The sequence below is a fragment of the Solanum lycopersicum genome, chromosome 2 (assembly GCF_036512215.1).
Source record: "Solanum lycopersicum chromosome 2, SLM_r2.1".
Classification (NCBI taxonomy): Eukaryota; Viridiplantae; Streptophyta; class Magnoliopsida; order Solanales; family Solanaceae; genus Solanum; species Solanum lycopersicum.
The window spans coordinates 67,639,151-67,774,814 of record NC_090801.1 but is presented as its reverse complement, the minus strand read 5'-3'; the positions used below and the strand labels follow the sequence as shown (position 1 = coordinate 67,774,814).

Sequence of the window (135,664 nt, the reverse complement as noted above, 5' to 3'; positions counted from 1 at the left end):
CCAAAAATATGATCCTATCTTATACTCTTTTCTTTCTCTATTTTATTATTTTTATCCTCAATATTGGACTCTCTCCAACAATTTTTTTTTTTGATTTATTGTTGCTTACTTACAAAAGAACAAAAATTGTCTGTGGTTGTCTTCTTCACGATCTCAAGGAAGTGTAACAAGCAATCATTATATTGAAGGAACACAATGCTTTGAATATCCTTAGTTCATAAATATATATATTCTTGTTTCAACATAAATATGTTAACAAGAATTTATGATTTTGGATTTACAAAAAGAGAAAAAAAGAGAAAACTTCAAGAATTAAATAAATTTCAAAATGGAGCCCTGGATAGATTTTTAAAAAATAATTAAAATTCTGAATAAAAAAAATATTGCTTATAGAGCCCGTTTGGCCATAAATTTTTTCAAATAATATTTGGAAAAAATTTGGCAAATAATGTTTGTCCACACAATTTTTCATTATTTGGCAAATATTTTTGGCAAATATCACAAATTTCCAAATACTAGTTTTTTCTAGTGTTTGGGCCAAATATCAATATTTGGGATATTTTAAAAATTAAAACTTTACCCCAATCTTTTATCTTTTACAAAAACACACTTTCTAGTAGTTGCTTGCGTTGTATTACATCATTTTTTACGTGAACACCAAAATAGTGATGAAATATTTAGTGAATATTAAATAATGATATGATTGTTGATGAAAATTATTAAAAATTGGCTTTAGGTAACAAAGTCATGTACTTTATCTACTTCACGATGTATGGAATAATTCTTGTTGCACTCACTCCAAATTACCACATTGCTTCAGTGTCATGGACATTATTTGTTATTGTTGTAACTAACATTCAATTGACTTGTAATACAAACTTTTAGTTAGTTTTGATAGTTTTTAAAACTTGTGTGTATAAATCATATTTTTCTAAAAAGGTAAAATATATTTTCCAAATTTTATGGCCAAACACATGGTGAAATTTCATCCAAATTTTCACTCAAATAATATTTGTCAAGAATATTTGAAAATCTATGGCCAAATGCTAGCATAGAATAAAATTAACAATTCTTGTACTTGTTTCCTCAGTTAAAAGAAATTTTTCAAAGCTAAAATTGATAAATCTTATTTAAGATCAACAATATCGCGAGAGAGATTGAATGGATTAACTATATTATCAATTGAAAATGAATTACTAAAATAAATTAATTATAAAACAGCAATTAATGATTTCACATTTTAAAAGACTAGAAAATTAGATTTTAAATAAAAATATTAGGATCCCTTTTTAAGATTTTGTTTTAGCCCCCTATCTTGAGTTGACTCCTTATAGACTAATGGTAATTAATTAGCAGCATATTATATGTAAATGGTGAGTTGCACATGATTTGTCATTTGCATGAAGGGTGAATTTCATAATTGCTCACATTTACTGAGTTTTTTCTCTTTTTTTTCAAGCAAAGTTAGTTTCCTATATATTCTAACATAAAAATTATATAACTTTGCTTTTACTAACACAAAGATCACATATGTCCAAACTTTTAATTCCCAATGGGTGATTCTTTTTAGCTAATATTTTTTACTTTTGGTCTAATTATATATAAATTCAATTAAGAAATCGACCCTACTGACCAACCTAACCCAAAACCCAAATTTGTAGTCTTATTTTCTATTTCTGGTTGATTAACTACAATTTTTTTTAATGGGTTAACTCATATGTGATTTTTGCGTTAGTGAGCACAACTTTTGTAATTTTTATGTTATAAAAAGCATAGTTAAGTACTCTCTCCGTCCGAAATTATTTGTCATATTCCGATTTTCAAAAGTCAATTTAACTAATTTTTAAAGTTAAATTCGATCATATTAATTCAATATTTTAAATAAAAAAATTAGATATTTTAAAGCTATATGAAAAATATAAATTGTAATTTTTTGCGTGTTAATATGATGAAAAAATGCATCGTAAAATGTTAGTCAACGTTTTTATAATTTGACTTTAAAAATAGAAATCATGACAAATAATATCAGACAGAAGGAATAACTTAAAAGGAGAAAAAAAAACTCATAATTACGTTACCGTCTATGAAATTTATTAAAGTATTAGAATGAAACAATACTTAATGTTGACTTTAAAAAACGTGATGGATATATAGAGAATCTGAAAGGACGTTTATTTCTAGTTGACTTAATTAGAAGTTTTATATATGAGTAATCCAGAACGTGATATCTTAATTCGTGTGTCATACTCTACATTTCTTGTCTCTTTGAAATGGTCAGCAACTACTGGCAAATTTTAGCCACCAAAAATAATGAATCGTGGCGTAGTAATGAAATTATTTCATCCTTAATCATATATCTTGTATTTGAGCCTTGAATGAAGGAAAAAAAACCTATTGGGCAGTAGCGCAACCCTTGATTGGGACTGTGCAATCAAATTTAGTCGAGCCTGAGACAGAAGAGAGAAGAAACCGGTTAATTGCTTAATTCGTAGCGTAATTAAAGTTTGAATCATGAATAGTATAATGGAAACGTTATACAAGTGGTAAGGAAGGACATGAAATATTACTACTTGACATTCATTAACTAACTAACAATCAGTCAACTGGATCCATTATTATTAAACTGAATAAGACAAAATATAAATAACGTAATATTAACAGAGATTTGGTAGACCTTGGGGAATGGGTTGCTGAAGTCAATTTCTATGCAGAAAATGTAATAATATTTCATCCAAATTGATACTTCAGTGGTTTAAAACACAATGTTTGAAGCTCCGCCTAGCGCAGAGTTCATGTGTGGATTCTTGAGGATACACAGAGTGGTGCATTTGTTTGTGGATTTGGAACGGTTATCGGTCAAAATTAAATTAATTTAATTTGTTATTAAATTATTTAATCCAAAATCAAACTATTTTAATGGTTTGGTTGTTATTAGTTTTGGTTTGATTGTTCGATTATCAATCATATATCAAGGTAAAAGAAACAATCCATTCAAAAGGGAAAAGAAGACAACAAATTCGTTTAAATGAAATGAATTGTCTTCGGGTCCAAAAAATACTTTAATTTTGGTCAAAATTATTGTTATGATACCAAGCTTTATAGTATAATTTAAAGGTAAATATGTGTCCACATTACTAATTATAATAATGCAATACTCTCTTCGTCCAGATTGTTTGTCATGGTTTCTACTTTTAGAGTCAAACTATAAAAACTTTGACTAACATTATAAGATGTATTTTTTCATCATATTAATGTGCAAAAAATTGCAATTTATAGTACTTTCTTTTCATATAGTTTTAGAATGTCTAATTTTTTTATTTAAAATATTAAATTAATGTGATTTAATTTAACTTGAAAAATTAGTCAAATAGACTTTCAAAAAGCATAACATGACAAACAATTCCGAACGGAGCAAATATTTATTATGTCCTTGTGGACACATGCAGTATTAAATAGTTCAGGATATAAGCTCCTTTCCAAAATTCAATATTATTGTATCAATTTTAATTAAAATTCGAATATATTTCAAATTTTTTTCATAAGTTATAAACCAAGCAAATTAATGTTGATTTTTTTTTATTTAATTATTTATCAATGAATGCATCATTCTTTAAGTTCACACTCTGATCCCAAAAAAGATGCGCATTTATTTACGATTAAGATTGAACTCATGGGGCAAGGGAGGAATTAAAAATTGTTTCCATTGCTCTTGCATTTAATCAAATGTGTTAATATATGAAATAGCTACAGGTGCTAATCTATTGGTGACCCTCTTAAGTAAGTTGGTATAAATTTTCATTTAGACATTTAAATTAGGTTTTGTTTATCATGTGAGGCACTTGTGTATTATTTTAACACTTTTGCTGATATTTCATAAATTTCACAAAACACGAATAAATTAACTATTTCTTTTGTCCACTTTTAATTATCATATTGCGTTTTTTCAAAGTTAATTTGACTATTCTTCAAAGTTAATTTAAATTACATTAATTCGACAATTTAATAAAAAATTTAGATATTCAAAAACTATATGAAAAATACTATAAATTACATTCTTTTACATATTAATATGATAAAAAAATACATAGTAAAATATTAGTCAATATTTTTATCATTTAATTCTAAAAAATAAAATTATAACAATTAAAAATGGACTGAAGAAATAATTTGAAAATAATAAATGAGACCTTGCTATATGGTGGAGCTAGAAGGAAGGAGAGTTTGAGTCAGAGGCGGATCTAGGATTTCAAGTCTCTGGGTGCCAAGTAGGTTCATCGGTTAAATTGATTTTAGGCTTCAATCGAATTATTCATTTTTTCGGTCTATGAAAATATGAACAATAATAAGATGACAATTTTTGTATTATATATACTACAAAATCTTTGTGCATGGATCATGCTAATCTTTTTCGCATTCAATTTTATCAGATGTCTGTAATGAAGCAAAAGTTTATCGTTTTAATTTAGATGCTCTTGTTGAAAGTCGAATTCAAGACCGACAACAGAAGATTTTTTTTCTCACATAATATTTGGGAAAAATCACTTTATCTCAATTGATTGACTATTTGAACTCTCACCTTACAATTTTTCCTTCCCTTCCCTGCCTCCGTATATAAATACAAATTTTCACCCCGCATTTGATTGAGATTAAAAGTAACAAAGTTAAAACTTTCAATTATACTATAAATATCATGAATATTCATCATTCATTTATAATTGTACTTGACAAGTTTTTACATTTTTAAAACAATCAATGACGATATCAATGCTTATATTTGAAATGGATCATGTTTTATGAAACCCGCTAGTCAAATATACTTATAAATTATACTCCAAGACAATTATTAGAATCAAACAAAAAAAATAATGCGTGACTATCATATTAAGGAAACAAGTTAAAATTGCAAAGGGGGCTCAACAGTAAATTAAAAATTACAAATTAAAAAACTCCAAGGAATCAACAAGATTCAAACCCACGACCTTCGTATCAAATTATGACCCTTAGCCAACCACACCAGAAGGCCTTTTGGTTCTTTAGGTGGCACATTTTATATTTGTAATTATATTTTAGATATATATCTCTATATGTTAGAGTTTTCGTCGAAATCCGTGGATGACGTGGCAATCCCACTACCCTTAGTAGATCCTCCCCTGGTTTGTATGCAATAAAGTTAAAGTATAGTCAATATATATCCCTAGCCTTTAGGCGTAAGCTAACCATTTGGGACGTGGGAGCTCTTGCTACTTTGTCATTGTCCCGTTGGCATAAATTTTATAGGAATTAAGCGACGTAACTTGCTATTTTTTTTAAAATATAATTAGATTCATATTATATGAAAATATAGATTGATATTTAGAAAAAAAATATTTGTTAGTTTTCCAAAAAAATAAAGGCCGCCTTGGACATCCTTTGATGAAGGGAAAATTTCATATATGGCAAACCGATTTTATGAAATTATATTTCATGGATATAGTTTACATAATTACATTCCATGGGTAAAGTTTAGTTTGTTAGGTGATTTTAAATTTGTATAAAATATTTTTCTAATAAAATTTATACAAAAAAATTATTTTTTTCAACATAAGATAACAATAGCACAAAAGATGGTAAAAATAAATTCACATAATCCCATGATTTAAGTAAAACATTCAAAATCAGATTATTTTTTTTTCAAAAAAAGAATTCTAAAGCTATAGAAAGACAATACTAGTTCGAAATCAAATATTTTTCCAATTTTTTATAGATATTTGTGTGTAATTGATTGTATATCATCATAATATGTATTTTTTTTAATTTTTTGGGTAATCTGTTTGTATACAATATTTTATTTTGTTCCTATTTTTTATTTTGTATATATTGAGGAATTTGTAAATGTACAATAATTTTGGTATATATATTATAGTTATATATGTGCATCTGTGGTTTCATTCTTTTTTTACAAAAAAATATTAATAATTAAACTGATTGTATAATATTAATTTGTTAATTGTATATATAGGTTTGTATATTTGAGTGTGTAACGTTTATATATACAATATTTTATTATGTTCATAATTTTTGTATATATCGACGAATTTGTATGATGTATTATAATTTTGTATATGTACAATAGTGTGATTTTAACAAATTTATTTTATACAAAATTACGTAATTGTATATAAAGAACTATTGCCTATTAAGACTTTGTATATGTTACCTTAATATACAACCCATTATATACCTAACTTTAGTAATTGGTATACAATTAACAGAATATACAATTAAGAAATATCTCATAATATTTTATAAATATTAACTTAATATACAACCCACTATATACCTAACTTTAGTAATTGGTATACAACTAATAGAATATACAATTAAGAAATATCTCATAATACTTAATAAATATTAACTTAATATACAACCCACTATATACATAAATTTGTAATTTGTATATAAATTGCACTACCTGATGTTCCCGATATTCTTCAGATTTGTCCAATTTTGATGAGACTGATTCAATATCCTCTGAATCAATGTTTATGACTTTTCTCTTACTTCCACCTTCAACAATCTTAATGTCGCTAGATTTCGCGTTGTTAATGACTTTATGAATTGCCATTGGGTCATTTTTTCTTTATGGATCTCAATACATCAATAGATTGTTCAACTTGAACTTGTTTATATTTTGTCATAATACATTGATCCCAAAATCCAGTTAACTCAATTGAAACGAAGGTTGATTATCAACAATAAAGATTTGATAAGTAATAAAGATTTTTTTAAAGAAAAAATATGAAAAAACTAATAATCATACTACATATACAATTGTTGAAGAAGGAATCAAGAAAAAAAATATTGAAAGCCATGAATTTGGCGGTAACCTGCGAAAAGTGGAAGAGCATCGAAGGCAGAAGGTAAAAAATTTTCCAATCGAAATTCAAATTAGAAGGGAAAAGTAACTTTTGGAGTAAGATATGGAATGAGAATAGGCTAGATAAATTTGATTTTGAATAAAATTATATAAAAATCTTTGGATGACTATTTTCCTGTACACAAATAGCTAGTGGATCTCATTAATTATGAAAAAAAATTGAAACTATATTTACCAACCGTAAATAAATTAAATTATACCTTTATTAACTAAAGACTTGGTTGGACTGAAAATCTAGTCCATAACAAATGGACCAAATTGTCTGTCTTTTGGCAATTACACAAATACTCTCCTTTTTAAAAATGTACATGTATTTTTATAGTTTTGTGTAAATTATATATATCCCATAGTTTTAATATGAAATTATCATCTATTCCTAATAAGTTTTTTAATTATCTTAGTTCCTTAAAAATTAAAAAAATGGATACAATAATTGAAGTTCTGATACATTAATATGTAGTTCTGATACATTAAATACTGACTCGAATATATTAATATGTAACTCAAATATATTAAAGAAATAAGAAATTTTGGAGATTTTTAAAAGTAATAGAGCATAATAAAAATAAGTTAAATAAAAGATGTGTACTCCTGTAACTTCTCTTTGTATTCTAATTTTAAAACTTACATTGTGTACAAATTTTCATATTCCTAAATATCTCTATAAAATGCATTAAATTGAAAAGAATTATAATCAAAGTATAGATTCCATAAAACTTGGCTTCCTTTTTACCATTCACATATTTATTCTTCAATATTTCTCACTCTTCCATGAAATTAAAAAACAACTCTATAAATTTTAAGTTGATATATAGTATACGATACATAAATAAGTTATGAACAACTTATTATGCTTCTTCAATATACATAATACATCATACACGAATACGATAATATATTTTTCAAATATGAATAAATATAAATAACACATAGAACACTTATATATATATATATATAAGTACAATAATAATATATAAACTTCTTCAAAGAAATTGTATAATATATACTACCATATACTTGTTTATGGATAGAGTGATAGATGAATATGTCGGAGTTTTCTAGAAAAGTAAAAATGTGTTTAAACATGCATTTAATTTTGTTAACACTAATATAGGAAATTCCAATTATAGCTCCATATACAAAGAAAGATTTCTTGATTTGTGGTATAAAACTCTATATACCATGTATATATAAAGTATACATTTTAGATTAGTAATTTAATTAATAATGGTAGATTATGAAATATTTTATTTAACCACCTTTATGGAGCAACTATTTGGTCGGTGCCATTTAATTTATATCCACCTTTTCAAATTATTTAACTAATATTCAAGATCGAGGGATTTGGCCTGAGAATATATTATCTGAATTATAGCAAAACCGGAGTTTATATCTTAACTACTAGCATAAGGCAGAATTTCAAATTGTGAAGCTTTGATTACTTAAAAATATATATTGATATAAAACTTCTTTACAAAAAACTTATACCCTTTTTCCTAAAACAAATTACACAAACATTTGAAAAAGTTATTATATGTTTGTTACCAAATTCTAGACATAATTCTGTTTCTATAATTCATCTCCTTCCATCTTTAAAGTTGCTAATAAAAGCTCATTCCAAGTATCAACAGGGCCTGGCATACACCAATGTACACAATCAGGCAATTTCTTTTCATTTGGCCAATGTCCATAATGATTTGGATGTCCATCTGGTCTCATTACCATTGCTTCAGTTGTATCTAGCAATTTGAATTTGACACTACCCCTTTTTCTACCTTCTTTTTCTGCTGCCTTAAATTCTTCCAATTGAGTCATATACATCTTCAATTCGTATCCATCCAACTTCATTTCTTCATTCTTGAATGGTCTTGTTCTATTACAATTCCCTCCGTTATTCCAATCCCCATTCTCAAAATGTGCAGGGGAGAATGGCCTTAACATTACCAATCGACCCTTTAATTTCTGCAGGTTTAAAAGGGTCTTGAAAGCTGTACGAAACGCCATCCTGTATCCATAGTAATGAGTATGTTCTGTTACATTCTTTTGATTGCATTTGTGACATCCAATGAGCTGATCGTTTTCGTAGTACAAAAATGGCCTAAAGAACCATTGGCCTCCAGAGATTATGATAATATCAGCTTTCTCAACCTGACTTGCCCAGACATCATCAGCCTTGTCAAGATACAAATTCATGAGACTGTAATAGGGATCCCCAGTAGGATCTGAGTCATAGGATTTGATTAACTGCGGAGACCAGAGGGCCATGATTGTAAAGTTGTAATCTTTATACAACCATCGCCTGAATTTTGTGTCTGTAGTCTCCGATACGTCTACAGGAATGGACGCCTGAGATATAAACATATTAGCTGATGATTTTGCCAATTCTGTTATCTGAATTATGACAACATTTAGCATGTTTCAAACAGCTGTAATAACAATATATATCATAGAATGTTGAAATTTAGGCATAGCAGAAAACATAGAAGCACAAAAACTCAATGCTTACATTAGATAGAATGCACACCAGTGACTGCATTTGATTTCTTGCTAGAGAGTCTCCAACAAAAGCCAAAGTTTTTCCACGAACAATTTGCAGAAATTGAGTAGCATCAAACAGTGGAAGCTCACAATCATTTGGCTTCCATCTCCAGTGTATGAAATCACTATCCGGTCTTCCATATTTCATACAATTCTGTCGATCATCTATCACACAGTTACTTTCATTTGTATAGTATGGTCCCTTTGGATATGGTATCCATTTTCCCACAAAGATATTACATGTTTGCTGCCTTATCCCTGTTTTCGCCGAATAGTTAGTGCTAGGACTAGCGCTAGTAATTCCTGGAGAAACTTGCTCTGGCTGATCAAGAGGGAGTGATCCATTTTGACTTGATTCAAGATTTTGCAGCAAAGAATCAGTGGTAGAATCAAATGAAGAGTAGCTAATTTTGAGTAAAAGCAGTAACGTCGCGATTGGTAGAATAACTTTTCTAAAGCTATCAAACAACTCTGCTACACCACCCTTCATCTGCAAGTGATGTTACAAAGATCAAGTTTTTGTGAGCAAGTTATATAATAGGACTATCAATGATAGAAATAAGCTACTTTTACTGTTTAAATGTTTGGTATTATGGACTAAATGATTATTATTATGTTGATAAGACTCTTTCAAAATTGATGAACTAATACTCTGATTCTACAATATTAATAATTGTAACTAGAAGCATATTATATGTACATGGTGAGTTGTACATGCTTTGTCATTAAAGCGAAACATTACCTGTTATACTTCAACAGATAGTGAAAACCACTAGATTCTTGAGAGTTGGAGACCAAATGAACGTAAAATATAATATATTGAGAACCACATTTCTGCTACAAAGGTTTATCTGAATGTTTTAACATAACTTACTTGTATGTTTAATATATATACATTAGTAAAATTCAATTATCTTTCCTTTTCTTAAACCATCTTTTTCTAGGTTCACACGAAATGTCTTACTATCATTAATAGAACTTATTCACAACTTACTGATACCGACCTTAAAGCCTTACTTAATTAGTACTTGTTTTTTTTTTTTGTCCCAAAATAAATGCTACTTTAAGCATTCAGGACAAAAATAGTAGTAATTGTTTCCGAGTATATTAACATAACACATCTTCTTAATAGTGGATGATTCTCAAAAGAAATTCTATCTAATAAATAGGAGTAACTTCGTAAAATTGTAGGTATATTTATTATTTTTCTTAATGCACATGAAATGAGATAGAACAACACTTATTTTGAGACGGACGAAGTAGTTGAATAATGATTATGTTATCCAATTTCAATAACTTGCAGAGGAAAAAGGTAAAAAATAGGTTGTTGGAGACTTAAACATGGCGTAACTTGGTGGCAATTAGCTGAATGATGATATATCCTGAGTACTTTGCATTGCTTTTAATTAGCTTCTTCTTATCTTTGCACTATTTTTGCCTTTTCATAAAGTACATAGTTTTCACGTGTGATCCGCCATTAATTAAAAAAAAATATAGTTCCCTTAGGGCTTAGGATTCCAAATTTGAAAGTTAGATTTTTCACCAACTAATTCAAAATATAAAAAAATTAATATAGATAATAATTTAATATCTATAAGTATAATTTATCGGTGTATAAGTGACCATCCACTTGAAAAGAACACAAGTAATAAAAATCAATTAAATTGGATCGAAAAAAGTGTGTAATAGTCTCTAACATGTCCTACTTTTATGTGATAAGATAATACAACAAGAAAAAAACAACAAGAACACTAATAATTCAGAAGAGTACGTATCATAAGAGTTGAAAATTGGAATATTTATTTCAATTGAAATAAAATTTTGATTGTGATTCATGAACAACCTTTATTTTTCTCTTGCAAGACAAACATACCCAATAAAAGTGGATTTAGCAGCTGGCATTCTATTTAATTTATTTATATATTATTCAAAAGAGGACAAATCCTATTGAGTTATTAGTGTTAGTATAATCGTCAGTTTTAGCTGTCAAACTCTTGTTCTTTCTGCAAATTTTCATCAAAGTATAGTATACTTCATTAATCATTAGATAAAACATGTTTTATTTATTTTTACTTTAATTATAGTTTTTTACGAATGATTCGAAAAAATCGAGAAATTAGTAATATAATCAGAAACTTCTAAATTTGAACTACTGTAACAGTGCAAATTGATCAAATAGATTTAGCTTCTATATTAAGATATGACATTCAATTAACTAACTTGACCCTATATTGTTGCCTTGTGAATTGTGGGCTACAGTTGGTCCCATATGCAGGGAATCTTTTAATTAAATTCTTCTCATATAATCATATAATCACAAATTCGAGTTTGAAAAATAATTTCTTATAAAAATACAGAACAAAATTAGGATTTCTAATGGTTTGATCCTTCACCTAAATGTACCCTAGTATTGTTTTACGGTTGTTGCTTATGCGATCTAACTTGTCATTTATCATGTTTTAGATTTATTTCTCAAATGATCATATTTTAATTGCATCTTGAACGAATTGAAAGACATGTCTCAAACGAATGAATAACACCATCATTAGAAAGGGAAAAATTATAGAAATTAGTCTGCCCAAAAATTAATGAGTGCTTGTACATAACTTTTGCCTTGTAATTTGTTTTGTAACTGTTATAACATTAGCATGATTGTTTAAGCACATAAAAGGAATCATTTTATTAAGATTTACAAATCAAAATTTAATACACAGTCTAATGATATGTCGTGAAGAATTTTTTAGGAAGGAATTCAAATTTTTCATGAAAAACATACTATTATTGCTTTAGTATTAAAATATTGTTCACAATTATTGATGTTTGATTGAGTATTAAAGTAGGCCAAAGGAATAACAATTATGTGATGATAATAACATGGGGTACGAGTATAAATGTATAGTGTTTGAGTATTGAAGTAGGCTCCAGGAATAAGAAACATGTGATGATTAGTGCGTAGTGTTATGTTTGCAATGGACCAAATAAGAGGGGACCGCAGGCTTCACCGAATTTTCCTAAACTAGTTCGAATACTACATGGAAAATAGCTTCAAATATATTCTAGAATAAGGAGTTTTCATAGTTTCTATAAACATTGTTTTTTTGGTAAATATGTATTATCTTTCGTTGAGAAATAATAAGAGTTGGTGATTGATTGTGGATTTTCTATGTATAATTGTTTTTTTTTAAAAAATTATTATTATTTTATTAGTGGCTGTCTCGTTAAAAATAGTGACATTGTGTAGGAGTATAATACATGTTTTCTTTGAATATTTTTAGAATAAAAAGATGGCAATAATGGTCGTGTTGATTGAAACAAGTATTATGGATTAACGTTACTTTGAAATATTTGTAATGAAACTTCCGCTTGTAAGTGATAAAAGTTATTTTTCTTATTTGGTGGGAAAAAATTCAAACCTTTTATTTGGAGCAAACATATTCCACAATTGAGGTTTAACCAAATATTTTAACTTTGAATTCATCAAACAAAAACCATACCAAAAGCACTCTTACTATATTTACTCATATTTTATACTGCTTTTCCTCTCCTGAATTGCTTTCATTAGTTTGCTTTCTCAAAGTAATCTCTTTATCTGTCAAGATAAGGATAAAATCTGTGTATATTCTATTCTTCCTAGACCTCAGTCAAATGTCAATCCTCGTAACCTCTCTTTACATTAATTCTTTTCCTGTAAACTTTGCATGTGCTAAATGCGTTTAGTAAAACATCGACAGTTCTATAAAAATTCAAGAAGGGACGTCTTTTTCCAACATTTTTTAAAACAGGGCTATGGTTGCATCTTCACGGCAACATAACTATATATCTTAGAAACCGAGTTCCTCTTTAGATGACTGAGACGTGAATCCTAAATATAAATGAAATCAGAGTACATTGTATAATTTTGCTCTCTCATTGAAGATTTTCCTCAAGGGATCTGATGGCCTCCATCTTGAACATATGAAACAAGAAATCAGACCAAGAATCAATAGGACCAGGCAAGCACCAATGCACACAGTCATTTGCCACATTTTCATTTGGCCAATGCCCATATTTACTTGGGTGACCATCTGGTCTCATCAACATGGCTCGCGTTGTATCCATCAACCTGAATCTCTTCCCTTTCATCTTCCCTTCTTTCTCCGCGACCTCAAACTCTTCCACTTGGATCCTGTATTGCTCCACGCTTTGATCCTCCAACGAAGTCTCATTACTTCCATACGGCCTTGTCCTTGCACAATCACCTCCCTCATTCCATTTCCCGCCTTCATAATGAGAAGGCGCAAATGTCCTAAGAATAGCTACACCCTTAAAATTGTCTAAATTGTTGATGGCTTTAAGAGTAGTTTCGAATGCCCGTTGGTAGGCATAGGTAGATGGAAGTTCAGTTACATTTGGTATTCCACAGTATCTGCACCCTACTCGTTGGTTGTTTACATAGTAGACGCTGCACCGCGCAAACCAGTGCCCAGCGTTTAAGATAATGTAGTCATATCCCTCAATTTTGGTGGTCCATTTCTCATCTGCTTCATCTAGGTATAGATTGTAGAGTCCAGTATGGCATGGACCATCTGCATCTACTTCTTTTGTTGAAACCAAAAATGGTGACCAATACATTGCTAGAGTGAAGTTGTAAGTTGTGTATTTGTACTTTTTGAAAGATTGATCTGGATTGTCAGAAATATCAACAGGATATTCAACCTATAAACACAAAAAGAAGATCAATTGTTTGCATCACTTCTTTGATTTTTATTTAGAAATTAGATCCATTAATAATAATCCTGAAATAAAATATAGAGTTATTTATCCTATGTTTAATTAGAGAGTTTAGTTTATTCAAAAATTATTTATGCACTGTTAACTTTGTCTATCCCCATATTGGTACCAAACAATCCCAAAGCGTCGGCAGCAATTCCCGGAAATAAATTGTTTAATACAAGGACCACTGTCAATAATTGTTGATTAATGGTTTAATTAGTCAAACAAATCAGGCATAATCATCTTGATTTTGTATCGACATTTTTCACATTCTTTTTTTTAAGCATTATATATTTTAAGGAGAAAATCTCTTTATAATTTTGGGGACCCTAAGAGATTTTCTGAGAATTAAAAAGCAATACGACAAATTTGACGCTGGCCCCCAATGTTCCTCCTATTGTCACAAGTCTCTATTGTTCTTTTCTTGCAGTAATGCTTTTCTTTATTTTAATTTCTTTTTAGGTATGAGTAATGAAATTAAAAAAAAAAAAATTGGACTAGAAGAAAACCAATTCTAGCATGACAATGACTAATTTATTAAATATTTCGCCGACAATTAAGGAGGGAAGTAAAATCCAAAAGATTATTATTTTCAATAATTTGTAGTTAAAGGGTTACTATAATATAATTTGATAGTGGTTTGTGACTAGACTTTGATTCCTCCAAGGGCTCCCTTCCATCACCTTACTGTTGATGACCATATTCCTCATTAATCCTATATTTCTTTTTATCTTAATTTATTGATAAATATAGATTAGATGTTTGAGTCATAAAAATAATTATTGATATAAGTGTTTGAATAAATTATTTACATCATATTTATTATTTAGCATTTCAAACTTTATTAAAGCACAATACTTTATGGATCAAATTATTTTTTTAAAAAAAATTATGACTATCACACTTTTTGTTTAAAAAATAAATTAATTTTGTAAATAAACAACTAATATTTGAAATAAATATTTTTAGTCAGCTTAAATCAGCAGTACTATCAACAGAAAATTCAGAGGAAGAGAATGATACCCGGGACAAGAGGCATAACAGAGACTGCATTTGGTTTCTTCCAACTGAATCACCCACAATTGCCACCGACTTGTTTCTGACCAAATCCAAAAACTGAAACGGGTTGAATATTGGCAGCTCACACTCATTAGGCTTCCATCTCCACTTCAAATAATCACTATCGGGTCTTCCATGCTTCATACAGTTTTGGTGGTCATGGATTTCAGTACAAGTCACATTCGTATAATATGGAGCCTCCGGATTCCAAATCCATTTTCCACTGAAAATATCACACTTGTCTGCTTCTTTAAACTCTATCTTCTGCTCCTCCAAAGGAAAGTATGTGGGTGAAATTTCAGACGGATTTCGGATTCTTAAGCCTCCTGAGTACCAATTAAATGGGTGGTAAAGAGGGATAAGACCCAGAACAACAACTGCTAAAATTAAAAGTATAAATATACTTGGGGTTTTTTGAGCTGAAGTGGAGTATTTCCCAAAGGGAAGCTCCATTTCTGAGAATTAATTTTCTTCTATTGAAATTTCAAAAAGAGAAGTAGTAGTAGCAGTAAGAGATGACAGAAATCACGGAGAAAAGTAAGTTGTTAAAGATGCAGAGTGCATGAAATTAAGGGGACAGCACTTTGTACATGTATGTTGACACTTGTGACTTGATAATCCTATTTTTTTCTTGTCATTTGACCCTGTACAAAATAATTAATCCAAAAAAAATGAATAATAAAACGTTCTCACCGCCTAGAAGTATTCATTTGTTATAAATGAGTTTGAGCTTTGTGTCACACGAAGCTTCTGTGGATTTGTTAATACCTAGGCAAGGAGAAGGGCTGAGGGAGAAAAGGTGGTGGTACAATATGCTATGGTGATGGTACTATAACATTCATTAACAAGGTATGAGGCTTGTCAGTGAGTTGGGTGGCTCATTTAAACCATGCTAGTGATTTGAAAAATTTATTACGCATAACGTGCGATTGCAGATTAATTATCTCCGCCTCACCATTTCAACCTCATTTTTTTAAAATCCCTTTCTTTATTTTTTTTTTCTTTCACATAAAGTAGGCATAAGTATCGAAATTAAATCTAATCGAACTAATCTGATATGTCGATGCCCAATTTTAAATTAGTCCAAATCCCTAATTACCTCATACTATAGTGCTGCCTCTCAAATTTTCAGTTCATACTTTCGTTGTTGCTGTTGCTGTTTAGTTGTCCACAGCTGCTGCTTACTGATTAGAGCTGGCTGTTTTGTGTATTATGTCATTTCATTTAATTAAATATTGAAAAAGCTAACTTTAAAAGAACAAACAGTATAAAACGGAGTTGAATTGGTACAAGTATTCGGTAGTTGGTACACTCTTGAAAAATCCAAAATTGAAATTCGAATGAATAAAATCGAAGTACAAAACGTCCATATGTACCTGCACCATTAAAATAGAAAAAAATGGAAGCTTGTTTGTCCATTCTGTCATTCACCATAAATAAATAAGTCTTCCTGATCTCAAAAAAATTGAAGTTCATAAAAAAATACGAAACTTTCTGTTTCTTCAACCTATAAATCCAAAAGAGTCGACAGTAGCAATATACAAGAAGCCCCCAATTGGCGAGGTTTGGGTTTGGAGCCATAATTATGAAATCGAAGTTTTCAATACCATACCTTACCACGGTAAAGCCACTGCTTCCAAGTTCCACCATGCAAAAAATATCTTCAGTAACGTAACCATGTCTTGTAATTCCGTCAATATGAGTCCCTGTCTTACCAGAAATATTCCATTCCTGCAAGTAATGGGCTGACTTTGGTAAACTTGAACCATATGTTGTACCCTTTGGTGTATGGGGGAGAAATATCATCAGCATTCAGCTCTATAAAAATTCAACAAGGCTTTTTTTGCCCCAACTTTTCTAACAGTACTATAGTTACATTTGCAACTCAACCAAAACGATCCATGTAACAGAGTTCCTCTGTAATTCACAACCATTCTAAAAATAAATGAAGCAACTAAAAAAATCAGAGTACATTGTATGATTTGGCTCTCTCATTCAAGCTTTTCCTCCAGGGATTTCGTGCTCTCCATCTTGAACATATGAAACAAAATATCAGCCCAAGAATCAATAGGACCAGGCAAGCACCAATGAACACAGTCATTATATAATACAACATTGGCATTTGGCCAATGCCCATATTTACTTGGGTGACCATCTGGTCTCAACAACATGGCTTGTGTTGTGTCCATCAATCTGAATTTCTTCCCCTTCACCTTCCCTTCTTCCTCTGCAGCCTTAAACTCTTCAACTTGGATCCTGTATTGTTCCAAGCTTTGACCCTCCAACGCAGTCTCGTTACTTCTATATGGCCTTGTCCTTGCACAATTACCTCCCTTGTTCCATTCCCCACCTTCAAAATGAGAAGGTGCAAAAGTCCTAAGAATTGCCACCCCCTTAAAATTTTCTAAATTGTTGATCGCTTTAAGAGCAGTTCTGAATGCCTTTTGGTAGGCATAGGTAATAGGGAGTTCAGAAACATCTGGTATACCACAGTACCGGCAGCCAACTCGTTGGTTGTTCTCAAAGTATACACTGATCCGGGCAAACCAGTGGCCTGCATTTAAGATGACGTAGTCATATCTTTCAATTTCAGTGGTCCATTTCTCATCTGCTTTGTCAAGGTGAAGATTGTAAACTCCAGTATGGCTTGGACCATCTGCATCAGCTTCTTTTGTTGACACCAAAAATGGTGACCAATATGTTGCTAATGTAAAGTTGTAAGTTGTGTATTTGTATTTTTTGAAAGCTTCATCTGGATTATCAGATATATCGACAGGATATTCCACCTGAAGAGAAACAGAAAAGAAGATCAAAATTTTTATCACTTCTTTGATCATTCACACTTCAATTTATTTTAGGATTAGTTTAAAGCTAATATAGGCACATGCAGAGGCAAGTGCAGTGTTTAGCAAGAATCCAGATTCCAGGTTGTTTCCCCAAGTGATTCTCGGGCTTAACATAAAATGCTGTACGAATTGACTGATAAGAACCATTGGTCATGTTTGATAATGATCAAGTCAAATAGATCTCCAAAAGGGCACAATTAACTTATTACAGATAACGAACCCAGTTACCAGGCTTGGGTTCTCTAATCTGGCAAAATACTTATTCTAAGCAATAGTTAAGTATGAAAATCTCTTTGGATCTAACTAAATAGTCTTGTTATAATATTGGTAACAAAAGAAATTTCCTGAGGATTAAAATGCAATATAACAAATTTCACGCCAGCCCCCAATGTTCCCATATTTTGGTATGTCTCTGCTTTTCTTTTCTTGTAGTACTACTTAATCTTTTGAGGGATGATCAACGCTCCTGTAGTCCCATTTCAGTTTGTTTGTTTTACTTTTCATTTTAATCCATTTAAAAAGAATATTTTTTTTTCTTTTGACAACTTTTTAATTTCAACTTTCCATATACATATTTAAGATCACAAGATTAAGAGACATATTAGTGCATCTTATATATCTTTAGTTTAGAAACCACAACATTCAAAAAGTTTTTTTTACTTTTTAAAGTTTGTTTCAACTTAAGTTAGACAAACAAATTAAAACGGAGAAAATAGTAATGAAATGACAACTTTCTAGGAACTAGAGTAAATCACTTCCAAAAATGAGAATGACTATATTATAACAAATTTAATTATTACCCTAAAATAGAAGGAAGGAAAGACAATATAAAGTCTCAATAATGTGTGTTTATGATTAGATTTGGCATCTAGTACTTTAAACAGTTTAGATTAGATAAAACGACGTCGTTCCCCACTCTATCACATTTTATACTCACGAGGTTATCCAGGGCCCTTGAGCTAAAAGATTTACATTTCAAGTCCTCCATTTTACTGTTCATGATCAAACCTTTCCCATTATTCCTCCACATTTTACTACCTTTCACATCCTCATGCCGGAAAACAGTACTCGTTGACCTATCAATGGCGTCCATGAAATTTCAACTAAATCATGAAAAAATCTAGCCATTGGTAGCTCAAATTTTCAATTAACCCTAATTTATGTAGTTAATCCAAGCTAGAACTAAACAAAACTAAGATGAACTAAATCATTATATTGTAGAAGTAGTGAGAACCATAGATCAGCAAGTACTTTGTTCAAATTGAAGTTATATTAATACTATTTGCAGAGAAAAGAAAGGGTACCCGAGCCAATAGGCATATCAACGACTGCATTTGATTTCTTCCAACTGAATCACCGACGAGTGCCAACGATTTGTTCCTAACCAAATCTAAAAACAGAAACGGGTCGAAAATAGGTAGCTCACACCCATTAGGCTTCCATCTCCACTTCAAATAATCCGTATCGGGTCTCCCATACTTGATACAATTTTGGTGTTCATGGATCGCATAACAGGTCATATTCGTGTAATATGGAGCATCCGGATTCCAGACCCATTCGCCGGTGAAGATATCGCATGTCTCCGGCTCTTTAATCTTTATCTTTTGCTCCTCAGCAGCATGGTAATTGGGTGAAATTTCAGAGGGATGTTGGGTTGCTAAATCTGCTGGGTACCAATTAAATGGGTGATAAAGAGGGATAATACCCAAAACGACAACTGCTAAAACTAAAAGTAAGAATATTCTTGGGGTTCTTTGGGTTGAAGTGGAGTATTTCCCAAAGGGAAGCTCCATTTTTTTTTGTGGAAATTTCTTCAATGGAGAGTTGAAAAAGGAAAGTAGAGATGAGAGAAAGAAGAAAGGAGTAAAAAAAAAATGTAACAAATACGTTGTGGATGTAATGAATGGAGGGCCAGTTAGCACATGTATGTTGACTCTATGAACGTGCTAATCACATATTTTAAGCTTCTTTCTACTAAGTACTAATTCCTCATCAATTAGCAAATGTAATTAATATGCCCTCGTGATGTAATTATTTGTATTAGTAAATTATGAGTCATGTTATGGAACCACTAAAAATGTAATTAGAGGTTGTGAAATATGAATTAATGAGATCTTTTAATACTTTCTGAGTAGTTTGACATTCTTAAAAATGACTTTAGCTGTGTCCCGAAGCTTCTTGCGGTCCCGTAGGGAAGAATGCAAGTAAAAAATGAAATTTTTTGGTGGTACAATGTGCAATGATGTTGGTACTAGTGTCGGTGACGCATATGTATCAATCACTAGTGTTGTAAATAATTTATTTGGCAAAACGTGTGGCTCATTAGTTGTCTCCAGTATATAGAGGTAACTAAGGAACACGTATTTTCAATTTTTTATTTATGGATTGATCTAGTAGTTGGTAAAATTTTCACCAACAAGATTATTTACGAGTGTTTGGTTACTAATTAGAGTTATGTAGGCATTAGTTATACACGTATTAGTTGTGCAGAATTTAATTATGTATGTATTAGTTATGTAAGGTTTCGTTATGCATGTATTAGTTATGCAAAATTTAGTTATATTAGATTTAATTATGCGGCATACAGTTATATAAATATTAGTTATGTAGATATTATTTAGTTATATAGTGATCACAACACATGAATTATTAGCTATTAAATATATAATCAAATTTCTAATATTAAAAAAATATTTATATTTGCATAAATAAATAAAAACAATGAATATATAAAAAGAAATGAAAATGATCTATATATAAAATAAAATAAAAATAACAAATGTTGATAGGAAAATAGTAAAATTGCTAACTAAAAAAATAAAATCTAAATTAAAAGAAATGAAAGTGGAATATTCATATAAAAAAAGAAAGAAATAAAAACTATAGGAAAGAACAAAGTTTTCAATTAAACAAAATTAAAAGAGTAAATATGTAATTATCATTTTAATAAATGTATAACTAATATCCACATAATTTATTCGATTTTTTACTTCGCATAAATTTTTTCATAAATTATATTAGTATTAATTATGAAGGACTATAAAAAATACAACCAAACACCGTATAAATTAATACATAAATAACTTTATACAACAATATTTAAATTTTTATTAACCAAACATGGTATAAACTATTTGACTTTTATATCTAATACAATTTTTTTTTATCAAATATAGTAAATTTAATGCAATTTTTTATATTACCAAACGATCCTAGGGAATAACAAATACTATGTTGATTTATTTGTCTGATTTTGTCTTGATATTAAAATTAAAAGAGTAAAGACTTTTTTAAATTTTATAATATTAAATTAAAGATATATAAAATATAACAAAATAACTGTTAAACTTATGATCTTGAACATATATCATACAAACAATTGTAATTAGAAAGTTGAGCGGAAAAAAAAAAGAAACTTTACGCAAATTATATAGTGTTAAGAGCTAATTACATTATATTGTTATTCTTTTTCAAATTATAAAAAATTCTTAAATTTAGTTGAATCCAAATACATCAAAAAACGTCCCCATTTTGGATATATGTCTTAATGTTTTGATACATTGCTTTCGGTCTTCATATATCAATCATCATCTCGGTACATCGCAAAGTGATGTATTAAAAAGATAGAAATTTTTGTAACTTTTTTAAATGATTGAAAATTTTACAGAATATTATAAAATAAATTTTATGTTTAAATAATATTTTTTAAAATATATATATATATATATATATATATATATATATATTCACTCAAAATTTATTAAATATAAATCTATAACGTTGTTCAGATTATATTAAATTAATGAATATATTAGTCCAAATAAATATAATATGAATTAATATAATTGATTTAATTATTTAAATTTAGATAAATATGAATTTAATTAAAGCTAGCTCCATAGAGCCCATATGACATGTCACTTAAATCTAATTTGCCGAAAGAAGTCCTGTTCCAATCACAATTCCTCTATTCTAAAACTATAAATAGGGGTCTCATAGTTCAGAAAAGAGAACCAAGAATTCTAAACAAGAAGCTAGAGAAAACTCGTGGATCAAAAGCCATGAATTTCTCTACAAGTTTAAGAATTCAAGTGTTCAAGTTCAAGATTTGAAGAAGTCAAGATCAAGTTCAAGAACAATTAAGATCAAGACCATCATCCCAAGCCTTTGAATTCAACTAGAAATAAAGTCAAGATCAAAATAAAATTCAAGTCAAGATCAAGTCCAAGTTCAAATTCAAGATCATGAATCTCAAATTCAAGATCAAACTTGAATTATATTCGAAAAGGCTTCAGAGAAATCATAGAAATTGTAACACTCACATTTATTCTTGATTATTATTTTCTTGACGCAAATTTTATTGTCTACACAAAATATATATATATTCTATTTTATTTTCTTAAAGAAGTAAAGAAAAAAGACCAGCAGATTCAAATTGAAGATATACTAATTTCCAAATGAGAGAAATACCATACACGAGATAACATTTCATCTAATGCATTTATTATAGTATGAAAAAAACTAATACACTAAGCATCATATCCAAAAGATAAAATTTACAATGGTATTTGCAATTCCCCCGTTCTAACCCAAAAAGAAGAATGAAACAAGATTTACACTACTAAATTACATATCACAAAAAAAAAGAAACTCATTTTCCAGAAAATCCTAAAAGACATAGATTTTGTTTTTCAAACAAATGATTAATCTGCCACTTCTCTTTTCAACAATTCTACTAAGAAATCATTCCAAGCATCAATTGGTCCAGGCAAACACCAATGAACACAATCATTAGGTACTGTAACGTTTGGATCAGTATATCGACCGTATTTACTAGGATGACCATCTGGTCTCAACAACATAGGTTGTGTTGCATCAAACAACCTAAATTTCAACCCTCTTCTTCTCCCTGTTCTTTGTGCAATCTTTAATTCATCCAATTGAATCTTATAGAACTCCAAATTATAACCTTCAAGTTTCTTCTCATTCCTCTTAAACGGTTTAGTCCTTGCACAATCTCCTCCTTTATCCCAAGGCCCGTTCTCAAAATGCGACGGGGCAAAAGTCCTCAAAAACGTTACACCTTTAAAGCTTTCCAGGCTATTAATAGCCCGAAATGCGGTCCGAAAAGCCCGTCGGTAGCTGAAATACGATGTTACATGATTAACGTTCGATTGGGGACAGTAGAGGCAGCCAACAAGGCGACGATTTATGTAAAACATTGTTGGACGGAAAAACCAATGGCCAGCAGATATAACAACGTAATCAAAACCTTGGATTTGTTTCGTCCAGAATTCGTCGAATTCATCAAGATACAAATTGAAGGGTTGTGTGACATCATTTGGGTCGGTTTTTTCAGTTTTTACCAAATAGGGTGCCCAAAACATGGAAATGTTGAAGTCGTAATCTTTGTAGATCCAACGTCTGTTTTCGTCTTGTGTTTCTGAAACATCCTCTGGATATACAACCTGAAAGAAAATAGAAAATAATTTGAAAAACCAAAGTCTGTTTTCATTGATTTACTAAACATAATCTTTTTCTTTCAGTTTTCAAAGAACTTGTCTTTCACAATGAGTTTTTAATATGCAAAACTTCAAGTTTATGTCTCAGTACCTCAAAGACCTAACCTTAAACTGTGTTGGTATATTTATGAGGATTCAATTTACTTATTGTAGCCTTATCACACGGTTATTAGGATAGTCGTCTATAGGTGGTTGGGTAGTACGGCTCAGATTGCGATCAATCTTACTTCCTAATTGTGTGTGGGCTAAGCTTAGAGTAAATGAAACTCACCACTGCCTCGTGAGGACATTGAGACGACAAAATAAATGATCATTTAGAATTAAGGACTATTCAATGAAAACGAATAGCTACGTGCTGAGAACTTACCTTGGACAAGAGACATATCAATGATTGCATATGATTTCTTGCAACAGAATCTCCAACAAATGCAAGAGATTTGCCTCTAACAAATTCCAGGAATTGAGTAGGATTAAAAATTGGCAACTCACAAGCATCAGGTTTCCACCTCCACTTCAAGAAGTCAGTATCAGGCCTTTCAAATTTCAAGCAATTTTGATGTTGTTGAATAGCATAACATGTATCATTTGTATAATAAGGTCCTTCTGGATTTTTCACCCACTCTCCTGAAAATAAGTCGCAAGATGCACTACTATGTGATACTTCAGATGACGAAATTCTAACATCGTCATTGCTAAGTTGTTTCTTTTGATCTGTTTTTTCTGGGACGGCTTTAGAGACGGTGAAGTCACGTTGATGATGTCCGGTTTTTCTAGCATGTTGATTATGTCTATCGAGTTTTTTTCTAGGTAAGGGTTGCACTTCCTTATCTGTTATGTCACTTTTGGTCACAAATTTCTCATCTTTTTCAGGTAATTTTTCAGGTTTTTCTTGTTCTGGTTCATGTTGTTGTTCTTCCTTTATGGGCACGTTACAAGGTTTCGTGGGCACGTCCTCCACGGGACATGGACGATTGACTTGCAAATCATTATCCAAATGATCAACAACCTGAACTGTATCTTCTGAATTAGAAGAAATAACTTCTGAAATTTTCTTTTGAGAAGAATAACGTATAGAAGGATAGTAAATAGGAATAATTGTGAATAAGATGGTAATGACAATAAGAGGAGCAAGTTTTGGTGCGGTTTTTCTTCGTGCTTGTGGTTTCCCTATTGGAAGTTCAGAGGATTGGAACTTCATGGAGAAAGCTTTATATGGACATTAAGAAAAAATAATACTACTACAAAATTATAAAGTAAATGGAAGAAGAAGAAGAAAAAAAAGAGAGGTAGTGAGTGAAGAAAATATTAAAGAAAAAAAGTTTACGCATGTTGCGCTAAATTCATTAACAAAGTGGTGGTCATCTCTTAACCAAAACTTAGTAACACCATAAGCGCCAAAAACAAAGAAATTAGTAATGATATTATTATGATATATAGCTAGCATTAAATCTAGAACACATTTTTTTATGGGATAGTTTCTTTTTTTTTAATAACCGTTGTGTCTATACTTCATACTAGCTAAATTTTGTATGCCTTAGATACTATTAGGTATCTCCCGTCAGTATAGGCATGAATAATGCTTATCAAAGCTTAGATAAATTAAAAAGAAATTATTATCCCTAGCTTTATTTTGTGTCTCATATTTTGTGAAGTACTTATCGGATCATTTTGGGATATAGTTGAATACAACTTTGTAAACTTTTATTGGATGGGTCAGCTACATACAAGGAAAACATTGGGCCTTTTACTCGAAATATTCAGAATGAGTTGGACCTATTGTTAAGAGACCTCCAATTGTTAAATGAATCTTCTGAGGTTCCTAAACAGTAAACAGTACCCTTATAATGCAGATCAGGAAAAAAATATATCAAGGATCAAAACTTACAATTGATTAATTTCATAAGGTTATCATGGTAAATATGACCTATTTTGAGTCTGAACTGGTAAAACATTACTGATGGAGTACAATTTTTTTAACAGTCATTTTTACTACTATTTTGTCTACAGATTGCTTTTATACTTTTATTTTTTAGTGTATAAAAGCAAGTTGATTACCTAGAAAAGAAGTTAAATAAGTTCTAACTTGTTTCGATCATTAACGTTACAGGATAATACACAAATTACATACTTTATTAAAATTGCAGTATATATGAGTTATACTTGTACCTTTTTCTATCCTATGCACAAAATCAACTCCATAGCTCCATATGCAATATACATTATAGTTGAGACAGTAATGAACACACTCCATCTCATGACAGCTCTACAAATAATTGGTGAATAAATGAAGGAACAATAATGAAAAGAAACAAACAACACAAGTTTGATTCAGAATTTAAAATTTATAAATTCCCGCAAAAATCTCAAATTGATATATAATAATAACTATCCTCCAAAGTAAAAAATTTAATAAATTTGTGAACATATAACATCTGAATAAGAATTACTCGATTCACGTGAACCAACATCTTGTATATGGGTTTGCTTTATCAAAGAGAGTTGTGGCCTCTGGTCCACTTTTGTTGCAGAGCAGAATATATGTCTCAGTATTAATTAAGCTGCTCAATCAATCAATTGTCAAAAAGAGTAGTCGACATATACCCAAAGTTATGGTGAGGACTGATGTAATGATTCAAAATTTTTTTTTTATATAAATAAGAATAAATAAGTATTTAAAGGGCGTAATTGTCCTTTCACGTTTTAAATGAATAAATAAATAAATAAATCAAAAACAGATTTGTATTTATTTATTATTTGACTGATTTTTGAATTAGTCTCCTAATCCAAATAGTCCTCTCTCTCTCACGCTCCTTAACTCTCTTTCTCACGTTCTCCATCTTCATCACATTATTTCTGCCAAAAATATCAACAGTTTTCATGCTTGAAAAACTCACAAAAAATTTTCAAGTAAAAGAAAATAAGTAATCAAAACGTCAAGGCTAAGAGAGGTTCGTCGAGAGAGGTGTGCGTTGAAGTGAATTGGGAGTGGTTTGGAGGAGTTTTCCGGGCAGCAACATTAAAGTTTGAACATCGATTAAGGTATGGGTTTCTTCTCTCTTGGCTCCTTTCCCAAGAGGCCCCTTACGATTCAAGTTATTCATCTCGAAACTAAGGTTGTTTCCCGTTGCATGCCCCTGTCACTAGCTCCCAATGAATTTTAGGTTGGGTATGATTGCTGGTAGATTTAGGTGTATATTATGTTTTCGCGATGAATATGATTATGTTTGTGTACTTGGAATCGTATGAAAGGCAACCATGTTTTTCTTGAAATTATGTGTAAGTATGTTACAGTGAATGAGGTTCTTTATGTAATGCTCCAAAAGTTTAATGTAATATGATTGTATATTTTTCGTGAATAAAATGGGGTAAGACGTGAAGTTCATATGAAATGTTAGGTGGCTTGATTGAGGGAGTAATTCTTGGTTAGACGAATCTATAAAAAAAAAATATAATGTGTAATTAAAACATTATGAATGAACCATGAAATTTCCCTAAGAATTAATGTTAAACTTGATGAAAAAGTGAAGAAAAATCGTAGAATAAATTTCCAGAACTTGAAAACAGACTTTAAAAGAATCTGGAAATTTTTTGAACATCAAAAGAATTTAAAAAAAAAGTTTTGAGGCCTGCAGGGATCGAACCCAGGACCTCCCTGCAGCATGCCTTAATTAAAAAAAAAAAATGGGGCTGGCAGGGATCGAACTCGCGACCCCAGCCACGCGCAAAAAAAAAAAAAAAAGATTTAAAAGGGAATGCTGGGGGCGGGGATCGAACCCACGACCCCCAGTTCGCGAAAAAAAAAAGGAATAAAAAGGGATGTGAGGCGTGGGGATCGAACCCACGACCTCAGAGTTGAAGGGAGGGGTACAAATATTAAGGAAATAAAGGTGAGGCTGTGGGGGTTCGAACCCACCACCTCACAGCCTCCATTTCCAGCGAAAATAAGAGAAAAATAAAGGGGGCTGTGGGGGTTCGAACCCACAACCTCCCTATTCAAGCGAATGTAATTAAAAATAATAATAATAATAAATTAAAATTCTAATTAAAGTTAAAAAAATTAATTCTCTTATGTAAACATTGAGATTTAATTTAGAATTTTAATTAAAAATAGAATATTAATTCTTTTATGTAAATATTGAGATTTAAATTGGAATTCTAATTAAATTAGAAAATTATTCTTTCATCTAAATGATTGAAATTTAATTTAGAATTCTAATTAAAATAAAAAAAATTTATTATTTCACGAAAATGTTGAGACTTAACTTAGAGTTCTAAATTTATGAATATTAGAACAAAAATCAATGAAAAATATAAATGATATCCAAATAATTCAAAATTTGGGTTCTCGTGCCCAAACCTCCGTATTGATACATAAGTCATACGTGAGTAAAATATTCAAGAATAATGTAATCTACTTTGATCAAAAATCAAGATCTTGGTATATATACAAGATACATAAGTCTTGTAATACATAATCTTAGGAAAATAAGAATCACTTAACGAACTATAAACGAAGCCCCATGGCTTGTATGTATAGACACATAAGTTTAACATACGTTCAAAAAAATAAGTGAACCTAAGATGTACGTAATGAAATGAAGAATGTGGTGACAATCATGATGTGAGGCTAATGTATATGGAGAGAGCAATCTCAAACGAGCCTAAGTAAATGTTACCAATACGTATTCATCAATGAGGGTGTAAGATAATGAAGAGACCAGTCTCTATAAATACTTTAATGAAAAATATTGAGTTTAAAACACTTAATACTAATAATGAGATGAGAAATCATCTATTGAGCTATGATGCCCTCATACTAGAAGACAACTTCCATGATGTATGAGTTGGATGTAATGGAACTTTATACTGAGCACCGATAGGCTAGCTATGAGCGGTGATGCCTTCTTTCGGGAAGGGCGGAGGTTCACGTAACTCTCATGAGATGAGACTGTCCGGCTTGCCGGGTATGGGTCTCCATACATCTCCTAGTCTTTGAACCTATATTGCCACTATAGGGATCTGGCGGGGTTAAATTCCCATATACGCTAGCATGTTATTGAATCGCTTTGGCCGGTGATTCCACCTCTTTTCGGTGTGGGGAAGACACTGGATTTCATGATGCTCACATGATCTATGTCGGTTAAAGTTAAAGTTCCCAATGAATGAATGAGGCCAGCCTCAAATGAATCATATAAAGAAATGAATGATACCGAAGGTGTTAGGATAGGATAATCAAGAGGTGAGCTAGATTTAGGTAATGACATTAGGTCATTCCTGATCATTGCACAGCAAACCCAATGGAAGTCTTAAACTACATCCTAGGTATAGCTGGTGTTCGCACTGGCCTATGAATGAATTGAAATGAAATACGAACGAATGAATGAAGCAGGCTCTGTGTTTGCTGAAGAAGGCTCCCTAGTTGAGGTCCCATATGTTGAGCCCTCATTTTGGGAAGTCTTAAGGTTAAGTCTATGATAGTAAGGTCTCATGGTATATGAATGAACAATATGAAAGAAACTATGTGCTATATGTTATGTGTTATATGAAGATATTATGTGTTGTGTGCCATACAATAACTATAATGATGCATGTCACTCTCGTGGCATAACCTTCCTAATCTCATTTTAGCAAGTCCACCGACTTGACTTCCAAAAATCATGTTGTTAGGAAAGAGCTATTCTTTCTCATGCATGTCCCTGGTGTGTGCTTGCATATACCCATACTTAGTACAAGTGTGTACTAATTCCATACAAACATCTACTTTTAGGTGCAGGCACAGGTGTACGGTAGAGCTACAAGTTCTTTGTTGCAGCTATCTGGACGTCAGCATTCATCCGGAGTTTGGTAGGTCCTTATGCCTTCGAGGATGCTACTGTTTTACATTCTAGCGTAGTTTTAGAGTTGAGCTAGTGGGGCATGTTCCACTAGCGTTTCTTTCCTGTTTTGGTTCAGACTTTGTATTGGTGCTATTTTGGCCGATATACAATTAATATTTAATGAATTATTTCTTTCAGTTGCTTATCTCTTAAAGGTTAGATGGTTGATGATGAACGATTACGAAATGTTAAGAATGTTCAGCAAGTATGATTAAAGAATCAAAAATTCCAAATTTTCCGCTAAAATTAATCTATGTAAAGTAAGAATGACGTAAGTAGGCTTGTCTGCGACCTCTGAGAGGTCAACGACGCCGGTCTCGTCTGGGGTCTAGATTCCGGTCGTGACAAAGTTGGTATCAGAGCGCTAGGTTAAATTCCTAGAATAATGAGTTCACATCAACCACATTGAGTAGTTTCTAAGTCATGGTAGTGAAGTGCACCACTATCCTGGATTAGAGACTGCATGATGCGTAGGAAAAACTTCCCTTTTTCTGATCTTATCGTGCTTATCCTAATGTTTGAATTCTTGGTGTTATGAACGTGTCTAACATCAATCTTGTTGTTTTTCAGAGAATGAATACTTGGAGGACTAAGGGTCGGAGGACGGGAGGAGCTGCAGCTAGGGGTAATCAGAATCCACCCCAGGCTCCAGCTGAAGGAGTGGCTATGCCTGTTAACCCAGCTGGGTTGACTGATGCGGAGGTGAGGGCATCTCTAGCCCAGATGGCACAGGCCATCACAATGCAAGCCCAAGCTATGACTGCCCAAGTCAACCGGCAGGATGTTCTAAGGGAAAACCCACCGGTTCGCAGCATAGCTGACAGACTGCGAGACTTCACGAGGATGAATCCTCCAATTTTCACAGGGGCTAAGACTTCAGAAGATCCTCAGGAATTTATAGACGAGTTGCATAAGATACTGGTGGCCATGGGGGCCACTGATATTGAGAAGGCTGAGTTGGCTTCCTACCAGCTCAAAGATGTTGCACAGACTTGGTGCAAAATGTGGCGAGATAACCGTGTCCTAGGAGAGGTGCCAGTCACCTGGGAGCTGTTCAAGACAGCATTTTTGGAAAGGTTCTTCCCTAGAGAGATGAAAGAGGCCAAGGTTGAGGAGTTCATCAACCTCAAGCAAGGATCCATGACTGTCAGGGAGTATTCCCTGAAGTTTGTGAAGTTATCAAGGTATGTACTTCCCTTAGTATTTGATAACAAGAATGATGAGAGTACTTAACTTTGTTGAAATTATCCAGGTATGCTACTCCCTTGGTTTCTACCAGCAGGGAGGAGATGAGCAGATTCCTCACAGGAATCAATGGAGACCTGGAGGAGAATTGTCGGGCTGCGATGCTCCATGATAATATGGACCTTTCTAGATTAATGATGCATGTCCAGCAGGTAGAGGACAGCCGAAAGAGGAGAGGTGTACGTGATGTTAGGAGGCCTAGGCCTCAAGATCAGGCAGGTCCCAGCCATGGAGGCCATAGAAATAATTTTGGCGTCCGCGAGCAGCCCAAATTTAAGAAGGGGCAACAGAGTGCTGGTAATTCTGACCCTCAGAGAAATACAACACCTAGAGGAGGCAGACCCGAACCCAAGAGGGGCAATGGAGGTGAGATGCAGCGCCCAAGGAAGGCTTGTACTAAGTGCGGCCGAACTCACCTTGGGGAATGCAGGCAGGGCACTAATGCCTGCTTTGGTTGTGGTAAGAGTGGACACATGGTCAGAGATTGTCCCCAGAACAGAGGTCAGGCTGGGGGTAATGCTCAGCCTAGGCCTACCCCACAGGGTGCAGCAGCAGCCGAGCCTCCCAAGAGGAACAGATTTTATGCCTTGAAAGGTAGGGAGGAGCAGGAGAAGTCCGCTGATGTGGTCACAGGTATGCTGCAAATATTCTCAACTTCTGTTTATGCCTTACTTGATCCAGGGTCTACGCTTTCCTTTGTGACTCCTCTACTTGCCCTTACTTTTAAAGTACTACCTGAAGTCCTGCATGATCCTATAGTGGTTAGTACGCCTTTAGGAGAAAATGTGAAAGCTGATAGGGTATACCAGAATTGCCCAATAGTTGTGAGTGGCAGGGCTATGTGTGCAAACTTGATTGAGTTACCCATGCATGATTTTGATATTATTCTTGGCATGGATTGGCTTCACAGCCATTATGCTTGCTTGGACTGTCGTAGTAGAGTGGTGAGGTTTCGTTTCCCTAATGAAGAAGAGTTAGTCTGGGAGGGGTACAATCCGACTCGCCCTAACCCCTTGATTTCAAATCTTAAGGCCAATAAAATGATGGCCAAAGGGTTACTATGTCATCTTGTGAGTGTTAATGACTTAGATCATGACGTTCCTTCCATAGACTCAGTGCCTGTGGTAAATGAATTCCTAGATGTGTTTCCTGAAGATTTGCCTGGAGTCCCTCCCCTTCGAGAGATTGACTTTGGTATCGATTTAGAACCCGATACTAAACCAATCTCGATTCCTCCTTATAGAATGGCTCCAGCAGAACTCAAGGAGTTGAAGCTGCAGTTAAAAGATCTCACTGATAAGGGTTTCATTCAACCGAGCATATCCCCTTGGGGCGCTCCAGTGTTGTTTGTAAAGAAGAAGGATGGGACCCTTAGAATGTGTATCGATTATCGGCAGCTCAACAAAGTCACTATAAAGAATAAGTATCCACTCCCCAGAATTGATGATTTGTTCGATCAGCTCCAAGGGTCTAGTTTCTTCTCTAAAATTGATCTTCGTTCAGGGTATCACCAGCTTAGGGTTAGGGATGGGGATGTCTCAAAGACAGCTTTTCGTACCCGATATGGTCATTATGAATTCTTGGTTATGTCATTCGGTCTCACGAATGCACCTGCTGCATTTATGGACCTCATGAACAGAGTCTTCCGTGAATACCTTGACTCTTTCGTCATAGTATTCATTGATGACATTCTCATCTACTCTAAGACCAAGGAAGAGCATGCACAGCATTTGAGACTAACCTTGCAGGTACTTAGACATCATCAGTTGTATGTCAAATTCAGCAAGTGTGAATTCTGGCTGAGGTCAGTGACCTTCCTGGGCCATGTTGTGTCCGATCAAGGTGTAGAAGTGGACCCCAGAGAGACTGAAGCCGTTAAGAAGTGGCCAAAGCCTCTTACACCCACCGATATCCGTAGCTTTCTGGGATTGGCTGGTTACTACCGCAGGTTCGTGGAGGGATTTTCTTCCATTGCTGCCCCACTTACAGCCTTGACAAAGAAGAAATCCAAGTATGAATGGACGGAGACTTGTGAGAAGAGTTTCCAGGAGCTCAAGGACAGACTCACTTCAGCCCCAGTGCTTACTCTGCCTAAGAGTGGCGAGAATTACACTGTCTATTGTGATGCATCTAGGGTTGGTTTGGGATGTGTTCTTATGCAGGCTGGTAAGGTGATAGCCTATGCTTCCAGACAGCTCAAGGTTCATGAAAAGAATTATCCCACTCATGACTTGGAGTTGGCAGCTGTGGTGTTTGCATTGAAGCTGTGGAGGCATTATCTTTATGGAGTACATGTGGATGTGTTCACAGATCATAAGAGTCTCCAGTACGTGTTCACGCAGAGGGAGCTAAATCTACGACAACGCAGATGGTTGGAACTGCTGAAGGATTATGACATGAATGTGCACTATCATCCAGGTAAGGCTAATGTTGTGGCTGATGCTTTGAGCAGGATGAGCATGGGGAGTACAGCCCACGTTGAGGATGAGAAGAAGGAGCTAGTGAAAGAGGTACACAGACTGGCCAGACTGGGTGTGCGGTTGGTTGACTCTACTAGTGGAGGTGTTTCAGTTCACCCTAGTTCTGAATCATCCCTGATAGTGGAAGTCAAGAAGGGTCAGCATCTTGATCCGGTGTTGATGGAGATGAAGGACTCAGTGTTGTTAAAAATGAATGAGTCTTTTGCTTTGGGAGATGATGGCATACTTAGATACCAGAACCGGTTGTGCGTACCAGATGTAGATGATTTACGGACCAAGATTGTTACAGAGGCCCATGGGTCCAGATATTCCATACATCCAGGTTCCACAAAAATGTATCATGATCTTAAGCAGATTTATTGGTGGGATGGCATGAAGAGGGATATTGCAGACTGTGTGGCTAAGTGTCCTAATTGTCAGCAGGTTAAGGCAGAGCATCTTAAGCCTGGTGGTCTGACTCAGATCATTGAGGTTCCGACTTGGAAATGGGAGGCCATTAATATGGACTTCGTAGTTGGTCTTCCGAGGACTAGGAGGCAGCATGACTCTATATGGGTTGTTGTGGACAGATTGACTAAGTCTGCCCACTTTATCCCAGTGAAGTCTACTTACAGGGCCGAGGATTACGCGAGACTTTACATTGATGAGATTGTGAGATGGCATGGGATCCCTTTGTCTATTATTTCAGATAGAGGAGCTCAGTTTACTTCACATTTTTGGAGATCTTTCCAGAAAAGCTTAGGCACGCAGGTGAAACTTAGCACTGCCTTTCATCCTCAGACAGATGGGCAGGCAGAGCGCACTATTCAGACATTGGAGGACATGTTAAGGGCGTGTGTGATCGACTTTAGAGGTAATTGGGATGACCATCTACCTTTGATAGAGTTCTCGTATAATAATAGCTATCACTCCAGCATTGGGATGGCACCGTTTGAGGCATTGTATGGTAGGAGGTGTAGATCTCCAGTTGGGTGGTTCGAGGTTGGAGAGTCATCTATTTTGGGTCCAGAGATCATTCATGAGGCCTTGGAGAAAGTTAGACTGATTAGGGACAGGTTGTCTACTGCTTACAGCCGACAAAAATCATATGCAGACAACAGAAAACGACCCTTAGAATTTAACGTTGGTGACCAGGTCTACTTGAAGATATCTCCTATGAAAGGGGTGATGAGATTTGGTAGAAAAGGGAAGCTTAGTCCGAGATATGTGGGGCCATATGAGATCCTACAACGCGTGGGTGAGGTGGCCTATGAGTTAGCATTGCCTGCGGAGCTAGCTTCTGTTCATCCAGTCTTTCATGTCTCTATGTTGAAGAAGTGCCTAGGTGATCCAGCATCAATCCTACCTGTAGAAGGTTTGGGGGTTGGTGAAGACTTGTCCTATGAGGAAATACCTGTTGAAATCTTAGACAGACAGGTCAAGCGGCTAAGGAACAAGGAGATTGCCACAGTGAAGGTATTATGGAGAAACCATCTTGTTGAGGGTGCTACGTGGGAGGCCGAGGCCGACATGAGATCCCGATATCCACATCTTTTCAACTCTTGAGGTTAGGCTTCCTACTCATAAGACTATAGTTCCTTATCTCTTCGTATTTGTTGCTATTGACTGATTGTACATAGCAATTAAGTTATGATCTGATTGGCATTATGAGGTGTAATGGTAGTGTCATTCGGGGACGAATGTTCCTAAGGGGGGGATAATGTAACGATTCAAAAAAATTTTTTTATATAAATAAGAATAAATAAGTATTTAAAGGGCGTAATTGTCCTTTCACGTTTTAAATGAATAAATAAATAAATAAATCAAAAACAGATTTGTATTTATTTATTATTTGACTGATTTTTGAATTAGTCTCCTAATCCAAATAGTCCTCTCTCTCTCACGCTCCTTAACTCTCTTTCTCACGTTCTCCATCTTCATCACATTATTTCTGCCAAAAATATCAACAGTTTTCATGCTTGAAAAACTCACAAAAAATTTTCAAGTAAAAGAAAATAAGTAATCAAAACGTCAAGGCTAAGAGAGGTTCGTCGAGAGAGGTGTGCGTTGAAGTGAATTGGGAGTGGTTTGGAGGAGTTTTCCGGGCAGCAACATTAAAGTTTGAACATCGATTAAGGTATGGGTTTCTTCTCTCTTGGCTCCTTTCCCAAGAGGCCCCTTACGATTCAAGTTATTCATCTCGAAACTAAGGTTGTTTCCCGTTGCATGCCCCTGTCACTAGCTCCCAATGAATTTTAGGTTGGGTATGATTGCTGGTAGATTTAGGTGTATATTATGTTTTCGCGATGAATATGATTATGTTTGTGTACTTGGAATCGTATGAAAGGCAACCATGTTTTTCTTGAAATTATGTGTAAGTATGTTACAGTGAATGAGGTTCTTTATGTAATGCTCCAAAAGTTTAATGTAATATGATTGTATATTTTTCGTGAATAAAATGGGGTAAGACGTGAAGTTCATATGAAATGTTAGGTGGCTTGATTGAGGGAGTAATTCTTGGTTAGACGAATCTATAAAAAAAAAATATAATGTGTAATTAAAACATTATGAATGAACCATGAAATTTCCCTAAGAATTAATGTTAAACTTGATGAAAAAGTGAAGAAAAATCGTAGAATAAATTTCCAGAACTTGAAAACAGACTTTAAAAGAATCTGGAAATTTTTTGAACATCAAAAGAATTAAAAAAAAAAGTTTTGAGGCCTGCAGGGATCGAACCCAGGACCTCCCTGCAGCATGCCTTAATTAAAAAAAAAAATGGGGCTGGCAGGGATCGAACTCGCGACCCCAGCCACGCGCAAAAAAAAAAAAAAAGATTTAAAAGGGAATGCTGGGGGCGGGGATCGAACCCACGACCCCCAGTTCGCGAAAAAAAAAAGGAATAAAAAGGGATGTGAGGCGTGGGGATCGAACCCACGACCTCAGAGTTGAAGGGAGGGGTACAAATATTAAGGAAATAAAGGTGAGGCTGTGGGGGTTCGAACCCACCACCTCACAGCCTCCATTTCCAGCGAAAATAAGAGAAAAATAAAGGGGGCTGTGGGGGTTCGAACCCACAACCTCCCTATTCAAGCGAATGTAATTAAAAATAATAATAATAATAAATTAAAATTCTAATTAAAGTTAAAAAAATTAATTCTCTTATGTAAACATTGAGATTTAATTTAGAATTTTAATTAAAAATAGAATATTAATTCTTTTATGTAAATATTGAGATTTAAATTGGAATTCTAATTAAATTAGAAAATTATTCTTTCATCTAAATGATTGAAATTTAATTTAGAATTCTAATTAAAATAAAAAAAATTTATTATTTCACGAAAATGTTGAGACTTAACTTAGAGTTCTAAATTTATGAATATTAGAACAAAAATCAATGAAAAATATAAATGATATCCAAATAATTCAAAATTTGGGTTCTCGTGCCCAAACCTCCGTATTGATACATAAGTCATACGTGAGTAAAATATTCAAGAATAATGTAATCTACTTTGATCAAAAATCAAGATCTTGGTATATATACAAGATACATAAGTCTTGTAATACATAATTTTAGGAAAATAAGAATCACTTAACGAACTATAAGTTTAACATACGTTCAAAAAAATAAGTGAACCTAAGATGTACGTAATGAAATGAAGAATGTGGTGACAATCATGATGTGAGGCTAATGTATATGGAGAGAGCAATCTCAAACGAGCCTAAGTAAATGTTACCAATACGTATTCATCAATGAGGGTGTAAGATAATGAAGAGACCAGTCTCTATAAATACTTTAATGAAAAATATTGAGTTTAAAACACTTAATACTAATAATGAGATGAGAAATCATCTATTGAGCTATGATGCCCTCATACTAGAAGACAACTTCCATGATGTATGAGTTGGATGTAATGGAACTTTATACTGAGCACCGATAGGCTAGCTATGAGCGGTGATGCCTTCTTTCGGGAAGGGCGGAGGTTCACGTAACTCTCATGAGATGAGACTGTCCGGCTTGCCGGGTATGGGTCTCCATACATCTCCTAGTCTTTGAACCTATATTGCCACTATAGGGATCTGGCGGGGTTAAATTCCCATATACGCTAGCATGTTATTGAATCGCTTTGGCCAGTGATTCCACCTCTTTTCGGTGTGGGGAAGACACTGGATTTCATGATGCTCACATGATCTATGTCGGTTAAAGTTAAAGTTCCCAATGAATGAATGAGGCCAGCCTCAAATGAATCATATAAAGAAATGAATGATACCGAAGGTGTTAGGATAGGATAATCAAGAGGTGAGCTAGATTTAGGTAATGACATTAGGTCATTCCTGATCATTGCACAGCAAACCCAATGGAAGTCTTAAACTACATCCTAGGTATAGCTGGTGTTCGCACTGGCCTATGAATGAATTGAAATGAAATACGAACGAATGAATGAAGCAGGCTCTGTGTTTGCTGAAGAAGGCTCCCTAGTTGAGGTCCCATATGTTGAGCCCTCATTTTGGGAAGTCTTAAGGTTAAGTCTATGATAGTAAGGTCTCATGGTATATGAATGAACAATATGAAAGAAACTATGTGCTATATGTTATGTGTTATATGAAGATATTATGTGTTGTGTGCCATACAATAACTATAATGATGCATGTCACTCTCGTGGCATAACCTTCCTAATCTCATTTTAGCAAGTCCACCGACTTGACTTCCAAAAATCATGTTGTTAGGAAAGAGCTATTCTTTCTCATGCATGTCCCTGGTGTGTGCTTGCATATACCCATACTTAGTACAAGTGTGTACTAATTCCATACAAACATCTACTTTTAGGTGCAGGCACAGGTGTACGGTAGAGCTACAAGTTCTTTGTTGCAGCTATCTGGACGTCAGCATTCATCCGGAGTTTGGTAGGTCCTTATGCCTTCGAGGATGCTACTGTTTTACATTCTAGCGTAGTTTTAGAGTTGAGCTAGTGGGGCATGTTCCACTAGCGTTTCTTTCCTGTTTTGGTTCAGACTTTGTATTGGTGCTATTTTGGCCGATATACAATTAATATTTAATGAATTATTTCTTTCAGTTGCTTATCTCTTAAAGGTTAGATGGTTGATGATGAACGATTACGAAATGTTAAGAATGTTCAGCAAGTATGATTAAAGAATCAAAAATTCCAAATTTTCCGCTAAAATTAATCTATGTAAAGTAAGAATGACGTAAGTAGGCTTGTCTGCGACCTCTGAAAGGTCAACGACGCCGGTCTCGTCTGGGGTCTAGATTCCGGTCGTGACAACTGATGAAGCCTGTTTGCCGCCTCCATCAATGATAAGTACATTCACCTTCTTTTGTTTATCATTTTTTTCCCCTTTTTTGTATTTTTCTTCATGTCTCATGGAATCTCATCTGTTCTTGTCATGAATTCTAGTGCCGTATTATAATATTAAAACAACAACTCTTTTTGTTACAATTTAATCAACTCTCGCTATCAAAATAATACGAAGAAAAATGTGAAGCACAATTTTAATAGCCACATGAAACCAAATATTTTAAGAATGACAAGGGCAAAGACTCGAAAAATCTGAATATAAAGAAAAAGAAGCTTGATTAGGTCACTCAAGCAGAACTAAAATTTATATTTCATCAGTTCTAACATTTAAAATCTGAATATAAAGAAAAGGAAGCTTGATTAGGTCACAATACTGTGTTCATGTGAACCCTATATGAACAATTGTATACCCTTTTAGGTGATTGTGATAGGCTGATGTATAGCAGTAGTATATTTCAGGAAACAACAGTATGTGCGTGGTATTTCTAGAAGTTCTCATATTATATACACAAAATAACAAACGGTTCCACTACAATATTATTGAATGTCAAGACTGTCATAGTTAAAGGAACTGTTTAGACAATCGTTTCCCATGTCAAGATGGGTCGACCCGATAAATTTTGGGTATTACCTCTCCTATGTTTGTTTGGATAAAATGCATGAGTCAATTTAGGCTAGTTTGGATTGACTTTTGGTTTATGACTTATAAGTCAAACGTCATATAAGTTAAGGTTTTTAAATTGTGATTTTTGATTTATTTTGTATTTTGGCTTTAAGAAAGTACTTATAAGCACTTTTAATTTTATCCAAACACTTCAAAACTGCTTAAAAACTAATTTAGCTTAAAAGCACCTCACATAAGTGACTAATTAATTAATTCAACTTGCTGGCTCAAAAACTATTTGTCATTTCTTCTTTTACTTATTATAGTATCTATATTAAATAAATTAAGATCCATATAGAAATTAAGTGATGATTTTTCAAAAAGAGATAGTATTTATTTAATGTATGAGTCAATTTAGACTAAGTAATGATTAATTAATAATTCAACTTGTTGACTCAAAAATTATTTTTCCATTTTATTCTTTTATTTTAATGACACATCAAACAAAAGAAAATACAAAAAAATTCCTTCTATTTATAGAAATTTAAATAATGAATTTTCCAAACAAGACATTCTTTAGAAAAAACAGTTGTGTATGTTCAATGAAAGATCTTTGTAATAAAGATTTTCTAACAAATTCTAGTGTACATTGCAATTGTAAGTTATCAATCAACTCTCATATTTCTCTTCCCTTATTTCCGAAATCTTGACCAAATGTAATAGGAGTAATTTTTTATGAAGAAATAAAAAAGGTTATTTGATTCATCAAAGGAGGAGTCAACGTCTTTTTCTTACTACATATATGACTAAAATATGCGTGGTCCACTTTAAAAACTGTTAAAATGCCTTCATTGCATGATATCCAACCGTTTATTCATTCACATTATCTCCCTCACTTGACTTTGCTCCAAATTCACACCTCCCCCTCACCCCACCCCCACCCAAAAAAAATATCCTTACTTTCTTCTTATCTGTAAAAAAAAAAAAATCAAAGATTACAGCAATTTTTTTGGTAGTACCACTACTATAAAAGCAGCCTCTTGTTTTATATTTATTTCATTAACAACATCACTCAAATTCCTTTTTAGTCTTTGTCACCCTTGTATGATTCTGCTTATTTTCTTGGTATACTTCTGTTATTTCTAGTATTGTTATTTTCTTGGTATACTTCTGTTATTTCTAGTATAGGTTACAGTATTATTCTTTTTGCAGGGTGGTTTTAATTAATCAAGAAGAAAATGATGGGGTTTGAGAGATTGATGGTGAATTTGAAGACGAAACTGAGGAGGTCTTTTAAAATGAAGGAATCATACGACAAGATTGAGAAGAGTGAAAGCATGAGAGTGGAGATTAGGAGCAAGAAGGCTCGTAAGCTTATTGAACAGACTCTTAAAATTGCTGATTCCCCCAAATCCCGAAGCTATCCTTTCTAGTAATCTGTTTAGAATGTTGTAATGACAAAAGTAATCCCAACTTTTATAGAAAATCAAATTATATGCACAAGTTTAGTGGAATCTCTATCTTCTTCTCATTCTAATTTTAGCATGCACATGAAGACTCTCTGTTTCCTTTTCCTTTTTAGACATTTAGGATTCGAAATTCACTGATTCAATATGATTCCACGCGCAGTAATTGTATTAAAAAGGGAAAAAGCATTAAGAAGTTCTTCATTTTGAGTTTTGACCATACTTGAAACCTTTGATTACAGATGTTTTGTGTCAGTTTAGAAAATAGTGACAATTCATAGATTAGTTAACTAACATCCATTGCATCTATCTATCTTTCTCTCGATAGACTAAAGCAGAGCACGTTTTAGTTATTTGTTTTTTTCTGCCCTGAATCTTTGCATTTGCAGCCACTATTCGTTTTTCACCTTCTTTTACTTTCTGGAGTATGCTCCGGTAGGTAAGAGTGATTTTTTTTTGGGTAAATTCATGACACTTCATAATATTTTCAATAATGTTTTAACAGATAGAAGTTCTTTAGTTTTCCGTTGAATTTGTTGGAATTTTTTTAGACTAGAATTAGAAAGCTTGTTACTTGAAAATGGTTTTAGAAGATTCATTTAGTCAACAACTAATTTGAGGTAGAACAAATAGACTGATTGGATGTTGATACTTAATAGTTAACTGATATTATATTTATTGAATCTACAAAATTCTCCATTTCAATCTTTTTGTACTAATCAACAAAAAATAAAAAAGTAGTCTCATTCAGGCTCAGTACTAACCAACTCATATAAATCTCTGGTGGATTGCCCTGCTTTTTACCAGATCTACTCAACTATCACCCTTATGTAGGATCCACTAAACATTGTTTAGTGGGAATGATCCAAGAAAAGAGAGAAAAAAACAAGGGAGGAAATTAATTAGTGTCTTAATTGTTGAACTATTGCCTAGACTGAGATGTGATTAGTATGCAATAAGACAAATGATGAGTCATTGACAGAAAAAGCAAGAAAAAAAAAAGCTATGAAAACAAAAACACAAATAAATTAAAGCCATGCAAGTTTGGCTTTGTGGCTACTTTTAATAGTCAGCACAGCTAAATTATTTTAAGGCAAAATGATGGTAAGCAGAGTACGGTAACGAAGAAAGTGAGACATCAAAGCACTACATGTTAAACAAATAAAACATAAAAATTACATGTTTCTATGGTGATGTGGATACTGCCTGTACATATTCTCTGTGTCAGCTACTGGGTCTGTTTTTTTATATTTTTATTTTTTCCCCTCTTGGCATGAGAAATGTTACTCTTTTTTATATGTAATCCACCATAAATTCAAAAATTAAAATCATAATTTTTTTCCCCGTAAATCATAATGACATTTCGTCAGCTGTATGTTAAAGAGTACTCAATAAAATAGCGAACAGCACCCATTTTTTTACTCAATATAAAGATTATAAACCATAGTTAGTTACTCCCTCCATCCAGAAATATTTGTCATATTGCGCTCATCGAAAGTCAATTTGATTAATTTTTAAAGATAAATTAGATCACAGTAATGCGATATTTTAAACAAAAAAATTAGATATTTTAAAACTATATGAAAAGTACTATAAATTATAATTTTTTCGTATTAATATGATTAAAAAATGCATTTTAAAATGTTAGTCAAAGTTTTTATAGTTTAACTCTAAAAATAAAAATTATGACGAAGAAGGGAGTTTTATGCAGCTGAAATTTATCCTTACTGCTTATGAATACGTCGAATTAGGGAAAGATAGTTAAGTCAGTCAACTATTTGTGATTGGAAATGATTTAAAGCTCTCTTTTCAGCACTAAAAAGAAAGGCCAAAGGGACCTCCAATAAGTCTTATTAGAATTGGCTTTGTATCGGTGGAATCTCATCATCCATACATAACGAATTAATAACAATTTTATTTAGACTATGTCTCAATAGGGAAGAAAATTTATTTATGGATGGAATCAACTTTTAATGTCGAATCATGATCAATTAAGACAGAAAATAAAAATATTGAGTCGAAGTCTTCTTTTGGTGGCAAGGTAATATAGCTGTGAAAAGTCAGTGTCTTCTGAGAAAGTATAGAATGAGACACACAATGCGTTAGAGACGTTATGATCATTTTCAATACCAAGCTTGATTTGATGCATTGCATATTCCTAGAACTGTGTCCAACTTAAAAAGGCACCTTCACGGAGGGCGCCCACATATGCTTACTAGTTAATACTGTCGTGCACAAATGGTTATATTTTGCTTGTCTTGTTCTGCCTTCTTTTTCTTGTCCTAGACGAACCTAAATTAAATTTGTTTGGTCCTTAGTTACATCACTATCCACGTAACAGTTAGAGAGAAGAATGATAACTTCTGCAGACCAATATTATATTTAGGGGCTAAAAGAAAAAGGGAAGCTTTTTAAGATACCTAAGGCCGTATTTAGCAATAAATAAAAGGGGTGTAAATTATGAAAGTAGACACAGGAAAAAAAGTGATTTCTTACCTTTATTGAAACTTTGGCCTCATTTGAATTAGTAAAATAGCAAAACCTGATGATGTAGTTGAAGTGCCTAAAAATTCCGAACAATTCAACCATAGTCAGAAAACAGTAAAAATAGTGTACGAGTCTTAATCACTTATTTTGTTTGAAAGTTGATTTGTTATTCCCTCACAACGGAGTTGACAAAAATCATAACATAGAAAGTGAAACAGCTAACAGCCTAATATACACAAATAGTATATTATTAACTAACCGTGTAGTTCTGAAATTTGGTTAGATAAACGCATTTGCCTGACTTAAGGCATGTCATATTCCACTGTTAATGCTGCTCCATGTCTCACATTCAATCGTCATCTGCAACTGCAAGCAAGTTCAGATCTTTGGATCTCCCCAATAACTTTTATTGATATCCATAGAAAGTACATTGAAACGTTACAGCAAGCTAACTGGAAATAATTAGCCAAGTAAAGAAGAAAAATTGGATAAAGATAACTTGAAGTCGTGAACTTATTGATCACGAAACTATTTTGTTTGTAACATCAATTGCTCCTCAGGGTTTTATTAGCTACACAGATTTGTAAGTAACAATATATTTTCCCTGGAGGTTGATACCCTTTCTTTATTTTGATTTTCTCCATGATCTCAATTATCTTTTTTAATCATTTTCAGTCTGGTTATGAGAGGAGGAAAACAACTTTAATTCCATCTGCATACTTTATATTACAATCAAACAATGTGAGAACACGTTGGAACTATATGATAAATTTATTGTAGACATTACGCTTGTTGCAAGCTTCATGCCAAAGTGGCAAAGACTACTTGAACAACATGCCCGTAAGTCATATTATACATGCCCCATGGTATGCATTTATTGTGGAGAAACATGACAAAAGACATGATAATAAGGTAATAGCCACATTACCAGATCTATTAGTCCTCCAAATATGCTACTCACACTTAGGATGGTAAAGAATTTATAGACCCCCAGCATCGAATGCACGTCCGTGGAAACCAAGGAGGATCTGGATTCTGGACAATCGGAATGAACACACAGAGGCAGGCAGAGATAACAATTGGCCAGTAATTCCTCGGTTTCCAACAAGAACATTTACAATAAAATGGTACTATCGGTGGCTACAAAAACCAAAATATCAAATGTAGAGCTCAATAATACATAACCATATGACAGGCTCAAGCACCTTCTTTCTTCTAAATCGGGGAAAACTTAAGCAAATGAGAGAAATCATCCGAGCAGCAGATGAAAACAAATAAGATAGACACAAATTGATATATGATCTTCTTCTTTTGTTGTTGAATATGGGAGTGAATTGAAAAGAGTATTTGCTAAATACAACCCAGTCCCAAACACAAAGAGAACATTACATGTACTTCTCCAGTTCTCTTTTTTTAAAGTGAGGCAGTTCACTTAAAACAGTCAATTAGGCGTAGGATAGAAAATCCTTGGCACAGAACTCGTGTGAACTTTGGCATTCAGGGAACATGATTCTCCAACGAGAAATTACATCCATGTCTCTTCCTTACGATTCCTTTTTTTTTTTTTGGAATAGAATGAGAGAGTAGCTTTTTATAAATTAGAGAAAGCATCATCCACCTTTATAACGAAATGGAACTAGCCTTGCGCAAAGGGCAATTGAAAACCTTTCTGGTTCATGCATATGACAAGGATTTTGAGAGCTAAAATTCACAATAAACATCAACAGCCAAACACCAAAGCTTTCAGCTGATCCATCACAGCAATGAGAGGTTCAGCAGAGATCAATAACTAAAGAGAAAACTATAGGTAAATCAACTACGCCTCAATCCCAACTTAGTTAGGTCAACTACATGAATTCTATGTACCAATTCCATTCTTTTCAATTTCGTTATCATAATTAAATTGCTTCTCAACCTACCGTTATATTCCTCTTAAGCTGCGTTTTAGATGTTGGCATAGGATTCAGGCGGACAATTGTAAGGGAAAAAATGGCAACGGTTCTGGTTAATGGCTGTGTTCCGGATGTGAAAGGGGTGCTTAATGAGTGGAATGATTCATAGAATCAACATTATTGCGCCAGATTTAGCTACAATTTGATGAGATTAAACCTGTTGTAATCATGATATCACTTATAGAACAGGAGAAAAACGATGAATATTCTGAAATAAAAGTCTATACTAAGTTAGGGCAAAACTGAAGGTGCTTAAGTTTGGTATGCTGTGGATTTGCGCCGTCTTCTTCCATGGAAACTCTGGTTGATGGTGATGGTCCTCAACTATAACTCCTTTGCCGGGAAAGGGGAAATTTTGAATTCCCACTTGCCCTACGCGGGTTTTTGATTGCAAGTACGTTTTTATTGGAGCCTGAAAGAACATTCGGGTCTGACCCGACTTCGGTTTTAAGGGGTACAGAAATTTCCGAATAATTTTTTATTTTGTAACGATAACTCCTCAAAATTTTCAATATTAGGCATGCCTTGTCATTTAATTTATTTATTAATAAATTTTTTAATCTACTTAATTTTTTATATTAAATACACTATACCTTGGCCAAGTTAATATTTTGAATTTTGAGATTTTAGATTTCAGAAAAAAAAATAATTTTTTATATATATTAGGTGGACTTTGATACAAATATAGAATTTGAATTAAAATTATTAAATTTTGTTAAACTCGTAATTGAAATTCTAGTTCCACCCTTACTTCTATATTATGTTGTTGATGACCACATTCAAAGGGGCATTCCACGTTAATTGAGAAAATAAATGTATATGATCTCGGATAATCCTATCAGTTAACTTTTTATTAAAAGCATATCTTGGGTGCAAGCCACAATACAATACTAACAGTAATTATTTTTAAAGAAACGAAAAGGACCAAGTTATAACTTAAAAATAGAGAGAATAGATTCTGCAGTTGTTATTAGTTCATCTCAAGTAGAGACAACACTGAAGAAGATTAAAACACAAGTCTATATATATAGAATATATATATATAGAGAGAGAGAGAGAAGTGGAAGCTAGCAACACATTAACATGTACCAATCAACATATGTGTTTCTTGCAGATATCCTCCCGTGGTCCGGCGCCTTTCTCCAGACTCATAACGAAAGCTTAGTGCATCAGACTATCTTTTTTCACGTATCCTCATTCCCATTGACACACAATTTTCTGAGTGTTCTTGAAATTGAAGTTAATTAACAAACTCCCATCCATTCTCCTAAACACAAAACTCTCCACCATAACATAACAACTAAACTTTCTCCAATAGCCATTCTCACTTTCTATTTCTTCTATACCTTCTACTCTTACATCACTTTCTCCTCCATCAAACCATCCCCTTCTTTCTTGTATCCATCTCATTTTCTCAATAACACCACTATGCAAACCAACTTTCTCCAATGTACATTTATTTCTATATTCCTCTTTCACTCTAAACCAAGCAAACGCGCCACTCCCTTCTTCCTCTTTCACAGCTTCCGTCCCACTTATTAAAGTTAACAACTTCCTCACACGCGCGTCCACCTCCACGTGTGCTCTGTTTCTTCTTGTTACATTCTCACAAGAAAATATTTGCTCCCACCAACACTTGAGTGTCACTTCATAGAACAATGATTTATTCATCTGTTCTTTAGTTTTAATTTTCCTCTCTTTTACTAACACACATGGACTATACCATTTGCCAAGAATTATCGGAACAGAACGTTTGGAAGATGCTTGGATGTTTAATTCAGGGGTATCTGAATCTAATGGTTGAGAGGATAATTGGAGTCCTTGAGCTTCTTTCAAATTGACTTTAAGTGAATGGATACTATTAACGTGCCATCCTTTTTTCCTGAGGAATTTCGGAGGAACTCCATCGTAGGCTACAGATTTTGCATAGAAACCACCAAGATCATATGGACAAATCTCGAATTGTTGATAGGTATCTTTGTGATTAAAAGGCTTTGGGTTTAGATCATTCATCGAATTGTCAAAGCAACAACTATCCATATCTGCTTCTTTCCAAGATGTATATGCCCTCCTATATAAATTGATCGAAATGAACAGTTTAATATAATATAGTACTCGTACGATCAAGTCATTTATAAGATAATTACATAAAAATTTCTATGTCACTAAGTACTACTAGTTGATAATCCGATTAAAAATGGATCACCTGTTAAATTACTAGAGGTCACTATATAGTGATCGGCCTAACCATAGCCTCAAGATAACATACAACATGGGGCTTAGCATGGCAACCCTGACCATTGCACCTTCCATCTTAACTCAACCAACAACAGCTAGTGGCGTAGCGAGGAATTTCAAGGGGAGTCAAAAATTTAAAAAGGTACATACTACTTGTTACATGATAAGTGCATATATAACTAAGCTAAATCTGAAGATATGTTGGTATAGGATACGCGAAAATAAGGTACTTACCCTTTATATCTGCCTTTGGCTTTGATAACATAGTAGCGGCTGGATGCTATTGGTTGATCAAGAACAGGTAAGAACCAAACTTTATGAACACTAGGTTCACCAAACTCTGGATTATGAACAACTTTCAAGACTCTGTCTTGAGGAAATGGGAGTTTAGTGATACTGCTGTGCTTACAAATGCCCCAACAAAAAGTGTCCATTTCTTCTGATTCTTCATCAGTTACTACTAAATACCCTGTAATTGTTGGTGGATTTGTAGGAAATTTTGTAAGTGCTTTTGGGAAATTCCTATACATAGAACGTGGTGCTGTGGCAAACATCTTTGCTAATTTTGATGTTTTGTTTAATTTTTAGGCTTGGGAGTTATTTATACTGTATGATATTTTATAATGTTTACTTATGAGAGAAGGAATATACAGAATGCTTCTATATCTTAGTGGCTCTTTTAACATATTGATAGGATTTAAAGTTCAGTCACGATAATCCATTGAAAAGTTTTGGGATTATAATAGTGCTAGTAATAAAGATTCAGCCAAAGAGGGATAAAGAAAAACTGTGTGACGAACAATGTATTAACAAAAAGACACATTTGTAAAGGTTTATTAAAAAAAAAAAAAAACCTTAATGATTGACCATCCCTTTCACTTAGGACTTGGGAACACTGAATCTTATTTCAATTAAACATCCGAACATATTATAATAAAATATTAAATTAACATTTTATATCAAATTTTGGAAAAAAATTTGTCGTCATCCATTAATGACGTGCTTATACAAAAAATTTATCACGTGTAAGAGTATTTAATTGGAACAGCATGCAATTTAAAATGTCTAGATAAAATTTATTGATGAATTTAAAAATCGTAAATGATTATCGTACTAAGCTTTAAAAAAGAAAAAGTAAACGAAGCTAAGCATGCACCAGAAAAAAGAATAAGCCAACAAAAACAATGATTGGCGACTCTCATACCTCAATTTCCACTTACTTTACATGATATTGTTATTATTTGCTTATGATGTGTACATATATAAAGATTTTATAGTGGAATAACGGGCAGCTTCTTTAGGGTGTGGGCAGTAGCCATTTGTTCAAATTTGTACAAAAAAAAAATGGATAAAGCAAACTTTGGTATCTTTTAGTTTTTGTGTGGACAAGTAAAGCTGTATAAATAATTACACTATAATCGATGAAGTGGGGTGGCCATCGGCCAGAGGGCACCAATTTTAGCTCAAACCGAGTGATAACAATAACTACCCACCCATCTTTATGCACCCGTCATTAGTAGTTGAGAACTTCAATTTTTTTGAATTTTATAATAATCTTTTTAAATGATATTAATTAAATTTAAATATATATATATATAACATAAATTTATTAACATAAATATATTATTTAAGTAAAATTTATTAGATTCGAGGGGAATACAAGCTCCGACCCCTACCATCCAGTAAAGTTATAACTTAATCCAGAAAATTTGCTGTTTAAAAGTAAGCAATGAGTTATCGCATTCACATAGTAGCTACGTGTTTTATGTGCCCCCACCACCAATAATTAAAGGAACTGAGTACGATATATATGTGTATGATTTATATTTTAAAGGGGTTATTTAAAATTGAATGAAGTTGATAATTCGAATTAAAAAATATTATTAGTTTATTAGTATTAGTTTAGCGGTTAAGATAATTGTTTATTTTTTATTGTCGATTTTTAACAATTTGTGATTTTTTCTTAATGGGTTAACCGATAACCCCAATAGTAAATGAAATAATTATATTTATAGCATTTTGTTTATAAATTCTTGACTTAGAGTTTGGTTTTCTGTTTTTATTTTTGGTTGGGTTATTCTACAATGTAAAAGTATTTGCTTTTAAGTAAGATGTAACTTGTGAACTCAAGTGCAAGGTTCATTTGATTTGTCACCTTGTTTCCAAGTGATTTTCAACGTTTTTTTTCGATAAATTTAACGGTTAAACCGATAACCAAACGGATAGCGATTAAATATTGATAAACCAATAAGTGATAAGTCAATATCTTAATCATTCTATAACGGTTTAACATCTCTATAAGCCGATAACTAATAAGTCAAATCGATAAACTTCAAATTAATCGAATCAAATCGATCGATATGTAGACAAACTCTTAGTATAAAAATAAATATAAAAAAGGTTTAAAGTTATCCTGATAGACTTTATTTTATCCACATCTGAAATATGAAATAAAAAAATAGTGTTGATGTTCAGAGGGATCTAGGATTTAGAGTCATTGGGTGCCAAGCAGAGGCGGACCTACATGGTACTAAGCAGAGGCGGACCCTTACGATTTGATAGGGGTTCATGCATACGTTAACCTCTAAAAGAAATCACGTGTATATATGTATATATATCGTGAAAAACTGACATAAAGTAGGATATAATCAACAGTGCACCCATAAGAAACGAAAGGATATCCTTGTTTAGTTGGTACAAGCTAGAGGAACCACTTGCAAGAATACGATTTAGTCTTATTTCATTATTTTTATTTCAAGGTTAGCTTATCAACCATATTTGAGCCATTAGTTACTAATTAAATATTACATTATTCGTTAATTATAGTAAAAGTTTCGTTAACTACCTAAATTAAGATACTATTAGTGCATCAAAATCTTCAAATTTTGGATTCTTCTCTAATGCTCAGTAGACTCATTGATTAAATCAATTTTAGATTCAGATAGAATTATTCGTCTTGTGCCTAAATGAGAGAGCATGATTGGCTGATTACGAAAGACTAAAGCTTTAATTAATGACAATTTTTTGTTGTTTAAAAGTTTAAAGGAAGAGCTAGGATTTCAACGGTCAAGAGATTTTTTTTAATTATATATTTAATCATATAAAAAAAGTCAAAGAATCAAATTAAATTAGTTAAAAAACAATTACGGATCAATACTTAATAATAAGTTAATAAGAAAGAAAAATCAAAAAACAAAAGAAAATGTGTCGTTTTATAAAAAGAAATGCAGCTAGCTGGAATCAATCACATAACCTAAGACCCATTAAGTAGATGCTCTACCACTACACCAAAGATTACTTTTGTTTTGTGGGTGACACATTTATTATTTAACACATATTATATATAAATAAGCTTCGACGGCGGCACAGTACCCCCACAGGCCATAATAGATCCGCCCCTGTCGATATTACACTTTCATATCATATTTACCTTTATTACCAGTGATACTCTACTTGGACGCACCATTTATTCTTGAATTTATATCTAAGTTTTTAACGCTCTTTTATTTTGTTTTTTAATAAATTGTTTGACAGTTATTACATAGACATGTCATCTGGCTAAAATGGATTGGGTGAATTTTAGCAAAAAAATGGCACAATAACAAACTATAGAGTTTATTGGGAATAAATAGCTCACTTTTAATTTTTTAGCAAAATAAATTTATTTTTTTTATTTATTTCGCATTAAATAGCCATATCTTTTTTATTTGAAAATAAATTTTTTTTCTTTATTTTCTCACTCTATTTCTTAATAGTTTTATTGTTCCTTTTTTTCTCTTTTCTTGTAATTTGTAAATAATTTTTTTTATGCGTATTCTTCCTTATATTTTTCAATTCTCCTTTCTTCCTTTTTTTTTCTCCCTCTTTCAAGTGAAGGATTTCTATTTTTTTCTCTAAAATATTTTCATTAAAGATCAATCACAACATTAACTCCTCACTGTAAGTAATAACTCAAATCATATGAATTTTATTTATATTAATTGTCCGGGTTATTTTTTAACTAATTGAATTTTTCTACATTCTTTATTTTGTAGTTGGATGCAAGATTTTTTTCTTTTTACAAATTATCGTACTTGTATTTTTTGCAATGTTTTTCTCCCCCAAAAACTTCAATATATCGTGATTTCCTGAATTAAGATTTTTTCAATTTCTAATAAATAATTAATTAATATATTTCTGACAAGATTTTAAAATATTAAATTTATTGATCGGATTTGATAATGAATATTTATTTTTTCTCCAACAAATGTATCTAAGTTTGTTAATGAATACAAAAAAACACATAATAATTTAAAATTATTTAAATTTATTAATGAATTTCGTTGATTGCATTAAAAAGTAGTTATGCAACCAACTGTATACATATGTAAAATTATAAAGATAGTAATGCAGATAAACGTATACCAATTTATAAATGAATATGGACGAATTTATCCAATACAAATATTTACCAATGTTAATTTGAAAGATATTATTGCAAATAAATGTATATCAATTTATCAACAATACATACAAATGTATACTAACTTATTATGAATATGAACAAATGTATACCAAATTATTATGAATACGAACAAATGTATACAATAAAAATGTAAATTAAAAAACATATTAATGCAAACAAATATACCAATTCATAAATGAATACGAGCGAATGTATCCAATATAAATGTATATCTATATAAAATTTGAAAGATATTACTACAAAAAAAAATATAAATGTATACCAATTTATTATGAATACGAACAAATGTATCCAATACAAATGTATATCAATCTATTAGATAAATATTGATTAATAGATACTGATGCAAATAATGTATACAAATTTGTGTAAGAGAATGAATATGAATTGAGTTCAAAGGCAAAATAATTGATGAGTAATAAATTCATAGGAACCTTTGAAATGAGAATAATCATGATCAAAATACTATTTGTTAATCATAAGAAAAAGATATAATTATAAACTATATTTATCTAGTTTTAAGTGAAAATGGTTGGAGATAGAATAGAGATGGTATTAATTATTTTTTTCATTTTTAAAAATATAAAATAATTTGAAAGAAGAGAGTTTTGAATAATCTAGTTTTAAGGAGAAATAGTTGGAAGTTAGAAAAAAGATGAAATTAATTTTCTTTAATTATTTCAAAAAATATATAAAAATTTGAAAGGTGAGATAATTCTAATTAATATTTTGCTAGTTTTAAGGAATAATGGTTGGAAGTTAGAAGAGAGATGGTATTACAATTTTTTTATTATTTAAAAATAAATAAAAAATATTAATAAATTATTTTTAGGCTAATATATGCCAATGTTTTATCTGTTTATTAATTGCTAATTAATATTGATTATATGTTGCTAATTATATATAACACTTATCTATTTGTGTCAATTCCTAGTTATTTGGGCCCATCAAACATTATGCTAGTAGAGAGTGTATTGAATGAAACCCGGAGGCCGCTTTATATGTTTAGCCCAAAATAGCAAAATCACGTTCTTTCTAACAATTATTACAAATTACGTAGATCTCTTACTAATAAAATTTTAATTATATTAATTCTTTAAAAATTAAAAAACTTAAATATAATAATTGAAGTTCAGATACATAATATGTAGCTCAAATATATTAAAATCTTGATATTAATATGTAGCTCGGATACATTAAAAACTAGCTCTAATACATAATAGGTAGCTCGGATACATTAAATACTGACTCGGATATATTAATATGCAGATCAAATACATTAGAAAAATAAAGAATCTTAGAGACTTTTAGAAGTAATAGAAAATAATGAAAATAAGTGAAACAACAGTATATTTCTGTAATTTATCCTATTTTGTAACTTGAAAAAAAAAGCCAAAATAACCACCGTTAAAGGTGGAAAGTGCTTACCATTCCATTAGCTCTCTAATGATTTTTTTAACTTTAAATAATAAATTCATCCACTTTTATGCACAAATACCTCTTTCCCTAGGCCCAAATATTTGAGTGGTCCAATTTAGTCACATTGCAATAATATATGCTTGGGAAACCTTCGCACAATTGGATCAAGCTAAGTAAACTAAATATCATTCTAAATTTGATGTAATGTTGCATGTAAGTTGGCCATGATGGGTGCCACAATGTGAGCATAGAGAAGGACATCTCAACTACTAGTTTGTTCCAGCATACTCACGTTTTCCTTCATATGTTTGTTTGTTTACAATTGAAGCTCTAAGTTTATAGGTTTACAGCATTAATGCATGAGATTTTGTGTCATGTGATAGAACCATATTCTCTCTTTAGTGTATAGAAGCAATCCATTTGCTTTTAGCACAATCATACTTCTGGTTTGGTTACTTTTTAGTTGTTATAGCAAAATATTGTTATAAAGAACTCTTTATAACTGTAACCTATATAATATGAAAAAATGGAATTCAAACGAAACTATAGAGAGGTTTACTATAGTATTACTTGACATTGATCACTGCCTCTTTATGATTATTTTTTCTCTCTTTCATGGAGTTATAAATTAGCTCTCACTTTCAAGTTTAATGCCTCAAAAAACATCTAAAATTGAGAGAACCTGTGGCTACAATATTCTTGATGGTAGGTTAGAGGTAACTGTCAGTATTTGTAGTGTAGCATATGATTTAATAAAGTCATTTGAGTTTTATTCAATTAGTGGAGACATGTTATTAGTAAAGTGATACTTTGACATTAGCAGATCTGGAATACAAAGTGTTCAGGTTTAGACAAAATACAGTGGGAACATGGGTTATTAATGATACATGTTTTCATTAGCTGGTTAATTACATATTAATTAATGCCCTCCTCCTCCTCTTTATTTTAATTTTCCTCCATTGTTAAATGTAATATTTATTCATTCTTTTATTTTAATATCATTGTCTACAATATTAAAGGCCCAACATTTTTTAAAAAAAAAAAAAAGAAGAGGAGTTTGATACAGCAATGCACAGGGTGGCTGGGCACATGGAGAGTTCACATAGGGACATAAAAGGCCACATGTGGCCCTGCCGTAAGCCTTCGGTTATGACTTGGGCTTGCTGGATGAGGTTTCTGATCCAATGCTTGGTTGCTAGGGTGCATCAACATTTTGAATCATGGGTCGTTAATGTTAGGCGTCTAGTCGAACTCAATTCAAAAGGTTAATAATTATAAAGTGAAAATTATTCAAAATCGTATAAGTAAAACATGTTTGTTCAACTAATGTGATGACTTTAACATTCAAGGTATCAAAGATTGAGCATCTGAATTGTAGACAATATAACAGTAGAAGAAATAAATATTTGACCGATTTTAATCTGAAAAAGTGAGGTGAAAATCGTCTCACGCCGCACAAGAAACACACTCCTTAATGTATGTGAGACATTTAACACTTCTTAAATTGAATATTTTAAGCGGGAACAATATATATACATTTAGTCGAATTAATTTCAAAAATTAAGTCATGAGATGAAGGTTGTCCAAATGATATAACGAGATTTAATTAACAATTTTTCATGCCTATGATTGAACGTCCGAAACGTAGGGTTCCAGAGTTTAGAAGCATAGACAACATAACATGAGCACATATATAGTACTTACTACTAGTTATACCAAATTAAAACGATTGATGGGTCAGGCTGTGATATTCAGTTATTTGGATAAATTTTTATTTTTTTTAAAAAAAAACAGCAGCTCATTTTCTCAATGGTTTCATATAAATGCCAGGATTTATGTGATGGGGGTCACCATCAAGCTGTTTGTTACTATGTTTATGACCTATTTACCAATTTCCTAGGCCAAAATGTAACACTGACTAATTAAAGCAGTGCAATTAGTGTGGAAGTCAAACCTGAACTAATTAAATCTGAGATCTGATGCATTTACATAATTAATGGAGTGTTTAAGAAATAATTCCACAATAATTAGAGTTCAGTGTGTTAAAATTAAATAGAGTGTGATTAAAGGTCTTAACAGTCAACTTAATTTGTTTTTAGAATGCATGAGAAGTATTTTATGTAGAATATGCTAAACTTTTTAGGGTTTTAATTTTATTATTTCTAGACAACTCGATCAAATATTGGGTACATAGTCACCACATCTAATAATGGAAGGTATACAAGTGTAATTAAAGGAAACGATTTAACGTGGGATGTGTGTGACTATGGACCTACACACAAAAGAAAATAAAATAAAATTATATAATATTATATGGTGTAACATCACAAAATTGTATAATTGAGTCCAAATTGAAGAAATCTAATAAACAACTCGTTATTAAAGATTGTCTTGTCTACGTAAGCAATCAACAAATATGAACTCCTTCATGTGAAAATCCAGAATACACTCATAAGAAAAGGATATTTAGCTTGCCTTTCCTTGAACTTGCACCATTATTAGTTACACGTTTAATTTTTATATACTGATAATTATGATAAGTGTTGGTAGCAAAATTCGAACACGGTAAATTTGATTTAAATTCTCTATTTATCTTTAAAATTTATTAAATACATACTATTAATTATTATATTTAAACGTTACAATTTTATAAAATTAATAGACAAATCCCTACTCCTCTAATTTATGTTTTGCTTCTCAAGTATTGTTTCACTCTTTGTACGAATGGTTATTTGTATTTTGTAATCATAATTAAAAAGTTTTCAAGTATTTTTAATGAGAGTCTGATTTAAATTCAGTGAAAAATTATATTTTATATTATAAAATTCTTATCAAATCATGGTGAGAAAAAATTCTTTGATTCTAGTGGTGAATTATATTATTTGACACTGGCATAGTTGGGACATTATATTAACTAGGAGATGTCATGTCATTTTTAGGACATCCAAAATGACAACAAAAAAATGTCAAAAAAAAAAAGAAGAGTAAATCCGAATCAGATCTTTTCCAAAATAATTTTTCAAATAGAGATGAACTCCTTTTGATTGATCATTAAGTTACTTTTAGTTTCGTTGACTCATCTAAGATGTAAATTTTTTTTACGTCTATTTTTTGTTAGTATTTTTTTTGTTTCGCAATAGTTCATAGTTGTGCATTTTTCTAAATTAAATAAATATATATTAATTAAAAATTATATTACTTTGTAATTAATTCTCTCAAAGTGTTGACATTTATTTGTAAAATTCTCAATAAGTGTTTTAAGGGTTGAATTAATAAAAAATTATCTTTTTATTTGTGGTTTTTTAATATGGATTTCTTCTGTCTCTAATTACTTTTCACTTTTGCATTGACACATCTATTAAGAAAATAATTATTGACACAATGAGTTTATCATTTTATCTCTATTAATTATGAAGTGGATGAATTAAAAACTTAGAATTTTTAGAAAGTTATAAATTTTTCAAAGTAAATAATTGAGGGTATAATAGATAAAGAAATTATCTTTTTTTATTTATCAAAATAAACAAATAATTAGGAATAACTAAAAAAATTAAATAAAAAAATTATATAAATAATCAATTAATATGAAAGGGATCAAATATTGCATGCTATTAACAAATTTTGAACCAATTAATGCTGGTAAATAGTGATATTGCTGGCTTATTAACAAATTTTGAACAAATTAATGCTGGTAAATAGTGAGTCCGTGTTAATTTTACATTATATTATTCTTCAATCATTTGTATATTGTACGGATTTGAAAGGCCCAGAGATTAAAAAAGCAAATAGTTTCATCATGCATGTCAGAAATAAAACATGGGAAACTAGTCTGACACTTGTAATTTATCTTACATTAAATAAGTGTCATTTTAATGGCTTTATTGAATATGGAGAACTAATAATACTTGAAAAAAAGGATAAAGAAAAAGTCAACTACCGCGTTTTTTTATGAGTTACCGAGTTCCTGATTATTACATTTAAAAAACATATAATATATAGGATTATTATTTACTTTAACAAGTTCCCTGCTAAAGTTAAAACAGAAGAGTTATTTAAATGATAAATATTTTTAAGAGATAATTTTTTTTTAAGGTGTAAGCTGATTTTGAAATCAAATATAATTATTGAACTCAAAAAGACATTACTCACTTATTCTATTTTCATTGAATTAATAAATATAAAACAAATTACATTACATATAATTTTATATGATTATCGCTATTTTATTAAACAGTATAAATTCTTCATGTAATTTTCATCTCAAATTATCACGTACTGGAAATATACAATGCAGATAAGTATTTTACCTTATGATTTATAGAGCCTAATTTGATCGTACCTGGAGTTTTAAATATTATAGAGAGTAATTCATTTCAAATTAACAAAATAATGTTAATTACTACTTACAATTGATAAATACTGTCGTGTAAAGACAGAACTACAGAGTTAAATACACCAATGACCAAACAAAATGACTTTACAAAGGAATATAATTTGTTCACGCCAAGTGTCTCCATCTTAAGTTTTCTTACTTGCTCTTTTTAATAATAATATTGGAATAATGCATAAGTATCCCTCAATTTATGTTCGAAATCTCAGACACATACTTATATTATACCAAGATTCATTATCTTCTGAACTTATTTTATTAAATATTTTTTTATCTCTTTTCGCCCTACGTGGCTTTAACTTGGAAAAAAAATCAACCAGCGTAGGATCCAAAAGATAGTGTCATGTATTGCCGAAAAGGGTAGAAAATTATTAACAAAATAAGTTCAAGGGTAATAGGACCTTAATATAGTATAAATATGTTTCTGGAATTTTGAGTATAGATTGAGGGGTTACTTGTGCATTTTCTTAATAATATTTGATATTTTTTTTAATTATTTTAGTAGTCTAAGTATAATTATCACTAATGTGAAAAAACAACACTAATTTTAATTAAAATTTATATTTTACGTTAGATAATTTGAGACGAAAAATTTGGTCGATGACAACTAAGTAACATGGAAAGATTGACTTGAGGAGGCGGCAGGCGCGGTTTCTTTCTCTTTTATAACAACCAAAAAGGAATTAGAAGACCAAAAAATCATGTTTAACGATCCTAATCTGCGGAAAAAGACACGCTATTTTACAGATCATCAGACTATTTTGTTGTCCATGAAAATGCTGTGACGTATGAAACGACAAAATAGTCCCTTTTGTTTTGAGTTTGTCTAAATCAGTCCCTTGCAATATGTTCTAGTGCAGTTTTCGGTCCTTTATGTTTTTCGGACTTTTCATTCATAATAGAAAAAAGAGTTTGATATATCTCTTGAACTTTATAATTTAGATTTGATATTGTGACTCTCATTATGCATGTGGCTCAGACATATCTTTATAAGTACACAAATAGCTCATATATATATTTAATGTTACATAAAATGAATTTGAAAATAAAACATTCTTAAAAGTATTTCCTTTTAGTTAAACTGTTCATATAATTCACGTGATTTTGGATTAACTTATTTCTAGTAATTTTTTATTTTTAAGCTATACTTTTGTGTATACTTCCTTTTATTTTTGGCTGCAAAAGTACCCTAAAAATAAAAAGTTGCAAGTTTTTTAAATCTCAATTTTTGACTTTTGACTTGTACTTTCCCTGTTTCTAGTTGTTTTTCACCATCTTATATTTCATGTCTCTTAAGAAACTAGGTATGTTTATTACTATATCCTTATTTAGTGTTCTCTTGAAGTCAAGTAAATAAATATAAATTAATTAATTTATATTATTCAGTGTTCTCTTGAAGTCAAGTAAATGAACATAAATTAGTTTATTTTTACTAATTAAATTGCCCGATGAAAATGATCTGATCATTTAGTTTTCTTAAGTTGGTCAAATTCATATATTCATATGATACTACTATCTCTGTCCATTTTTTGGATCATGTTGCATTTTTCAAAAGTCAAAATTTGACTATTAGATTACATTAATTTGATATTTTAAATAAATTTTGTTTAGATATTTAAAAACTATAAATAAATTGCAATATTTTACATATCAATATGATGAAACGATACATCATAAAATATTAATCAAAATTTTTATGATTTGATTCTAAAAAGAGAAATTATGACGATTAAAAATAAACAGAAGAATAAAACAGGGATAATAGTGTTATGTATGTTATTATATGTATTACTAGTTTTGTAAAATGACAAGTTGGTAAGAAACATCTAATTTGAGTAAATAAGACATGTAAATAAGAGCGGGAAGGAAGTGGGGGCGCTTAATTTGGTCAAAAATAGTTTCACTTTTAGGATGAAATGTGTTCAATTTAGATAAGATTAAGGACTAAAGCTCTACTCTAATAAATATTTGAAGGACCACTTTAGAAGTTGGTGATTTTTGTACGTCATAGTGAAGCCGCGGGGTAGAGGGAAAATTGATGAGTTGAATATTTAAGATTGTGCATTTTGGCTGTAATTGGCTGTCATTTATCGTTTGCAAACTGGTTGTGTTTTGTTTTGTTGATGGAATCTGGTGACCCCTCTTTTCACTATTTAAAATTGTTGACAAAAAAAAATTATTATATAAACATAAAAATTGTCTTCCTTCTTTGTACTCATCACTAATCTCTTTCCCTTTTTGACCCCTCAACTCCTTCACTACTATTTGCTAATTACTTATTAGCAGACATTAAATTACACCCCGAAGCTTCCATGTGCCACACCAGTCTCCACTGACACCTCTTTTTATTTCTTCTTCTATTTCTCACGAGCATATTTTCTCTTCAAGATCTAAAAATTGTGTTCTCATCTCTCTGTGTGTCGCTGTGCAAATGACATAGCACATAATTCTGTTTTCCAACACTTATTGATTATCGTTTTGCTTATCTTTCATTTAAGAGATTATTAACAAATGGCACCGAGCTCCGTTGTTGTTACAATGGAGAATACTAAAAACATTTCATTAGTTGAAGTCAATGATTTGGATTCACCAGCTTTTAGGGATAAAAACAAGGCTGCAAATCCCAAGAGATTTACTAAAGTGTTGTTACTGAAAGCCCAGAGGACACTTGGCTGTATCCCAAAAACATTTGCATCTGTTAAGAAACGGATTGCTTTATCAGATGAAGAGCCAAAATACAGGGGGAAGTTGTACAGATTTATTAGAGCTTTTCTTGCTATATCAGTGGTGGCTTTGTGTATTGAGATTTTTGCTTATTTTAATAAGTGGGAATTGAATCTGGTGAATCCTTGGGAGGTGCAAAGTATTTTGCAATGGACTTATATGGCTTGGATTTCATTTAGAGCTGATTATATTGCTCCTTCCCTTTCAAAACTTACTACATTTTGTATTGTGCTTTTCCTTATTCAATCCATAGATCGACTTGTTCTTTGTCTGGGATGTTTCTGGATGAAATTCAGGAAGATTAAGCCAATTATCAATGAAGATGCATCTGATCTTGAGGATGGATCTTATTTCCCTATGGTTCTTGTACAGATTCCCATGTGCAATGAAAAAGAGGTAACACAACTTCAAATATTCCATATCTTATGATTTTGAAAATCTATCTGTTCGGACATGAAATTTGATCTGATTTTCAAGTTCCCAAATACTGGTCCAAACCAATTTTGGGGGTTTTGGAACTTCAACCCCCAAAAATTCAAAATTTTCAATTTCAAATTCCAAAAATGGCAAAAAAAATTTAAAACCCCCCAATTTTTCAAGTTTCAAACTTCAAAGTCTATGATCAAACGGGGGTTAATATTGTGGTCATTCTTGCTGATTGATCAGTTTAAACAGATTTTAATTTGATGGGTTCAATATCTATGTTCACACAGTTGAATCCATTGCAGTTTGCAATTAGGGGTGGTGTTTGTCGAAATCTTTAGTGATTTTTCACATATACATGATTTTGCATCCATTTGAACTACACTGCATCCGTTTAAGCTTGTGTTGTTTTTCAATTCTCTAATGATAGTGTTTGTGAATATGTAGATTTAATCTGATTTCATAATTTTCTTGAACTCAATAGGTTTTTGCCCAATCAATTGGTGCTGTTTGTCAGCTGGATTGGCCAAAAGACCGATTCTTGGTACAAGTATTGGATGATTCAGATGATGAAGTCCTGCAGCAAATGATCAAGAATGAATGTGTATCCTGGAAAGAGAAAGGAGTCAACATTATCTACAGACATCGGTTCATCCGAACTGGTTACAAAGCTGGCAATCTTAAATCTGCAATGACTTGTGACTATGTTCAGGACTATGAATTTGTTGCAATTTTTGACGCGGATTTCCAACCAAATCCTGATTTCCTTAAACTGACTGTTCCTCATTTTAAGGTAACAAGCTAGTTCAATTGCTCAATCTGAATAGCTAGTTGCTGGTCTTTTTTACGAGGCTAAATAGTTCTTTTTGATTTCTGTTATGTAGGGAAAACCGGATGTTGGACTTGTTCAAGCACGCTGGACCTTCGTTAATCAGGATGAGAACTTACTTACTAGGCTTCAGAACATTAACTTGTGCTTCCATTTTGAGGTGGAACAACAAGTGAATGGTCACTATCTCAATTTCTTTGGATTCAATGGAACAGCTGGTGTTTGGAGAATTAAGGCTTTGGAGGAGTCTGGCGGATGGTTGGAACGGACAACTGTTGAGGACATGGATATCGCTGTCAGAGCACACTTGTATGGCTGGAAATTTATCTATGTTAATGATGTAAGGGCACTTTGCGAGTTACCAGAATCATATGAGGCTTACAAGAAACAGCAGCACCGTTGGCATTCTGGTCCTATGCAGCTCTTTAGACTATGTCTTCCTGCAATCCTGACTTCCAAGGTGAGCGTTGCTTACTATTATCTTCGCTCTCTCAATACCTCCTTCCAAATCCCAACATTCAACTTTCATACAAGTAGTAAGTTTAATCATTTTTTGAATCGTCATTGCAGATCTCTATCTGGAAGAAGGCGAACATGATATTCCTTTTCTTTCTTCTAAGGAAGCTTGTATTACCCTTTTACTCATTCACATTGTTCTGTATCATACTTCCATTAACAATGTTCATACCAGAAGCCCAGTTGCCCGCTTGGGTTATCTGTTATGTCCCTATAGTCATGTCCATTTTGAACATCCTTCCGGCACCAAAGTCTTTCCCTTTCCTAATGCCATACCTCCTATTCGAGAACACAATGTCGGTGACAAAATTCAATGCCATGGTCTCGGGGCTATTTCAGTTGGGAAGTGCCTATGAATGGGTGGTCACCAAGAAAACAGGCAGATCATCTGAATCAGACTTGCTAGCATTTGCTGAGGAGGAATCAAAGAAAATGAACGAAGAGAAAATATCAAGAAGGTTATCTGAATCTGGTCTAGAACTATACGGAAAACTAAAAGAACATGAACAAGAGATTCCGAAGAAAAAGAAGGCAAACAAAATCTACAGGAAGGAATTAGCGCTTGCTTTTCTTTTGCTGACTGCAGCTGCAAGAAGCCTGTTATCTGCACAAGGCATACATTTCTATTACTTGCTGTTTCAAGGCTTAACTTTTCTTATAGTTGGCTTGGATTTAATTGGAGAACAAGTCAGCTAGCTAAAGCAAAGAGTTTTAATATTTTATTTGGAACATCATCATCTGTTTAGAGACCAAAATTTCCAGTTGAGTAGCAATCAAAACTTGGCTGCAAACTGGGACTTTCACCATAAGAATAGTTACAGGTGAATTTTAAACAATAGCATACTCACATTCATTCATATATACTTTTTTATTTTATTTCTTTTCATTTGTGAAATTTGTAATTGCCTTTACTATATCAAGCAAAATAATGAATTGGAAATATTGTTTGACTTACTGTGAACTGGGATATGGATTTCTGAGTTTACAAAATGGCCTTTCTTCTTCATTTTTTTTTTTTGTCGATAGTAAATGTAATATTTATTCATTCGTGTAAACATATCGGTTTACTATTTGTCACCTGGTCTTCTTCAAAAGTACAGTTTCTGAATACTATTGTTATCCTTTTGAATGTCACAATCTGTAAAGTAGAAGAGAGTTCGAAATTTCAACAACGAACGCCTTCTCTCTCGTCTTTCCTCCTCCCAAGAGATCAACAAATTTAGTCAAACAGTGGAGAAACCTTTGAAGAATTTGAGTGGTCCAATATCTGGGATAATCTTGCAGGTAAGTTAGCCATGATGGGTGCCACAATGTGTGCAAAGAGAAGGATATCTCACCTACTATTTTGTTAGTTTATCCCAGCATAATCATGTTTTCCTTCATGTGATTGTCTGTTTACAAATAAAGCTTTTAATAATTTTACAGTAATTCATGTTAATTAAGGAAACAATCTGCCTTCTTCTGCTGTCTACCCATGATAATTCTTCAACTTGTGGTTTGTTTTTTGTGTGAGATCATGTAATAGAACCATCTTCTCTGTTTATTTTTTATCCATAGTATAGTATAGTCAAACCTTACTATAATAATGACGTCATCTTGGACTTTTATAGCGAAATATTGTTATATAATAATACAAAAAGTGCAGTCCGACGAAAACTAGGCCGTTAAGGGTCTAAATATAGTACTATACATTCTCATGTACAGAGTGTTATTATGTGTAGTTACTTGAAGTTGATCACATTTTTTTACTTAAAGTTAATAGTTAATGAATACATACATACCACTAGAGTCATTAGCATTTTGTACTTGAATTCATGATTGATTGATAACTTGTTCTCGTTTGGAAGTTAAAAAAATTAGAGAGATTTAGTCATTCATCTTTTTTCCCCTTGAATTCATTCTTTGAAATATCATTGTCTACAATAATGAAGGCCCAATAAATAATTTTAAAAAAAAGTTTGGTACAGCGACGCACAATGTGGCTGGGGCCTGGGCACATGGTGGGTTCACATAGTGACATAAAAGGCCACATGTGGACCTATCGTAAGGCCAAGATATTTAATTTTGTTGATTTACGAATATAATGCCCCTATCCTTATGTTATGACTTGCTTGGTTGCTAGGGTGCATCAACATGACCCCTTCTACCCCTATTATTGCTCTTTCCTTTAAGATAAATTAACATTTAGAATCATGCGTTCATAACGTTAATTCGAAAAGCTAATTCATCAAGTGATAATTGTTCAAAATCATATAAAGAGTACAAGAGATATATCCGTCCAACTGATTCAAGACATTTAACACCCCCTCATGTTAGACATTTGAAGTTCAGACAACATAATATAAGTTTGATGAACTCAATTCGTCCAAAAATTAGCTCATCATTAGTCCATAACAATATAAGGAGATATGAAATAATTACTCATCATATAAAAGAGTCTTAACGGGGAAAGCGAGGACGACCTAACACAAGTATCCAATATTGGATAAACCCAAACAAGTGATGGGTCAGGATGTGATATTCAGTTATTTAGATAAAAAGAGCTCATGATTTTCTCAATGTTTCCATATAAATGTCAGGATTTCTGTGATGGGTGTCACCATCAAGCTTTTGTGTTACTGTGTTTGTGATACTATTTGCCAATTTACAATGTCTTTTAATATTTATTCCAAAACGTGTGTTTGGGTATTATAATTAGCCATGTCGCTCATGTCACTAATGCAATGCAATTAGTGAGGAAGTCAAACCTGGACTAACTAAATCTGGGATCTGATGCAATTACATAATTAATGGAGTGTTTAAGAAATCCGCAAGAGATCTATGAAAAATAATTAAACTTCTGTGTGCTGCTATTAATTAGAGTGTGATTAAAGGTCTAACAGTCAACTTAATTTGTTTCTTTTTTATGCACGATGCATTAGAAAAATAATTAGGATTCAAATTTGTCAACTTTTGGACAAGTTGATCAAATATTTGGTGCTTGGTCACCACATCTTCAAATAATATAATGGAAGGTTCGAGTAAAGGTCAAATCATGATTCTGGTGGAGAGATAAGTAATGAGGTGATAAATATTTCTTTATCATTAAATTTGATGTCTCAAGTTCGAATTATATTTGTCACGAAGCGTTTTAAGCCAATATAAACTTCTAAATTAATTAAACTCCGAGATAAATACCAGACCTAAAAATAATGGAAAGAAACGGGTTAACGTGGGGTGTGTCATGTGTGGACCATGGACCTGCACCCCACACAAAAAAAAATCATATGATGCAACATCACAAATCGTATAATTTTGAGTCCAAATTGAAGAGATGTTTGTATAAACAAACAAATTGTTATTCAAGATTGTCTTCACTGCGTAAGCAATCAACAAATATGAACACATTTGCAATCCTTCATGTGAAAATCCAGAATACCCGGAAAAGATCCTATCCTTGTCTTTCCTAGCTGGTTAGGTATTTTAAAAATAAATTTTCCGTTTTTACATATCAAAGATAAAATAATAATTAATATTAATTACTCTTTTTCAGTCCATTATAAAAAATCTAAGATAATATACTTATAAATTAATATATATATTGAGATAAAATTTTCGCACAAAATATCATTTCTTAAGATATGCAAGTAAAACAGTGTAATAAGATATTAACACTATTACTAATTAATTAGAGTAAGTATTAAGATATCATTATTTCTCAAGAGGCGTGCGTACTAAATTACTTCTAAGTTCTACGTATTAAAACTTTATTGTGATAAAGTTCTCTTACCAATTATGGAATGAATTTGTTAGTGCTAATTATATAGGACCTTCATTGATTTTAGAAGAACTGGTTGAATTGTCCCATTGTTGATTGATATTTGGGCCTTGATATTTTGATATTTTGTAAGGAAAATTGTATATATAATAGCAAACTAATAACCTAAATTAAATGAAATTGCTAGGATTTGATTTAATTGTGCTCCATAGCAAACATTAGCTAAAATTTGCCAGCGTCTCTCTCCCAAAAATCTCGCTCGCCACTCTCCATTCTCGCTCGCCTCTCTCGCTTTATACATAGAAGTGTATAATTCTGTCTCTGTTTTGTATAAAGCGAGAGAAAATTGTATATACACATGCAAAAATATATATCTTCGTGTTATACACTTAATTATACAATTTACAAACATTTTACTTCAAATATTGCAGAGAAAAAGACTAACGAATTATACAATTGCGAATTATATAATTGCAGTGAAATACAATTTTCTCTAGCTTTATACAACAGAAGTGTATATATTGTGTTTCTGTTTTTGTATAAAGCGAGAAAAACATATATCTTCTTGCTATACACTTATAATTATGCAATATACATACATTTTAATCGATTCAACTGTATGCAAAACAAATCATACAATTGCAGCGAAATAGGTCAGCGAATTATACAATTTGGGCCAGCGAATTATATAATTGTATATGTATAGCAAATTATACAGTTTTATGTTTGCTATGGAGCGCAATTATGCAAAGTTTGATATAGCATACAAATATGAATTTTTTGTTTGTTATACGTGAAAGTTGCCCTATTTTGTACTTGGTCCATCATAAATAATTGGAACATTTTTTTTGGATAAATGGGCCTCCATCATAAATAGTTAAAACATTTAGTTATATACAAAAGGTTATAATATGATCTCAAGATCGTTTCTCAACTCATTGAATTGATTTCTATCGAAAAAATTGGGGAAAATAATAAAAATCTCATCTTTAAGTTCTCTTTTTATCATTATCCTCTATTAGTTTTACAAATTCCAAAAAATCTCTTATTTTCAAGCATCATATCAATGTATCAGCACATCAAATTAATGGATCTCGCGTATCAAATTAATGTATATCGCGCATCAGATTTGTGTATCATGTATAAAATGTAATGTATCTTAATTAACGATCAATATATCTCGCGCATCAGATTAATGCTTCAGCTCTTATGTTATTGTATCAGTTTGAGAAATTTTTGTAATTATAAACTTATAGGAGGGAAATGATAATTTTCCCTTAAAAATATGTGATTTCTGTCCTTTGCCAAAATAACTATATAAACGGGCCATAAAATTTAAAATAATTATGTGTTCATACTCAATTTAAAGTAATTCAAGAAATACTCATCCTATCAAAAAAAAATTATAGCCCATACCCCACAATCGTGAGACGGATAGTTTTTCACTTTAGGAATACTAAATCAGTATAATATATAGTATTAATAACATTAAGACTGATAATTTCGTTTAACTGATACTAAATCAATCTAATATACTGTATTGGTATCATTAAGGTTTCTTGTTTATAAATTATTCATTAGTAAATAACATTATAAGAGTATATGTGGTATCATTAAGCTTTCTTATTTGACAATTACTCATCAATCAATGATATTATAAAATTATATGAATATTATTGTGGTATCATTAAGGTTTTTTAGTCAATGATACTATAAGAGTATATGATATTTATTTAATATCAATTAAATATAATTAATTAAGGATATATAGTATAATTATTTTGTCCGCTATAAATATAAAGGGATACAGCTTTTATGAGGTATTTGGTTAGTTTCCCATTTCCATACGGGTTAAAGCCTTCTACGCTACACACTACTTTCTAAAAGGTTATTTCAGCCGGGCTGTGATTAAGCCTAGGGCCCGTTTGGATCTAATCCGGACAAATTTGAGCCCAGTTTGATTCGATGGGCTTTTCTAGTATAGAGGTCCATCACAAACCATAACCCATTGAGTGTGATGGGCCAAACTGGGTTTATAGAGGGTTGGCCGTTGGGTTCCTTTAATTTTCTAATTACGATTTATAAAGTTTATATTTTAATACTAAGTCAAGTAACAAGTTTGGATATAAAGTTTACTAATCAATTTGATGAGTGGTTTGGACATCTAATTCATCTTCTTTCTTTTTTGTCTTTCTAAATCTTTTTACTTTCCGTAGCTCAGTTAAATATTATTTATTAATTTTTTTTATTTTTCAGGAAGAATTTACAACGTGACAAGCTTAATTTTTTTAAAAAAATTAAAACATTAATATGAAACTTTATACCAAATAATACACAATCCACCCTATAACGATCTAACTATCCAACCTAACCTAAATCATCTCTATTTAACTTTTCTTCTTCCTTTTATATTCCTTACAAAATTGTTGTATAATTATTTTTTCGCTCATCAAACTTAATCGAGCTCAAATATAAGATTCAATCAGAAGGATAAATATTAAAGATTTCTTATTCACAAAAATTTAAGGAGTGGTCTATGATGCCACTTGCTTTATTAGACGTACAATGAATTGTGTCATGATTAAGATATGTAATTCCACTTGTTGCAAATTAATTATGGCCCATAATCTAATATTTGACGGCTATAAAGACGGTTACGAGATTAAGATATGCATTTACACTTCTTAATAGTTGCTAGTAATTGTTTTTCTGCAAGTTGCTGCTAATTAATTATTATGCTCTTTTTTCATAATCTATTATTGGTAGGATATACAAAGATATGTTTAATTATTTCACATCTTACACCATACCGAGGATAATTATGTGCTCTTTTATATTAAGTCGTAATAAAGCAAATACATCTATCTCTGCACGTGTTAAAATACACAATAGTTTTTTAAAAGACTTGTCCTCTGAGGAAAATTTGTTGTTGTTTAACAGATGGGTTATCGATCTTATTTTCTCTATTTATTTTTACTCGTTATGTTTTGATTCTCAAAAGTTAAATGATACGAATTTTAATTATTTTTAAAATATAAATTTTTATTATATTAATATGAGAACTTAGAATTGGAGCTTATAATAAATGTACAATTACCCCCTTAACTTATGCCCAAAATTTCAGAGACACACTTATACTATACTAAGGTCCTATTACCCCTGAACTAATTTTATCAGTAATTTTTTACCCCTTTTAGACCTCGTGGCACTAGTTTAAAAGAAAAAGTCAACCAATATTGGGCCAACAAGACAGTGTCACTTAAGACGAAAAGGGATAGAATATTATTAATAAAATAAGTTTAGGGGATAATAGGACCTGTATAGTATAAGTGTGTCTCTTAAATTTTGGGCATAGATTAAAGGGTACTTGTGCATTATTCCCTTTCCAAAATATGAATTTAAAATATTAAATTAATAATAATTTAGTTTATTTTAAAAATTAATTAAATTAATTTTAATAATGTGTCTCTTCAAAAAAATTGGAGGAAATATTAAGTTTAAATATTCAACGCTCTTCATATAGATTTTACTTATCAAATTTTGATTTGAGATATCTAATTAAAAAAAAAATTAGTATCGTAAATTTACCATATAAACTTTGAACTTGGAACATTGTAATCATTACTCTCACTGATTTTTTCAAATAAATTAAAACTGGGGATTAATGTTTCTCCATATTTCACATTTAAAACGGCGAATAGAAATTGGATGAGAACAAAATTCACATGAAAAAGTATTACAATACTAGTAGTACTTTTACTTTTTAGAATCAAATCCTTTCAAACTAATATTCATTTAATTAATTTCCTACTCGAAATATTCTTTTTATTTTAATAATTATCGACGTTTTCAATATATATTTTATTAAATCTGTTTTGATTAAAAAGAATCTCAAAATTGAAAAATTTAACCAAGACAAGTAGACAACTTTAGCTAGGAATCTAGAACGGTATATGCTTCTCCTCAAATATGGATTTTCTGCCAACAAAATACATCATGTTTTTTTTTTTAAAAAAAATAATAATTATTTAACTAATTACTGACGTGTATCCACCATTTTTCCTCTAAAATGAAAGAATGTACAAGTTGTTGTTATATTATTTTAATTAAGGATATCTTATCTCTAGATAATTATATTGGATGAAGACAGCTTTGAGAAAGTCGGTGTATTTATTATTAGCCGACAACAACATTAATTTAATTATGTCATATGTGTGTGAGTTAAGTTGTAACCTAGACGTTAATCACATTAACTATGAACAACAATTAACTTTTTAATTACCACTAAGTATTAGTTTTAGTAGCAATTATATTCCTAAAATCTTTAATGATATTATACTAATGATACTTAATTAGTGACGATAAAAATTTTAATATTTTTTATTAAAATTAATATTTAATACCATTAAAGATTATTTAAAAAACTTTTGCTTTGTTTGGTTTTAACAAGTCAACGTCTTGGTATTGCATATCCGTTAAAGACCTGGGAATTTGATGTTTTGTAATGTATGAATTCCCAAATGCTTATTAAATCACTGCAAACATTTGGTTCGTATGAAAGAAAATATTGTTTGAAAGCATTTTTTAAATTCTTTTCCCTCTGTTTTTAATTTTTTGCCTACATTTTGTTTTTTACTAATTCCTAGTTACTCGTTTATTTTAACAAATCAATAAAGTATAAAATATTTTACTTATCTACCTTCAATTAATTATTTTTAAAAAAGTAAATTTTTTTAGAAAATTTAAATTTTAAATTCATTCACTTCATAATTAATATGAGTAAAACAGTAAAGTCACTATATCAATAATTGTTTACGTAATAAGTATGTCAATTAAAAAATATACAAATAAATAAGGAGAGAGAAAATATTTAATACTCTCTCCATTTCCTTTTTATTCATCCAATGTACAACTTCTCATTTATTTTTTTCGTATTTACCTTTGTAAATCAAGAGATAATCAATTATTTTTTAATTTATCATTATCATTAAATATTTTCAATTTAATTAGAGATCTAATAGTTATCAGGTTATTTTCAAACGTAGTAATCATTGTCTCAGTATTTTAAGAAAGGATCATTTCCATTGATTAGTGATTGGTTATTGTTATTTTATGCATATAATCAGTGGTTCAAATTTGAATAGTAGTACAATTTAAAGGATTCATATCTCACCAAATCCACAAGTAGTTGTGGCCAAGATTGGTAAGAAAAAGAGTAAATCTGGAAATACGTACAAAATAATGTCTTTCCTAATAAGAGTTTTTTCTTTCAAAGAATATGTAAAGCTGTATATACTAATATGCAAAGTTGAACAAACACTATCAACGTCATATTTTGCAATAAGGAAAATTTGATTCCATAAAGCAATAATGCATTTTGAGACGTAAAAGAATTGTTTGTACAAAGAAAGTGTACATTCGATGCAACGTATGTGTCCAGTTAATAATTAATTTAACTCTAAAATTTATTATTAAGAAGCAATAGTATGAAAAAACATTAACTTTATTATTCGTAACATGTAAATATTTTTTTATACGTATAACTTGTTATCATATCATTTACCTAGGCATGAATTTACTTCAACACATCCATCAATAAAGGAAGAACTCAAATTTCACCCAACCCATAGTGTGCCAACGTAAGGAAATAAATAACAAAACATAAATATGGAAGGAAAAAAAATAATCTTTTTCCTAAAATAAATTTTAAAAAGAGAAAAATCACTATTGTTCCACGTGGAAGTGGGACCAATCCGACACACTGCTGATTCATCAAATTTTATCCTTTTTCTAACAACACTGGGAAGGACGCTAATGCCACGCTCAACACAATGACGGCTGTATCCAGCTATTTATTTAGCCAACCAATTCCACTTGCATTGACAGCGCGTGCATACAACGTACGGTTTTTCTTATAGTTATTTTCCGCGAGTGTGTTTCCCTACATTCCCTCTTATGGAAATTCAATCGCCGTAGAATCTGAATCACGTGTTTGGAGGGATCATGATAAATAAAATTTTATTCTAGAAAAGGTAAATTCATTAAACCTTGGAAATATAAAAGAAAAGAAAAGATGCATTACCATTTTTTTTTTCTATAAATAAAAGGAAAAGTAAAAATGTATTCACAAACCAAACTTGACTTTGACCAAGTGAATCTCTATAAATATCATGCAACTTTTCAAATGTTACACATATTTTAGAATTTAGGCAGAAACAAAAAGAATTCATATTTTGTTAATTTTCATTTCAATTTCATGGCAAACAAAGTCGTATGTCCAAAGGTTTTTCGTGACCTCCGACGATTCGCTCGATGTCTAAACACAGCTCCGACTGTCCCACCTATGAATTTCACCGGCAACTATGGTTCTACGAACGTAACAATACCGACGTTACAACCTACGGACCAAATATTAGTCAATCCTGAGAAAAAAGTACTCAATTTTGATGATGTTAAAGAGTTGTTTACGGGTGTATCCACCTCGAAGTTGATTAGATCATCGTTAACACTTCAAATGGCATCGATTGAGTCTATGGTTGACCTAGGTATTTGGGTAATGAATTCGAAATTCATGCGTATGCCAGTATTTAAGGAGGTGATACTAGGGTTTGTTAAAAGGACATTTTATGAACATTTTTGTGCTGGAAAAGACTTAATTGAAGTAGGAAAGACGGTTAGTAAGTTGTCGAGCCTTGATTTAAAAGGCATGCTTGATTATGGTGTGGAACATGCAATGGATAATGAGTCTTGTGATCGAAGTATGAATGTTTTTCTTCAGACAGCCGAATTAACCAAGTCTCTTCCATCCTCATCTGTAAGATCAAAATCTTCTTTTTGTTATTACTTCTAGTTTTAAATTGAACTAATTAATTCTATATATTTGAAAATTCTAAATTTCCAAGTCTATTGGAATAGGCTAGAAAGAAAAACTAAGTCTCCGCATGAGTTTTTACAAAATTGCAATAAATGACAGCTGACGCAACAAAACGTGTCTATTGCATGGAATTTATATAAAATATGCCTTTTTATTCTCATTTATCTTTTTCCTTAAGTTACGTATATTCCTCTTAGAATAACCTGATTTCTAACACGATTAGATTCTTCTCTATGACTTTTCAACTAAAGACATAAAGATTTACCCTTCCTACTAAATTAAAATGTTTTTAAAAATAATTTGAAGAAAAAAACTTGATGAATACTTAACAGAGCCAAATCATAAAAATAAAGACTTTTTTGCGTTGCTTGGTAATAAATTTTTTTCATGTGTACTGTTTTAGTATGTCATAAAATTTTGTATATTCTTATAAAAAATAACTTACTTGATTGCTGGTGTGTAGAATCGTCAACATTCTTTTTAATACTAAGTAGTGTGTACTGTGATGAAACAGGTCAGTTTTGTGGTAGTAAAAATAACTGCAATTTGTACACCAAAGTTGCTCAAAAGAATGAGTGATTTACTGAGATGGGAACAGAAGGATCCTTCATTCAATCTTCCATGGAAGCAAAAGACGCTTCCACTTTTCGCCGAATCGAGTCCTTTTTATCACACGTTGAAAAGACCAGAACCTCTAACAATTGAAGAAGAGCGTGATCTACAATTAGGTCGTGATAGACTTGAGAAAATTTGCAAGAAATGCCTGGAACTTGATGTTGAGTTACTCATTGATGCTGAAGATACAGCTATTCAACCAGCGATTGATTACTTAGCATATTCAGCGGCAATTAAGTATCACAAAGAGGATCATCCTTTGTTATTTGGAACAATTCAAGCTTACTTAAAAGACTCAAAAGAACGTATGATAATCGCTAAAAAGGCAGCAGAGAAAATGGGAGTTCCAATGGGGTTTAAGCTTGTAAGAGGTGCTTATATGTCAAGTGAAAATCAATTGGCTTCAAGTTTAGGTTTTCAATCTCCAATTCACGATAGCATTGAATATACACATAATTGCTACAATTCTTGTGCTGAATTTATGTTTGATGAAATTGCTAATGGTTCAGGAGCTGTTGTTCTTGCTACTCATAATATTGAGTCAGGTAAAATTTCGTGTCACTACACTTTTATTTACTTAATTATATAAGTAGTATTCTCAATATTATATCTTTCGATTTTTTTTATAAATAGGAAAACTTGCTGCATCCAGGGCGATAGATTTAGGGATTAGAAAGGATAGTAAAAAGCTCCAATTTGCTCAGCTATATGGTATGGCAGAAGGGCTTTCATTTGGGCTGAGAAATGCAGGATTTCAAGTGAGTAAATATTTACCATTTGGACCTGTAGAGCAAGTTATGCCTTACCTTATTAGAAGAGCTGAAGAAAATAGAGGTCTTTTGTCTACATCTGCCTTCGATAGACAACTCATGAGGTAATTAAATATCATTAATAATTTCGTTAACAAAGGAGAAGTTTATACTGAAATGTTTTTATTAATTTTGTAAATTATTTTCTTGCAGGAAGGAGTTAATCAGAAGATTTGATGTGGCAACTGCATAAATCTTGAGAACTATGGTAGTGTATATTAGATATAGGTGATATTACTACGAATAAATCGAACGTGCTTTCAAGTATTTGTTGAAAGTTTTTAGGTACGAATGCTGAGAGAAGTTAAAGGGACAAGCAATGAAGGTCTAATTAACGTAAAATTGTTTGGAAATAGACTTGTTGCAACAAAAAAAAATCCTATCAATGTACTATTAATTTTCTTTTTATCTCTTTCTTGTATTAGTATGGAAGTTTATTCCAACTTTTGTAATTGGTTTTTTTATAAATACAAATTAAAGTTGTCGATATTGATGAAAATTATACCTTTATTTATTGATCCTTGTGAAAAATATGACAGTTTAAATCAAAGTTACTTAAAAATACGAGCCTTTAATGTTTATGGTATATTTAGTTTCAATTATTAATGTAGTAAAAGTTTAAATATTATTTACTACTGCAAGATAACAAAAAGATACTCAAGTTAATTTTAATTCAAAATAAGAATCTGAAAAGAATGATGCATTAAATTTGAGTTTTCTCGAATAAGAAATTGCCTTTAATAGGAGAATTTTCCCTTTCGAATTATTTTAACACAAACTAAATTTTATTAGATTTCAATGTGATAATAAAAAATAAAAAAATAGTTTATTTCTAGTGTCTTCCTTCATGTTCAACATTTTTCATGAGGTTCTACAAATCAAAGTTGCCTATCTAAACAATAAATTTTTTAAATTGGTCAATAATTCTACTCACGTGATAGGTTTTACCACTTGCTAGGAATCTTGGCCTTAGATTATGACATAAAGATTCCTCAACCAGAGCACGCCTTAATAGAAAAAATCATTTACACCAAATCTCATGATTTTAAAGACGGAGATTCAGATTCCTTTGTACCCCATAATTTTTTTTAATGCATTCCTACTGTACCTCAATTATTGAATAAAAACAATTTAAGTCCTAGAAAACTCTAAAATAAATATATATCATTTGAAAAATAAAAAATGAATATTAAAATTGAGAAAAATAATTTTCAAACAAGTGGGTTTAAGAAATAATTTTGTTATTGGTAGGGTCAAAAAGCCGCAAAGCGAAAGATCAAGTTGTAGACCCAAGTGTCCAAGAAAGTAGGACAACAATATTAATTACTTGTAATTTATAGTAGTAACAAATTTGAGGTACAAAAAAGATGGTAAGGAAGACAAGTGTAACAACCAAAAAACAGCTAAGATACAGAAATTTAACCGTGAAATACACATGGTGGTACTGAACATGTACAGTGATACATCGTCAGTAACAACACAGCATCTACTCAGCATGATTTAATTATTGCGTAATTTGAGTTACCACTTTAACAAAATCAAAACAAACTTCCTCTATAAATACCATCCATTTCTCACAAAATTTACATATTCATTTGAGAGAGAATTAAAAAAATTATAAACACAAAAAAAAAATTTCATCTTCCGCCGCCCACCGTTGCATGGCCAATAAAGTTTTTTGTCCGAAACTCCTTAAGAACCTCGGATTTCATGTCCGCCGTTTAAACTCAGCTCCGTCACCTCTTTCCGCCGTCCCACCGCTAAATTTTACTGGCGATTTTAACGCCGTGGAACCCGCACAACAAATTAACACAACCCTTCACCACCACCACGACCATCACAACATTATCAATTTCGATGATGTTAAGGAGCTTTTCTACGGTGTTCCCACCACGAAACTGATTCGATCTTCGATGACGTTACAAATGGCTGCTATTGATCCCATGGTTGATTTGGGCATGTGGGTAATGAATTCTAAACTTATGGAAATGCCTATTTTTAGGGAGGTTATTCTTGGGTTTGTTAAAAATACATTTTATGAACATTTTTGCGCCGGCAAAGACTTAACGGAAGCTAGACGGACCGTTACTAATCTATCGGATTCTGGGTTAAAAGCCATGCTTGATTATGGGGTGGAACATGCCACCGATAATGAATCTTGTGAACAGAGTACTGCGGCGTTTATTCAAACGATTGAATCAACCAAATCACTTCCCGAATCTTCTGTAAGAATTTCAAATAATATTCTATTTGTGTTTCCAATATTCTTGGATTTATGAATTTCATTTTTTTAAATTTTTCTTTTTTTGGGGTGAAACAGGCAAGTTTTGTGGTAGCAAAGATAACTGCTATTTGTACCCCAAGGCTTCTCAAAAGAATGAGTGATTTGTTAAGATGGGAACAGAAAGATCCATCATTTAATCTTCCATGGAAGCGAGAGTCGCTTCCCCTTTTCGCCGAATCGAGCCCTGTTTATCACACTTGTAGCAAACCAGAGCCTCTATCGGTAGAGGAAGAGCGTGATCTTCAATTAGCTCATGAAAGACTTAGAAAAATTTGCGAGAAATGTTTGGAACATGAAGTTCCATTACTAATTGATGCGGAAGACACAACCATTCAACCTGCAATTGATTATTTTGCGTATTCAGCAGCAATTAAGTATCACAAAGATGATCAGCCTTTGATATTCGGAACAATTCAAGCTTACTTGAAGGACGCCAAGGAACGAATGGTTATTGCGAAAAAGGCTGCAGAGAAAATGGGAGTTCCAATGGGATTTAAGCTTGTGAGGGGCGCTTATATGTGTAGTGAAAAGGAATTGGCTTCTACATTAGGATTCAACTCTCCAATTCACGACAGCATTGAGCAAACACACGCTTGCTTCAATTCGTGCGCGGAGTTTATGATTGAAGAGATTGCTAATGGTTCTGGTGCAGTTGTTCTCGCCACTCATAACATTGAATCAGGTAACAATCAATTATTCTTGAAATATATAGATTTGTTCGCTATTGTCTAACATGTATATGTATAATATAAATAGGAAAACTTGCTGCAACCAAAGCTATAGATTTGGGAATAAAAGATGAGAGACAAAATCTCCAATTTGCTCAGCTATATGGTATGGCAGATGGGCTTTCATTTGGGCTGAGAAATGCAGGATTTCAAGTAAGCAAATATTTACCATTTGGTCCTGTAGAGCAGATTATGCATTACCTTATGAGGCGTGCTGAAGAAAACAGAGGCATGCTGTCTACATCGGCATTCGACAGACAACTCATGAGGTAATAATTAAACATAGCACAAAAAAGGAAATGATTAATAACTTTATAATACTCCAAGTTATTAATTCTATTATGGCAATGTGTTGTTTGCAGGAAGGAATTGAGCAGGAGATTCGAAGTGGCTACTTCTTAAATTCATATTCAGAATATGAAATCTATATTAGTAAGTAAGAAATAATAAACGAGGAAACATCGCCGACTACTGTAAATAATTCAATGATGTGAGGGCAAAAATTGATGAGGATGATCAAAGCAACCTGGATGGGTAAAATGCATGAGGAGGAAGTCAGTTTTTATCTTTGTGTGTGTTATGAAAAATAAAAAAATTGTACATATTTATTTTAGGTCCACTACTTGTATCTTTCTCCATGTGCTATTTTTTAGGTTCTATTATATTTACTATATAATGTACTAGTTCCTTAAGTTGGTTTTTATTTGGTATCGTGTTTTAGAAATAGAAATGGAAGAAGGTATTCCCAGAGTGGAGCCAAAATGTCGAAATTACAAAGTGTGTATCAGTTTCTCTCTCTCTATCGAGACATTATGAAATAAATCGGATTTATTGGCCTTTAATTAACATTTTAAGCTCCTTTATTAGTGTTATTATACGATTAAAGTTGCAAAAATTAGAGTAATAAGTAGAATGGCAAGGAAATTAAAAGAGCCGCAAAATGAAGAACAAGTTGTTTAAAGCAATTTTATGTTATAAAAAAAGATCCGGCAACCGAACATTGTTTGTATAAAATAAAAAGATGTATTTTAATTATCTTAAGTTAAAATTTTCAAATATAACTTTTTGACTTAAAAAATTATAAGCCAAAAATCAGTCGGAGCAGACTTCTAATATACTTACTAGTTGGTTCGAAACATCAATTCTCAAATGGACATGCTGATATAAATTTTGAGATTCATACTATAAGCTTTTAACAGAAAGAAAATTAACAGTCTATGATAAAGTATATATTTTTCAATTTGATGCTTTTACCGGTTATTACTAAAAATATCATAAGCGTCTAAAAACAACCATAAACAAAATCAACAGATATTATGCGGTCGATCATAAATTAGTTGTTACTATATGTGAATTCCAATAACCATACGTATTACTCTGTTTTAACGTTTATCAATCCAATTCTTTTTATAATCCAAATACCATATAGTTCAAACCCCAGCACTCAAATAGACTTGAGAAGAAGTTAAATTAATTGGACCCATAAATTTTACTCCCTTTCCTCCGTTATCAAAAGTTAATTTGATTAACTTTTTAAGGTAAATTACATTACATTAATTCGATATTTTAAACTAAAAAAATTATATATTCTAAAACTATATCAAAAATACTATAAATTACATTATTTTTCATATTAATAAGATGAAAAAATTATCTTAAAATATTAATTAAAATTTTTATAATTTAACTCTAAAAATAAAAATAATGACAAATAATATTGAACGAAAAAAAGTAATTTTTTAGTGCTAAAAGGAGACAACTTGCACTGACCATAGTCCATAATGATTGAGCAAGATCCTTACGTACCACGTTATATACTTTATTATCCCTACCTAATTATTAGTAAATTGTCAGATGCAATTGATTAAACAAAGCTATCTCAGCTGCATATAAAATTCACACCTACCCTACTTTCGTTCTATACTTTCAAGTATTTTTTTAGGCTTGACAAAATGATTATAATAATTAATTTTTTGAGTACACTAATATTCCACGCCGTAAACATTATACTGAGGCGCTACATTCCCTGTGGTTACCTTCCGAAATTTCGTGGAAGGCGCGAAGCATGAATAACCAAATTTTATTTTATTTTTACAATTCAATTGTGGATTTGTGGTAATTTTATTTTTATTCTTTCTAAAAGCTTTCATCTTTTTATCTTTTTTGATGATTTAAATTTGCAATTTTAAAATTGAAAGTGAGCTTTGAATTGCACGTAAGAATACCTATGATCCAAACAATTCATACTTGTTAGCATGATAGTCAAACTTTAACCAAGTTAATACAATTACCAAATTATACTACTGCAAATAAAAATTCTTCAATCACGAATCACTTAAAAAATTGTGTTGTTGAATGCTCTTTGATTTTTATTCATTTCTATTGGACCAATTTACAGGAGAAAAGCATGAGTGAGAATAGATTATCATTGTGATAGTGAGAAACATCCTGATTTTTCTATGAATAATTACACTTTTTTTTCTCCTAGTTGATTTAAAATATCAATAAGAATATCCATCAAATATTAATCACTAAAAAGTTTTAACAGTGAATTAGTGATTATTGTCTATGTATAGGACCCGTTTGGCCACATAACTTTGACAAATATATTTGGGTCAAGTTTCAACATCTGAGAGTTTTCAACTTTATATTTTATAAAAAGAAATACCATTATACAAAATCCTATTTTAATTAATAAGTAGTCACATTTTTGGAAAAATTTGAAGCCAAACATATAATTGAACTCTATCAAAAACTTCACCCAAATATAATTTATCGAGAATATTTAAAAATTTGGGACCAAAGCTGCTAAGAGTAAGTAGCTTCCAGCTCATTTATTGTCCATGTCCCAACTCTCACCTAACATACTCCTCTCGGTAAGAAAATAGAAAAAGAGACAAAGAATCAGCAAATCATCATATGTCCAAACAAATCTCTTTCTCTCAACATCTGCCAAACACATTCATTTGTACGAATTTTGATATTTGCTTCTTTTCACAAATAAAATAATGTTCAACCATTTCATGTTCGAAATGGTTTTTTAATCAGAATTTATATAAAACTTTCACTATTAGTAAATAACAAATTAGCGACCGATAAAATTTTTATTATGGTAAGACCCGTAATAAATTATACGAAATTCAATTAGCTAAACTATTTAGCAACGAATTTTCTAGGAACTATCAATCAAATTCCATCATATTTAGTACTGTTTCATTTGTAAAGAAAATACTCCTAAGTCCCTAACAAGCAATCTTAAAGTAAGTTAGTTGGGTACCTACCACACGATGATTAATTGTCTATCTAAATTTTTACCTTATCGATAAGGATTTAATTTATAGCTCGTGAAAGAAAAAAAAGAACATTATTTACGTTGCATTAATAATTAGGGCAAGCAGTCTAGAAACATGTTGTTAAATAAAAGAGATGAGTCATGAAAAGCTAGCACATTTCTGATGTGTCACAAACTCAGCAGATATCGTACATGCATCAAAAAGTTTGGCAGTAAATGACTCATTATTGTCTTCTGCCAAAGAGCCCTTTTTATTTATTTTTTAAAAGAAAAAAACTATATGAAATCTTAGCCGTTATTTTTGTTCACGGTGAAATTAATAGTACTCTTTTACTTGAATCGACCAAAAAATATACATACTACTACTTCTCTTTTAACTAAGGTATAGGTTCATGATTATATATTTATGTCAATCTAGTTGAGATTTTTTATTTTTATTTTTATTAAAAAGTTACAAGATTTTTATAAATATATGATTGGTTATTATTCTATATTAACGTAAAATCATTATATAAATTCGCCTTTTAAATGGAGTTAAGTTTTATTTTTTAGGTTAATATAGACCAAGACTCCAGGAGTACAGATTTGAGCTATTGCGGGCTTGGACTAAATCATCTATTGGGCCTATGTAATATCGATCACAAGCCCAAATAAATTCAGTTGGGCCCTTGCCAAGCCCAAACAAATGCCTTAAGAAATTAGATGACTAGTATAGTCAACCAATGGTTGTTATCTTATTTAGTTCTTGATTAGCAAGTAATCTAATCAATTAGTATGACACGTTTGGGTATCTAAACTCCTTAATTAATTGCGGTCAAAGATAGCTAATATTCTTCTAGACTTGAGAAAAGACCACAATTCTCTATCCCTTGATATACACCGTTGCTAGAGTTGTCACAATTTCTTTTCCAATTTTATCCGACTCGAATACAACTTTGTTTATTATTTTTTTTCTTTCTTTGGCTAGTCTAATACTAATAAAATATTATCATCCTTGACCCTAAAAAGAAATTATCACATGGTCTCAATTTTTTTGTCCTATCATATAATTTTAAAAATATTAATTACAAAGAAAATAAGCATCATCAATAAAAATTACTGAGTTAGTACAACAAGTGATATTTTATGAAAGAGTTTACAAATTGATTCTTTTTATTAATGTATTTTTAATTAAACTTATCATACCAAACTTGTCTAATATAATCTACAATTTTCTTGTAATTTGCAAAACTCTTATATATGAACAAGTTTATCCAATGTCCATATGAAAGGTGATGGATTTCTTGGAGTTAAAAAAAATAAAAATGAGTCCATTTGAAAGAAGCATTTGGGGAAGGCAATTCAGTAAAATAACATTATTTCTTTTTGGTATAATAATAATTGAGATGAAAAATATATTATATCTTAAATTTGGTTTTAAATTTTAACTATCTAAATTTTAAATAAATAAACACATGAGTCCTACATGACACAATACACGTAAGACACTAGAACAAAAGGTGACATGTATGATGACGTTTAGGATATGCGTATCTATTTGTTCAACTCTATACAAGTTAAGTGTTTACTTGTGCACATCCAAAATTGAATAATGTAAATGTAATTTAAAGTCAATTTACAAAGCATATTTATGTATTATGCCATATTGGGAAGTTATGTAGTCTGGTGAATGGTAGGTAGAGAATAAAAAGGAAAGGGGTAGAAGATACTTGTGATAAACATACACGTAACTCACAAAATAGGGCATTAGGAGAAGAATTTTCATAAGGTCGATACATGCCCACTAAAATCAGAAAATTTAACTCTTCAAATCCCAATTTGAACAAACCTATTTATTAATCATTAGTAAATTCTAATTTTACTTCTTCTGCAATTTACTTTAATTTTGAATTTGAATTAATTAAAACATCTACTTTAATCCCATTAAACATGAATCACATTTTCAATTATATAATTTGGACCTTAAAAAATTCGATCATAGATTAATCTCTTTATGAATTCATAAAATATTTTAAAAAAAAATTAAAACATATATTATATCATATAAAGTCTTTATATAATCACAATTAAAACTTAAAATTATAATTTTAAGAATTTTAATTAAAATTAAATTGAAATCGAATAAAATTTCAATAAATATAGAGTTGTTTAGAAGAGAGTAGTAGAGTCCGAATGCAACATACATACAGGTGTGTTTACCGAGTCCTGCGTTATCACCACGCTTCTTACTCACCACACAAAATATCTCTGGTTTATACACAATTCTCGAGAAAAAAAAACGAGAGGCCACAAATTTTTGTAAATTACACGTGTCAATATCTCGTTAAACGCGCTTCGGCTCTAGTCCTATATAACTAAGATCAACACCTCTTCGTTAAATTATGTGCTTCGTTCCTTGAAGAAACAAAAATTCTAGACCTAATAATAATATTCTCTCTTCCCACTTTTGCCGATTAATTCACAAATTCAAAGCTTTCTTCGGAAATCCTTTGGAGATCTTCTCTTTCTATTTGCATCGTCGATCAATTAAACTGTAAGATATTATTATTTTTTTCTTTTCATTGATTTTTTATTGTATCTTGAATTTTGTGCGTTTTCTGATATGGTTTTGAAATTTGATTTGTGTTATCTAGGGTTCGGTTGAAGAAGCATTAATTCATCTAAGGAGGTCTCTCATATCACCAATTTTGGTACGTAAAGGTTCTTTTGCTTTATTCTTTGTATCGTCTTACACCGTTCTTGTTTTTGATATAATGCTTGGCGTTGTTCTGATTAAAGTTCTATTTTCCCCATTTTTTTCGCTGCTTTGTTTTGTGTACGTTAAATTCTTTGTCATTGTTTACAGAATTGATTTCTTGATAGAACCTTACCGATTTGTCAACTTTCATAAGTTTTCTATGGCTTCTTTGCCGGCCCATACAATAATTTGGTTTTCCTTTGGATGTAAAATTGAAGCCGTTTCTTGTTGTTGTTTTAAAGAAAATAGGTATGATTTTTTAGATTTGATTAGTATTTGTTTGGTCTTTCTTATGAGTGAATGAAATTGACGGAAGATATTTTATTTGCTTTACATTCTTGGATTTCGATATGGATGTCTTGAACCAAGGGTTTTTATTGTGAACTATCTCTCTAGGCCATTTTATTTGCTTTACATTCTTGAATTTCGATATGGATTTCTTGAACCAAGAGTTTTTATTGTGAACAATCTCTCTAAGCCATTTTATTTACTTTACATTTTTGAATTTCGATATGGATTTCTTGAACCAAGGGATTTTATTGTGAACAATCTCTCTAGGACATTTTATTTGCTTTACATTCTTGGATTTTGATATGGATTTCTTGAAACAAGGGGTTTTATTATGGACAATCTCTTTAATTTCTGAAGGGATACCACCCTCATCAGACCCATTTGTGTTATTACGTAAGCTATGCAGTACTTTGTTGAAATTGACAGTATAAAACTGAAAGATGCTATTACACATTTAATTTTCTTTTTTCTCGAAAACATACTATAGATATAGTATCTGTTTCTTTTTGGTTTTTCTTATCGGGTTTGTTGGTATAATTTACCATCTCGAAGTATGTTGACAAGCTTGAAGGAGCTATTCTTTTTACCTTTAGTTGTTAGTATAGATGTAAGCCAGCTCTTCCGGTTCAGTGTAGTCCCATGTATACCCTGTGTACGCAGAACTGACACCCCTGCCTCGAAGGGGAAAGAGCCAGCATACACTTTGTACCAATATTTGCTTGCGTTGGATCAAAGGCCTAAAAGCACATCATTGGTTTGGTTTTTGATGTGTCATTATATTCATTTATAGTTGCTGATTGCTCTTCAAGTCCATAATTCTTATTTATTCTGTCCGTCTGCTCTATTTTCATTGATTTAAGCAGGTAGGAATCCATGAACTAATGGAGTCTAAAGGTGGGAAGAAGAAGTCTAGTAGTAGTTCCTTATGTTACGAAGCTCCCCTAGGTTACACTATTGAAGACGTTCGACCAAACGGTGGAATCAAGAAATTCAGATCAGCTGCATACTCCAACGTGAGTTTATTTATCCTTTACCTTATGGCATTCCAGTTGTTTGTATCTTCTTGTGTATATACTGACTGTTTGCTCTACTATGTCTTTTTCATATGCAGTGCACTCGCAAGCCATCCTGAGATTTCCCGTGTTTTAGAATAAACCACCAGAGGTGGTTCTAGTAAGAAGTAGTTTAAATTTAGAATACTGTACTTCTCAACACTTTTTCTTCATCCCTCATCCTCGTTACGCTCTCCAAAAAGTAATCCTTCCTTAACACACTCTTTCAAGCAAGATGGAATTGCCGGTTTCTGCCATCGGATTTGAAGGTTACGAAAAGAGACTTGAGATTTGCTTTTTCGAGTTAGGAAACTCTTATGGCCCTGGCTGTGGCTTACGGTCCCTCTCCAAAGATCAATTGGATGAAATTCTGACACCTGCTGCATGCACCATAGTGTCTTCATTGGCAAATGATGAAGTGGACTCTTATGTCCTTTCAGAGTCCAGCCTTTTTGTCTACGCTTACAAGATCATAATCAAAACTTGTGGCACCACAAAACTGCTGCTCTCGATCCCACCCATTCTTAAGTTAGCTGACTCACTTAACCTGAAAGTGAAGTCTGTGAGGTACACACGCGGTAGTTTCATCTTTCCTGGAGCTCAGCCATTCCCACATCGCCACTTCTCCGAAGAAGTGGCTGTACTTGACACATATTTCGGCAAGCTTGGTGCAGGCAGCAATTCATATGTGATGGGCAATGCTGATAAACAACAGAACTGGCATGTCTATTCTGCTTCAGCTGAACCTGCCGATGCCAATAATGTGAATCCAGTTTATACTCTGGAGATGTGCATGACTAACTTGGACAAGAAAAAGGCATCCGTGTTTTTCAAGACTCAATCTAGCACTGCTGCTGAGATGACTGAAGTTTCAGGCATTCGGAAGATTCTTCCAGAATCAAACATATGTGATTTCGACTTTGACCCCTGTGGTTACTCTATGAATGCTGTTGAAGGCTCCGCAATCTCCACAATTCACATAACCCCCGAGGATGGATTCAGCTATGCAAGTTTTGAAGCAGTGGGTTACGATTTCAGAGCTGTTGACTTGTCTGCAATGATCGAGAGGGTGTTGTCCTGCTTTGGACCTGCAGAGTTCTCCGTGGCATTACACTGTGACATTCTCGGGAAGGAACTTTACACCGAGTCTGGCCTGGATATCATCGGATATGTCTCTGGAGAAAAGACCACTGAAATGCTTGGTAAGGGAGGATCGCTTACGTACCTCACATTCAGCAGCGGTGGTAGCTGCGGATCCCCCAGGTCAATCCTTAATAACTGTTGGAGTGAGAACGAGGATGAGGAAATGGAGAAGATATGTTAGTGATAAATGTCTAATTCTCCTTTTTAGTATGCTATACTATAGTAGTAATATTGGTTTTTGGTCTTTTAATTCAGTTCTGTGGTGTGGTTTTTGGCTTTTCTGTTACTATAATATTCAGTTGTCTGGTGTGTGCAATAAAAAACCCTTTTGGGAGAATAAATATAAAATATCGTCATTTTGATTATAATATTTGTACTCTTCATGTTGTTTTCTTTGAACATTTACCTTCCGTATTTCTTTCCTTTATAAATCTTCCATTTTAAGGTCCGTCCGTGATTTTATGAACTGTATATCTCTGTTGTTTATTGAAATACTACTTGTGCTTTGCAGCTTCTATCGGTGATAATGCTTATCTTCCAGCTTGTTCTTTGTTTTATTATTTTGTAATCGTCTCTTTCTTTGTTTAGGATAACGTTCAGTAGTTTTTCCTACTTCTTTAAGCATGTGTTTACTATTCTATTTTCTGTTCATAACATGTTTTCCTTTTATTTGGACCTCTTTGGGTACAGAGTTTGGACCAATTCTCTGCTAAAAAAACTTACATGTCATCGTTGTTGTTTCTTACATGAACTTAACTATTTAAATTTGTACTAGCTATTAACTTGTAGGTCTTGTCATATATAATTAATTATTGTTAAATTATTACGGTGATTCTTTCTTCATTGTCTTCTTTTCCTCAAGTTTTGATGCGTTCAAGTCAAGGATTTTTCAGAATCAACTTCTCCATCTCTGGATTTTTCAGAATCAACTTCTCCATCTCTTTACGGCCTGTGTACAATTTATTCTCTCAGGTCTCATTAGGTATGTTACAAGCCATTGCTGTTCATTATTCTATCGATTAGTTTGACCAGGATATGGTTTGCAGTCTGATTCAAAAAAATGGCGTACCATCTTTAGAAGTGGTAGCATTTGCCATTGTTAAATTGTCCATTGTTTGCATACACTAATTTACCAAAATACAAAATTCAAACATATCATATGGTCGAAAATAAAAAAGATGTGCATAATTTCCACTTCCCTATTCTTGATGCACAAATTGAACTCTCTCACATGAAATATCATAGAGAAAAACAATATGTCCATCTATATCATAATACTATCAAATCTGGAAACTCACAGGCTTTAGTGATCATACTCTATAGGAAATACTGTCATTAAGATGAATAGAACAGAGAATGCTATAATTGAGAAGATAGTCTTTAATTTCCCGGGCAACAAGCTTAGAGAAAATCAGATGACCAATCTGATTTATAAGTGAAATTCCTACCATTAGAAGCATAAAGCATAAGCTTCACTGAAGAAAGATTTGGCATCTACTCAACTACAGTCAAAATTGGGGACTCCACATACAAGAACAATACTTCATTACACTCGTGAGTCTCATGCGTATCATATAATCTTATCAATCACCCTCTGTTGTTGGCTAAGCTGATTATCTTTAAGGAAGCAGAATTGAACTGAACAATCTTGACATCGGTTCTCTGTAAAGTTTGTGCAGCTATAACTCTGCTATGGAGATTTTCTCTTTGTTCAGTAAGGTCGAAACTTCCTTGCAGCCCTCAACTGTTGTATCCGCTTCTTGTCCTGCTCAAACTTGCTCTGCAGCACCATGATCTCTGTGCACAATACATAAGCCAACAATGATAAGTTAACAAACAGAAGAACCAGAAAATAACCATACTGAAATTCAATCTAAGGATTTATTGGCACTCGAACCAATTAGAAGCCAATCAGTAAGATAGATACTTGTCAAAGCATTGGCATGTACTTCAGTCAAGAAAAATTTAACATTATTGGGCATAAACTACAAGTAGAATAACGGAAGAGAGACTGGTTTTAAAACCAACATATATAAGCTACTGAAGCAGTCCAACTTTTATGCGATTGAAAGATGGGCCACAGTTCCATGATAAAGGGAAAAGCTCACAACCATCATCACACACAAATAAGTCGAAGAGAGTGCTGGGACAACTCAATCTTGCAAAATAGAAGATCTCAAGAACAAACATGTGTGAAGGTAACTCTTTTTCTCTCTCCAATAAATTCTCTCCATAAAATAGGTGCAACTCTTTAAAACTTCAAAAAAATTGAAGCTGCTTTTTGAGGTGGTTTTTAAGAGGTCAAATTCACTGCTGTTTCAGGATTATCTGAGGCTCATTCATCTACCATGAATGACAGAAAAAATTTCTCCACCAATGATAAAACAAATAACCAAAAACACGGCTGCCTTTTCAAGCATATCCTATATTGACTAACTTATCTATGAGCTTTTCATTTTTGATTGATTAATTAGATAAATTTAAAATTTCGAGATTTCAAACTTACCTTTTAGAAAAATTTTAATTGAGAAAAACAAAGTCAACTGGATACATATGGAGGCAGAAAGTACTAACAAAGTCAAAGATAAAATAAACAGACCGTTTCTCTTTGCTTCTCTTTTCTGAAACCGGTAGAAATCTAATCCCACGTCTTTATTTTTCTTTTTGGCCACATTATCCATAACTGCAGCCTGAGAAACAGAACCGACTGCGATTCCAGTTTCAGAATCTGTGGTCTTTTTCCTGCCTTTGTGATGTACAACAACAGTCCATCCATCTTCAGCAGCAAGCGCTTCTTTTTCTTTCTTTTCCTGTATGCACCAAATAGAAAAATATGAAAAGGTAAACAATATTTGAATATATACAACTTGATTAGAAGAATTGGATTAGTAAGTTTCTTATTGCTCTAGTTTGAGAGTCCAAAAGAACTAATCTTGTACTTCCTAACTTGGTTCAATACATATTTATTGTTTGACCAAAAAAAGAACATGATTAGTTGTCGGAAAATAAACAAACTTTTATGACATATCAGTATGAGGGGTGGCCACGAGATAAGGGGAGAACTCTTTAAAGACTAAGTCCAGCAGTTTTTTCAAAATTGAAAATAACCTACGGAGTACTCCAATGATAATTTTTCCCAACCACAAATATGAAAAGGTTCATCAACATACAAGCATTCTACACATACTCCCAAAAGGATCATTAACATCAATAAAGGTCAAGATAATCTGGAAACTGATGTACCTGTTCCTTTTTCGCCTCGTAGTCAATTATAAACTCATCAATCCTTTCTTGCAACACATCTAACCCTGGCCTATTCTGATAATAATTAGCAACCCATTCTGCACCCAGAAAAAAGGAGGAAATTTTCTATTTATCAATGTATACTTGTGTTCTCATATACAACATTTCGCACTGCAGTATATCCAAAAAAGATCATTTCTTTGGGTGTGCAAGCTAGCCTGGACACCAATATTATCCCCGTAAAAAATGAACATTTCAATTCATCATGTCTATGAACATAACTGGCAAGACATTAAAGTAAAACCAGGCATGTGTTACTCAGGTCTCAGAATAAGAAAAATGTTCAACAGCAAGAACTATTAATATGTTGCGTTTAACTTGAACGAGTTTCTTTGGAATATTAAACGAGGAAAATCTCACATCAAAATCATAACGAATATAACACTAGAATCAACAAGAATCGTTATCTTTTTCTTTTTGAAATAATATTATATTTTTTCAAATCACAAGGTAACAGGTATTTCGTATATATATGGAGAGAAGATCATACTTCTCATTCCTTTGGAGTAATCCTCATCCCCTGAAGATAGTTCATAAATCTCTTCTTCTTCAACTTGTTCTCCGTCCACTGGAAAATCATCCTTAGCTATTGATAATGGATGATCCTTCTCTACAATGTCATTGGTCTCTTTTAAATTGCCTATAGGAATTAGACAGCATTGAAATTAAAAAAAAAATCAAATATAGATCTTAAAACATAAATTGTTGTCTTTTCACGATCATACGCATCAAAAGAGGGTCGGTAAATCAAAGTGCATGATGGTCATTGGGTATAACTGTTATCACGAAAACACATGCTTCTTGTACAATAAGTGTGTTGCATTTAACTGGAGCAGTGAAATTCATTTCAATTGATAGAAGTGTCATGTCACTACCTTTTAACATTTAGAGTCTTTAACTATATTGTTTTAAGTCTATATCTTCTACCGCGATTTCCTAAAATAATTTATCTCCTAGGAGAATTAAGAATTTCATACTGTTTCCTGGAAATAAATATTTTAGGAACTGCAATCAGGATTCACTTCATTGTGTTCAAAAGTGAAACTTTTCAGTAGTTTCAATGCTGTATAGTTATAGACATAAGGGCATGCTAGCAAGTGCTATAGACTGCCCCCCTAACGAGATTAACTTTTTGAAACATCAATTGCTTAACATTTTTCAATACCTTAGATATTTTAAATTTGAATACATGATGAAGAAATATTAGAGTGAAATATGTAACTCAATAATCTTTCTTTCTAACCTCTTTGTCGTTTGGGGACACCGTCAACTTCCGCTTTGCCAGCTTTCTTGTCACTTTTTCTCTTCTTTCTCTTGGATTTTCTTGTTTCCTGATTATCAGGCTCACTTGATATGGTATTATCTCGGCCAATTTCATCCTCTATTTCATTAGATTGATTAACTCCACCACTTTCAGCAAGTGTGTTATTTTTCCTCTTCTGCTTTGATGATTTGCTCTTTTTCTTTTCCCCAACTGCATTGTTTGATTCATCTGCTAAAACCTTAAATAAATCATCCATATAAACCAACAATTGATGCTCAACATAAATTATTACTTAACTTTACCAATTCTTTACCTTTATGATATGCGATATGACATTCATCTATATCATCTTTGCTTCTTCTACTTTGCATATTCAAGTTCTTCTTGTTCCTTTTCTTTTCTTTGGTTACCTTGGGAAAATTTTCCTCTACAAAGAAGGCATCAATCAACATCTTTATTCAGGAAACATACAGAAACAGTAAGAAGTATTGGCTGAGTGAAGAAGTCCAGAAGATCTTGGTAAGCACATATTTCTTCCAGTTAACCCAACTTTCAGGATCCTTTCCTGTCACGTCTTCTTTTGAGACAAGTAACAATTCTATTCCGTCAATACTTAGCCACCCCAGGAAAAGGTGCTAAGTTGGAAATTTTACAAGCATCGAAGGGTGCTTAAACCCCTGCCCAAAATCCTATGCCAATTCAATATACTAATTCTCCTACTTCCCCCTACATATTCTGTTTACACCAAAAAAAGAACAAGCTAAGACAATTCATCCTAATTTTCTCGATAGAACTGCTAGTGCTTTCAAAATGTCTACCATTCCTTTCTTTACATACTGTCCACCAAATGCAAGCAGGAATGATCTCACACCAGTCCTTCTCCCCACCTCTATTCTCAATACTCCACCAATTATTCAGTGCCAAAGTGGAACTATAATATTATAGACAATGTTGAACTCTAGATCTAAAATTGTCCTTTTGGGGTATCAAGTGTGCTGGTAATTTTGTATAAAACATATTACCTTGATTGACAAGCATGTATTTTGAGTGCCAACAAAAAGACATTGAGAGATAATTTATTAAAATGAAAAGAGAAGTCCCCTCTAAAGGAGATTGGTCTAGATTGCAGCTGAATGTGTGAATCACCTATTTCTCCATAAGACGACCTCAATCAATATGAAGAGCTGAATCAAGTATAAACTTTACAGCAATGGATAACTCCCAACAATATCTGATATGAGCAAGGATTAATTCATTGTTATGGTCAGTGCATTGGCATAATGTTTCTCAGCTTGCTGTTTCTGGCTCCTTGCTCTTATAATTGCTAACTTATTGTGGTAGTTGACAATTCTAAGGGAACGTGGATTGATAATGATGAGATGGTTGCTAAGCATTGCATATAATGAGTTCAATACTCTGAAATATTAGGCCTGTCTACTGATAGAGTTTGCTATGAAAAATCAAAAGCAATTAATTTATGCTTTCAACATATACAACAAGATACAGATTATTTAAGCACTTAATTGTTAAACCTGTTAGAAGGTGGTTATAACTCCGCAATAACAGCCAAGAATCGAATAATTCTGAACAAACTTTTTTTCACAGACATGACTGAATACGTATTGATATGAGTGAGATTCAAACTCAAAATGTATCCTATTTGCCACTTGAGATTGATCTATTAGTTGGAAGAAAATAGAAGAGTGTATTGCAATGAAAAGTAGAGAAGTTAAAGAGAGAAATATTGAGCCTCAGCCAACAATAATTTACCATTTTGAACAGAGTTAGAGTTCATTGTTTGTGATTCTCCATCTTTAATCTTCTTTTTCTTCAGCTTCCTCTCCAAGTCCTTAGCTCCCATCTTCCTATCGAGACCTCTGTTAATGGAAAACACAACAAATAGGGGAAACAATTTATTTATTTATCAAAAAATAGAAACAGAACTTTTGCCCTAGAAAACAATTTCAAGTATAAATTGTGCACCAATACTAATAAAAAAAACCGTACCAAAAACAGTGTAAGGAGAAGATGAAGTATTTGAGAAGTAAATTCCGCCACAATATTGGAGAGAGACGGCAAAGCAGTCACCGGAGGAAGCAATTGCGACCTCTTACAGCCGCCAAGGAGCGGCGAGGTCTCTGAACGTATAAAGTTTGAGACTTGTTTGGCGACTCCAGAACGAAAGAGACGATACAAACGGACAGGGTATTGGATATAAAAATAGAAAATACAAAACATACCTCTAAAGTTTTAATTGCTACACTTTAAACCCTCATTTTTTAAACATAACCCTACATTTGTGTGTTTGACAAATTATTTTTGTGTTTGATTGATTGAGTCATTAAACAAATTGCTTTAATAAGAAATCAAACAAAAGACACTCTTCTCCCTTTACTTTGTTCTTTATGTTTCGTCTATCAGATATCAGAAATGTATTTAATTATTTATTTTTATAGAAATACATTTTTAAGTAATAGAACTAGTAGTGTTGAAAATTTTTATGTAAGGAAACTAATGAGGTTGAAGAAACATACTTTATGTTCATATGTAAAAATATTTTTACAAAAAAATAGCAGTAATTAATCTATATCGACATAGAGATGTCGAAAGCTTTGTTAGTATATCTTACATTATTCACCTAATGGAAAGAGCAAAATGCACCCTCTTATAGTTAACACGTTTATTACAATCATCATGTAAGTTAATAATTTATATTTTTTCTATTTTAAATAATTTTCATTTTTGTTTTTTAAGAGTTAATTTGGCTAAATAAGATGGATTAATTAGATATTTGAAATTCAAATATTTAAAAATTATATGAAAAATATTACTTTATAAATTACATTTTTTTTCATAATTTAAAAAATATATTAATCAAAATTCATATAATTTAACTAAAAGAAAAAACTGGTAGAAGTATATGGAGACGAATGGAGTATTAAATAATACTCTACGATTTTCACAACTTAAATTTATAACCATCAAACAAATGTTTATTTATAACCATCAAACAAACATTTTTAGTTATTTGATACTTATTTCTGTGCAATTCAGACGTAGTGGTACTAATTATTACTACTATAAATGGTTCTAATTAATGTATTAATGAAAAATTACAAACTTATTCCGAGTCTTAAGTTTCTTTTTTTCTTTTAACTTTTTAACCTCATAATAGACTAGGTTTATGCAAATTCTTTCTCATATTTGAGGCCTAGAATGTGTCTTGCCCTTCAACAAAAATTAACAAATGTCAAACATTGAATGGGTATCAAGATTTATAAATACCCCAATCTTCCTAACACAATACATCAAACAAACAATTTCAAAGAATAATTTGATTTCTCTAAGTTTGTAACATTATCTACTCAATTTTAATCAGAAAAACATGAATAACTCCCAGAACGCAAGCTACCAAGCTGGCCAAGCCAGGGGCCAAGTCCAGGTAATCATATGCACATTCATTTTTACTTTAACATGCTGATAGATAATTGACGGAATTGAAACCTTTAAAATAAAAATAAGTATAAAGCAATGAATGCGCAGTTGTCGAGTCACCTTTGTGGCTACTCTAAAACATTTTCTAATGTCAAAAGGGATTCAATAATTTATGTGTACGTAAACAAAGATTTTGATCACATTAATTTATTATATAAAGCAAATTATTAAAATAATATATTTTTTAAAATTTTTACAAAATTTGTATAAATGTATTTCATAGTAACGTTTTAGGGTATTTTTTATTTTTTAAAAGCTGACGGCATTAGAATTGATATACGTTACTCACAATAACGTTTTACTCCTGAAGCGTTACTCACCGTAACGTTTTAGGAGTTTCAGGAGTAAAATGTTACTGTTAGTTTTTGAAAAACGAAATATACCCTAAAACGTAACTGTAAAATACGTTTATATTAATTTTGTAAAATTTTAAAAAAATATATTATTTTATATAATGATTTAGTATAGTAAAAAATTCACGTAAACAAAAATAACTTTAGCATGTTTATGTTACAAATAGAACTAGTCTTATATAACAGTTTAAAATATGCATTTTTATGTGACAGGAAAAGGGTAACCAGATGATGGACAGGGCTGCCAATGCTGCACAATCTGCAAAGGAATCAGTACAGGAGGTTTGGCTATTAATATCTCACTAAATTTATTTCGTTTTCCAACTATTGATATGACCAGAAAATAATGTGTTTTTGTTGTATTTGATTGATGATATGTATAGACGGGGCAACAAATGCAGGCCAAGGCACAAGGGGCGGCAGATGCAGTTAAGAATGCCACTGGCTTGAACAAATGAAATTCTATTCTTGATTCTCATTTTTTTTTTTATTCCCTCTTAATAATTTGAAGTTTCGTTTTCATTTTAAATTAGGAAAGCATTTTCGGTTACTTACTTAGTTGTGTGTAGGTCATATTGTCAACTTTCCTAATGTCATTCTTTCTTTCAATCTAATAATAGTGTTGGTTCCGTTGAATTTATGAACTATGCATTGTCGAGATGATATGATTACAGTTTTGTTAATTTTAAATTTCTTTAGATGCTTCTACTTATCGAAGTTAAATTTTATAAATTCTTTTAAGCGAAAATAAAGTACTAACAATTAAAAAATTATCTTCTTTTAAAGTCTAATAAATATTGAAGTTATACTATATTATATGGTTATAACGTTAGTGTAATGAGCAGCAAATTAACTTTTTAATATATATATATATATATATATACTCGCAGTAGGTTATTTGTTATTCTCAAAATTTTATTGATCATACTTGGGTTAAAAAACGATCGTACATATCAAAAAAATATATGATAAAATTAAAAAAGTGAAGTCAAGTAAATAGAAAAGAAAAGTAACGTTTGAGAACAAAACAAAATATTTCTTGTATTTATATTTTTTTTTTCACGCTATAGGTTAGTTAATTTACAAGTCAAAGTGACTAAGAATAAAAAGGATAATCTTAAATGAAATCTCCATAAACAAAATATGAATTTCTATACGTAAAGTAGAAAGAATACAATAAAATTTCACAAACTTACAAATTAAATTTGAGGATTATGAATATGAAAATTATGGGAGTTATTAATATTATCAAAAATAGAAATTAAAGAGGTTTGAATTATGAATAGTTACTTCTTCAAATGCATTAAATAATAACAAACAGCACTTAAAATATTAAAAAGACTGTCATTTTATAATTAGGACAAGGTCAAAAAATTAGAAGAAAATATAAATAAATTCATAATGAACAAAAATTAGAGAGGCGTAAGTCATGAAATAGTAATTACTCATTATAAATATTAACGTGTGATGAGTCTTTGTTATAACTATTCTTTCGTACATAAAATATTTATTTATAATAAAATAAGTAATTTATTTTCATAATAAATAATTAATTGAATATGAGCAAGGCGAAAAGAAGAATAAAACATGGAAATAGAGGCCATAAAAGTGTAACGTCATCTTAATTATATAGAAGTTCATAATATATATTGATATTAGATATATGTGTATATTGAAAATTTGAAGTTAGACATTCGTAAATCATATGATAAATATTGAAAATTGGAATGAAATTTGTTTTTTATTTAATTTTTGGAAGGACTAGGGGTATGTTCAATTGACTTTTCATTTTGACTTATAAATTAAAAATCATAAGTCAAAAATTTTAAATTTTGACTTTGGATGTACCTTTTATCATTTTAGCTTATTCCCAACCATTCCAAAAATATTTAAAATCTATTTTAATTTTAAAACACTTAGAATAAATCAATTAAATGATTTTTAGATCTAAAAATAATTAATCAAAGTTTAATCAATTTGAAGCCACGAGCATTAAAAAATGAAAAAAATATTAAACAAGTGGGTAAAAAATATTATCATATTCCAATATACGAAATCATAAATAATATTTGTACTTCCATGATGATAATATATATGTGTATTCTACTACATTCAGATCCAATTTTTATTGAATATATTATTATTGTAATATACACAAAATAATTAACCTCAAAATAGACTAAGTTTATGCAACTTCTTCCCCATATTGAGGCCTGGAATGTGTCTTACCCTTCAATCAAGATTAACAAATGTCAAGCACTGAATGGATCTCAATATCTATAAATACCTCAAACTTTCTAAAACAATACATCAACAAGCAATTCCAACTTCTTTAAAAAAAAAACAGTTCGATTTGTCTAAGTTTATAACACTAATTGCTAAATTTTAATCATAAAATCATGGATAACTCCCAAAATTTGAGCTACCAAGCTGGTCAAGCCAAGGGCCAAGCCCAGGTAATCTATATGCTAATACTTATTTGAACATTCTTTTTTTCTTTAACATCTTTGTACATAATTGTCGAAATTAAATACTTTAATGAGTGAATTTGAGAAAATAACAATTGTCATAGAAGTATGTATTATCCGAACCAACGACATATAAAGCAATTTTCGAATTACCTTTGAGCATTTTCCTTGTGTCAATAGGGACTCAACAATTTATGTTTAAATAAACAAAAATATTTCTTGTCTATTTGTGCTACGATTCTCAAACAAGTAGAATTCGTCCTCTATATAATGATTATGTAGCTTTGCTCATAGTGAACGTAATATACATTGTTGTATGATAGGAAAAAGGTAACCAAATGATGGACAGAGCTGCCAATGCTGCACAGTCTGCTAAGGATTCATTACAAGAGGTTTGTCCACTAATATTATTTCACTATATATATACTACATGTAAAGTTATATTTTTTTAGCGATTCATAAGAACAAAAAATAATGTGTTTGTGTTATTATTGATAATTTTGTAGGCGGGACAACAAATGCAGGCCAAGGCACAAGGAGCGGCTGATGCAGTAAAAAATGCTACTGGCTTGAACAAATGAAATTCTAATTTCGATGGGTTCATATTTTTGTAATCGCCTCTAAAATAATTTAAAATATTGTTATTATTTCAAATTAGGAAAGCAATTTCTTTTATTTGGTTTGAGTATTTTTGAGAGGCTTCTTATTTTTGAATTAAAGAAGAAAAAGAAAAAGTTGTGTATAAGTCACACTGACACAACTTTCTTAATTTCTTTTCTTTCTTTTAATCTAATAAAAGTGCATGACTTTGTTTGAATTCTCCAAATTTTAAATTGCTAATGATATTTATAACTTTGTTGTTTTATTTTTTATAATGCTTTTATTTATCGAAGACAAATTTTATCGATCTTCTAAGTTATATCGCATTAGAGATATATAATTTAGTTCTTAAATCTTAGATTACACATTCATGAATTATATGATAAATATTAAAAATTGAAACACAATTTCTCTTATTAAATTATGAAAAGACTAAATATAAGAATGATTAATAAAAGTTCAATAGATTTTAAGTTTTGGACATCAGAAATGAAAGAATGTTAAATGTTTAGCTAAAAAAAATAATTATATTGCAATACATATGAAATAATTAATTTAAAAATATTTCAACAATTATTAAACCTTGGTATCATCACTTTATCGCGTAGAGATAATTAAAGTTACCTTTTATATAAGTTTTTTTTCCAAAGGTATTTTTTTCTTTCTAGAAATCTGTTTGAGTAAATGTAGAATCTTTTAAGTTGCAACATCAACACCATTTTTAAAAAAAAAAATGTTTTGTAAGTTTTGCAAATATTTTAAGTTACGTGAAAAATGCTTTTTATTTTTGTAAAATAAAATAAATAATACTTGAAATTTTATATAATTGGATCGAACAATATAAATTAAAGAATTGCTAGAATATTTTTAGTACTCAACTATTTTAAGAGGTTATTTAGAAAATTTAACGAGCTATATATGATTACATGAAGCCCGTTTATAAAGAAAAAAATGAGGTATAAATTATTACTCATTATAAATGTTAAAACATGTCAAAAGTCTTTATTATAAATATTTTTTTTATTGATAAAATAATTATTTATAATAAATTAAGTAATTTCTTTTATATGCAATAGCTCTATAGCATATGTAGAAGCAAGCTACTAACAATAACCTGTCAATATTCACTGGAGAGTGGAGACGCTACTAGAACAGGACAAAAGAAAAAAAAAGATTAATGCAATCGAAAGCCTTAGAAAAGTATTATATCATTTTATTTATATATATATAGCGAAAAATTGAAGTTCATAAAGATCATAAAACAATTATTGAAGTTGGAATGCAATTTGTCTCCAATTATGGAAGAACGAGATATATAAATAATTAATCAAAATTTGAAGTCTTGCACATCAGAAAATGAAAAAATATTAAACATTTAGATAGGAAATATTACCATATTACAATATAGAAAAAAAATAAAAAATTTTACATCCACAAATAGTAATAAAATGTGTATCTTATTATTTTCAGATCTATATTTCATTGTATATATTTTTGTTGTAATATACACAAAATAATTAACCTCAAAATAAACTAAGTTTATGCAACTTCTTCCCCATATTAAGGCCTGAATGTCTTATCCTTCAACCAAAATTAACAAATGTCAAGCACTGAATGAATTTCAAGATCTATAAATACCCCAAAACTTTCTAAAACAATATATCAACAAGAAATTTTAAGTTCTTTAAAAACTAGTTTGATTTTTCTGATTTTGTAACACTAGTTACTCAATTTCAATCACAATATCATGAATAACTCCCAGAATTTGAGCTACCAAGCTGGCCAAGCCAAGGGCCAAGCCCAGGTAATCTATATGCTATAATTATTTACACTTTTTTTTTTCCATTAACATCCTGCTGGATAATTGCAAAAAATAAAAAAAAATTATTGTCATATCAACATGTAGAGCAGTTGTCGAGTGACCTTTGTGGCTACATCGAAGAAACAATTTTTCTTATGTCAAAAAAGGACTCAACAATTTATATACAAAGTTATTTCGAGTTTATTTACATTACAATTCTTAAATAAGTAGCTTTGTCACTGATGTCACATTATTATGTGATAGGAAAAAGGTAATCAGATGATGGATAGTGCTGCCAATATTGCACAGTCTGCTAAGGAATCACTTCAGGAGGTTTGACAATTAATATTTCATTATATATATACATACATTACTGAAGTACATATTCATTTTGTAATGTGTTTGTATTATATTTGATTGATCATTTTGTAGGCGGGACAACAAGTGCAGGCCAAGGCACAAGGAGCCGCAGATGCAGTCAAAAATGCCACCGGCTTGAACAAATAAAATCCTAATTTCGATCAAAACCATATAGGCGCTTTTTTTTTTAATCCCCACTAAAATAATTTGAAATTTTACTGTTATTTCAAATTTGGAAAACAATATTTCTTATTTAAGATGTAGTATTTTTTTTTTTAGAGGTTTCTTATTTCTTGGATCAAGGAAAAGTGAAGTTGTGCACATTGCCACTACTTTCTTTTTTTTTTCTTTTAATTTAATAAAAATATTTAATTTTGTTGAATCTCTGAACTTTGTATTTCCGAGATGATATGATTATAATTTTATTATTTTAATTTATCGAAGTAAATTTTATCAATCTTTCAAGCTACATTGTTGCATCAAAAATATATAATTTAGCTCCTACGTATTAAGTTAGACATTCATGAATCATGTGATAAAGTATTGAAAATTAAAATACAATTTGTCTCCTAAATTATGGAAAGAATAACTATAAGAATGATTAATCAAAGATCAATGAAATTAAAGTTTTGGACATCAAAAAATGAAAAAATATTTAATATTTTCGATAAAATCTTGCTCACATCACATTATTATAGCATAAAGATGACTAAAGTTCCCTTTTATGCCAAACATGTATTTATTTTTAAAAGGTAATTTTTTCTTCGAAAAAATTGTTTTTAACCTACAAACATTGAGTGAATGTAGATTTTTAAGTAGCAAGTTCAACACCATTTTTAAATTGTCTTTTATGTTTTGCAAATATTTTAAGTTACCTAAAAATTGCTTTTCATATTTGCAAGATAAATTCTACGGCAGCTAATATTCTTTACATCGATAGTTAACTTATCTATGATCAATTAATACAAACACTATTTGTTAATAAGAAATAATGAATTTCAAATTAAAATAATTTGTTTTGGTAGCAATTTTTTTTAACATCATTTATTTCTATTTTTTATTTAAACATGAACGCTAAGATTATAATTAATGAAAAGCTTATTATAACGCAATTATATCAGCTTAAATGAAAAAATGAAATGGAAGAATTTATATTTTTGATTAAAAGAAAATTAGAATAACAAAATTAGGATCAAATCAAAATATAATTCAATAAATTTATACAAGGGAGAAGAGTCAAATATGCCCCTAAACTATCTGACCTAATTTTAATGCACATATACGACCCGTCTTTTAAATAATCTATTCAATCCGATCCTTTTTTTTAAATACCCTATATGGATCGGATTAGGGCATAATTGAACCATTTAAATGGCGAACACTATCGTGCTCTGATTGAAACTGCCGAGGAATCAATGGCACAACAACTAAAGGAAAAGGAAGTCGAGGTTTGAAAAGCGTTTTGGCGCAACGCAGAGCTGGAGGCGCAAACCTGGCAGACAAAGGCTAGAGCAGAGGAATTCAGCGCAACAACGTTACAGACACAACTGCAAGCTGCAGCATGCGATGATGATGTAAATAACAAAATAATTCACACATATATGAGTCGGATTAGGGGCATAGTTGAACCATTTAAAAGTCGGTCGTATATGTGTTTTAAAATTGGGTCGGATAGTTAGGGCATAAGTGACCCCTTTCTCTTTTAATATAAATATCAAGTGATAATATATATAAATGATGTGAAATCCCATTTGACATTTAAAGAAAAGTAAAATGAGTTGGATATTTCGAGTTGACCAACTAACACCCATAAGGGCATATGTAGACCAAAAGTTCGACGCGAGGGTATAAATGGACCAAACTTTAAACGGGGTATATCTAGACCTTTCGAATAGTTTAGGGGCATATTTGACCCTTTTCCCTTGAATGTAAATGTCAAGTGATAATACATAAAAATGACATGAAAAATCCATTTGACATTTAAATAAAAGTAAAATGAGTTGGATATTCCGAGTTGGCCAACTAACGCCCAAAAGGGCATATGTAGACCAAAAGTTGGACGGCGAGGGTATAAATGGACCAAACTTTAAACGGAGGGTATATCTAAACCTTTTCAAATAGTTTAGGGGCATATTTGACTTTTTTCCCTTTATATAATAATAGTATTTCTTGATAATTGTTTGAATGGTTTGAAGCAATATCATTAATAAGGTTTAAGTCATCAGCGGCCCCTTAAAATTGTCCGCATAATTCACTTAGACACTTTAACTAATACTAGTACCAATTGAACACTTATACCTGTATAATAATTGTTTCTATTAGACATTTTTTGATAATCAACAAAAAATGTGAAGGGTGTGTGATACACTTGCGATGATGTGGCAGCATAACTAATTAAAAAATAACATTTGGCATTGAGCCCAAAATTATAAAAAAACACACATTTAATATCTAATTTTTTTAAAAAGAAAAAGAAAAATGAAAATATCAACGTATTCTACCCCACCCCACTCCAACCCCCTTTCATCTTCATCTTCTTCCCCAAAACACATTCTTTCTCAAATTACAAAATCTTATTCTTTTCAAATAACTTCAAGATTAATTTTTTTTTCATACTAAGAGTGAAGAAGAAATAAACTTTTGTTGGCGGTTATTTAACTCTACATCGATGACAAAATGAAATTGATAGCTCCAAAATTATTTCTTTTAAATTTTTTTATATCATTTTTGATAAATTTAATGACCACATATGAATTTGAGTAAAAATTTTTGTTCGAAAATTGTGATAAATAAATATCGGCTAACTATTTTTATACGTAAAAATCATTTATCTTTTTTCATCTTCTTCATACTTGTTCCTTGTTTTTATGAGATTTGAAATAAATCATACGAAGACTTTATTTCAAATCTGAATCTTTATAGTTGATTTTCATTTGTCTTCATATTTGAAAAATATAATTTTTTTGTATATAAAAAAAGAAAAAAAAAAACGGTGTTACAGCTAAAATGAAGAAAGTTTTGTAAACTAAATTACGAAGAAGATGATAGATAGGAAGTGAGGTGTTTTCTTTTTTGAAAAAAGTGTAAATAAAGAAGAAAATATTTTTTAAGTTAATTATAATGCCAAGTGTCAATAAAAAAAGAAAAAATGTAAAAAAAATAAAAAAGACACTATTTTAAGTTTTTTCACGCGCTTCAGGGAAGTGCAATACACATTTTTTGTCATATCAACATTTTGTGTCTAATAGGTACATGTTTTGAATAATTTTGGTGTTCAATAGATACAAGTCTCTGTTGAGATGTCTAAATGAATCATGCGCACAACTTTAAGGCGTGGTATATGACTTAAGCCCATTAATAAACATTAGAATTTGCATGTGGATTTGTGCATAGTTGAAAAATCAAAGGAAAGAGGGGAAAAATGAGTTTTTTTTTTTTTTTTGTTTTACTTGAATGAAAATCTGAAATTGTACATAAATAAGACGTTATTGTAAATGTTTATGAAAATCATAAGATAAAACTTTAGGCTCGCCTACGTGACGCTATCACAAATTAGAATTTTTTATTTTATTTTTTTAAAACTAGTCTTCCCTCTTTATGAAAAAATTGTGATATTTTATAAAAAGATGCGATTTTATGAAAAATTGCGACTTTTATGAAATTTTATGATTTTTATGAATAATTGTGACTTTTATGAAAGGCCGACCTTTGCGAATATTTGCAATTTTTACAAATAGTTATAACATTTCCGATAAGACACAATAATATTTGTTCACACTATCCTATGTTCTATGTAAATAGAGGGATTTCCTTTCATTCTAAAAAAAATGAAAATTTTGAACCTTCTCTTCTTCTTCACAATTAAATATTTGTGTACTTTGCTCCCGTTGTGTGGCTTAGTACCACCATTGTTTATGTTACAAATCCTGATATGTATTATTATAATAATTAATTTATGCTTATAAATGATAAATGATAAGATGTAATAATTTTTTATTTTCCTTTATATTATTAATATTTGTTACTACGTGATATTAAATTCTTGCATAAATCGTGAATAATTTAGTTGATTAATGATATACTCTCATTTGTATATTAATAAAATAATTTGCGTTGAACGAACTCAATAATAAGTCATCCAAAGGTAATATTGTCAATGTTGGTAATATAGGGTAAATCACATAAATATGCTATATTAAGAAAATATTTAACATCTATGTGTCAATAATTTTTTTTAAACTAAATATAACATTTTTTTGAATTAAAAAATTGTACCGCTTTCTTTCTCTGTCTTTTTTCTCTTCCCTGTCTTCTTGTTTTTATTTTTCTTCTTCGTCGTCTTTTTTTATCTCTCTTCCTCCTCTTTTATTATATTTTCTTCTTCTTCTTTTAAACTTTTCATTTAAATAATTATTCTCACACCAATTTGTGTTCCTATTTCACTATTTTTACCTACAAACATAACGAGAAAGAAAAATAAAAAAATCAAAAATTTATACAATATTATGTTTTCAAACAGAATCTCGAAATCTCTAAAATTACAGCAACAAGAATTCACCATTGATGGTCATTTATAAAGCTTCAAATTTTGAATTCATTTTATGAATCTTACAAACTCGTGATTAGTTTTGATAGGTTGATTTTACAAATAATTGAAAATGCAGTTTGAAATTCATATCTCAATTTTAGAGAGTTTGGTTATGTTTATAATTGATGTTAGAAGAAATATAAGATTGAAACTCAAAAAAAGTAAAGTTTATGGAACTGTATCACAATTGTGTTAAAGTTGAACTAGATTTTTTTTTATAATTGTATTAAAATTGCATTAAAAGCATGAACAATACATTTCTAATACATATTGCAAACATCACTTTACGATCTTAGGGATAAAAAACAAAATAATGTATAAGCACATATAATACATGTTTAATTCATGAATAACACAAGTTTAATTCAGTCTATAGATCATTGTCTTGTCTTTCGTTAGTTACAATTATCATTCGTTCTTAATTCCCTTTTCTAATTCAATTTTAATATTGTGTAATACACTTTTAATGCTACTTTAATTCATTTTGCAATTTATTTGGTTGATTTGTTACTGTTTGATTAATAATTTAATTCATTATTAATACAAGTTAAATTCACTCTTACATCATTGTATGTACTTTCATTAGTTGCATTTTTCATTCATTCTTATTTCTCTCTTCTTATTCAACTTTACTATTGTGTAATACACTTTTAATGCAAATTTAATTTATTTTGCAGTTTATTTGATTGATTTGTTACTACTAAATTATTTGTTTAATTCATTAGTGATACAAGTTTAATAAACTTTATAGATCGATGTATGTTATTTCATAAGTTATGTTTTTATTCATACTTAATTATCTTCAAATTCAAGTTTAATATTTGTATAATACACTTTTAATACAAGTTTAATTTATTTGGCAGTTTATTAGTTGTTTTGTTATAATCGTATTACTTGTTTAGTTCATTATGGATGCAAGTTTTATTTAGTTTACATATCATAGAATGTTCTTTCATTTGCTACATTTTGCATTCACGTTTAATTTTCTTCTAATTCAACTTTATATATTTTCAATTCAGGTTTAATTCATTTTGCAATATTTTAAATTTAAGTGTAATTCATTTTGCAATTTATTAAGTCTCTTCATTTGTTACGATTAAATTACTAATTAATTGTTGATACGACTTTTATTCAGTTTACAAATTATTGACTACTCTATGAAAAAAGTAGAGAGAAAGAAAGGAAAAAGAGCTACCAAAGGAGAAAGAAAAAAACATCAAAAGACAAGGGAGAAAGACTAAAAGAAAGAAAGCAAGGGTGAAAGAGAATAAAAGAAAAACAAGGGAGAGAGAAAAGTGGAAATAAAGAAAAGGAGACAGAGCGACAAAAAAAAATGTGAGAGAAAAAAGATAAAGAAGTGATAGACAGAGATAATTTTAACGAAACATATAGTATTTCTATATATTGCTATAAATAATAATTATTAAAGAATATTTATAAAATAAATAATTATTTTAAAAGAAATCCAGTCATGTAATTAATCCGTATATGTATATTTTTCGATTTCCAATTTTAAAAGAAATCAATTTTATAGGACCATAACCCTAATTAATCCAAATCTAAAACACAACATTTCGGATCTTGGATACACTCCATTTGACCCGAATCTGTTCGAACTCATTCAATCTGAGTTTTCATCCCTAAACCCTACCAAAATCCTCTTTGTTCATTCCCAAAAAACCAGCCGAAACTCTTTTCATTTTTGATCAATTAAGCAATCGGAATCTACCAAGAAGAATGCGTAATCAACAGCAATGGCTTCTCCTTCTTCTCCGGCACCATTCTCTAGCTCAGCCGCACATTTCCAGGCACCTCATCAATCAATCTCCGTTTCAGGTAAATCGATCTATTAGTTCTATCGCTTCTTCAACTATCCACTCACGTGCATCTCACATGCTCCCTTACCAATCACTCACTGTTCATAGTTTCTCCACATCTGAATTGGCGGTCGAACACAAAGTTTCAGATCAAATCGCTGTTTTAACTGGTATTTTCTCTAAACCAAACCGGAGTAATGAAGAAATTAAGATTGATTTAGAGTCTAATAATGTTACTGTCACGCATGATTTGGTTATAAGGGCGTTAAGGAGCTTTAATACCGCCCCTGATGCGGCACGTAAGTTTTTTAACTGGGTTAAGGAGAATGAGAGCGAGAGGTTGAGTTCAAAGGTGTATAATTATATGTTAGGGATATTGGGGTCTAATGGGTTTGTCAAGGAGTTTTGGAGTATGGTTGAAATCATGAAAAGTAAAGGGTATGGAGTGTCCAGGGGCACGTTTAATCGAGCTATTGAGAGATTTGAGAAGGAGAAGCTGAGCGGTGACGTGGAAAAGCTAAAAAAGTTGTATGGTTCTGAGCTGGCTGGCAATTCGAGCGAGGAGGTTTGTTCTAGGGTTTGCAATTTGATTCGTGGAAATGTATGGGGAGATGATGTGGAAAAGCAGCTGCGAGAGTCGAAATTCGAGTTTTCGAGTGAATTGATCAGTATGATTTTGGAGAAGCTTGAATGTGAAACTAATAAGACGTTGATATTCTTTAGGTGGATTGAAGAGAGTGGTCTATTTAAACACAATGAGCAGACATTTAATGCTATGGCAAGGGTCTTAGGTAGGGAAGAGTACAGTGAGAAGCTCTGGAAATTAGTTGATGAAATGAGAACTGCAGGATCTGAAATGGAAAAAGAAACATATATTAGGGTTCTGGATAACTTTGTTAAGAGAAAAATGATTAAGGATGCCGTGGACTTATATGAGTTTGCAATGGTTGGCATAAACAAGCCATCCCCGGAAGACTGCACTTTTCTATTGAAGAAAATAATTGTTAGCAAGGAGCTTGATTTGGAATTGTTCTCAAAAGTTTTAAGGATCTTCACAGAAAGTGGCAATTCATTGACTAGTGCTAACCTCGATGCTGTCCTCAAGTCTTTGACCAGTGTTGACAGATTTGACGAATGCAACAAGATATTGAAAGCATTTGAGGATGCTGGTTTCACACCTAGTCATAATCAGCAGAGCAAAATTGCTTTCAATTTGGGTAGTGGTGGGAAGGATAAGGAATCCAATGAGTTTATGAATTATATAGAATCAACCGTCTCTACTCCAAAGTCTAAAATATGGACATCTTTAATTGAAGGATACTGTGAAGCCGGTGATCTGGCTAAAGCTTCAGAGGCATTTGAAATGATGGTCGAAAAGGAAGGGCCATCCCATGCTGGGTATGCTTTAGAACTCTTAGTGTCCTTGCACTGCCGCAAGAGAAGAGCGATTCATGGATTCAATCTTGTTGAGAAGATGGTTAATGAGAAAGAACTACGTGTGTGGCATACCACATATAAGTTCTTGATAGGAAAATTATTGGCCCAACGAGGTTTCGAGGAAGCTCTAGATGTTTTACATTTGATGAAAAGTCAAGATTACCCACCTTTTCTGGATCCCTTCATCAAGTACCTTTCCAAGACTGGAAGTGCTGATGATGCACTTGCATTTACTGCAGCAGTGACCCTGAAGAAACTTCCATCAACTTCTGTGTTTCTCAATTTGTTTGAAGCATACTTTAAAGCAGGAAGGCGGAGTGAAGCACAGGACTTCCTTGCAATATGTCCCAGATACATTAGGAATCACGCAGATGTTTTGAATCTTTTCTGTTCCAAGAAACCACAGAAAGCAACTGCCACTATTCCTGCAACTGCATAGGTCAGATGGATACGTCGTCTAGTTTTTTTGTGCTGCAACATGTTTGGACATTTTTTCCTAATATTTTCTTATGAAAGTTTGCAACCGTCTCTGCTTTCTTTAAATATTGGGGCTTAGTCCCTTAGAAACCGTTTTCCAATTAGAGTTCACTTGGTGAATTTAATCGACACAATAAGGCATAGAGTTGCATTGGACATTTGGACTTATCAAAGTTATGGGTGAACACTTCATCATGTTACCTTCATAAAAACTGGTGAATAGTTCACCTTGCCTATACTGAGTTGGTCATTTTATGGTTTTTGAGTAGGCTTGAGGAAAAAGGAACCTGACTGTAATTGGTCTAGTCTACTGGATCCATCATACAAATTGTCTTAATTCTGGCTTTACTTGATTATGTTAACAACCTAGGATAATTTCATGTTCCTTCAACTGCTAGCCATGCTCTTAAAGTTAATTGTCTGTTAAAGTTTATTTAGTTGGCATAATCAGGCTCCTATGTCGAGCTGTGAGCAATTTTTTTGAATTGTATCTGCTCCCTTAGCTAGTATATGAGCAGGTATTGTCTTCACCTTGTAAATTTTATCCGATGACCTTAGAGAATATCATGTTTACAAGGGTTTGTTATTTCAATTGAATCTTACTCAAGTTTTTCATTTCTTTTGTCTCTAGATACTTGTGGATCACTGCAATTATTGTGCTACATTTACGAACTCAAGTTTTTGTTGGGCCTATATCTATAATTCGATCATTTTTTTTGGTTCCAACATGGGAATGTCTATTTGGTTCATCTTGAAGAGGAATATGATAAACATCGTAGTTGTTCTCTGCTATTGCACATGTCTCTTCATATCGACATAATTGCTTTAGCAAGGGGTATTTTTGTCTTTCCATGTGCATTTATACGTGCCCTTTGTTGCGTTGCTTGATTTACGTCGATATTTTTCAGCTTGCGCTTCTTCTCTTCCCCTGCATGAAGCTTTTCTGTAGTGGCTTTGGAGATGGGCTTCTTGGTTTGGTGTGATAATTTTCTTTTTCTTTTCTTTGGTAGGAATGGCACTAGGTAGCCGCTTGTGATGACACTGTTTAAAACATAGCCCATTTTATGACTTATTTGAAGTTTAGCCAGTACTGGCATACTTTAAAGTTTAGAGCCTCCCCTGCTTCTTCTTCTGAAGTTATTATAACTTCAAGCCGGTCTTTACAACTTTGATTCTGACGTGACTAAATTTTAAACGTTGTAAATTTGGGCTATTCTGGTAATACTACGTGTTCTCTCCCTGGGTCAATTATCAAAGAGAGATGGCTTCGGTTGGAAATTTATACCCATGTGATGACTTATTCTACCATTATTCGGCTAATTTAGATATACGTTATGTTAGACCCATTAAAAGAGAATAATTCTTTACTATAAGTTTATTTATTTTCAAAGTTATTAGAATTCGAGATCTCTAATTAAGAGAAAAGAAAAACATATTAATCAGCAGTTAAAAAGAAGGGAAGAAAAAGATTTGAATAGCATTTGGTTTGTTGGATAAAGGTGGACAGAGATTGAGATTAGTCTATACACCGCATCAAAGATGTTTGGGAGTATTGTACCAAGAAGGAAAATGATGCATCAATACTCTACCAGACAAAAATCTCCTCATGGACCTTATTGTCACTTTGTGCCTCTTTTTTTCTTTAAATTATTTATGTTCTCAAAATATTGATATTAAAATTTGAATTTAATTACCTTGATACATTGTTTCCAACTTTATATCAACTTATTTTACATAGACAATTTTTTCCCATTCTGATTCTAGTTGGGAGTGAATGGGACATTTCAATGAGCAAAACGCGATGAGAATGACTTAACAGAACATATTAATGAATTTTGTTTTTTTTTCATCTCATCAATATATTTATATTTGAGCTGCGTATATTACTACTTCATAGTGTAGTTTTTAAATTTTTTTATATACAAGACATATATGACAAAGTGAAAATAAATCTCAGTTGGAGGCTTCTATTTGTCATATTACAAATGGAATTTTGGAATTTAGCTTCACAAAGTTGTAGACACTAGACAACTGATGATATTACACTACATAAGACAACTTTATCATCAACTTGTGATGATTAATAGCTGTTCAATTTACCTACTCCTTCACCTTTTCTACTTTTGCTTGGGAACATTTACGGTAAAGTAAGTTTAATTAAGAATATTTGTCCTAATTTCGATCTCTATCTTATCTTTAATTATAAGACATCAGTTCATTTATATTTATTGTGCTTTCCTTTTCTTTTTGTTAGTGAAACATCAACAAATAAAGGAGAAAAGAGCCAGTAGCGTATACAAGAGTTTTTATAAGTGATGTCACGTCTTAATTAAATAAATATTATTATATTATATTAAAAATAAAATACAACCCACATATATATCCCTTAGCTTGAAGGATTACATAGATTCAGATAACCTCATTAAAAGTAATATCCCGGTCGTTCATGTTAATTTACTGGTCCACTTGGTACACCGCTTGAGTAATAATAAATACAATATTTTACTATACCACTCTTATTAATTGTAATTCATCTAGACAAAACACTCAATTATCTCTTAATTATTCAACTAGACAAATAAAGTTGGACAACTATTTATAATAAATTGAATATTAAACACTTTTTTTCTTAAAAATGAAGGGAGTATGTATATATAAAGCATCAAACAATTTAAAAATTTATTATTTATCTAATTCAATAAATCAAACTTAACTAATTTCATTGACGAGAGAAAAGAGGAAAGGGGAAAAAAAAGAACAATAACTGATATTGAGATAACAATCTGAAAAATATCTCAACTTTGGTCGAATGTGTTGTTGCGATACTAAAGTTTTATGAGAACCTGTTATCTTCCTAGACTATTTAATACCGTATTTTAAACATGTGTATTTAACCACGTGAACATAAAAAATAATGTAAAATTATAAATAGTAATGTGTCCTCGCAACAATAAATTTGATCAAAGCTGTGAGGATTTTAGGCCGAACAGATCACCGGCTCCGAAGGCCTGCAATCGTGACTTTAGTTCCGGTGGTTCGCTTTGCTGCCGGGGTGCAACATTTGTGAGACTTCGAATGGAGTGGTCGTCGATAAGTTCTCCCTCATTGCCCTACTATTCATAAGAAATACTGATTGTTGAGAGACTGATTTATGAAAGCCCGGTGAGGCCTCAAGAAAGGGTTGTCCTCCCTCTCAATCAATGCTGTTCTCCCTCTATTTCCTTCTTCCGGTGGTTGAGCGAATCCGTTCTTCGTCCTTTACCATTTGAAGTTAAGGAGCTAACCTCCAACCTCTTCTTTAAAGCTATCTAAGAGTGGTTGGATATCTGCCTTAAGGCTTAAAAATCCTCGAATTGAACACAGAACCTCAAATTCAAAATTAGAACATCAGACCAACAGAGCTGCAACATTAATTGTGACAAACAATGTCACTTAACCAAATAGATCGATTTCGCCTTATTATTATACATACAAATTTAATAATTTTTTCCACAAAATCGAATCACGTGATTCCCTTACTCTTAACGTATATCTGCGCCAGAAAGAGTAATGACGACGATAAGGCTTTTGTGTAAGGGACATATGTGTATGATTTTTGTGTAAGCTAGGGGACATGCACGTTTTTGTGTACTTAGTAAAACTAATTTGAATCATGAATTCATGAGCATGACTTCGCCCATTAAAGTTAAAACTAGTTAATCAGTCTGACATAACTCTAATTACGTATTTAATTTTCTTTAGTTTGTCAATTTTTTCTTTATTTACGTCTTGTGTTCAAAAAACAGAAGAAAGGGAATTTAAGGATAAAAAGATAAAACCAAAAAGAAAAGTTGTTTAATTTAATTTGCTAAAAAGTGAAATTTCCACTAAGGTGGATTAGTTCAAAAATTGAGAAGGCGGAAGCTTCGAACAAGGAAGGACCACTTCTCAAGCCTTTAGTTTCGGGAGATTTAGTTTTATAGCCATTTTTATAAATTTATTTTTAATTTTATATATTGTTCGAGATATTCATACGTAAGCGAATTGCACACTTAAAAAAAAATATTCGATTAGTGTCAACTGCAAAAGAATTATTGGGTTTAATCGAACTAAAAAAATAGTAGAAATCAGAGTACAAGTTTTAAATTGTCTGGCGCGTAAAATTTTATATACTCATTATGTCTTTTGGACAAATTATATATATATATATATATATATATATATATGGCAGCTGAGGTGGAGCAAACTTTATAAATATTGGGATTATAATCTATTAAGTTATTGAGTTCTAAGCTAATGTAATTTGTCTATATAGAGTGAAAAGTTCTTAAGATCACAAGTATAGAGTTTGGATCAAAGTTATTAGATTCGATCAAACCTGTACAATTATCCCTTAGCTTCACCCCCTAATTTTCGGTACATGTGTACTTGAATTTATATCTGATCAACTCTAGGTAATTATCTATTGTATTTATGGATTTCTTTTAAGTTTTTTTTTTCACATTCATATTGAAAATTCGACTAAATTCGAATCACGCTCTGCAGGGCCCATTTGGGATGACGCTCCTAACATGATTGTTGCCATTACAAAACCGTAACAATTTGTAATCAACACTAGTGTATATATTTAGTGTATCACATGTATATTACTATTAGTTTTTTGCTATGGATTTTGTTGAAATGATGTATGTTTTGAGAAGAATATGAAAATGTTTAATTTGAAGGCCAAAATAATGGTCCCAACTTTGAAGCAAGCAAGTAAAAATATAGTAGTGAACAAAGAAAGAGACAATAGATCCAGCTGTGATTCAAATTCCTCTTAATTCATATCTATTTTCCTTTTGTCGACTATATAGTATGGTATTATATGATTTTTCTTTCTTCTCACGTTTAGTCAATTCATATTCCTATTGTTGCAATGTTGTTGGTCCATTTTCTTGCATGTGTTTCTATCCATTTCATAAAATTGGCTCTTGCTTATTCATTTTTTCTCTTCACACACACCTAATTATATCAAACGGGAATGAATAAAACTTTGCCATCAATATGCCTTTCTTAATATTATAATTTTTCTATGTTAGGTGTCGTGAATGTTTTAAATATAGTACGAATTTCTAGTTTCCGTTCATAATTTTGTTATCTTGTTTTATTGTTACGTAGCAAATAGGGCTAGCTATAGAAGCATGCATGTTATGCAGCTACAATGATGCTTTTTTGCCCTCTCTTCGTTCGGGATAGGAGGGCTAGTAAACACGGGGAAGAAACAGGTGAAGCGTGTTGTTCATAATAGTAATTAAAATATCATTAGTTTGCCTCTTTGTTGGACTACTAACACAAATACAATAGTCTTTATCTCTCTGATAAGGGTTAGGAACCGATTTGAATTTGAATTTAAATCTTGCCATGTCAGTGATTTTCAATCATACACATTTTGTTAGGAAGTTGATGTGCTAGTCAAGAATTAGGTCGATGTGGCTAGTCGCTTAGGGCCTATTTGGATGAATTTAAAAGAAGTAACTTATAGTTCCAAAGGTAAAAATCATAAGTAGATGGTATCCGATTTTTGACTTATTTTAAAGCTATTTTAGCACCAACATAGATGCTTAAAAATATTTTATAACTTTTCCAAACACTTCCATAATTAAAAACTACTTTAAAAGTCAAAAACACGTAAAAATAAGTTAATTCAAACGATACTTAATCTCATATATAAAGGGAATCCTTTTTATTCTTTTAAGTTTGGGCGTTAGCCACAACTCATATTCTTTCGGTAATTTCTTCCCCATTGTTCATTCTTGGACGTACCGATTAACTTTACATCTTTTCTTTATAGTGTCCAAACAAAAATAAAAAATTAAAAATTAAAAAACGGTTGAAAGTATCAATTCTTTTATTGGTTCATTTAAATTTGTGATCATCACATTAGAGTACAGTGTAGGAGGGAAAAAAAGTAGCTAGCTTGAAAAAATGCATTATTCTTCAAGTTTACTTTTCCTCCACTTTCACCATGGCTTCTACTACTTTTATTTTAAATCAATAGAGGGTAAAGTAAAGGGAAATAAAAGAAGGAAAGTTAAAAAGGGTAAAAGAATACAAGTTTATAAACTTTAGGTTCCAATTATGTGCATGGAAGTAAACAAAAAATAAGAATCTTGATGATAAAGAAAAACAACATAGAAAGAAAGAACAAGCAAAGTATATATACTACTACTTTAATTTGAGTACCAATTAGGTAAGGTTAACAAAAGAGTACAGTGAACTCAATTGAATTATTTTAATTATTATGATATTTAATTTATTAAAACTTTATATTTTATTTTAGTACTATTAACATAGTAATACCTAAATCAAATGAAAAATAGGAACATATTTTACCTCACCAAATATTGACTGGTCCAATTATGAAGCAATACGTACAAGCAGCAGTATACAAAAAGACCACGTCAGCAGTGTGCAGACTCCCATTGCATAATTTGCACTTTCCCTTTGTTTTTCTGTGTAAGAATATTAACAATTTTTTTTATCAAACTAAGCTATTTATCAAAATAATATATTTTTCTAAAAGTTTATAAAATTAATATAAATGTATTTACAGTAACATTTTAGGATATATTTTATTTTTTGAAAATTGACGGCGTTCGATTGATATACGTTACTCACAATAACATTTTACTCTTAAAGCGTTACTCACAATAACATTATACTCCTAAACTTCCGTTACTCATTGTAACATTGTAGGATTAAAACGTTATTCATAGTAACATTTTAGGATTAAAACATTACTCAAAATAACATTTTAAGAGTAAAACATTACTTATAGCAATGTATATCAACCTAACACTGTTAGTTTTAAAAAACTAAATATACCCTAAAACATTACTGTAAAATACGTTTATACTAGTTTTGTAAAATTTTTAAAAAATATTCTTTTTTTTATAAATTACTTTATATAATAGGTTAATTTGGTCAAAAATTCGAATATTAATAAGACCATTCACAAATGTTTCTAGTTTGGGTTGGGGTGGTTATTTTGCCCTTCAGTATTTTAAATAAAAAGTAAGTGATAGAAAATATCTTTGCTACCAAAATAATAGATAATCTTTAACTCTACCTAAATTTATATTTTCATATCACAATATGATACAAATTATGCCTTTAAAAAACTTTCTAAGTTTTATCGCTCAATTTCTAACTTATGTTATTAGATGCAAAAGTTCAAGTCAATATCCACAACCTATGTTGCAAAAGACATAACTTAAGTTTTACGTTCAAAAACTTATATATATGATCAACATAGGCTATTTTTTTTCTCTCTAAACTAATGCCTAGCAAAATTATTAGGTCATAGAAATATTACATATTTTATGCCGCTAACTTAATTCCCACCAAACTTATTATCATATCAAAGGTGAGATAAAACTTCTCTAAAGTTATATATAGTGAAATTAGATTATAGAGTATTTGATCCACACATTTTTATTAAATGAGTAGCAAAGACAAAAATTAAAAAATATCACATTTATGGGGAAAATCATGCAAAAACTTCTATTAATAAAATAATGCCATAGCCAAATAATGGTTACCTAGTACCACAAAACACACACATTATCCTTTTGGCCACTAATATTTTCAAATATGCATACATGGAGAAAATACTCAAAAGATGAGAAAAGTAATTTGCTTATTATTGTTTATTTTAAAAAAAATAAAATTGGAAAAGGTAAGCAAGAAAAGGAGAGATGCATGATATTGTCCACCCACAACAAATTGAAATTCTTATCAATGATGTTTAGGGAGCATGAAAGGATGGAGGTGGGCAGCTTTAGCTTTTATCAACTACTATTATACTACTTTTTCTCTTTTTATATTATATAAATATAATATAAGTTTGTTTCTTTGGAATGACAGTCTCATGAAGCGTGTAAAATCATGTTATTTTTAAAAACTCAAAACAACATATAGTGTGCTATTCCATAGTGGAATCAATTAAAGTACATTCATCATGCATGCCCCTCTTCCACAAGCAATCAATCATAAAGGTAGTAAAAAAATATTGTGTATTGGGTAAAAAAAAAAATTACTTTTACGTATACACAGTTAACTATACATAGCTGTCCATCGTAATAGGTTGAACTAATTTAAGATTGATAATTCTTTAAGAAAATTTTATTTAAATACACTCAAATTATATTATATTTATTGAGCGCTTAGGTACAAAATAAACAATTTTCTCATATTTTGAAAGTGTTTGTGCCCGTTCAAAACCTCTTAAGTTTATCACATTTAATATTCCTTCTATTTTAAATTATACACATCAACATTAATTGAAACATGTATGAAGTCTTACAACTTATTAAAGTGCGTAATATATTTTACATGATAAATATGTCTATGAAATGGGTACTTGAAAATATGCACAAAAATTTTATCATGTTTACTTCATGTGATCAATTGAAACACATCACATTAATTTATCTATAAAATTTTAAAATATAGACGTATTCTTTCTTTTTCAAAATAGATAACTCATTATAAGATGTTAAATTACATTTTTAATAACGCAAAATATATTTATCTGATAAATAATAAAAAGAATTGTTATAGCCTACAAAGATACCCCTCATCATGGTCGTGTCTTGGGTCCCTAGCCTATGTGACTGGTCAGTTCACCAAACCCATTATCAATCTCTAGCCTAATTTTCTAGAGATTCCCACATTCTTAGCCTCTTTTAAAAACATAGAATTTTTAAAATAAAACAAGTTTTTGGGATTTTGTTGAATGGCCAAACTCAGGGAATGTTGGATTCCCTTGTAAATCCAACTCCCATAGCCATTACTTGCACTCTTACACATCCCAAATGTTTGTTCCCAATTTTTTTTTAAAAATTAAAATATTACTAACTACTATTGCACATAATAAATCTCATATGATAATGACAAAAAATAGCTTATTTCTAAGCCATAAGTTAGCTAGTGAATGACTCACCCATGAGGAATTTTTGGTCTTATTATAGCTGCACACTACACTAATGCTTTTGCTTATTTGTCTTCAAAGAGTGATTTTGATTTAAGCTTAAAACAGAGGTCCATTAGAAAACTTGTCATTTCTATGTCTATATACTTCAAGACAAGTGTTGTTTGATTAAGATAGTAGTAATTAGATTTCCATTTAGACTGAGTTATACTTTAATTTTTTTTTAATATATTCTTTTCCTTACAGAGGGTCTGTGTCCCCAGTGACAGGCATGCTGTGTTCTCCTTTTTACAAAGACTGCTTTTTTTTTTCTTTCTATGGAGACTGACAAGACAGTAATAAAATGATTTTCTGGCATACAAAAGCTATAGTTTTGTTTTCAATCTAAAAAGACTATTAGAAGAAGAAAATCCAGTGGAGGGGTTTGTCTCTGGTATTCATTTGAGTTTCTGTTTCTTTCTTGAAATTTAATGGAAAAGAAAAGAGAGATAAAGGCTTCATTCTTGTATGTGGCTACATTCTTGGCTCTTTGGAGTTCAGCAGCAGGATTGCTTTCTCCTAAAGGTGTCAACTTTGAAGGTAATTAGTGTTCTTGTTAATAAAATTCTGCATTATGTATACTGAAAATACTAAGTTTTCATCTGGGATGTTCCTCTTTTTTTTTTTTTTTAATCTCAGTGCAAGCTTTAATGGCCATAAAAGTTGCTTTGAAGGATCCTCATGGGGTTCTTGATAATTGGGATAGTACTTCTGTTGATCCATGTAGTTGGGCTATGGTTACTTGTTCTTCTGAGAGTTTGGTTATTGGCTTGTAAGTATTATTTCTTGCAAAGATGAAATCTTTTTCTTTGTTTGTGTCTTTGCAATTCAAAAGTTTGATTTTTTTTTTATCTTTCTGTATTATACAGAGGGGCACCAAGCCAGAATCTGTCTGGTACTTTTTCTCCTAGCATTGGCAATTTGACAAATCTTCAGATTATGTGAGTTACTAAAATCAGTGATTTCAACCTCTCTTGATTCTTTCTGTTACGTTCTTGAATAACCATTTTTTTTTTCTTTTGAAACAGATTGCTGCAGAATAACAATATAACAGGACCAATCCCAAAAGAAATTGGAAGGCTCTCAAAACTTCAGACTCTTGATCTTTCTGATAATTTCTTCACTGGTGATATTCCTGTTCCTTTGGGACACTTGAGTGACCTCAAGTACATGTAAGAATCTTAACAGAGAGTCAATTCTCATACTAAACTTCAATTTTTATGCTTCATTTTTTTTTATCTTTCAACAGTTCCAATATCAGTTTCTTTATATTAATTTGTTCAGGAGGCTCAACAATAACAGTCTATCAGGAGAAATTCCAGTCTCATTAGCCAACATGTCACAGCTAACTCTAGTGTAAATCTCTATTGCTTTACTTATCTTTTTCCTTTTCAAAATTTGAGATTGATTTTGGTATTTAACCTTTTGATTCAGGGACTTATCCTTCAATAACTTGAGTGGACCGGTACCTAGGTTCCCTCCCAAGAAATTCAAGTAAGCTAATTAACAGTTTATTCATGTCTTGTTAATAGAGAGCTGGAGTGTTGAGGATAATTTATATTCTCTTGTTGTTCTGTGATTGTAGCATTGTTGGAAATCCATTGATCTGCGAGACGGGGTCTGAGCCAGACTGCTATGGAATGCAATTGTTGCCTATGTCAATGACATTGAATGGTTCAGAATGTATGCATTATAGAATGTCATTTTCCAAATCTAACCATTTTATCTAGCCTGTAATTTATGATTTTGCAGTTTCTTCTGTTTCATCTCACTTTATTGCTCCGTGTTTGTTATCCAGCTTCGCCTTCTGGGAAGCGAAAAGGTCATAAAATTGCGCTTGTATTTGGCTCGACTCTTGGTTGTATTTCTTTGCTTGTTCTTGGAATTGGACTCTTTCTATGGTCAAGGCATAGACACAATCAACAAGCCTTTTTTGATGTTAAAGGTTGGTAATCTGTTCTAAACTTTAGCTCACTGTTCTCATGAAAGTTATGATCATCTCTTCTTACTCATTTCTATAATTTTCTAATATTAGATCGGCATCATGAAGAAGTTTCCCTTGGGAATTTGAGAAGATTTCAATTCAAGGATCTCCAAGTTGCAACCAACAACTTCAGCAACAAAAACATTTTAGGAAAAGGTGGTTTTGGGAATGTCTATAAAGGCCATCTCCCAGACGGTACTCCTGTGGCTGTAAAGAGGCTAAATGATGGCAATGCAATTGGTGGTGAGAAACAATTCCAAACAGAAGTCGAAATGATAAGCTTAGCAGTGCATCGTAACCTCCTCAGGCTCTATGGATTTTGTATGACACAGTCGGAGAAGCTTTTGGTTTACCCTTATATGTCCAATGGTAGTGTAGCTTCGCGTCTCAGAGGTAAAAAAAAATACATTAAATTAGCAAAGTGGCATTTCAGATATCTTACTTGTCTTATGCTGAAATATAGTCCATGTTACTTTCTACAGTAAAACCTGTGTTGGATTGGGGAACAAGGAAGCGAATTGCTATTGGAGCTGCTCGAGGACTGTTGTATCTTCACGAACAATGTGATCCAAAGATAATTCATAGAGATGTTAAAGCAGCAAATATATTGCTCGATGACTTTTGTGAGGCGGTTGTGGGAGATTTTGGGCTGGCAAAGCTTTTAGATCACCAGGATTCACATGTCACAACAGCTGTGCGTGGTACAGTAGGGCATATAGCCCCTGAATACTTATCAACAGGCCAATCATCTGAGAAAACAGACGTGTTTGGATTTGGGATCCTTCTACTTGAACTGATCACAGGGATGAGAGCTATAGAATTTGGAAAAGCAGCTAACCAAAAGGGAGTAATGCTTGATTGGGTAAGTATCAATCACTTTCTATATTTGAAAACTATTTATTTAACTTTAGACTTCTCATTTCACCCTTAACGACATCCTCTTTTAGTCAGAGAGTCATGGCATGTTTCACGACATTGTATATCCTATAAAGTGTAACATTTGGTGTACATTTCCATCAGGTTAGGAAAATTCACCAAGAGAAGAAACTTGATGTCCTTGTTGATAAAGATTTGAGAATCAATTATGATCGAATCGAGCTAGAGGAAATGGTTCAAGTTGCTCTGCTTTGCACACAATATCTTCCAGGCCACAGACCAAAAATGTCTGAAATCGTTCGTATGCTTGAAGGTGATGGACTTGCAGAGAGATGGGAAGCATCCCAAAAATTTGATGGTAGTAACAAGTACAAAACTAAAGAGCTATCCTCATCCGAGAGATTTTCAGATCTCACCGATGATTCTTTATTACTTGTACAAGCCATGGAGCTGTCTGGTCCTAGGTGAGCAAGTTAAAATTACACATAATTATAACGTAAAATTTCACACTTAGAGAGGTAATTTATTAAGCTATGTGGTAATGTATAGTAATGAACCATCAAAGATTCGAAGAGCTTTGATGTGTTCTGTTATTTTTTTGTTTCTTTATTGTATATGTTCATCTTTTAATTTTTTTCCTCGTACCTGTATTTGTAGTTTAGACAATGTTGTAGTTTGAAAAATCTGAAATGAAACTTTTAAGCATTATAGTGTGGTTTTGACATCATTTGGGTTAGTAATTAGCATATCATAATAATGATTAGCAACAGCTATTGAAGATGATAATGGAATTGCTGGTGGAGAAGCTAATGATTTTTCTGGAGGTTTAATTAATCTTTAAGAAAAAGTTGTTAGCTAGCTAAGGTAGAAGTATAGTTTATATTTTAGTGCAACGCACGAAGCCACACTAAAGACATAATAGATGTAAATATTCATCATAGCAAGGAATCCAAGAAAACACAGTGGTCCAGCACGGAAATATCTTATTGATTTAGTATCCAATCACAAAAATGTGTTATCAAGTTTGACGAGTGTGAAAAGCAAATGAAATAACATAAAACTAAACAACTATCGTCTACAATAACATAACAATGAGACCTTTCGATAACATTTCACTGTGACTCCTTTTCAGAACCATTTTTGTGAGGAGTTATATTACATTTTCAGTATAATGGCTTTTTCACTATCAACTTTTAATCTTGTGTTTTATTATACTTTATGCTTTTTCTTTATATATAAAATAAATTAAAAATATTCGAACGAACAATATCATTATATCTAACTTAGATGTATTCCATAAAAAACTAGCGTCTAGCCAAGTTTTTTTTTTTTAACTGATAGACACAAGTTTATTAAAAACAAATGTTAGAATAAAATAATAATGAAGGCAGACGATAGATATCAGAAGAGTTAAATTTTTGCAGTAAAAACAAAAAAGCTTTAACTCCATATGGGTGTTTTAAATTAGTAGATACATATTGCGGTCAAAATCACTATGACTCTATGAGGTTTCTTTAGGATTCAATATTCAAACAAAAATCGAGTCATATATAACAAGGAAAAATGACTGAAATATAAGTATTATAATTTTTTTTATTTTTAATATTCTCTTCTATTATTAAAATTTTTAAATTTCTTTTAATGCGTTTGAGCTATATATCAATGTATTCGAGAAAGTATTTAATGTATTCGAGCTACATATCATGTATCCGAGCTAGTTTTTAATATATATGACATACTCTTTAATGTATTCGAGCTATATATTATGTATCCAGTTTGTTTAATTTTGAAGAAATTAATGTAATTACAAACTAAATAGGTATATTGTAATTTCATATTAAAACTAGTATAACTTACATAAATATCATAGTGTAAAATTTTAATTATCTTCTATCCCTATTATTTTTATAATTACATATTTCATATTTTTTAGGCATTTCAAATATATAATTAAGAATCCGGATACATTATTATTGATAGTTTATGCATCAATCTGTTGCATTTATTAAGGAAAAAAAGTTGTAAAATCAATTTAAAATTTCATAGTATCTATTTGTTGCATTAATTAAGAAGGGAAAAGCTGAAAATTAAATTAACATTCTATTCCATTCAAATTATTGTCAAGAATTCAAAATCCTATAGTGTAACAAACCAAAAAAATCAAAAAATTAAATTTCTTTCTTCTTGTTCATCGTTCTTTCTATTTCATAAAAAATTTTGTCAAAATTTTGAAAAGCGAGGTGGATTATGAAGGATTATATGGAATCGTTGCTGGACAAACAATTTCTTTTGTGAATCTTCAAGTTCATCGAATATCCTTTCGATTTTGATTCAGAATTATTGAAACTTTGATATTCAAAATCCTTTTCCTAGTTTAGATAAGAGATTGATACATTAGAGTGTGATAGTTGCTATGTAATTAATACATTTAATATAAATTCAAATTTATGTATCATATCTAGAAAAATAGTGCATGATATATTACTATCTATGTATCTCATTTAAATTGATGAGTATCATATTGTTTTTCTTGAAAGATATGTATGCTAACGTAATGTATTATTTTGTAGTTGATAATAACATATCTAATACAATAATGCTGTTAAAGAAGGATGTACCTGATCTGAAATAATATGTATCTATAAATGTATCACAATAAATAAGAATTAAGTTATCAATTACATACATGAACAAACACAATTCATGAAGAAAAAAAAATTATGAAAAACACCAGAATAAAGAGAAAAATATTAAACCGTATGAAATTTTGGTGAAATTAAAACTAATATTATTATGAGACAATTAGAAGATTAGTAGTAATACAAGAATTCTAATCAATTTTTATGAATGATTAGTTATTAGATCCATAACCTAACTCAAATTATGAAAAATTTACAAGTACTATATATATTTTTTAATCAAACACACGATGTGAGTTTTATTAATAAAAATAAAAAAATTAAATACAAATATCAAACCCAACAATGATTTGGAAATAATAGAAAAACAAAACAACTATTAAACCAAAAAAAGGAAAAAGACGAAATAAAAAAAAAACTACAACAGAAAAGGCAAACTTCTACAAATATTATATTAATTATTATTAAATAATAACTAATACCTACTGAAAATCAAAATAAATTTAAATTTTGTAAATGCTAAAGAAGTGGAGAGAATTTAGGGATAAAATGAAGGAATAAAATGTAGAATGAGATAAGTGGATATACGCTGAAAATAGAAGTGACATATTTATGTGTCTGGAAGATTTTATGTATTGAAGGAATTAAGGGAGTTCTAAAATTTTAAACAAGGTAGGGATAAATGGAAATTAAGCAAAGTTAAAGTGTTTATATAAGTAATTTTTCGTTGAAACTATGTGATTTCTAAAGTTTATCGTAATTTGCCACTAAATGGGCCTAGAATTGGGCTGCAAAAGATTTCAAAGCCAAAGCCCATGTCCGGACTCAAATGGCCCATATTACGTTCAACCCAGCCAATTTCTCTCCAACGGCCTGCTATCAAAAATCACACATTCAAATGCCCAAAGCCCAATATTTAATGAAGCCATGGATGCACCTTTAGATGCCTAGGCAGACATACTCCTTTTGCACTATTCATGTGATATATATATTCATTTGTCCAAAAAAAGAAACACTATTTTTTATTCATACTCTGTTTAGATTATTGTTTTCTATTCTATTGTAATCATAGATATAATGTTGATTTTAATTGTTATTAAAAATGTATTATATTACGTTGTTAAATTTTGTTGTTATGTAATGATGAAAGCATCTCATTTTATTAAACAATCAATTTAGTGTGTTTTCATTATTATTTAACTTTTTTCAGTTATATTCTTACTTAATATTCCTAATACTAATTTATATTTTATATTCCACTCAAACCTCTTAGACAGGACTAAGTTGGAGTCGTTATTGTCAGTAGCATTTTTTAATTTAGAAACTTGATTGTGAATAACGAATTAATAAAACGTATTTGTTAAAAACATTTTGTGTGAGTAACGAATTAATAAAACGTATTTAAAGCATTTTATGTCTGTTTATTCTGTGAACTATTTGTGTTTTTGTCATAAATTCTTTAAATAAAATAATACTTAAAATTTATTGTCAAATAAGTTTATAGTATTTTTGTAAGATAGTAATTTTGGTGAATTGATAAAAATATACGTAAACCATTTGTATAAGAAATGAAGCATATATCAAACTCTATTGGACAAGATTAAGTAGTATATCAAGTCCTTTCTTCCTTCTAAAATTCTACATCCAATAACCTAGTGGAGACTAATAATGTGAAAGGGCTGCTTGTTCTTAAATAAAGTAGACTAAAGCAAGTGTGGAATCATTGTTTACCAACTTTGGATTATTTCATATATATTGACAATTATTACCACTGTATAAATTTTCTTTATCACGTGTTGAAAAAACATAGCACGAGGCACTAGGCTTTCTCAATTTGAATGCTTCACTTTCATTCTAGGCTTCTTCTCATCAACTGATTCATAGGTAGTTGGTGTTAGACATCCCCTTGGCTGTGCTCCTGACATTTTTTTTTCACTAATATTTATGTGAACTATAGATAAATAAATGAATATATATTGAGAGAGAGTAATATTTGGTCCTAGCTCATTTTAAGTACTACTCGTATAGTACATGAAACTCCCATGTGCCTAAGCTCCACTTGTAATAGATATACACTGTCGGTTAAGGGGCAGAGTTAGAATGTTAGATTCATTCCAACTACACTTAATCAATCAAAAGAAATGTACTACATATTTTATTTGTAAAAAATACGTATTATTTTATACTTCAAATTTTTTAATAAAATTTCTAACTTTGGATGCTATCAACATATGCCGTGAAATAGAAGAGGAGTAATTATTTAAATGTCTTATTTGGTTGACATGTTAGAGATAACTCATCCCACTATTTATAGCATAAAAATGAGATAAGTTATTGTTGGGTTATGGGTCTTTTTTCCCTTCCTATGTGGATAAATAAAAGCCCAATTTGGACCAACCCATTTTTGTCCATAAGCCCATTCTTATGAGGCAAATATAAGCCTATTTTAGGTCTTATTTTCAGATTTTTTAGAGAGAGTTTTTCAGCAGCCAAAAGAGAGAAAAAAGAGAGAAATTCGCAGTTAAAAATCCAGCCATAACAACCAACTTCAAATTGCGATTCCCGCTTCGTTTCTTGTCCGATTGAGCTGATTTTTGGACAGCATATTATCTTCATCTCAGTCTTTGATTAGGAACTGACAGAGTTGGATTTGGTGGTCTGCAGCTTCAGTTTTGCTGTCGTGAACAGTAGTTGCGAAATTGGTGATTTTGCTCCTTTAATTCTCTAGATTTGGTGCAATCTTATTTTGTTGTTGCTCGTTGTTTGACACTTTGTTTTGTGGCCAATTTTGGAGAACAATATTGTAACTCTTGGTGATTATAGTGGAGCTTTTGGTCCCGTGGTTTTTTACTCTTCACATCGAAGGGTTTTCCACGTAAATCTTGGTATCTTGTGTGATTGGTTTATCATTGCCTTGTTATATTTGTTTGGTTGAATTACTTGCTGCCTTACTATCATATTGCTTGTGGTTGTTTGTTTTCTCTTGGTTCAAATCGAAAAGGGAAAGTATAGACTTGGGTATTCTTCCGCTGTTATCCTGTCAGGCATTCTTTGTTAGTGCCTTGTTTTTCCCAACAGTTATCCCATAAACATGATGGGATAAATCATCCTTATCCTGAAATAGCTAGTTTTCAACCAAACGACTCCTTAGATAAATTCATAAAAGAAAACAATGATGCATGTTTAAAAAGGTAAATTCAGAACTTCAGAATTTGTAGGTTTGCGACGATGAACGTGCAAATTGTTAAGGTTGCTTATAGCTTATTTAGCAAGTTTTTGAAAGATTTCTATTTTACTATATTGCAAGTGCCATTGGTCAACAATGAGCTCAGTTGAGGAACTGAATTGGAAATAGGATGGTCAAAACGTTGCTTATTGACCGATTGACTGACAATCTGTATGCTAGTCATCAATTGATTTACGCAAAGCTATCAATAACTGACAAATGAAAATGCAAGTCATTTTGAGATAAATGGCTAGGGATGAAAGATAAATATACTCAGTTATTTTATATTAATTGATCATTTCATATTAATCGTCTATTTTATTAAACTACAAAAGTTTTTTTTTTCGTATTACTCTGACAACTAGTTAATTTTTAAAGTATTCATGTTTATTAGTAAAATTATCTTTTTTTAATGTACGAATAAAAGAAAATGATCAACTAATATAAAACAGGAGTGTGAGTGTGTAGCTCTTAAAATTTCATGTCTATCTAACATTGTGAAGATGATTAAGACAGCAAATCCAAATCTAATAAATGCAAAGCTGAGGATATTAGAGTAGTGGCCAGTAATGTTTGGGGTTAGGAATGCCATTGTTCATCTCATCAAGTTTTTGATTGCGGCTGTACCTTTCAACTGGGCCCAAAATCCATGTGAATTGGGCCCTGATTTCTAGCCCACTAAAACTTGTGGTTAAGGGTGGATCTTAATTGGCAGCAACCCATTGGGTGAAATTCTTACACAAGACACATCTGACTCAGCTTTACTAGTTGTGTTAATGTCTGACTGAGCAGCAGCCACGAGGTCTCTCGACACAAAATACATTTTTGGGTTTATCCTAAACAAACATGAGTATTTTCAAGGACAACAAAAATGAATGAGCTGACGCTGACATTTTTTTTCTCCTGTGCATTAGGAATTGGTAACAGTACACAGCATTTGTAGTGTCTATCCTGGGCATGTGCTCTCACAATAATTTTGGAGTGTGTAAAATTAAAATTCCCTCGTAAAAAGTTATGATTAATCTACAAAATCAATTCTCTCTAAGAAAATAAGTGCATTACTATTTTTGAATTCAAGAATGACAACTTCACTAAGCTGAAGCTTTTCACGCGTAAAAAGAATTTCAAACTATAGAACAATGTTTTGAAGGAGAAGAAAAATAGACAGTGGTATGACTATTTTTCAATTACATTATAAATGTCCGTCATATTAATTAGCAGTCTTAAAAGTGGCTACCTGATAACAATTTACAAAGGTTTGCTTCTCCGTTATACCATTTGTATTAAATTACACTTATGGGTTCTTAAAAGATTTACATATAATCCTCTTCGTAACCTTAAGCTAGTTTAAATTGACTTTAAAAAGTAGATTTTAAATTAACAATGAAAAGTCAAATTGAAATAACTTTTAAAATAAAAAGTAGAAAAGACCTACATTTAATATTTAACTTATTTTAAGTAATTTTTGATCTTGCCTAACACTATAAGTCATTTTTGACTAATTTTAAATTATTTTTTTATATTTTTCATTTAATCAACTTTTAAGTCAATGCAAACACACTCTTTAGTCGTGTTTGACAAGGTGCCAATGGTGGAAGCAGAAGTGAAGAGATTTGCACCAATAATCAACGGATTTTGGCGCACTGGTGGAAGTGCTTCGTCTTTAAACAAAGATCTCGAAATCAAGCCCTAGGTAATGGAGAAAATTTTGTTAGAAGCATTACCCTTTCGAAGATAAAATTAATCTAATTTACATCGTAATAAGGCAAAATTGAACCTTACCCTTTCGAAGATCGGATGGCTTTAAAAGAAAAAGGGAAATCAAGAATCCAGCTTTCAGTTTCAAACTTTTTTGCAATGGATGTCCCATTCCTTACATAATATTTATACCGCTTTAAATTTTAAAACAATGCATTTATTTACATACAGTTTCGTAATTAACGTTCTCAAAATATTACTTCTTCGATGAATTAATGGCTTACTAATTTTTTTTCTTCTAGTTGACTTGGATTGTTTACATCAATGGAGCATTACTCTTTCTTTTAACAATCTAAATCTTACACGATAAATCTAAATCAGATAAAAAGCACATTTGGAAGAAGAAATTAATTGTTAAGTCATCATGTCTTAAACACAATCACTTACACGCTGAACTGTGATAATAGGCTGGTACTATCTATACAAAATCTTGCATACACCATTGTGCATCAATATATATTGATTTATACACGTACAGTAACACCGATGAGAAATGTGTCAATATAGTCTTTGATATAAATATATGAAAACAGGAACATATTGTATATTTAAAAAAATATGAAGAGTATTTATAGAAATTGTAATAAAAATGCTTAAATAGAGTTGAACTCTCTCTAGTCTCCCCCAAGAAGGCAATCTCTTGGACAAACCTCTCCCACCTCAATTGATTCCAAAAGCCAAAGGCCTCTGGACCCACTTGTTCAACCGACCCCACCAGAATCACCAGCCACCACAAGATAATGAAACAACTTTTCTTACCCATTAACTTCTCTCCACGTGTCACCTGTGGATTCTCTCCCCACTTGGTAGTTGCCTAATTGTCATTTTCCCTCCTCAGCCCCTTCACATTTCACAGTGCTCCATAAGTCTCCAGCATTCCTGCTAAACTTCAGTGCTCCAACTACAAGTTTTTTACAACACAAAATAGAGAGAAAGAAAAGAGAAAACTAAAGTTAGTCCAATGTTGAAAAAAGAGAACAGTAACAATTGGGCAAGGGTGTGTGACAGTTGCCATTCCGCAACATGTACCGTTTACTGTCGGGCGGATTCCGCCTATTTGTGTGCGGGCTGTGATGCCCGCATTCATACAGCAAGTCTCATGGCTTCTCGCCACGAGCGTGTATGGGTTTGCGAAGCCTGCGAGCGTGCCCCTGCAGCCTTTCTTTGCAAAGCGGATGCTGCCTCGCTTTGTGCCTCTTGCGACGCTGACATTCACTCTGCAAACCCCTTGGCACGTCGTCACCACCGTGTCCCAATTATGCCCATTCCAGGTAGCCACCAATTCTTTTTTCACACACAACATGATGTACTCCATGTTAAAAATAACAAAAAGTTCAATAAATACGACTTCTAAACCATAATTTCAAAAATGTAAAAATTGAATCCATCAAACTTAAATTCTAAATTAATCTCTGATTCAAATATCCAGGAACCATTTATGGTCCTCCAGCTGTTCACACCATTACCGGTGGTTCTATGATGATTGGTGGGACCACAGGGGAAGGCACCGAGGATGATGGATTCTTGAGTTTGAATCAAGATGCAGATGATACAACCATAGATGAAGAAGATGAAGATGAAGCAGCTTCATGGTTGTTGTTGAATCCTCCTGTTAAGAATAACAATAAGAATAACAACTATGGGATGTTGTTTGGTGGAGAAGTAGTGGATGATTACTTGGATCTTGCAGAGTATGGAGGGGACAGTCAATTTAACGACCAGTACAGTGTTAATCAGCAGCAACAACATTACTCTGTTCCTCAGAAGAGCTATGTTGAAGATAGTGTTGTGCCAGTTCAGAACGGACAGCGAAAATCTCTGATTCTTTACCAAACGCCACAACAACAACAAAGTCACCACCTGAATTTTCAGCTTGGAATGGAGTATGACAATTCTAACACTGGATATGGTTACCCTGCTTCTTTGAGTCACAGTGTAAGTTTTCTTCACTGTATCGATATACCTCACTTTTTGAGTTAGTCTACAAAGACACCAACTCTGTGCAACCTCAGTTTTTTAACTTCCGAATTACTTTTTCCAGCACTTCGTCCTTTTTCAACAGAGAATTTGTCATTTTAAGTGTCCATTTGCTATTATTGTTACCTTTACATACCTAAATTGGCCCTTGAACTTTTGTTGTGTTAAACTTTTCCCAAGTTATGTTCTTTTCCAAATAAACAAAGATGTCCAGAGGTGATTTCTCTAACTTGTACCAGTAGCACAAGGTCACTCTTATGCTTTATTGGTGCACAATTAATTATATCTAGTTTCTGTCAGTTTCTTAAAATAGATATGCTTGATTTTTTCTTAAGTTAGTGGGTGCAGGTGCACCCCTTCCTAAAGGTGTGGGTCCGCCGCTGCATTCAAGTTATAAATAGTAATTCACTACAACATTTAAACTGCTCCAATTCACGTATGTTACTGTTTCGCTTTTTACCCATGTTCTCAAGATACTTTGATATAATTTATCCTCAAGGGTGGAAATTCTAAGAATCTTCACCTTTTCCGCTTGTCCATTGGGTTTCTTTTGACACTTGATTTAACACAAGGTAACCATGTTTATGTTAATAATAATAATCAGCGACATTCCACACAGATGTTGCTGTTGCTTTATGTGGAGATCCTTAGGATAAATCTTTTAGTCTAGCTAGTCTGTTTTCTTAAATGGACCAAGGAAATTTTTATGGATCAACTTATATATACTAAATATTATAAAAATAATTACAATTCATGTATTTTAACATGTTTTTTTTCACATAGCTAATTTCACTTTCTATAGACAGTAAGTTAACTGTAATTATCTTATAGGTGATATACACGAATAGGGAAGTTGACCAGTCATGTTTTTGTTGTCTTTATGTATCATCAGGTTTCCATTTCGTCGATGGATGTCAGTGTTGTTCCAGAATCTGCACAAAGTGAAACTTCAAATTCCCATCCACGACCTCCAAAAGGGACCATCGATCTGTTCTCAGGCCCTCCAATTCAGATACCTCCCCAGCTTACTCCAATGGACAGAGAAGCCAGAGTCCTAAGGTACAGAGAGAAGAAGAAGAACCGTAAATTTGAGAAAACCATAAGGTATGCTTCAAGAAAAGCCTATGCAGAAACAAGGCCAAGAATCAAAGGCCGATTTGCAAAGAGAACGGACGTAGAGGCTGAAGTAGACCAGATGTTCTCCACACAACTAATGACAGACAGCAATTATGGAATTGTCCCTTCATTCTGAATGCAACAAAGAGAAGATCAACCACAAGCCCCTAAACCTAGAATTAATATTGTATCTCTTAGGTCATTATCGATCTAAGGCTATAGGAAATGTACTACAGCAGCTTTCCACAGAGGATTTGTTAAATTCTCTGCTTTGTTGTATATGTAAAAAGAGTTCTTCCTTGTAGACCGCGCAGCAGTCAATATGTACAATTTTTCTCTGGAAGAAGTAAAGAAACAGCTCCTCCAGTGTGAAGGGATTGACCCAACAAGACAAAAAGTACTAGGTCTGCGAGAAGCAAAGAATTGACCGCAGTAACAAGGAGTGTGGTGGATGGATGAGACATCAACAACCCTTAACCAGAAGCCTCGGATTAATGGAAAAACTTTTAGTAAGAAATGATTACCTCCTTAGTGGACCTACCTATAACATAGATAGATACTGGATGCCTAAAGCGAAAAAGAGAAAAGAAAAGAAGAATTGACTGCATATAACTTTTCCACATTAAAAGAACTCAGTGCAGCCACAAGTAATGGAAAAGCAAAATTACCGATGACCTCTCGATGCTCAGTGGCTGTATATGACGTTGTGTGCTGGTGCAATGTAATTGAAGCTGAGTTCTGCTTTCTGCTTTCCCTGTGGTCATCTTTTTGTTGGAACATACACCTTTTAGATGACATATAACGTTCATCAATAACTGCTTTTGGTCCAGGGCTTCTTCCCAGATTCTCCTTTAGTACAATGAATATCCCATCACTGAAGATAAAGAATATAAGGTCCACTTCTCCAAGGATAGGAAAGCACAATATTTTTACCGAAAATGGTACTACATAAGCGTAAGCAAAATACTTCTATGATCATCAAGCTTTTAGTTGTAAGGACAGAATCAAGGTACACGATATCCCTAAAACCACTAAAACATACAGCTTCTAATTTGTAATCAGAAACGAAATAGGTAATTTGCTCAAGAAAAAGAAGCACTTTATCAGTTCTGAAAGGAAAAACTAAAGGCGATACAAGCAAGGAGACTGGTGAACGGCATCTGTTAAACTAATGAAAAATCTCTAAGACCAATCATGTGTATTTTCCCTTGCATCAAGTCAATCAACTACTAAAGTGATCCTCCTATCTTGGAATCTAAAGAGTTCTCACTTCTATGTATCATCTATTTCATTAATTGTTTATATATAATCAACTAAAAGCACTTGGCAGTAAGAAAATTACTTGATTCAAAAAACTGGTGTCGTCAAAAGCAAACGGTAAGAAGAGCAACCAGGGTATGGTCAGGTTTTAAGCGCAAAGTGCGATTCAAAATCACACGTTAATGAAGGAGACGGATATGGAGAAAGTAAATTTAAAAATAAACACAAACAAGCATTTATATGAACAAAGGAATTGAGAATAAAAATTGCAAACATAATAAAAAACATTTCAATGAAGTTCTAAGTCAATTTTTTATTCCGTAACAACGATGCAAATTCAAGTTTCGAATTCAATTTTAGTGACTAATTAATTTGATTGGATAAAGTATTTTATTGACCTAATTGAATCACTAACATTTTTCCTTAACGTTTTCTTAACAAGTGATGTATCACTTTGCTTTGTAATCATTTTTTAGCTTCCCACTTCAAAATCATTATAAATTACTTCAACTTATTAAGAAGCAAATAGTTGGCCGTCTTTCTAGGGCACAGACCTTACACTCCTAAGCAACGAAGAACACCAAGTCTATGATGCATCTTCTCCTTCTACATCAAGCAGACATGACTTATTAGTCTCAGTCAATTCTGAACTACTCTACTTACTACCGAAGCCGTTTACCATTAAGGAGGAGGTATTCCATGGCCTCAACAGTATCAGTAATCAAAAGACAATGTCCTTTTATCAGTCTTAAGCTGAAGAGAAGCATATTGCACTTTAGCCTTTTCTGATGTGAAGTAGTCACTGAAAAAGTAACAAGGCACGTTCCAGCTTATCCAGGAATAAGGTGAAAGTGTAAGGAGGTAAGAACTTTGTGGCCAAGAAATTTCATCCAAGAATGGATTGGACGTTCACTTTTAGGTCTTTTTTGATCATTGGGTACTTTTAGTATCCAATTCTGCACTGCTATTCGTTGAACAGAAGAACCTTTATCCTCCTCACAACTCACTAGCAAAGAAAAAGAATACTCATTAATGTGTCATGACCAATATTATTTTGCTTGGTTATTTCTGTAGTACTCTATTTACTACCAAAACAGTTTACCACTAAGAAATACTATCAATAATGATACTTGCTGATCTCTTCATACTTGTTTGCAGGTTAATAAATTGGTCAGCTATCTTTAGCAATCCATGTGGTCCAATTCATTGGATTTCAAGTCTCAGTAAACCGTGACGCATACTACTAGGAGGTATTCATGGCCTCAAGCCCTCAACAGTATTAGTAATCAGAATACACAATTAATTGAACAAGACGCAGAAAGAAAGCATATTACACTTTTACCTTTTTTGATGTGAAGTAGTCATTGGTAAAGTAACCAGGCAAGTTTCAGCTTATCAAGGAATAAGATGAAAGTGCAAGGAGGTAAGAACTTTGTGGCTAAGAAATTTCATCCAAAAATGGCTTGGACATTCACTTTTAGGTCCTTTTTGATCATTGGGTACTTTTAGTATCCAATTCTGCACTGCTATTCGTTGAAGAGAAGAACCTTTAACCACCTCACAACTCACTAACAAAGACAAAGAATACTCATCGGTGTGTCACGGCCAATATTATTCCCACCCAGAATAACAGACAAACAACTCAGATTGTTTGAGTTATTCCTGAGCCTTTCAAGTTGGATCAGGTCCCTCTGATTCCATGGGTACTTTAGCAATCTATTTATGCCATACCATTTGCTGAACATCAGCACTTTTTCCGCAGCTCATAAGAGCCAAGCAATTCATCATGGAGCAATTCTAGTGATTCCAATGCAAGAAAATTATTAAAACAACAAAACAACCTTTAATGATTTTTCTAATTCAATGTGAACATATCAAACTGCATTCCTGGTTGATTCCAACAACATAATCCAGATATAGTTATCTTATTTCTTGTCTGTCAATGACTAATTCTGTGCAAATTTGCTGCTCGAGATTATCGTACACACACACAAGGTGGTGTCCAAAATGCTCAACTCAGTGGGAAGCCGGGATTTTCATTAAGAGGGTTCAAAGATATGACGAGATAAATTCTGAAGGAAGTCAAGAGAATTCAACATCTACTATATATACTTCAAAATAATTTTAACCGTGTACATAGAATGTAGTTTTCCAGCGAAGGGGATTTGAACCCCCCTCGCCCATACCCGCACGGGTGTCAAATTATTCCACTCACCAAGATTTAGGCAAATCGGAAAAATCTTTGTAATGTCATCTGTGCTGGAATTTGAACCTTGGTTTCCAAGGTTGTCATCCCAACTCCGCAACGTCAAGGGAGAGAGCAAAACCATATTACCTAAAGATAATTTTATAAGTCGTTTTACATATTATGTTAAGTTGTGAACCAAGGAAATCCACAAATAAGGCTTCCTCATTTAGATTGTATCGGTTGAGGGTCAAAGTTGCACCTGGAGGATAATCCAAACAAATATTCTATAGATATGGTTTAAAAGACAACGTAGCAGTTTACTTTATTCTTTTGTGGATCAAGAATCTTAAGAAAAAGTGAAAAGAGCATATTCCATCTCACAAGAACATGAAGTTATCCTGGACCTGTTGTGTTCCACAGATGTAACCAGGGAAAGGCTAAACTTTCAAGTTTGAGATCCCTCATGTTCTGTGGGTACTTTATGTATCTATTTCTGCTCTGCCATTTGCTGAGTCACAACACTTTTTCTACAGCTCATACATGCCAAGCAATCCACTTGTGATTCCTATGCTCAAAAAAATACTAGTTTTTGGAGGTAGAGTCATGAGAAAAAGTGAAAAGAGTAGGTTCCACTTAAAGTCACCTGAGCACAACTAAGACTTTTAAGCTTGAGGTCCCTCAGATTACAAGGGAACTTTAGCCGTCTATTTTTGCTCTGCCATTTGCTGAGCAGCAGCTCTTTGTTTCCACAATTCATAAGTGCAAAGCAATCCAACAAGGAGCAATTCTTGTGATACCTATGGTTAAAAACTAATAAACAAAACAAAACAATTTCTAGTGATTTTCTAATTAATGTGAAAATATCAAACTCCATTGCCAGTTGATTACACAACAATCTTATTAGTGTGAGCAAACAACTAATTTTGAGCAAGTTCGCTAGTCGAGATTGTGCCTTACAGACACATGGTGAGGCCAGGCTACGCAGACCGCAGCTCGATTAAGTCACCAGGTACCTACTATCTCCAACCGGCTCTACAAGTATCGAATAATTATGTCCATCAAAATTTAGGGAAATGCAAAAAATTCTAGTAGCGTAATCTCTGTTGAGATTTGTACCTTGGTACTCAAGCTTTTATTCCAAGTCCTCAATTGCTAGGGGACACAGGCAAAGCATATTGACTAAAGATAATTTTACTAGCCATTATTAATCATAATGTGTGAACGAAAGAAGCACGCACATAGGCTTAGGCAAGATTTCAACAAAAATGTTTCATCTTAGATTGTATCAGTTGACTGTCGAAAAATGCATAGAAGTCTAATCAAGGCTAATATTTTAAAGCATATAACTTAGAAGACAATGTAGAGCTTCTTTCTTTTAGCTTTTGTGGATGAAGAGTCCTACCATAAAGGTGAAAAGAGTAGATTCTATCTCAGCAAGAACATTGAAGTTGTTCCACAGAAGTCAATAGAGCCTGGCTAAACCTTTCAAGTTTGAGGTCCCTCTTGATCCATGACACTTTAGTACCTATTTCTTCTCTTCCATTCGCTGAAAGCCTGAAACTCAGCACTTTTTACAAAGCTCACAAATTTCTCAGTTTGTTGTGGGTGTGAGGCCCTTTCAGATCCTTAGGACTTTATGTATCTATTTCTGCAATGCCATTTGCCAAACATCATTACTTTTTTGATCTGGTTGATAGCCACAACAAAGATTCTTTTGTGCCATATCATCAATTTTATCCAATAATAGCATTAAGAGGTTAAATTGTCTAAGCATTTCAAATTTCTGTATTTAGTGAAAAAACTGAAAAATGCATGTCCTTTTTTTTATATACCAAGATGCATTTGTACGTAGTGTTCCCTTTGTATATACCAAACAATGATTCTTTCATGTCATACCAAGATGCTCTACCTTAGAAGCAATTGTCCCTTTGTAGATATCAAAAAACAATAAGAACAAACCAAGTTTGCTCTACCTTAGAAGCAATTGTCCCTTTGTAGAATCAAAAAACAATAAGAACAGACCCAGTTTAATCCCACAAGTGGGGTCTGGAGCCTCAAC

At 31.6% G+C, this 135,664-nt stretch overlaps 17 protein-coding genes and 1 long non-coding RNA gene across 21 annotated transcripts; 12 read left to right on the top strand and 6 right to left on the bottom strand.

Annotated features, from left to right (window-relative positions):
- Positions 1 to 8,333: 8,333 nt before the first annotated feature.
- On the bottom strand, positions 8,334 to 10,532 carry LOC101266285 (protein trichome birefringence-like 19). Of its 2 annotated transcripts, none has more exons than XM_019212472.3 (3): positions 10,197 to 10,532; positions 9,423 to 9,944; positions 8,334 to 9,262 (listed from the first exon to the last, which is right to left on the bottom strand). In XM_019212472.3, exons 2-3 carry the CDS (start codon positions 9,942 to 9,944, stop codon positions 8,486 to 8,488), a joined length of 1,299 nt encoding a protein of 432 aa, XP_019068017.1. In that variant the 5' UTR covers positions 10,197 to 10,532; the 3' UTR covers positions 8,334 to 8,485. The 2 variants fall into 2 exon arrangements, with proteins under 2 accessions (XP_019068017.1, XP_004232104.1); XM_004232056.5 differs by having other exon boundaries at positions 8,334 to 9,307; positions 10,197 to 10,329.
- Positions 10,533 to 13,166: 2,634 nt separating this feature from the next.
- LOC101266779 (protein trichome birefringence-like 19) lies at positions 13,167 to 16,521 on the bottom strand. Its single transcript, XM_004232058.5, has 2 exons — positions 15,230 to 16,521; positions 13,167 to 14,149 (listed from the first exon to the last, which is right to left on the bottom strand). The coding sequence occupies exons 1-2, from the start codon at positions 15,716 to 15,718 to the stop codon at positions 13,361 to 13,363; spliced, it is 1,278 nt and encodes a 425-aa protein (XP_004232106.1). The 5' UTR covers positions 15,719 to 16,521; the 3' UTR covers positions 13,167 to 13,360.
- A 134-nt stretch (positions 16,522 to 16,655) lies between these two features.
- On the bottom strand, positions 16,656 to 20,983 carry LOC101267076 (protein trichome birefringence-like 19). The gene is made up of 2 exons (XM_004232059.5): positions 19,416 to 20,983; positions 16,656 to 18,051 (listed from the first exon to the last, which is right to left on the bottom strand). Exons 1-2 carry the CDS (start codon positions 19,902 to 19,904, stop codon positions 17,257 to 17,259), a joined length of 1,284 nt encoding a protein of 427 aa, XP_004232107.1. The 5' UTR covers positions 19,905 to 20,983; the 3' UTR covers positions 16,656 to 17,256.
- Positions 20,984 to 22,585: 1,602 nt separating this feature from the next.
- LOC101259809 (protein trichome birefringence-like 19) lies at positions 22,586 to 25,073 on the bottom strand. Its single transcript, XM_004233604.5, has 2 exons — positions 24,001 to 25,073; positions 22,586 to 23,579 (listed from the first exon to the last, which is right to left on the bottom strand). The coding sequence occupies exons 1-2, from the start codon at positions 24,829 to 24,831 to the stop codon at positions 22,815 to 22,817; spliced, it is 1,596 nt and encodes a 531-aa protein (XP_004233652.1). The 5' UTR covers positions 24,832 to 25,073; the 3' UTR covers positions 22,586 to 22,814.
- A 1,197-nt stretch (positions 25,074 to 26,270) lies between these two features.
- LOC138341878 (uncharacterized) lies at positions 26,271 to 30,842 on the top strand. Its single transcript, XM_069293925.1, has 3 exons — positions 26,271 to 26,672; positions 29,401 to 29,477; positions 30,080 to 30,842. The coding sequence occupies exon 3, from the start codon at positions 30,083 to 30,085 to the stop codon at positions 30,740 to 30,742; it is 660 nt and encodes a 219-aa protein (XP_069150026.1). The 5' UTR covers positions 26,271 to 26,672; positions 29,401 to 29,477; positions 30,080 to 30,082; the 3' UTR covers positions 30,743 to 30,842.
- A 9,132-nt stretch (positions 30,843 to 39,974) lies between these two features.
- LOC101267368 (uncharacterized) lies at positions 39,975 to 40,649 on the top strand. The gene is made up of 2 exons (XR_182447.5): positions 39,975 to 40,260; positions 40,348 to 40,649. It is a non-coding gene; the product is annotated as an uncharacterized lncRNA (long non-coding RNA).
- Positions 40,650 to 45,972: 5,323 nt separating this feature from the next.
- Positions 45,973 to 48,665, bottom strand: LOC101267572 (uncharacterized). Its single transcript, XM_004232060.5, has 2 exons — positions 47,513 to 48,665; positions 45,973 to 47,111 (listed from the first exon to the last, which is right to left on the bottom strand). Exons 1-2 carry the CDS (start codon positions 47,830 to 47,832, stop codon positions 46,235 to 46,237), a joined length of 1,197 nt encoding a protein of 398 aa, XP_004232108.1. The 5' UTR covers positions 47,833 to 48,665; the 3' UTR covers positions 45,973 to 46,234.
- Positions 48,666 to 59,733: 11,068 nt separating this feature from the next.
- LOC101267858 (cellulose-synthase-like) lies at positions 59,734 to 63,001 on the top strand. The gene is made up of 4 exons (NM_001329781.1): positions 59,734 to 60,672; positions 61,184 to 61,492; positions 61,584 to 61,988; positions 62,099 to 63,001. The coding sequence occupies exons 1-4, from the start codon at positions 60,064 to 60,066 to the stop codon at positions 62,738 to 62,740; spliced, it is 1,965 nt and encodes a 654-aa protein (NP_001316710.1). The 5' UTR covers positions 59,734 to 60,063; the 3' UTR covers positions 62,741 to 63,001.
- An 8,895-nt stretch (positions 63,002 to 71,896) lies between these two features.
- On the top strand, positions 71,897 to 74,586 carry LOC101268445 (proline dehydrogenase 2, mitochondrial). Its single transcript, XM_004232063.4, has 4 exons — positions 71,897 to 72,615; positions 73,190 to 73,835; positions 73,924 to 74,164; positions 74,253 to 74,586. The coding sequence occupies exons 1-4, from the start codon at positions 72,058 to 72,060 to the stop codon at positions 74,290 to 74,292; spliced, it is 1,485 nt and encodes a 494-aa protein (XP_004232111.1). The 5' UTR covers positions 71,897 to 72,057; the 3' UTR covers positions 74,293 to 74,586.
- A 1,104-nt stretch (positions 74,587 to 75,690) lies between these two features.
- Positions 75,691 to 77,953, top strand: PDH (proline dehydrogenase). Its single transcript, NM_001347105.1, has 4 exons — positions 75,691 to 76,324; positions 76,420 to 77,065; positions 77,140 to 77,380; positions 77,474 to 77,953. Exons 1-4 carry the CDS (start codon positions 75,761 to 75,763, stop codon positions 77,511 to 77,513), a joined length of 1,491 nt encoding a protein of 496 aa, NP_001334034.1. The 5' UTR covers positions 75,691 to 75,760; the 3' UTR covers positions 77,514 to 77,953.
- Positions 77,954 to 82,615: 4,662 nt separating this feature from the next.
- Positions 82,616 to 85,996, top strand: LOC101260400 (S-adenosylmethionine decarboxylase 2). Of its 2 annotated transcripts, none has more exons than XM_019211965.3 (4): positions 82,616 to 82,936; positions 83,037 to 83,093; positions 84,292 to 84,444; positions 84,543 to 85,994. In XM_019211965.3, the coding sequence occupies exon 4, from the start codon at positions 84,719 to 84,721 to the stop codon at positions 85,805 to 85,807; it is 1,089 nt and encodes a 362-aa protein (XP_019067510.1). In that variant the 5' UTR covers positions 82,616 to 82,936; positions 83,037 to 83,093; positions 84,292 to 84,444; positions 84,543 to 84,718; the 3' UTR covers positions 85,808 to 85,994. The 2 variants fall into 2 exon arrangements, with proteins under 2 accessions (XP_019067510.1, NP_001307075.1); NM_001320146.1 differs by having other exon boundaries at positions 82,785 to 82,936; positions 84,295 to 84,444; positions 84,543 to 85,996.
- Positions 85,997 to 86,961: 965 nt separating this feature from the next.
- Positions 86,962 to 92,431, bottom strand: LOC101268734 (uncharacterized). 2 transcript variants are annotated; one of them, XM_004232064.5, is made up of 8 exons: positions 92,201 to 92,431; positions 91,964 to 92,070; positions 90,507 to 90,620; positions 90,173 to 90,421; positions 89,420 to 89,569; positions 88,870 to 88,967; positions 88,226 to 88,436; positions 86,962 to 87,423 (listed from the first exon to the last, which is right to left on the bottom strand). In XM_004232064.5, the coding sequence occupies exons 2-8, from the start codon at positions 92,052 to 92,054 to the stop codon at positions 87,338 to 87,340; spliced, it is 999 nt and encodes a 332-aa protein (XP_004232112.1). In that variant the 5' UTR covers positions 92,055 to 92,070; positions 92,201 to 92,431; the 3' UTR covers positions 86,962 to 87,337. The 2 variants fall into 2 exon arrangements, with proteins under 2 accessions (XP_004232112.1, XP_004232113.1); XM_004232065.5 differs by having other exon boundaries at positions 90,173 to 90,403; positions 92,201 to 92,382.
- Positions 92,432 to 93,483: 1,052 nt separating this feature from the next.
- Positions 93,484 to 94,685, top strand: LOC101243946 (stress-induced protein KIN2-like). The gene is made up of 3 exons (XM_004232066.5): positions 93,484 to 93,635; positions 94,255 to 94,323; positions 94,425 to 94,685. Exons 1-3 carry the CDS (start codon positions 93,579 to 93,581, stop codon positions 94,497 to 94,499), a joined length of 201 nt encoding a protein of 66 aa, XP_004232114.1. The 5' UTR covers positions 93,484 to 93,578; the 3' UTR covers positions 94,500 to 94,685.
- A 1,655-nt stretch (positions 94,686 to 96,340) lies between these two features.
- Positions 96,341 to 97,326, top strand: LOC101244244 (stress-induced protein KIN2-like). The gene is made up of 3 exons (XM_004232067.5): positions 96,341 to 96,497; positions 96,833 to 96,901; positions 97,016 to 97,326. The coding sequence occupies exons 1-3, from the start codon at positions 96,441 to 96,443 to the stop codon at positions 97,088 to 97,090; spliced, it is 201 nt and encodes a 66-aa protein (XP_004232115.1). The 5' UTR covers positions 96,341 to 96,440; the 3' UTR covers positions 97,091 to 97,326.
- A 1,429-nt stretch (positions 97,327 to 98,755) lies between these two features.
- LOC101244541 (stress-induced protein KIN2-like) lies at positions 98,756 to 99,739 on the top strand. Its single transcript, XM_004232068.5, has 3 exons — positions 98,756 to 98,913; positions 99,175 to 99,243; positions 99,343 to 99,739. Exons 1-3 carry the CDS (start codon positions 98,857 to 98,859, stop codon positions 99,415 to 99,417), a joined length of 201 nt encoding a protein of 66 aa, XP_004232116.1. The 5' UTR covers positions 98,756 to 98,856; the 3' UTR covers positions 99,418 to 99,739.
- Positions 99,740 to 105,160: 5,421 nt separating this feature from the next.
- LOC101244824 (pentatricopeptide repeat-containing protein At3g02490, mitochondrial-like) lies at positions 105,161 to 108,181 on the top strand. Its single transcript, XM_004232069.5, has one exon. The coding sequence runs from the start codon at positions 105,596 to 105,598 to the stop codon at positions 107,549 to 107,551; it is 1,956 nt and encodes a 651-aa protein (XP_004232117.1). The 5' UTR covers positions 105,161 to 105,595; the 3' UTR covers positions 107,552 to 108,181.
- Positions 108,182 to 116,221: 8,040 nt separating this feature from the next.
- Positions 116,222 to 120,149, top strand: LOC101245114 (protein NSP-INTERACTING KINASE 1). The gene is made up of 11 exons (XM_004232070.5): positions 116,222 to 117,121; positions 117,221 to 117,353; positions 117,451 to 117,522; positions 117,610 to 117,753; positions 117,866 to 117,937; positions 118,016 to 118,075; positions 118,167 to 118,264; positions 118,380 to 118,526; positions 118,617 to 118,958; positions 119,048 to 119,427; positions 119,586 to 120,149. The coding sequence occupies exons 1-11, from the start codon at positions 117,013 to 117,015 to the stop codon at positions 119,907 to 119,909; spliced, it is 1,881 nt and encodes a 626-aa protein (XP_004232118.1). The 5' UTR covers positions 116,222 to 117,012; the 3' UTR covers positions 119,910 to 120,149.
- Positions 120,150 to 127,955: 7,806 nt separating this feature from the next.
- CO1 (CONSTANS 1) lies at positions 127,956 to 130,461 on the top strand. Its single transcript, NM_001246910.2, has 3 exons — positions 127,956 to 128,335; positions 128,494 to 128,999; positions 129,934 to 130,461. Exons 1-3 carry the CDS (start codon positions 128,026 to 128,028, stop codon positions 130,291 to 130,293), a joined length of 1,176 nt encoding a protein of 391 aa, NP_001233839.1. The 5' UTR covers positions 127,956 to 128,025; the 3' UTR covers positions 130,294 to 130,461.
- Positions 130,462 to 135,664: the final 5,203 nt, after the last annotated feature.

Bases quoted from the DNA above. Each gene is read 5' to 3' on its own strand.
- LOC101266285 (XM_004232056.5), bottom strand. From the start codon at position 9,944: ATGAAGGGTGGTGTAGCAGAGTTGTTTGATAGCTTTAGAAAAGTTATT. The intron at 9,308-9,422 runs GTAAGCATTGAG...GTCATAATTCAG, and splicing joins TGGTGTGCATTCTATCTAAT to ATAACAGAATTGGCAAAATC.
- LOC101266779 (XM_004232058.5), bottom strand. From the start codon at position 15,718: ATGGAGCTTCCCTTTGGGAAATACTCCACTTCAGCTCAAAAAACCCCA. The intron at 14,150-15,229 runs GTATCATTCTCT...TTGTGTTTATAG, and splicing joins TGTTATGCCTCTTGTCCCGG to GTTGAATATCCTGTTGATAT.
- LOC101267076 (XM_004232059.5), bottom strand. From the start codon at position 19,904: ATGGAGCTTCCCTTTGGGAAATACTCCACTTCAACCCAAAGAACCCCA. The intron at 18,052-19,415 runs GTACCCTTTCTT...GTTTCTCTTCAG, and splicing joins TGATATGCCTATTGGCTCGG to GTGGAATATCCTGTCGATAT.
- LOC101259809 (XM_004233604.5), bottom strand. From the start codon at position 24,831: ATGAAGTTCCAATCCTCTGAACTTCCAATAGGGAAACCACAAGCACGA. The intron at 23,580-24,000 runs GTAAGTTCTCAG...ATTTTCTTTCAG, and splicing joins TGATATGTCTCTTGTCCAAG to GTTGTATATCCAGAGGATGT.
- LOC138341878 (XM_069293925.1), top strand. From the start codon at position 30,083: ATGAATACTTGGAGGACTAAGGGTCGGAGGACGGGAGGAGCTGCAGCT.
- LOC101267572 (XM_004232060.5), bottom strand. From the start codon at position 47,832: ATGTTTGCCACAGCACCACGTTCTATGTATAGGAATTTCCCAAAAGCA. The intron at 47,112-47,512 runs GTAAGTACCTTA...CAATTTATATAG, and splicing joins GCCAAAGGCAGATATAAAGG to GAGGGCATATACATCTTGGA.
- LOC101267858 (NM_001329781.1), top strand. From the start codon at position 60,064: ATGGCACCGAGCTCCGTTGTTGTTACAATGGAGAATACTAAAAACATT. The intron at 60,673-61,183 runs GTAACACAACTT...TGAACTCAATAG, and splicing joins CCATGTGCAATGAAAAAGAG to GTTTTTGCCCAATCAATTGG. The intron at 61,989-62,098 runs GTGAGCGTTGCT...TCGTCATTGCAG, and splicing joins CTGCAATCCTGACTTCCAAG to ATCTCTATCTGGAAGAAGGC.
- LOC101268445 (XM_004232063.4), top strand. From the start codon at position 72,058: ATGGCAAACAAAGTCGTATGTCCAAAGGTTTTTCGTGACCTCCGACGA. The intron at 72,616-73,189 runs GTAAGATCAAAA...GTGATGAAACAG, and splicing joins AGTCTCTTCCATCCTCATCT to GTCAGTTTTGTGGTAGTAAA. The intron at 73,836-73,923 runs GTAAAATTTCGT...TTTTATAAATAG, and splicing joins TACTCATAATATTGAGTCAG to GAAAACTTGCTGCATCCAGG.
- PDH (NM_001347105.1), top strand. From the start codon at position 75,761: ATGGCCAATAAAGTTTTTTGTCCGAAACTCCTTAAGAACCTCGGATTT. The intron at 76,325-76,419 runs GTAAGAATTTCA...GGGGTGAAACAG, and splicing joins AATCACTTCCCGAATCTTCT to GCAAGTTTTGTGGTAGCAAA. The intron at 77,066-77,139 runs GTAACAATCAAT...TAATATAAATAG, and splicing joins CACTCATAACATTGAATCAG to GAAAACTTGCTGCAACCAAA.
- LOC101260400 (NM_001320146.1), top strand. From the start codon at position 84,719: ATGGAATTGCCGGTTTCTGCCATCGGATTTGAAGGTTACGAAAAGAGA.
- LOC101268734 (XM_004232064.5), bottom strand. From the start codon at position 92,054: ATGGGAGCTAAGGACTTGGAGAGGAAGCTGAAGAAAAAGAAGATTAAA. The intron at 90,422-90,506 runs GTAAAGAATTGG...AGGTTTTAGCAG, and splicing joins TCATATCGCATATCATAAAG to ATGAATCAAACAATGCAGTT. The intron at 89,570-90,172 runs GTTAGAAAGAAA...TAATTCCTATAG, and splicing joins TGTCCCCAAACGACAAAGAG to GCAATTTAAAAGAGACCAAT.
- LOC101243946 (XM_004232066.5), top strand. From the start codon at position 93,579: ATGAATAACTCCCAGAACGCAAGCTACCAAGCTGGCCAAGCCAGGGGC. The intron at 93,636-94,254 runs GTAATCATATGC...TTTATGTGACAG, and splicing joins AAGCCAGGGGCCAAGTCCAG to GAAAAGGGTAACCAGATGAT. The intron at 94,324-94,424 runs GTTTGGCTATTA...TGATATGTATAG, and splicing joins CAAAGGAATCAGTACAGGAG to ACGGGGCAACAAATGCAGGC.
- LOC101244244 (XM_004232067.5), top strand. From the start codon at position 96,441: ATGGATAACTCCCAAAATTTGAGCTACCAAGCTGGTCAAGCCAAGGGC. The intron at 96,498-96,832 runs GTAATCTATATG...GTTGTATGATAG, and splicing joins AAGCCAAGGGCCAAGCCCAG to GAAAAAGGTAACCAAATGAT. The intron at 96,902-97,015 runs GTTTGTCCACTA...ATAATTTTGTAG, and splicing joins CTAAGGATTCATTACAAGAG to GCGGGACAACAAATGCAGGC.
- LOC101244541 (XM_004232068.5), top strand. From the start codon at position 98,857: ATGAATAACTCCCAGAATTTGAGCTACCAAGCTGGCCAAGCCAAGGGC. The intron at 98,914-99,174 runs GTAATCTATATG...ATTATGTGATAG, and splicing joins AAGCCAAGGGCCAAGCCCAG to GAAAAAGGTAATCAGATGAT. The intron at 99,244-99,342 runs GTTTGACAATTA...ATCATTTTGTAG, and splicing joins CTAAGGAATCACTTCAGGAG to GCGGGACAACAAGTGCAGGC.
- LOC101244824 (XM_004232069.5), top strand. From the start codon at position 105,596: ATGCGTAATCAACAGCAATGGCTTCTCCTTCTTCTCCGGCACCATTCT.
- LOC101245114 (XM_004232070.5), top strand. From the start codon at position 117,013: ATGGAAAAGAAAAGAGAGATAAAGGCTTCATTCTTGTATGTGGCTACA. The intron at 117,938-118,015 runs GTAAATCTCTAT...CTTTTGATTCAG, and splicing joins ATGTCACAGCTAACTCTAGT to GGACTTATCCTTCAATAACT. The intron at 118,959-119,047 runs GTAAAAAAAAAT...TACTTTCTACAG, and splicing joins TGTAGCTTCGCGTCTCAGAG to TAAAACCTGTGTTGGATTGG.
- CO1 (NM_001246910.2), top strand. From the start codon at position 128,026: ATGTTGAAAAAAGAGAACAGTAACAATTGGGCAAGGGTGTGTGACAGT. The intron at 128,336-128,493 runs GTAGCCACCAAT...TCAAATATCCAG, and splicing joins CCCAATTATGCCCATTCCAG to GAACCATTTATGGTCCTCCA. The intron at 129,000-129,933 runs GTAAGTTTTCTT...ATGTATCATCAG, and splicing joins CTGCTTCTTTGAGTCACAGT to GTTTCCATTTCGTCGATGGA.